The sequence below is a fragment of the Salmo salar genome, chromosome ssa16, assembly GCF_905237065.1.
Source record: "Salmo salar chromosome ssa16, Ssal_v3.1, whole genome shotgun sequence".
Lineage (NCBI taxonomy): Eukaryota > Metazoa > Chordata > Actinopteri > Salmoniformes > Salmonidae > Salmo > Salmo salar.
The window spans coordinates 67,701,681-67,845,859 of NC_059457.1; the positions used below are offsets into that span (position 1 = coordinate 67,701,681).

Sequence of the window (144,179 nt, forward strand, 5' to 3'; positions counted from 1 at the left end):
GTGTGATACTGTCTGATGGGAGGTGTAGAGTAGGGGGTGTGATACTGTCTGATGGGAGAGGTAGAGTAGGGGGGTGTGATACTGTCTGATGGGAGAGGTAGAGTAGGGGGTGTGATACTGTCTGATGGGAGGTGTAGAGTAGGGGGTGTGATACTGTCTGATGGGAGGGGTAGAGTAGGGGGTGTGATACTGTCTGATGGGAGAGGTAGAGTAGGGGGGTGTGATACTGTCTGATGGGAGAGGTAGAGTAGGGGGTGTGATACTGTCTGATGGGAGAGGTAGAGTAGGGGGGTGTGATACTGTCTGATGGGAGAGGTAGAGTAGGGGGTGTGATACTGTCTGATGGGAGAGGTAGAGTAGGGGGTGTGATACTGTCTGATGGGAGAGGTAGAGTAGGGGGTGTGATACTGTCTGATGGGAGAGGTAGAGTAGGGGGTGTGATACTGTCTGATGGGAGGTGTAGAGTAGGGGGTGTGATACTGTCTGATGGGAGAGGTAGAGTAGGGGGTGTGATACTGTCTGATGGGAGGTGTAGAGTAGGGGTGTGATACTGTCTGATGGGAGAGGTAGAGTAGGCGGTGTGATACTGTCTGATGGGAGAGGTAGAGTAGGGGTGTGATACTGTCTGATGGGAGGTGTAGAGTAGGGGGTGTGATACTGTCTGATGGGAGAGGTAGAGTAGGGGGTGTGATACTGTCTGATGGGAGAGGTAGAGTAGGGGGGTGATACTGTCTGATGGGAGGTGTAGAGTAGGGGGTGTGATACTGTCTGATGGGAGAGGTAGAGTAGGGGGTGTGATACTGTCTGATGGGAGGTGTAGAGTAGGGGGTGTGATACTGTCTGATGGGAGAGGTAGAGTAGGGGGTGTGATACTGTCTGATGGGAGAGGTAGAGTAGGGGGTGTGATACTGTCTGATGGGAGGGTAGAGTAGGGGGTGTGATACTGTCTGATGGGAGAGGTAGAGTAGGGGGTGTGATACTGTCTGATGGGAGGGGTAGAGTAGGGGGTGTGATACTGTCTGATGGGAGAGGTAGAGTAGGGGTGTGATACTGTCTGATGGGAGAGGTAGAGTAGGGGGTGTGATACTGTCTGATGGGAGAGGTAGAGTAGGGGTGTGATACTGTCTGATGGGAGAGGTAGAGTAGGGGTGTGATACTGTCTGATGGGAGAGGTAGAGTAGGGGGTGTGATACTGTCTGATGGGAGAGGTAGAGTAGGGGGTGTGATACTGTCTGATGGGAGGTGTAGAGTAGGGGGTGTGATACTGTCTGATGGGAGAGGTAGAGTAGGGGGGTGTGATACTGTCTGATGGGAGAGGTAGAGTAGGGGGTGTGATACTGTCTGATGGGAGGGTAGAGTAGGGGGTGTGATACTGTCTGATGGGAGAGGTAGAGTAGGGGGTGTGATACTGTCTGATGGGAGGTGTAGAGTAGGGGGGTGTGATACTGTCTGATGGGAGAGGTAGAGTAGGGGGGTGTGATACTGTCTGATGGGAGGTGTAGAGTAGGGGTGTGATACTGTCTGATGGGAGAGTGTAGAGTAGGGGGTGTGATACTGTCTGATGGGAGAGGTAGAGTAGGGGGTGTGATACTGTCTGATGGGAGAGGTAGAGTAGGGGGTGTGATACTGTCTGATGGGAGGTGTAGAGTAGGGGGTGTGATACTGTCTGATGGGAGAGGTAGAGTAGGGGTGTGATACTGTCTGATGGGAGAGGTAGAGTAGGGGGGTGTGATACTGTCTGATGGGAGGTGTAGAGTAGGGGGTGTGATACTGTCTGATGGGAGAGGTAGAGTAGGGGTGTGATACTGTCTGATGGGAGAGGTAGAGTAGGGGGTGTGATACTGTCTGATGGGAGAGGTAGAGTAGGGGGTGTGATACTGTCTGATGGGAGGGTAGAGTAGGGGGTGTGATACTGTCTGATGGGAGGTGTAGAGTAGGGGGTGTGATACTGTCTGATGGGAGAGGTAGAGTAGGGGGTGTGATACTGTCTGATGGGAGGTGTAGAGTAGGGGGGTGTGATACTGTCTGATGGGAGAGGTAGAGTAGGGGGTGTGATACTGTCTGATGGGAGAGGTAGAGTAGGGGTGTGATACTGTCTGATGGGAGGTGTAGAGTAGGGGTGTGATACTGTCTGATGGGAGAGGTAGAGTAGGGGGTGTGATACTGTCTGATGGGAGAGGTAGAGTAGGGGGTGTGATACTGTCTGATGGGAGAGGTAGAGTAGGGGGTGTGATACTGTCTGATGGGAGAGGTAGAGTAGGGGGTGTGATACTGTCTGATGGGAGGTGTAGAGTAGGGGGTGTGATACTGTCTGATGGGAGAGGTAGAGTAGGGGGTGTGATACTGTCTGATGGGAGGTGTAGAGTAGGGGGTGTGATACTGTCTGATGGGAGAGGTAGAGTAGGGGGTGTGATACTGTCTGATGGGAGAGGTAGAGTAGGGGGTGTGATACTGTCTGATGGGAGAGGTAGAGTAGGGGGGTGTGATACTGTCTGATGGGGAGGTGTAGAGTAGGGGGTGTGATACTGTCTGATGGGAGGTGTAGAGTAGGGGGTGTGATACTGTCTGATGGGAGGTGTAGAGTAGGGGGTGTGATACTGTCTGATGGGAGAGGTAGAGTAGGGGGTGTGATACTGTCTGATGGGAGGTGTAGAGTAGGGGGGTGTGATACTGTCTGATGGGAGAGGTAGAGTAGGGGGTGTGATACTGTCTGATGGGAGAGGTAGAGTAGGGGGTGTGATACTGTCTGATGGGAGAGGTAGAGTAGGGGGTGTGATACTGTCTGATGGGAGAGGTAGAGTAGGGGGTGTGATACTGTCTGATGGGAGGTGTAGAGTAGGGGGTGTGATACTGTCTGATGGGAGAGGTAGAGTAGGGGTGTGATAGTGTCTGATGGGAGAGGTAGAGTAGGGGGTGTGATACTGTCTGATGGGAGAGGTAGAGTAGGGGGTGTGATACTGTCTGATGGGAGAGGTAGAGTAGGGGGTGTGATACTGTCTGATGGGAGAGGTAGAGTAAGGGGTGTGATACTGTCTGATGGGAGGTGTAGAGTAGGGGTGTGATACTGTCTGATGGGAGAGGTAGAGTAGGGGGTGTGATACTGTCTGATGGGAGGTGTAGAGTAGGGGTGTGATACTGTCTGATGGGAGAGGTAGAGTAGGGGGTGTGATACTGTCTGATGGGAGAGTGTAGAGTAGGGGGTGTGATACTGTCTGATGGGAGGTGTAGAGTAGGGGGTGTGATACTGTCTGATGGGAGAGGTAGAGTAGGGGGTGTGATACTGTCTGATGGGAGGTGTAGAGTAGGGGTGTGATACTGTCTGATGGGAGGTGTAGAGTAGGGGGTGTGATACTGTCTGATGGGAGGGGTAGAGTAGGGGGGTGTGATACTGTCTGATGGGAGAGGTAGAGTAGGGGGTGTGATACTGTCTGATGGGAGGTGTAGAGTAGGGGGTGTGATACTGTCTGATGGGAGGTGTAGAGTAGGGGGTGTGATACTGTCTGATGGGAGAGGTAGAGTAGGGGGGTGTGATACTGTCTGATGGGAGAGGTAGAGTAGGGGGTGTGATACTGTCTGATGGGAGGTGTAGAGTAGGGGGGTGTGATACTGTCTGATGGGAGAGGTAGAGTAGGGGGTGTGATACTGTCTGATGGGAGGTGTAGAGTAGGGGGTGTGATACTGTCTGATGGGAGAGGTAGAGTAGGGGGTGTGATACTGTCTGATGGGAGAGGTAGAGTAGGGGGTGTGATACTGTCTGATGGGAGAGGTAGAGTAGGGGGTGTGATACTGTCTGATGGGAGGTGTAGAGTAGGGGGTGTGATACTGTCTGATGGGAGAGGTAGAGTAGGGGGTGTGATACTGTCTGATGGGAGAGGTAGAGTAGGGGTGTGATACTGTCTGATGGGAGAGGTAGAGTAGGGGTGTGATACTGTCTGATGGGAGAGGTAGAGTAGGGGTGTGATACTGTCTGATGGGAGAGGTAGAGTAGGGGGTGTGATACTGTCTGATGGGAGGTGTAGAGTAGGGGGTGTGATACTGTCTGATGGGAGAGGTAGAGTAGGGGGTGTGATACTGTCTGATGGGAGAGGTAGAGTAGGGGGTGTGATACTGTCTGATGGGAGAGGTAGAGTAGGGGGTGTGATACTGTCTGATGGGAGAGGTAGAGTAGGGGGTGTGATACTGTCTGATGGGAGGGGTAGAGTAGGGGGTGTGATACTGTCTGATGGGAGAGGTAGAGTAGGGGGTGTGATACTGTCTGATGGGAGAGGTAGAGTAGGGGTGTGATACTGTCTGATGGGAGAGGTAGAGTAGGGGGTGTGATACTGTCTGATGGGAGAGGTAGAGTAGGGGGTGTGATACTGTCTGATGGGAGGTGTAGAGTAGGGGGTGTGATACTGTCTGATGGGAGAGGTAGAGTAGGGGTGTGATACTGTCTGATGGGAGGTGTAGAGTAGGGGGTGTGATACTGTCTGATGGGAGAGGTAGAGTAGGGGGTGTGATACTGTCTGATGGGAGAGGTAGAGTAGGGGGTGTGATACTGTCTGATGGGAGAGGTAGAGTAGGGGGGTGTGATACTGTCTGATGGGAGGTGTAGAGTAGGGGGTGTGATACTGTCTGATGGGAGAGGTAGAGTAGGGGGGTGTGATACTGTCTGATGGGAGGTGTAGAGTAGGGGGTGTGATACTGTCTGATGGGAGGTGTAGAGTAGGGGGTGTGATACTGTCTGATGGGAGGTGTAGAGTAGGGGGTGTGATACTGTCTGATGGGAGAGGTAGAGTAGGGGGTGTGATACTGTCTGATGGGAGAGGTAGAGTAGGGGGTGTGATACTGTCTGATGGGAGAGGTAGAGTAGGGGGTGTGATACTGTCTGATGGGAGAGGTAGAGTAGGGGGTGTGATACTGTCTGATGGGAGGTGTAGAGTAGGGGGTGTGATACTGTCTGATGGAAGAGGTAGAGTAGGGGGTGTGATACTGTCTGATGGGAGAGGTAGAGTAGGGGGTGTGATACTGTCTGATGGGAGAGGTAGAGTAGGGGGGTGTGATACTGTCTGATGGGAGAGGTAGAGTAGGGGGTGTGATACTGTCTGATGGGAGGGGTAGAGTAGGGGGTGTGATACTGTCTGATGGGAGAGGTAGAGTAGGGGGGTGTGATACTGTCTGATGGGAGAGGTAGAGTAGGGGGTGTGATACTGTCTGATGGGAGAGGTAGAGTAGGGGTGTGATACTGTCTGATGGGAGGTGTAGAGTAGGGGTGTGATACTGTCTGATGGGAGGTGTAGAGTAGGGGGGTGTGATACTGTCTGATGGGAGAGGTAGAGTAGGGGGTGTGATACTGTCTGATGGGAGAGGTAGAGTAGGGGGTGTGATACTGTCTGATGGGAGAGGTAGAGTAGGGGGTGTGATACTGTCTGATGGGAGAGGTAGAGTAGGGGGGTGTGATACTGTCTGATGGGAGGTGTAGAGTAGGGGGGTGTGATACTGTCTGATGGGAGAGGTAGAGTAGGGGTGTGATACTGTCTGATGGGAGGTGTAGAGTAGGGGGTGTGATACTGTCTGATGGGAGAGGTAGAGTAGGGGGTGTGATACTGTCTGATGGGAGGTGTAGAGTAGGGGGTGTGATACTGTCTGATGGGAGAGGTAGAGTAGGGGGTGTGATACTGTCTGATGGGAGGTGTAGAGTAGGGGGTGTGATACTGTCTGATGGGAGGTGTAGAGTAGGGGGTGTGATACTGTCTGATGGGAGGTGTAGAGTAGGGGGTGTGATACTGTCTGATGGGAGAGGTAGAGTAGGGGGGTGTGATACTGTCTGATGGGAGAGGTAGAGTAGGGGGGTGTGATACTGTCTGATGGGAGAGGTAGAGTAGGGGGTGTGATACTGTCTGATGGGAGAGGTAGAGTAGGGGGGTGTGATACTGTCTGATGGGAGAGGTAGAGTAGGGGTGTGATACTGTCTGATGGGAGAGGTAGAGTAGGGGGTGTGATACTGTCTGATGGGAGAGGTAGAGTAGGGGGTGTGATACTGTCTGATGGGAGGTGTAGAGTAGGGGGTGTGATACTGTCTGATGGGAGGTGTAGAGTAGGGGGTGTGATACTGTCTGATGGGAGGTGTAGAGTAGGGGGTGTGATACTGTCTGATGGGAGAGGTAGAGTAGGGGTGTGATACTGTCTGATGGGAGGTGTAGAGTAGGGGTGTGATACTGTCTGATGGGAGAGGTAGAGTAGGGGGTGTGATACTGTCTGATGGGAGAGGTAGAGTAGGGGGTGTGATACTGTCTGATGGGAGAGGTAGAGTAGGGGGTGTGATACTGTCTGATGGGAGGTGTAGAGTAGGGGGTGTGATACTGTCTGATGGGAGGTGTAGAGTAGGGGGTGTGATACTGTCTGATGGGAGGTGTAGAGTAGGGGGTGTGATACTGTCTGATGGGAGGTGTAGAGTAGGGGGTGTGATACTGTCTGATGGGAGGTGTAGAGTAGGGGTGTGATACTGTCTGATGGGAGAGGTAGAGTAGGGGTGTAATACTGTCTGATGGGAGAGGTAGAGTAGGGGGTGTGATACTGACTGATGGGAGAGGTAGAGTAGGGGGTGTAATACTGTCTGATGGGAGAGGTAGAGTAGGGGGTGTGATACTGTCTGATGGGAGAGGTAGAGTAGGGGGTGTGATACTGTCTGATGGGAGAGGTAGAGTAGGGGGGTGTGATACTGTCTGATGGGAGGTGTAGAGTAGGGGGTGTGATACTGTCTGATGGGAGAGGTAGAGTAGGGGGGTGTGATACTGTCTGATGGGAGGTGTAGAGTAGGGGGTGTGATACTGTCTGATGGGAGGTGTAGAGTAGGGGTGTGATACTGTCTGATGGGAGAGGTAGAGTAGGGGGTGTGATACTGTCTGATGGGAGAGGTAGAGTAGGGGGTGTGATACTGTCTGATGGGAGAGGTAGAGTAGGGGGTGTGATACTGTCTGATGGGAGGTGTAGAGTAGGGGGTGTGATACTGTCTGATGGGAGAGGTAGAGTAGGGGGGTGTGATACTGTCTGATGGGAGGTGTAGAGTAGGGGGTGTGATACTGTCTGATGGGAGAGGTAGAGTAGGGGGTGTGATACTGTCTGATGGGAGGTGTAGAGTAGGGGGTGTGATACTGTCTGATGGGAGAGGTAGAGTAGGGGTGTGATACTGTCTGATGGGAGAGGTAGAGTAGGGGGTGTGATACTGTCTGATGGGAGGTGTAGAGTAGGGGTGTGATACTGTCTGATGGGAGAGGTAGAGTAGGGGGTGTGATACTGTCTGATGGGAGAGGTAGAGTAGGGGGTGTGATACTGTCTGATGGGAGAGGTAGAGTAGGGGGTGTGATACTGTCTGATGGGAGGTGTAGAGTAGGGGGTGTGATACTGTCTGATGGGAGAGGTAGAGTAGGGGGTGTGATACTGTCTGATGGGAGGTGTAGAGTAGGGGGTGTGATACTGTCTGATGGGAGGTGTAGAGTAGGGGGTGTGATACTGTCTGATGGGAGGTGTAGAGTAGGGGGTGTGATACTGTCTGATGGGAGAGGTAGAGTAGGGGTGTGATACTGTCTGATGGGAGAGGTAGAGTAGGGGGTGTGATACTGTCTGATGGGAGAGGTAGAGTAGGGGGTGTGATACTGTCTGATGGGAGAGGTAGAGTAGGGGGTGTGATACTGTCTGATGGGAGAGGTAGAGTAGGGGGGTGTGATACTGTCTGATGGGAGAGGTAGAGTAGGGGGTGTGATACTGTCTGATGGGAGAGGTAGAGTAGGGGGGTGTGATACTGTCTGATGGGAGAGGTAGAGTAGGGGGTGTGATACTGTCTGATGGGAGAGGTAGAGTAGGGGGTGTGATACTGTCTGATGGGAGGTGTAGAGTAGGGGGTGTGATACTGTCTGATGGGAGAGGTAGGGTAGGGGGTGTGATACTGTCTGATGGGAGGTGTAGAGTAGGGGGTGTGATACTGTCTGATGGGAGGTGTAGAGTAGGGGTGTGATACTGTCTGATGGGAGAGGTAGAGTAGGGGGTGTGATACTGTATGATGGGAGGTTTAGGGTAGGGGGTGTGATACTGTCTGATGGGAGAGATAGGGTAGGGGTGTGATACTGTCTGATGGGAGGTGTAGAGTAGGGGGTGTGATACTGTCTGATGGGAGGTGTAGAGTAGGGGGTGTGATACTGTCTGATGGGAGGTGTAGAGTAGGGGGTGTGATACTGTCTGATGGGAGAGGTAGAGTAGGGGGGTGTGATACTGTCTGATGGGAGGTTTAGGGTAGGGGGTGTGATACTGTCTGATGGGAGAGATAGGGTAGGGGTGTGATACTGTCTGATGGGAGAGGTAGAGTAGGGGGTGTGATACTGTCTGATGGGAGAGGTAGAGAAGGGGGTGTGATACTGTCTGATGGGAGAGGTAGAGTAGGGGGTGTGATACTGTCTGATGGGAGAGGTAGAGTAGGGGGTGTGATACTGTCTGATGGGAGAGGTAGAGTAGGGGGTGTGATACTGTCTGATGGGAGGTGTAGAGTAGGGGGTGTGATACTGTCTGATGGGAGAGGTAGAGTAGGGGGTGTGATACTGTCTGATGGGAGAGGTAGAGTAGGGGGTGTGATACTGTCTGATGGGAGAGGTAGAGTAGGGGGTGTGATACTGTCTGATGGGAGGTGTAGAGTAGGGGGTGTGATACTGTCTGATGGGAGAGGTAGAGTAGGGGGTGTGATACTGTCTGATGGGAGGTGTAGAGTAGGGGGTGTGATACTGTCTGATGGGAGGTGTAGAGTAGGGGGTGTGATACTGTCTGATGGGAGGTGTAGAGTAGGGGGTGTGATACTGTCTGATGGGAGAGGTAGAGTAGGGGGTGTGATACTGTCTGATGGGAGGTGTAGAGTAGGGGTGTGATACTGTCTGATGGGAGAGGTAGAGTAGGGGGTGTGATACTGTCTGATGGGAGAGGTAGAGTAGGGGGGTGTGATACTGTCTGATGGGAGAGGTAGAGTAGGGGGTGTGATACTGTCTGATGGGAGGTGTAGAGTAGGGGGTGTTATACTGTCTGATGGGAGGTGTAGAGTAGGGGGTGTGATACTGTCTGATGGGAGAGGTAGAGTAGGGGGTGTGATACTGTCTGATGGGAGAGGTAGAGTAGGGGGTGTGATACTGTCTGATGGGAGGTGTAGAGTAGGGGGTGTGATACTGTCTGATGGGAGAGGTAGAGTAGGGGTGTGATACTGTCTGATGGGAGGTGTAGAGTAGGGGTGTGATACTGTCTGATGGGAGAGGTAGAGTAGGGGGGTGTGATACTGTCTGATGGGAGGTGTAGAGTAGGGGGTGTGATACTGTCTGATGGGAGAGGTAGAGTAGGGGGTGTGATACTGTCTGATGGGAGAGGTAGAGTAGGGGGTGTGATACTGTCTGATGGGAGGTGTAGAGTAGGGGGTGTGATACTGTCTGATGGGAGAGGTAGAGTAGGGGGTGTGATACTGTCTGATGGGAGGTGTAGAGTAGGGGGTGTGATACTGTCTGATGGGAGAGGTAGAGTAGGGGGTGTGATACTGTCTGATGGGAGGTGTAGAGTAGGGGGGTGTGATACTGTCTGATGGGAGAGGTAGAGTAGGGGGTGTGATACTGTCTGATGGGAGAGGTAGAGTAGGGGTGTGATACTGTCTGATGGGAGAGGTAGAGTAGGGGGTGTGATACTGTCTGATGGGAGAGGTAGAGTAGGGGGTGTGATACTGTCTGATGGGAGGTGTAGAGTAGGGGGTGTGATACTGTCTGATGGGAGAGGTAGAGTAGGGGGTGTGATACTGTCTGATGGGAGAGGTAGAGTAGGGGGTGTGATACTGTCTGATGGGAGGTGTAGAGTAGGGGGTGTGATACTGTCTGATGGGAGAGGTAGAGTAGGGGGTGTGATACTGTCTGATGGGAGAGGTAGAGTAGGGGGTGTGATACTGTCTGATGGGAGGTGTAGAGTAGGGGGTGTGATACTGTCTGATGGGAGAGGTAGAGTAGGGGGTGTGATACTGTCTGATGGGAGAGGTAGAGTAGGGGGTGTGATACTGTCTGATGGGAGAGGTAGAGTAGGGGGTGTGATACTGTCTGATGGGAGAGGTAGAGTAGGGGGTGTGATACTGTCTGATGGGAGGTGTAGAGTAGGGGTGTGATACTGTCTGATGGGAGAGGTAGAGTAGGGGGTGTGATACTGTCTGATGGGAGAGGTAGAGTAGGGGGTGTGATACTGTCTGATGGGAGAGGTAGAGTAGGGGGTGTGATACTGTCTGATGGGAGGGGTAGAGTAGGGGGTGTGATACTGTCTGATGGGAGAGGTAGAGTAGGGGGTGTGATACTGTCTGATGGGAGGTGTAGAGTAGGGGGTGTGATACTGTCTGATGGGAGGTGTAGAGTAGGGGGTGTGATACTGTCTGATGGGAGAGGTAGAGTAGGGGGGTGTGATACTGTCTGATGGGAGGTGTAGAGTAGGGGGTGTGATACTGTCTGATGGGAGGTGTAGAGTAGGGGGTGTGATACTGTCTGATGGGAGAGGTAGAGTAGGGGGTGTGATACTGTCTGATGGGAGAGGTAGAGTAGGGGGTGTGATACTGTCTGATGGGAGAGGTAGAGTAGGGGGTGTGATACTGTCTGATGGGAGGTGTAGAGTAGGGGGTGTGATACTGTCTGATGGGAGAGGTAGAGTAGGGGGTGTGATACTGTCTGATGGGAGAGGTAGAGTAGGGGGTGTGATACTGTCTGATGGGAGAGGTAGAGTAGGGGGTGTGATACTGTCTGATGGGAGAGGTAGAGTAGGGGGGTGTGATACTGTCTGATGGGAGGTGTAGAGTAGGGGGTGTGATACTGTCTGATGGGAGAGGTAGAGTAGGGGGTGTGATACTGTCTGATGGGAGAGGTAGAGTAGGGGGTGTGATACTGTCTGATGGGAGAGGTAGAGTAGGGGGGTGTGATACTGTCTGATGGGAGAGGTAGAGTAGGGGGTGTGATACTGTCTGATGGGAGAGGTAGAGTAGGGGGTGTGATACTGTCTGATGGGAGAGGTAGAGTAGGGGGTGTGATACTGTCTGATGGGAGAGGTAGAGTAGGGGGTGTGATACTGTCTGATGGGAGAGGTAGAGTAGGGGGTGTGATACTGTCTGATGGGAGAGGTAGAGTAGGGGGTGTGATACTGTCTGATGGGAGAGGTAGAGTAGGGGGTGTGATACTGTCTGATGGGAGAGGTAGAGTAGGGGTGTGATACTGTCTGATGGGAGAGGTAGAGTAGGGGGTGTGATACTGTCTGATGGGAGAGGTAGAGTAGGGGGTGTGATACTGTCTGATGGGAGAGGTAGAGTAGGGGGTGTGATACTGTCTGATGGGAGAGGTAGAGTTGGGGGTGTGATACTGTCTGATGGGAGAGGTAGAGTAGGGGGTGTCATACTGTCTGATGGGAGAGGTAGAGTAGGGGGTGTGATACTGTCTGATGGGAGAGGTAGAGTAGGGGGTGTGATACTGTCTGATGGGAGAGGTAGAGTAGGGGGTGTGATACTGTCTGATGGGAGAGGTAGAGTAGGGGGTGTGATACTGTCTGATGGGAGAGGTAGAGTAGGGGGTGTGATACTGTCTGATGGGAGGTGTAGAGTAGGGGGTGTGATACTGTCTGATGGGAGAGGTAGAGTAGGGGGTGTGATACTGTCTGATGGGAGAGGTAGAGTAGGGGGTGTGATACTGTCTGATGGGAGAGGTAGAGTAGGGGGTGTGATACTGTCTGATGGGAGATGTAGAGTAGGGGTGTGATACTGTCTGATGGGAGAGGTAGAGTAGGGGGTGTGATACTGTCTGATGGGAGAGGTAGAGTAGGGTGTGTGATACTGTCTGATGGGAGGTGTAGAGTAGGGGGTGTGATACTGTCTGATGGGAGAGGTAGAGTAGGGGGTGTGATACTGTCTGATGGGAGAGGTAGAGTAGGGGGTGTGATACTGTCTGACGGGAGAGGTAGAGTAGGGGGTGTGATACTGTCTGATGGGAGAGGTAGAGTAGGGGGTGTGATACTGTCTGATGGGAGAGGTAGAGTAGGGGGTGTGATACTGTCTGATGGGAGGTGTAGAGTAGGGGGTGTGATACTGTCTGATGGGAGAGGTAGAGTAGGGGGGTGTGATACTGTCTGATGGGAGGTGTAGAGTAGGGGGTGTGATACTGTCTGATGGGAGAGGTAGAGTAGGGGTGTGATACTGTCTGAGGGGAGGTGTAGAGTAGGGGGTGTGATACTGTCTGATGGGAGAGGTAGAGTAGGGGGTGTGATACTGTCTGATGGGAGAGGTAGAGTAGGGGGTGTGATACTGTCTGATGGGAGGTGTAGAGTAGGGGGTGTGATACTGTCTGATGGGAGAGGTAGAGTAGGGGGTGTGATACTGTCTGATGGGAGGTGTAGAGTAGGGGGTGTGATACTGTCTGATGGGAGAGGTAGAGTAGGGGGTGTGATACTGTCTGATGGGAGAGGTAGAGTAGGGGGTGTGATACTGTCTGATGGGAGAGGTAGAGTAGGGGGTGTGATACTGTCTGATGGGAGAGGTAGAGTAGGGGGTGTGATACTGTCTGATGGGAGAGGTAGAGTAGGGGGTGTGATACTGTCTGATGGGAGAGGTAGAGTAGGGGGTGTGATACTGTCTGATGGGAGAGGTAGAGTAGGGGGTGTGATACTGTCTGATGGGAGGTGTAGAGTAGGGGGTGTGATACTGTCTGATGGGAGGTGTAGAGTAGGGGGTGTGATACTGTCTGATGGGAGGTGTAGAGTAGGGGGTGTGATACTGTCTGATGGGAGAGGTAGAGTAGGGGGGTGTGATACTGTCTGATGGGAGAGGTAGAGTAGGGGGTGTGATACTGTCTGATGGGAGAGGTAGAGTAGGGGGTGTGATACTGTCTGATGGGAGAGGTAGAGTAGGGGGTGTGATACTGTCTGATGGGAGGTGTAGAGTAGGGGGTGTGATACTGTCTGATGGGAGAGGTAGAGTAGGGGGTGTGATACTGTATGATGGGAGGTGTAGAGTAGGGGGTGTGATACTGTCTGATGGGAGGTGTAGAGTAGGGGGTGTGATACTGTCTGATGGGAGAGGTAGAGTAGGGGGTGTGATACTGTCTGATGGGAGGTGTAGAGTAGGGGGTGTGATACTGTCTGATGGGAGAGGTAGAGTAGGGGGTGTGATACTGTCTGATGGGAGGTGTAGAGTAGGGGGTGTGATACTGTCTGATGGGAGGTGTAGAGTAGGGGGTGTGATACTGTCTGATGGGAGGTGTAGAGTAGGGGGTGTGATACTGTCTGATGGGAGGTGTAGAGTAGGGGGTGTGATACTGTCTGATGGGAGAGGTGGAGTAGGGGGTGTGATACTGTCTGATGGGACGGGTAGGGGATGTGGTACTGTCTGATGGGAGGGGTAGGGGATGTGGTACTGTATAATGGGAGGTGTAGGGGATGTGGTACTGTATAATGGGAGGGGTAGGGGATGTGGTACTGTATAATGGGAGGGGTAGGGGATGTGGTACTGTATAATGGGAGGTGTAGGGGATGTGGTACTGTATAATGGGAGGGGTAGGGGATGTGGTACTGTATAATGGGAGGGGTAGGGGATGTGGTACTGTATAATGGGAGGGGTAGGGGATGTGGTACTGTATAATGGGAGGGGTAGGGGATGTGGTACTGTATAATGGGAGGGGTAGGGGATGTGGTACTGTATAATGGGAGGGGTAGGGGATGTAGTACTGTATAATGGGAGGGGTAGGGGATGTGGTACTGTATAATGGGAGGGGTAGGGGATGTGGTACTGTATAATGGGAGGGGTAGGGGATGTGGTACTGTATAATGGGAGGTGTAGGGGATGTGGTACTGTATAATGGGAGGGGTAGGGGATGTGGTACTGTATAATGGGAGGGTGTAGGGGATGTGGTACTGTATAATGGGAGGTGTAGGGGATGTGGTACTGTATAATGGGAGGGGTAGGGGATGTGGTACTGTATAATGGGAGGGGTAGGGGATGTGGTACTGTATAATGGGAGGTGTAGGGGATGTGGTACTGTATAATGGGAGGGGTAGGGGATGTGGTACTGTATAATGGGAGGGGTAGGGGATGTGGTACTGTATAATGGGATGGGTAGGGGATGTGGTACTGTATAATGGGAGGGGTAGGGGATGTGGTACTGTATAATGGGAGGGGGTAGGGGATGTGGTACTGTATAATGGGAGGTGTAGGGGATGTGGTACTGTATAATGGGAGGGGTAGGGGATGTGGTACTGTATAATGGGAGGGGTAGGGGATGTGGTACTGTATAATGGGAGGTGTAGGGGATGTGGTACTGTATAATGGGAGGTGTAGGGGATGTGGTACTGTATAATGGGAGGTGTAGGGGATGTGGTACTGTATAATGGGAGGGGTAGGGGATGTGGTACTGTATAATGGGAGGGGTAGGGGATGTGGTACTGTATAATGGGAGGTGTAGGGGATGTGGTACTGTATAATGGGAGGGGTAGGGGATGTGGTACTGTATAATGGGAGGGGTAGGGGATGTGGTACTGTATAATGGGAGGGGTAGGGGATGTGGTACTGTATAATGGGAGGGGTAGGGGATGTGGTACTGTATAATGGGAGGGGTAGGGGATGTGGTACTGTATAATGGGAGGGGTAGGGGATGTGGTACTGTATAATGGGAGGTGTAGGGGATGTGGTACTGTATAATGGGAGGTGTAGGGGATGTGGTACTGTATAATGGGAGGGGTAGGGGATGTGGTACTGTATAATGGGAGGGGGAGGGGATGTGGTACTGTATAATGGGAGGTGTAGGGGATGTGGTACTGTATAATGGGAGGTGTAGGGGATGTGGTACTGTATAATGGGAGGTGTAGGGGATGTGGTACTGTATAATGGGAGGGGTAGGGGATGTGGTACTGTATAATGGGAGGGGTAGGGGATGTGGTACTGTATAATGGGAGGTGTAGGGGATGTGGTACTGTATAATGGGATGGGTAGGGGATGTGGTACTGTATAATGGGAGGTGTAGGGGATGTGGTACTGTATAATGGGAGGTGTAGGGGATGTGGTACTGTATAATGGGAGGTGTAGGGGATGTGGTACTGTATAATGGGAGGTGTAGGGGATGTGGTACTGTATAATGGGAGGTGTAGGGGATGTGGTACTGTAGGGTAGGGCGATCGGGGTAATACTTTTCCAGGGGGATGAGAGAACGCAGTCTGGTGTATCTCTCTCCCCCTCTCCCCCTCCCTCGTTCCCTCCCTCTCCTGGTTGGAACAGAGATCCTCAGCATATGTCCTCTGTGGGTTTTGGCTGCCTCTCACATGGTATTTCACAGAGTTCTGGGGGGAGGGGGGGCGGGACCTTGCACCCATCGTCAATGAACACACAATTTGCACGCATCACAGTAATCCGTTTATTGTTACATTGCTCATAGCATACTGAACAAGCCCTTTGTGGTTTGTGTTTGCCTATGTAATGTTTATGTTGGGGGTTTTACAGTATGAACATGGGTTAATGATAATTATACGGGTTGGTTTAACTCCAACACAAACATATGATTACATAAAATGCTTCCAGAGACCCTAATCCAAATTGAAGGGATTTTTTTTTTTTTACAACATATTCAATCCAACAATAATCACATTTTACGGTCCAATTCTTTGTTAGTCATACGGAACCCATTAAGAGCTGTTTCATGAACAGACGTGATGTAAAAATGATGTGTCTCATTATCAAATGAAGGTCGTTGGCCCACATTCTGAAATTCCACTCTGCCTTGTGACATTCACTCCAATAAAGTGTATGGCAAAAGGTCCTGGGTGCAGTGAAATATTTCTCTTCATTTTTGAACGTCATCTAGCACTCATGATCCTGGGGACAACCCAAACCATGAGTGTGGTTCCAAACATAGCCTGGACTTAATGTGATAAGGGGAATGTTAATGTCCTGACACAGATAAACTGGGAGAGAGACAGTGTGTGTAGACTCGTATGACTCGAGACAGTTCCTTGGTCTTGGAAACATCTATTGAAGAAATTAAAGAGAGTGACTGAGTGAGGACATGTTGTGACTGCCGGCCTATCTCTTCGCAGTGACGTGCTGTCTTGTCAACACCTACAGCATAAACAGATTTGGGACCAGGCTAGTGAAGTGCTCCTAAATGACCCCTCAGTGTAGTATGTACTTTGCATTTTGGCAGCGCTCATATACAGGTAACTGCCAAAATAATGGAAACACTTGAGTAAATGAGGGATATAAAGAATATTGAAAGCAGGTGCTTCCACACAGGCTTTAAGTTTGCCGACCACACAACGGTGGTAGGCCTGATCACCAACAACGATGAGACAGCCTATAGGGAGGAGGTCAGAGACCTGGCAGTGAGGTGCCAGGACAACAACCTCTCCCTCAATGCGAGCAAGACAAAGGAGATGATTGTGGACTACAGGAAAAGGAGAACTGAGCACGCCCCCATTCACATCGACGGGACTGTAGTGGAGCAGGTAGAGAGCTTCAAGTTCCTTGGTTTCCACATCACCAACAAACTATGGTCTAAACACACCAAGACAGTTGTGAAGAGGGCACGACAACGCCTATTCCCCCTCCGGAGACTGAAAAGATTTAGCATGGGTCCTCAGATCCTCCATTTTTTTTTTTACAGCTGCACCACCATATTTGCATTTTATTGTGTTACTTTCTTTTTACTTTAGTTTATTTCATAAATATTTTCTTCACTTTTATTTTCCTTAAAATGGCTTTGTTGGTTAAAGGCTTGTAAGTAAGCATTTCACGGTAAGGTCTACACCGGTTGTATTCGGCACATGTGACAAATACTGTAACGTGATTTGATTCGAATTTTTGGTGCTGTACACTGCGTGCACAATTATTAGGCAAATTGTATTCCTCGGGATTAAGTTTATTGTTGAACAAACACAATGCTCTCAGTCAATCCAAAAGGTTATTGAACCTCAAATCTGAATGTTTAACAAAGGAAAAGTGAGTTGTCTTTCTCAGGGAAATATATAAGTGTGCACAATTATTAGGCAACTATTAGTGTACAGAATTATTAGGCAACTAAATTACAAAAATAATTTCTCTCAACTCACTTGTTTATTCTCAATTTTTAGAGTAAGTGTAACAGATAAGTAACACAAAATGACAATTATATAACATTTTTGGCCTTTCAAAAATATTCAGTGACCAATATAGCCACCCTTATTTTCATTAACTGCCATGAGCCTTCCATCCATGGAGTCTGACAGTTTCTTGATCTGTTCACGATCAATTTTCGCTGAAGCAGCAACCACAGCCTCCCAAATGATGTTCAAAAAGGTGTATTGTCTTCCATCACTGTAAATCTCACGTTTGAGAAGGGCCCACAAGTTCTCAATAGGATTTAAGTCAGGTGAGGAAGGGGGCCAGGTCATTATTCAGGCATCTTTGAGGCCCTTGCTGGCGAGCCAAGCAGTGGGGTACTTGGATGCTGTAACGGCTGTCGTAGAGAGGGGACCAAGGCGCAGTGTGTTGAGTGCTCATAGTGAATATTTATTTTAACTCAGAATACTAAAGACAAAATAACAAACAGCCAACAGTTCTGTCAGGTAACAGATAACTAAACAGAAAATAACTACCCACAAACACAGCTGGATAAAAAAAAACTACTTAAGTATGATCTCCAATTAGAGACAACGAGGACCAGCTGCCTCTAATTGGAGATCATCCCAAAAAACAACATAGAAATAGAAAACGAGAACTAAACATAGATATAGAAAACATAGAAAAACATAAAACACCCCCGTCACGCCCTGACCTACTCTACCATAGAAAATAACATCTTACTATGGTCAGGACGTGACAGATGCATGTGATGGAGCATTGTCCTGCATAAAGATCATGGCCTTCTAGAATGCTGAGGACTTCTTCCTGTACCACTGTTTGACGAAAGAATCTTCCAGAAACTGGCAGTAGGTTTGGGAGTTGAGTTTCAGTCCATCTTCTACCCGAAAAGGTCCAACTACCTTATCCTCAATGATAGCAGCCCATACCAGTACCCCTCCTTCACCTTGCTGGCACCTGACTCAAAGTGGTGCCCTGTGTCCATTACTGATCCAGCCACGGGCCCATCCATTTGGTCCATCAAGAGTCACTTTAATTTCATCTGTCCATAAAACCTTTGAAAAATCTGTCTTCAGGTATTTATTTTCCCAATCTTGACACTTTAACTTGTGAATCTTATTCAGTGGTGGTCTTGTTTCAGTCTTCTTGACCTTGGCCATGTCTCTGAGCACTTTACACCTTGTACTTCTGAACACTCCAGGTAGGTTGCAGTTCTGGAATACGTTTTAGGGTTTTCAGTGTCAGTTAAATGTCTTTTTTGGCCCATTTTACCTGAGGTAATGAGGCTGCCTAATAATTATGCACACCTTGATATAAGGTGTTATTCACTTTCGCCACACACTCCCTCATTACACAAATACATATCACCTGAAAATGATTAAATCCAATAAGCATTCAAGTTTATATGGTTTGGAGTTCGAAAATGTGAATAAAACAATGATAATATCAGAATACTCACTTGCCTAATAATTGTGCACGCAGTGTATAGAACCCCTGTCTCGTCCTGACCAGTAAAAGGGGTTATTTGTTATTGTAGTTTGGTCAGGGCGTGGCAGGGGGTGTTTGTTTTGTGTGTTTCGGTGTTTTTGGTTTATGTTCTACATTTTCTATTTCTATGTGTTTATCTAGTGTTCTATTTCTATGTTGGGATTTTGGTAATGACCTCCAATTAGAGGCAGCTGGTTGTCGTTGTCTCTAATTGGAGGCCATATTTAAGTGGGTTAGTTTTCTCTTGTGTTGGTGGATGGTTGTTTCCTGTATAGTCTGTGCACCTTACGGGACTGTTTTCGTCGTTTGTTTTGTTTAAGTGTTTTTCCTTCAATAAATAAGAAGATGATCAATATACCCGCTGCATTTTGGTCCACTCCTTACAACGACCGTTACAACCCCTTTCAAGGATTCTTTATGGAGAATGGTTCTATAAAAACCTTTCCTCATCTCAAAGGTTCTACAAATAACCTTTTGAAGAGCCATATATTATAATTTTTTCTGACACCATATTATATTGTTACATTTCCAGGTGTTAATTGACTAGTTTAATCAGCTGTGCTAGCTCTGGAACAGCCAGGGATTCCTAAGGAGAGAATTGAGAAACCTTCATTTAGACAACAGTTCTCAATTGACGCAAGACACTCTTACACACAGTTGCACAAAAAGACCTGTGAGCAAACCACGTCCCAAAATATTCTAATGAGCCAAATGGTTACTTTAGTCATTATGATTCCACATAAAACCATCACCTTTCCCAAAGAACCCTTGAGGAACCCTCTTTTCTAAATGTGTATTCTTGTACTAAAACACCTTTGATGGTGAATCTCCAATGAACATGTTTCAAAGTCAGGCCTAATCTATCTGTGTCCGGGAATCTGGCCATGGGCGTCTTGTTAAACCAGTTGGTCTGACAATCACCTCTTTATAGTCAAAGTGAGGAATAGCTTTCTCTCAGAAGACTCAAGCCTGAACAGTTCTGGCTAGCCAAGCAATGTTAAACTAATAGGCTCTCACAAAGCTATAAGGAAAAGTGAGTTTGGTAAGTGTTAGTTGGATCAGGTCAGGTGGACTTGGAGCTCCGCAACAGTTGTCTTTTATGTTGGTGACTGGAGTGCATGCCAGCCTGTGTTCTGACGCACTCGCTCAAGAGGCCAGCCAGCACACTTGAGGGGCCTGAGCCCCTGCTACAGTAACTCCCCTGATCCCATTGCCACTTAAAACTCATCTCACCAGACCAGGGGTAGCCAAATCAAAGGACTGACTCCCCAGATATTTACATGACCCACTGCCTAAGTGCGCTGTTCTTCTGATGATAAACATACAGTGAGTATACCAAACATTAGGAATTGTAACACTCCCCCCCCTAGATGACACAAACCGGTGTGCCTGGCGCCTACTACTATACCCGTTCAATGGCACTTACATGTTCTGTCTTGCCCATTCACCTTCTGAATGGGCAATCCACGTCTCAAGTATCTCAAGGATTAAATAGCCTTCTCTAACCTGTCTCCTCCCCTTCATCTACACTGATTGAAGTGGATTTAACAAGTGACATCAATAAGGGATCATAGCTTTCACCTGGATTCACCTGGTCAGTCTATGTCATGGAAATAGGTGTTCTTAATGTTTCATATACTCACTGTATGTCAAGCATTCTACTAACAGTTAGACCCGGTCCAAAAAACGGACCCTGGTCCAGCCCTACAACTTTCCTAGGGGACTAGGGACTAGTGGTTGTTTTTGTACAGGACCTCAGTTCAGATAAGGTAAAGTATTGTCACTTATAATTGACTTAAGTCAATCAAAAACTAATCTGTCAACATTGTAAGTAAACTGAGGCCAATTTGTAGTGGTTAATGTTAAGGAAGAGTTAATAAATTCCATTAATGTCACCCCGTTGTCCAATGGCTTTTCATTAGAGAGAAATAGAAGAATAAGGTAAATTGGTACTTGTCATTGACCACGTTCTTCCATTAGTACTCTCTATATAAAAATGTCGGACTTGGAGTGCAAAGGCTCATAGTAACTTGACTTGTTGTGAGACACAACTTGAGTGAGACACATTCTCCGCCATCCAAACAGGGTCAGTGTTGTTGTTTTTTACCTTGACTGTACAACATATGGACTGTGCGCAGATGTTGTACAGTCATCATGCCCATAAAGACGTCTTTGCCTGGACGCCAGAGGATGGTCTCCTGATCAGGGACAGGGGCCAGGAATGCAAGGATCTGTCAATAAGCACTCTTTAAAGAGACAAGAGACAGGCAGGAGTCATCAACAGCAATAAATCAACTAAAATCACATGAGCAAATTCTAGAATATTCTTGAATTCTTCAAAATGCTGCTTTTAAATGAGTTCATGTGGACTGAGTGGACTCCGTTCAGTGAAACCTGTTAACCCATGTAATTCACTCTGCCTGGTTATGTCTTGCTAATGAAGATAATATCATAATATATAATAAAAATCGCATATATTAACATTATATTATTATCTATTATATTATAATAATAAATATAATAACAATATATGACATTTTGCAGTTTTATCCAAAGCGTCTTAGTCATGCACACATACATTTTATATACAAGTGGTCCTGGGAATCAACCCACTGTCCTGCTGTTGAAAACACCATGCTCTACCAACTGAGCTACAGAGGACCACAAAATGTGTAGTAAACATGAGTAGGAATTGCCTCCTAGTCTAGAGCCTTGTGATACAGGCAGCCATGTAATACAGTTCAGTTGGTGATTCTGTAGATCCGTGACCGCCAGTGTATCTTGGGTGAATCCTAATTGGCACCAGATATCCCTTTCTAGGGCCACGGGGTTATGCGAGCCTGTGTCTAGTCTTGTCCACCAGCCGGCTCCATAGCAATTAGCCTGGAGACGAGGTTACGCTGGTTAAATTCATGTAGTGTACAAGGAATAGGGTGCCATTTCGTGTGAAGCCTTTGTTCCCTCATCTGAACTATCCTTTTCAGCGGTAATCCAATGGCATCCCCCTTTGTATTAGCATTAACGTCTCTGTAGAGCTGATGTAACAAATGGGAGCACAAATTTGATTTTTAGCTAAACAGAATTTAATTGGATTAGATTCCCTGCCGGCTACAGGTTAGAGCCAATGGTAATGCTTCCAATTCACTTATTCAACCTTTCTCTTCCCCTTGCAACTTCTCCCCTGCTCATTGCTGTAGGTCTAGAAGAGAATGCATTCTCAGTCTACTTTCCTGGTCAAAAAAGAGTTTGTTACAACATACAGATAAACCACAGTATATTGAATTTCCTTAAAGAAACCCATGTTGGGTTTACGTAACACTTAGGCCACTAGAACCAGTGATACGGTGATGAATGGCAACCACTGACCAGCTGCCTGAACATTCAATAATTCACAATACTGATACAGACTAAGTCAACTTTCACTTGCTGGAAAAATAAGTTCAAAGTGTCCCAATTGAATCTCAGCCTATCATGTGTATACTCATCCCTTTTAGAACTTGGGATGATGTTTTTCCGTTGAGCATAGTCGAGCGTTCTGAAGCCTTAATTGACAAATCCACTTAATTCACCCTTGCTGACTCTGCTTATGCAATTATCCTCTCAGTGTTTGTTGTTTACGACTTATGATCACATGAGGCTGGTTCTCTTGTTGTTTCCCTTATTCATGTGTTCATCCTTCCTCACGAGTTCCATCCAGCCGCATAACATGAATCGTCTTATTTCATAGTTTCACTCTGGCAGCAAATCTCTTAGGGCGTTGTGCACTGGTGATCTTCCATCAACACTTCCCAGAATCAAATAGCATAATAGGTTGTACTTGGAAGATGCTACGTGACACACAGATGATTCCAGGAAATCAAACATGAGTAACTGGGTTTTTAATCATGTGATGTAACATACCCTAGAAAGGTCCTGTTAATTCACACGCGCAGGCACGCACACGGCTCTGTTGGATAAGTAGTTCAGCACCTTAATTACATTTACATTTATATTTTAGTCATTTAGCAGACACTCTTATCCAGAGTGACTGACATTAGTGAATGCATACATTTCATACAATTTCATACTTTATTTTTTTCCTGTGCTGGCCCCCCATGGGAATCGAACCCACAACCCTGGCGTTGCAAACACCATGCTCTACCAACTGAGCTACAGGGAAGGCCATGCTTGTACATTAATGTGATGTACAAGCATGCTCAACAGCCTAAAATCACATTCATTACCTCTAACCAATTCCAAGTAAGGGAATTCTCAAGATATTTCAGAATTAGGCCTAGAAAATGTAATTGTGCCCAATCCAGATCCCAAATGAGCATTTCACAGAATCATAATTTTGATAAGGTGAGAAATCCAAGAAGTGGAAGAGTGGTTTATCTGTTCCCCAGGTCTATGGTACTTTGACCTGTATAGAGAAGTGATGTAAAGCCTGTAGCGCCTGGAACCTGTCAAATCTCACTGCTGATTACTGCTGAATGTGTGTGTATATGTGATTACTACAGGAAGACCATGTCAGATCCGGGGAGAATCCCAAATCAAAATAATCCTGAAAAGCAATGCTGATACGATTAGGTCAAATCATTTCTTTGGGGGGGGGGCAGCAAGGCCTAAAAATGTGTCACTCTCACATGCTAGTACTACATAAGCTATCTCATAAAAAAATGTTGTTGCTGTTGTTCCTCCCACAAAGCCTTGCTTCCTAGAAATGCTCCAATAATCGAATAATGCTGTAGCTGAATGATGGGACAAACAAACATGGGGGGACATAAATAAAAATGTATCCATTCATTCCTTAATTCTTCCACATCACCTGATCCATCTGGTCGTATCTTTATACAGATATGAAGCGGAGGCCATAAATCTCTGGTACATTCGACTGAGTGAGGTCACTCCTCACTCATCAGAGAATAGGTCTCCATGGCATTCTCTGACTGGAAGACATTCTGATGAAACTTGTGGGACTACAGTGCTGACATTAAGTTTCTAATTGGGTTGACTTAAATCATTGTGGGTAATGTGTTCGAGATCATATGTCCTTTGGGGATTAAAGGTCGCTGAAACATAACCCTTTGACCAGCTGGTGGGCAAAGACAAGTTGTAGGAGTAATGGTGAAAGCATGTAGCCAAACCTGAGGGTCTGTTTAATTCTAATTTACCGCCTATATATGAACTTTGTGTCCTTGAAAAAACGGTATTTTCTTCTTGAATGCTTGCATTCACCCCATGACTCAACCTAGAATTTGAAACAAGAAGAAAACATTCAACTTCATATGCGTTTCAACAATGTATTTTTTCTCTCTCCCTGTGCAGGCAGGTGCTTATTAATCTGTTATGACTTAACCCAGAAACGTTGTTAGGCAACTAGGTAACGTTCACATCGATAAGTTAAAGCGTTTATCCAATGAATTATTGCACACAGGAGGTGTTGCAGAGACAAAAACCTTCAATTCCCATCGATTTATTTTTGTCAGGTGTGACATCTGTGAATTCTATCAGGATATACATTAGTGGATCACGCTCACCATTCTATTCTCATTCAAAGTCCCAATTGGGAAAATTGGCATACAGTGCAGTCGGAAAGTATTCAGACCTCTTGACTTTTCCACATTTTGTTATGTTACAGCCTTATTCTAAAATTGATTACATTGTTTTTTTCCCCCTCATCAATCTACACACAATAAAAAAACTGAAATATCACATTTACATAAGTATTCAGACCCTTTACTCAGTACTTTGTTCAAGCACCTTTGGCAGCGATTACAGCCTTGAGTCTTCTTGAGTATGACGCTACAAGATTGACACACCTGTATATGGGGAGTTTCTCCCATTCATCTCTGCAGATCCTCTCAAGCTCTGTCAGGTTGGATGGGGACCATCACTGCACAGCTATTTTCAGGTCTCTCTAGAGATGCTTGATCAGGTTCAACCCGGGCTCTGGCTGCAGAGATGGTTGTCCTTCTGGAAGATTCTCCCATCTCCACAGAGACTTGTCCCAAAGCCACTCCTGCGTTGTCTTGGCTGTGTGCTCAGGGTCGTTGTCCTGTTGGAAGGTGAACCTTCGTCCCAGTCTGAGGTCCTGAGCGCTCTGGAGCAGGTTTTCATCAAGGACCTCTCTGTATGTTGCTCTGTTCCATCTTTCCCTCAATCCTGACTAGTCTCCCAGTCCCTGCCGCTGAAAAACACCCCCACAGCATGATATTGCCATCACCATGCTTCACTGTAGGGATGGTGCCAGGTTTCCTCAAGACATGACACTTGGCATTCAGGCCAAAGAGTTCAATCTTGGTTTCATCAGACCAGAGAATCTTGTTTGTCATGGTCTGAGTCCTTTAGGTGCCTTTTGGCAAACTCCAAGTGGGCTGTCATGTGCCTTTTAGTGAGGAGTGGCTTCCGTCTGGCCACTCTACCATAAAGGCCTGATTGGTGGAGTGCTGCAGAGATGGTTGTCCTTCTAGAAGTTTCTCCCATCTCCACAGAATAGCTCTGGAGCTCTGTCAGAGTGACCATCGGGTTCTTCGTCACCTCCCTGACCAAGGCCCTTCTCCCTCGATTACTCAGTTTGGCCGGGCGGCCAGCTCTAGGAAGAGTCTTGGTTATTCCAAACTTCTTCCATTTAAGAATGATGGAGGCCACTGTGTTCTTTGGGACCTTAAATGCTGCATTTTTTGGTACCCTTCTCAGATCTGTGCCTTGACACAATCCTGTCTCGGCGCTCTACGGACAATTCCTTTGATATCATGGCTTGGTATTTGCTCTGACATGCACAGTCAACTGTGGGACCTTATATAGACAGGTGTTTGCCTTTTCAAATCATGTCCAATCAATTGAATTTACCACAGGTGAACTCCAAGTTGTAGAAACATCTCAAGGATGATAAATGGAAACTGGAAGCACTGGAAGCACCTGTATTCAGGGTCTGAATACTTATGTTAATAAGGTATTTTTGTTTTTTATTTTTAATACATTTGCAAAAAAATCTTAAAACCTGTTTTCACTTTGTCATTATGGGGTATTGTGTGTAGATTGATGAAGAAACCATTTAATTTTAGAATAAGGCTGTAACGTAACAAAATGTGAAAAAAATAGTGAATACTTTCCGAATGCACCGTAGGAGTATAACCAAAGAGAACGCTATGGTACCCCTGGTGGTCATGTTTACTTTTAATGACGCGATGATCTGCGACCGCGCAGATATGGTACGTCACACTTTCGCGAAACAGAGGAATGTCACCAACTAGTTAGCTAGCTGGGTACGAATTAAATAATTTACTCTCATAATGTCGGTCTTTCACGACGAAGTTGAGATCGAGGACTTTGAATATGACGAGGATGACGAGACATACTATTTTCCCTGCCCATGTGGCGACAGATTTGCCATAACCAAAGTAAGTCCACCGTGAGAAGATCCCCTGCGAGTCACGTTGTGCCAACTAGCCTGTGATGGTTGTTGTATTTAATCTCTCTACTTGCAGGAGGATTTGGAAAATGGTGAAGAAGTAGCGACGTGTCCGAGCTGCTCGCTCATTGTTAAAGTAATCTACGACAAGGTTGGTTCTCCGTTTTGATGTTGGTGTATCGATAGTCTCGGCTTCTCACGTTCTGATCGAGTAAACGAGAATTAGGAGGCCTCGCGAGACTAGTCTATTGGTGGCCCCACCCTACTAGCTACTTGTCATTGAATAGATTTATCTTTCTCTGATATTATAACTATTGTGTTCATGATGACTAATCTATTTCTCTATTCACCTCAATTCACCAGGAGGAATTTATGTCTGGGGAGATAATCGAAGCACCAACTACAGAGAGCAGATTGCAACTGACTCAGTCATCCTGACAGCGATGACACATCCCCTTCATTTTCTCATCTCCCATCAGTAAAAGTGGACCCTGCTGCATTTGTATGTGCTTTCACACAACACAAAGACACATTATGAACGATATGCTTCACTGGTGAGGTCTGGGATGGAGGATTCTCAGCATTCATTCACATGTTCCTGGCATTGATTTTGCAGAGTCACATAAAGGACCCTAACTACTACTATTTGATTTTGCAGAGTCACATAAAGGACCCTAACTACTACTATTTGCACAACGTATTTAAATAAATTCTTTATTCTTTTAAGTCTTTCACTCCCTTTTTTATAAACATGTTATGCATTTTTGTTGATTCCTCAAGATTAAATCAGGATGAAGTGAATACCGTTTATTTTCTTAACTGCTTGTAGTTTTTCTGTTTGAACAGCAGGGGGGGCAGATGTTCAAGGAAAAATACAGGCCTACTTACTGTACACTATACAGGGAATAAATAGGGTGCCGTTGGGAAAATGGCTGTATAGACTTCTCTCTATTCTAACCTACAGATACTATCCTTGGGATTTCTGAGATTGTTTCAATTAAAAGGAATGAGCTGGTGTAAGAAATATGGTGGAAACTCTTTAGCCTATGCTTAGGCCAATCCTACGTAGCTTTACATACGTAGCCTTACATACCCTTTACTTGTACATATTTCAACAGTTTAGTGCTCTGCCATTCGGAATGCCATGATTTATAACAAAAGGATTTGGCTCTGGTGGTTGTGTGTGAGGCAGTGATCTTCTTGACCCTTACATTTTAATCTATGAGTCATACGAGAAACATGAATTATTCATATTGGCTGTTTATTATGATGTGTATGTTATGGATGAACAAATGGCTGAATTACAATTCCCTATTTACCTGCCCTTCTCTCCCCCTCATGGATTAAAAAAACAACATTGAATTGGCATAAGCTGGGTCTAGCACGCAAGTTCCCACCATACTTCTCTTACACCAGTCCATTTCTTTAAATCCGGGAAGAGTACAGAATCGTCCCTCAGCCAATACAATAAAATGACTCATTCCAAAGACCCATGTAACCATATTAGAATATTGACTGATACTGTGACAGCGTAGCTACTGTCTCACACCACCAGCTCGTTCACAGCAGGGCTTGACCTGTCAGAGAGAGGAGCTGTGCATCCCAAATGGCCCCCTATTCCCTATATAGTGCACTACCTTTGACCAGAGCCCTGTGGGCCCTCTGGTCAAAGGTAGTGCACTATGTAGGGAATAGAGTGCCATTTGGGACACATACAGGGAGAGAACATGATGGTGTCCTTCACCTGATATTGAAGGTCCTGCCTGTCTATTTATCCAATATCCAGTCAGCTCTGTGGCTGATGCTGTGGCGAGGGAGGAAGCTGAGCACAAGTCAATACGTCTAACTGCATCTCTCATCAGGGGGGCCACAGCAACGGCAGGCAGGCATTGGCAAACACGCCAGCGCTCAGTCAGAGGAGCCTCACAGAGCAGGTCACTGCTGAGGGAGAGAGAGTTAGAGCACTGAGCAGTAGCGTCCATGATGTTTGTGTGGATGGCATTTATGTATCGTTACTCCCTCACATCTGGAGGAAAATAGTCATCATTCATGTGACGATAATCCTTTGTGTGAAGTGTGATAATCAGTCACAAACAGTCATTTGCTCTGCTGAGAGGGATAGACATACAAGACAATGCAAATGTGATGTAATGTATGTACAATAATTGTGTTGTGCTCTGTGCTCCCTACCCACTCTTTTGGCAGGCGTGACGTCACATTTTAAGGCAGTTGGTTGAGCTGGAGGTAGAGGAGGAGACGAGCAACCCAGCGAGTTGAAGGGCCTGCGAAAAAAAAAGAAAAAGACGTCGTTAAAAGATAACCAAGCATATTGGTTTTTAAACGTCAACTTTTAGACCTCGAAAGTGAATATAGAAGACTACTTTTGCAAATTCCCGACCTGATAATCCGATTCAACTGGAGAAACAACCAAGGTAAGAACACAACGAAACGCTGACGAACTGAGCGCAAAGTTATGGTTGCTTGCTTGACGGGAGGTGCAGTTGGTGATGACTGGCATTTGTGGGTTTTGGTTAATGACACCATTACGAGCAGATTCAGATTTTTAGTTTGAAGATTATAAAATACAACAGTTAGAATAAGGCTCGTGGATTCGGCGCCGAGAAAGTAAAATAGTATTGTTGTGTTTGTCCATGCGGTTTTCTATCTCCTCCGTGGCTTTGTCCATGGCAGTACAATACAATAGCCCAATTGCCTCTTGGTAGGCTACGACAGAGATGAGTGTTTGCGCTTTTGCAACATTGTATTAGTTATGTTTCAAACTTTAACATTATCTCTTGAATAATCACTGCCTCGATTTTCTTTCGTGGTACATTTGTTTACATACTGTAGTTAGACGGTCTTGGTGAGCAACATGTAGGCCTATTTGCAATGAGCATTAATGTTTTTTCCCCCTGTAAAACGTGCTCATACATGCTCAGTGTAATAGTTTAACTACACACCCAATATATAAAATAAAATACATTCTGCCTATGCCTTTCTGTTTTATTGTGAGGTGATAGTTTTTTGATGGGCATGATAAGGTGTGGTGTACCTGTTTTTGCTCAACTGTAACAACCTGAAACAGTGGCGATGAAGAAGACAACCATTATTCTCTCGATGTCAGAGGGTGTTGGCGCTGCAAGCCCAAGAGGTGTAGGCAAGATGGGACTCAAACCTTTTCGTGCAATGAACACCTTCAGATATTACGTCTACATTTTCTTTGGCCACACCTAAACCACTGGAGGCTCCCCAGAGGAGAAAGTGGAGGACTATCCTCCTCCAGTGAATTTCATCAAAATAGTAAAGTTATCCTTTTTAGATAAAAACTATACTAAATATATTCACGTCACCAAATAATTGATGGATAGCACCATGGTGTAGCCGGAGGACAGCTATTTTTCATCCTCCTCTGGGTACATTGACTTCAATACAAAACCTAGGCGGCTCATGGTTCTCACCCCCTTCCATACACTTACAAGGTAATTATGACAACTTACGGAGGACGTCCTCCAACCTATCATGTTGTCCACCCAATCAAAGGATCAGAGAATGAAAGCATAAGCTACAGTTATCTAGCACTGCAGTGCATGAAATGTGGTGAGTAGTTGATTCAAAGAGCGAGAAAGACAATAGTTGAACAGTTTTGAACAAATTAATTTGTTAAAAATGAAGGAAAGCTAGAGAAAGCTATATTTTGTATTTTTCTCACTTTCACCTACTTAGCTAAAAATGCTAGTTTAGCCTACTTATACATCCAGCGCAACCAGGGATACTATGTTAGCTAGCTGGCTTTGACTATCCAACAGATAGTCATAGCCAAGTCAAGGTAAACTTTTGGTTTTACTAATTTATTGCTAAACTGTTTACTGAACTGCTTACTGACTGTACTTTGTAACGTTACTTCATGATTGTAGCGGGTTTGCTAACGTGTTAGTTCTATTAGCTATGTTGACTATGACGTTACTTTAGCTAATATGGTGACAACAATGTAGGCTGTGTGTAGAGGTTATGATATGGTTTGGCTTGTAAAGGTTTTTTCGCCTGGTCTCATACAGCTGATGTGTTGTGCGTTGAAGTCCACAAGCGAAGGGAAAAGGTGAGAGGAGGAGAGTGCATAGATGCGAGAAGGATACAATGTGGCTGCTATGAAAGTGAACTGTGTTTGTGTGATCAGTGGTGTATTCATTCTGACGATTCTGTTGAAAACGTTTCTTAAATGGAATGAAACGGGGATTAACATACCTGAATTTGTCCAATAGAAACTCTCGTTTGCAACTATTGGACTGATTACACCCTTGATAAGATAGATGCTGGCAAGAGTGTGCAAGGCGGTATTGAATGTGTCACTGTCTGTCACCTCAAATCTTTCTCTCAAACTGTGTGCACCTACGTTGTAAACTTTAATTCCTAGGCTAGTTTGTAGCAACCTCATGATGGGTATAGGGAAAATTAGAGTATCATGTAGTAGCCTAAACCTATCGATGATACGTTGAACTGGGTGAATGGAATTTGAATGATAGTCATCCAATATGCTGTAATAGAAATAAGTCTATGGTCATAATGTTTTTGTTGTTAACTCCCTCATCTTTAATGGCACCGACCACCGCTTACCTAATTTAGACATACAATGTTTAAAACAATTTATTTTATTTTATTTTTTGAACCCACAACTATGTCAACACAAAGGAGAGACAAACATGCAGTTTGTCCTCCGGACCAGCATTTAGGAAGCACTAACCTATACTAACCTCGTTGTCTGTTCAGTCAGTCTCGATCTTAACTGGCTCTGTATAGGAGACAAAATTTGCACCGCTATGGCTGCATTTATACAGGCAGCCCAGTTCTGATATTTTTTTCCCACTAATTGGTCTTTGACCAGTCACATAATATATTTTTCAGAGCTGATCTGATTGATCAAAAGGCTAAGGGAAAAAACGCAGCCAAGGAGCTTCTGCACCTGTGCTAGATACCAGAAATTCACTCTCTCAGTTCTCGCTGCTTATTATTTCCTCTACCTGCGCAGGTCTAACTTAGAGAATAGTAATATCCTTCACAGACATACTATTTTCATCTGTCTGCTGCAATGGATAATTGAAATCCAATAAGTCATGCATTAGTTATGTACCACATAGGGTGGTGCAAAATGTCGCTGGTAACATCATTTGACTCTCTAAATGCATTCCAACGGTTCTGCTTCAGTTCTCACGCTGCTATTAAAAACAAATCAAAATAGCAGTCTAAACTATAAATGGAGAGAATGATTCTTTGGATGTAGACTGACTAGTTGTTGAACGACATGCATTGGCAACCAGGCCAATGAGTGTAGGCTAGAATAATTGTGAAATGATTATGGTTAAACTTGGTCAATCATAGTATTTTTAAACATAAATAATGATATGACTCTCAGGAGGATACTTTGGGATTTTGGCAATGGGGCCCTTTATGTACTTCCCCAGAGTCAAGTTAACTAGTGGATACAATTTGTATGTCTCTGTGTTTGGTTTGAAGGAAGTTGCTAACCAGCACTAGCACAATTGCTAACTAGTGGAAAATACCCATAGACTTCCTGGTCATTGTGCTAATGCTAGTTAGCAATAGCTCGCGACACTACGTCTAACGTCCTTCATACTAGACACATAGACATACACATTTTATTAACGAGTTCATCAGACTCTGGGGAAGTAGATTTCCAAAATCCCCAATTATCCCTTTAAACTGTGAAAATGGAATCTGGGAATACATTTAATCTCCTGTAGTACTGCAGAGTCATGTGTTTCTACCGTATCCCGAAGTGAACCTGCATGGCCAAAAAATAATATCCAAGCTCCATGTTTGAAATGTCTCATTGCAGAGCGTTTTAATTGCCTGTAAAACTCTTAAAAACGCCTACTCTCGAATGACGTTTGCTGCCTCTTGACTGATATTAGCACACAGTCTAGTTAAGTGTTCAGCTAGTTCAGAATGTGTCAATTTAACAGGCTACAGCAGACGGCACATGTATCACAAAATGGACTGGTTCCAACTCCCAAGAGCAATATTGAACTTCATTAACTACATAGTTGTAGCAAAGCAATTACACTCAACTGGCTTGCAAATTTTGCGTAGTGCAAAGTCCTTGACCAATCCAAGCCAGCTCACAGCACAATCAGGCAGGCCATTATCCATAACAAGGCCTCCCTCTACTCTGCTTTATTTCCCCAACAGTTGGGTGAAGCAGAACGAGAAGAAGAGTGATGTTGATGGAGGTCTGTAATAAGTTATTTTTGTATTAGAGGTCGACGTGGAAAAAGTCGCCTTTTTAATATTTCATCGCTGTGCAGTGAATCATCAATGCCAGGAACAAGGATGAGTGAGAGTAATGGTACTTTAAAGTATTGGAGGAAACTTTGACTTTCCTTTTACATGAGGTAAATGTTATCTAGCACATAAAGTAAACTCCTGTGCCAGCGGTTACTGAGACAGAGCTTTAATACTACTTTAATGCTCAGGGTCTGCCCTTGGTTCACCCCAGACTTGACTGCCTTGACCAGCACAAACGCATGCTGTGGCGTTCTGCATTAGCATTGAATAGCCCCCGCGATATGCAACTTTTTAGGGAAGTCAGGAACAAATATACACAGGTAGTTAGGAAAGCTAAGGCTAACTTTTTCAAGCAGAAATTTGCTTCTTGTAGCAATAATTCCAAAAAGTTTTGGGACACTGTAAAGTCCATGGAGAATAAGAGCACTTCCTCCCAGCTGCCCACTGCACTGAGGATAGGAAACACTGTCACCACCGATAAATCTACGATAATCGATAATTTCAATAAGCATTTTTCCACGGCTGGCCATGCTTTCCACCTGGCTACCCTTACCCCGGCCAACATCTCAGCACCCCCTGCAGCAACTTGCCCCCCCCGCTTCTCCTTCACCCAAATCCAGACAGCTGATGTTCTGAAAGAGCTGCAAAATCTGGATCCCTACAAATCTGCTGGGCTAGACAATCTGAACCCTCTCTAAAATTATGCGCCGAAATTGTTGCAACCCCTATTACTAGCCTATTCAACCTCTTTTGTATCGTCTGAGATCCCCAAAGATTGGAAAGCTGCCGCGGTCATCCCCCTCTTCAAAGGGGGAGACACTCTAGACCCAAACTGTTATAGACCTATATCCATCCTGCCCTGCCTTGCTAAAATCTTCGAAAGCCAAGTTAATAAACAGATCACAGACCATTTCGAATCCATCCGTACCTTCCGCTATGCAATCTGTTTTCCGAGCTGGTCATGGGTGCACCTCAGTCACGCTCAAGGTCCTAAACGATATCATAACCGCCATTGATAAAAGACAATACTGTGCAGCCGTCTTCATCGACCTGGCCAAGGCTTTCGACTCTGTCAATCAGCTCATTCTTATCGGCAGACTCAATAGCCTTGACTTCTAAAATGACTGCCTCGCATGGTTCACCAACTACTTCTCAGATAGAGTTCAGTGTGTCAAATCGGAGGGCTGTCCGGACCTCTGGGACTCTCTATGGGGGTGCCACAAGGTTCAATTCCCAGGCCAACTCTCTTCTCTGTGTATATCAATGATGTCGCTCTTGCTGCTGGTGATTCTCTGATCCACCTCTATGCAGACGACACCATTTTGTATACATCTGGTCCTTCTTTGGACACTGTGCTAACAAAGCTCCAAACGTGCTTCAACGCCATACAACACTCCTTCCGTGGCCTCCAACTGCTTTTAAATACTAGTAAAACTAAGTGCATGCTCTTCAACCGATTTCTGCCCACACCTTCCCGCCCCACTAGCATCACTACTCTGGACGGTTCTGACCTAGAATATGTGGACAACTACAAATACCTGGGTGTCTGGTTAGACTGTAAACTCTCCTTCCAGACTCACATTAAGCATCTCCAATTCAAAATTGAATCTAGAATCGGCTTCCTATTTCGCAACAAAGCCTCCTTCACTCATGCCGCCAAACATACCCTCGTAAAACTGACCATCCTACCGATCCTTGACTTCGGCGATGTCATTTACAAAATAGCCCCCAACACTCTACTCAGCAAACTGGATGTAGTCTATCACAGTGACATCCGTTTTGTCACCAAAGCCCCATATGCTACCCACCACTGCGACCTGTATGCTCTCGTTGGCTGGCCGTCACTACATATCCGTCGCCAAACCCACTGGCTCCAGGTCATCTATAAGTCTTTGCTAGGTAAAGCCCCACCTTATCTCAGCTCACTGGTCCCTGTAGCAACACCCACCCGTAGCACACGCTCCAGCAGGTATATTGCACTGTCCATCCCCAAAGCCAACACTTACTTTGGCTGCCTTTCCTTCCAGTTCTCTGCTGCCAGGAACGAATTGCTAAAATCACTGAAGCTGGAGTCTTATATCTCCCTCTCTAAATTTAAGCATCAGCTGTCAGAGCAGCTTACCGATCACTGTACCTGTACTAGAGGTCGACCGATTAATTAGGGCCGATTTCAAGTTTTCATAACAATCGGAAATTGGTATTTTTGGACGCCGATTTTACACACCTTTATTTAACTAGGCAAGTCAGTTAAGAACACATTCTTATTTTCAATGACGGCCTAGGAACGGTGGGTTAACTGCCTTGTTCAGGGGCAGAACAACAGATTTTTATCTTGTCAGCTCGGGGATTCAATCTTGCAACCTTACGGTTAACTAGTCCAACGCTCTAAGCACCTGCTTTACATTGCGCTCCACGAGGAGCCTGCCTGTTATGCGAATGCAGTAAGAAGCCAAGGTAAGTTGCTAGCTAGCATTAAACGTACCTTATAAAAAACAATCAATCAATCATAATCACTAGTTAACTACACATGGTTGATGATATTACTAGTTTATCTAGCCTGTCCTGCGTTGCATATAATCGCACGTTGCTCCGTGTACCTAAGCATAAACATCAATGCCTTTCTTAAAATCAATACACAAGTATATATTTTTAAACCTGCATATTTAGTTAATATTGCCTGCTAACATGAATTTCTTTTAACTAGGGAAAATGTGTCACTTCTCTTGCAACAGAGTCAGGGTATATGCAGCAGTTTGGGCCGCCTGGCTCGTTGCAAACTGTGTGAAGACTATTTCTTCCTAACAAAGACAGCCGACTTCGCCAAACGGGGGATGATTTAACAAAAGCGCATTTGCGAAAAAAGCACAATCGTTGCACGAATGTACCTAACCATAAACATCAATGCCTTTCTTAAAATCAATATACAGAAGTATATATTTTTAAACCTGCATATTTAGCTAAAATAAATCCAGAAATTGTGTCACTTCTCTTGCGTTCATTGCATGCAGAGTCAGGGTATATGCAACAGTTTGGGCCGCCTGGCTCGTTGCGAACTAATTTGCCAGAATTTTATGTAATTATGACATAACATTGAAGGTTGTGCAATGTAACAGGAATATTTAGACTTATGGATGCCACGCGTTAGATAAAATACGGAACGGTTCCGTATTTCACTGAAAGAATAAACGTGATAGTTTCCTAAGGCTCGTATTTCTGTTGTGTTATTATGTTATAATGAAGTCTATGATTTGATAGAGCAGTCTGACTGAGCGATGGTAGGCACCAGCAGGCTCGTAAGCATTCATTCAAACAGCACTTTCGTGCGTTTTGCCAGCAGCTCTTCACAATGCTTCAAGCATTGCACTGTTTATGACTTCAAGCCTATCAACTCCCGAGATTAGGCTGGTGTAACCCATGTGAAATGGCTAGCTAGTTAGCGGGGTGCGCACTAATAGCATTTCAAACGTCACTTGCTCTGCATGGGTAACGCTGCTTCGAGGGTGGCTGTTGTCGATGTGTTCCTGGTTCGAGCCCAGGTAGGAGCGAGGAGAGGGACAGAAGCTATACTGTTACACTGGCAATACTAAAGTGCCTATAAGAACATCCAATAGTCAAAGGTATATGAAATGCAAATCGTATAGAGAAAAATAGTCCTATAATTCCTATAGTAACTACAACCTAAAACTTCTTACCTGGGAATATTGAAGACTCATGTTAAAAGGAACCACCAGCTTTCATATGTTCTCATGTTCTGAGCAAGGAACTTAAACGTTAGCTTTCTTACATGGCACATATTGCACTTTTACTTTCTTCTCCAACACTTTGTTTTTGCATTATTTAAACCAAATTGAACATGTTTCATTATTTATTTGAGGCTAAATTGATTTTATTGATGTATTATATTAAGTTAAAATAAGTGTTCATTCTGTATTGTTGTAATTGTCATTATTACACAAAAAATAAAAAAATGGCTGATTAATCGGTATCGGCGGGCTTTTGGCCCTCCAATAATCGGTATCGGTGTTGAAAAATCATAATCGGTCGACCTCTGGCTGTGTACAGGATAATCTGTAAATAGCACACCCTACTACCTCATCCTTATATTATTACTTACCCTCTTGCTCTTTTGCACCCCAGTATCTCTACTTGCACATCATCATCTGCACATCTACCATTCCAGTATTAATGCTAAATTGTAATTATTTCGCCTCTGTGGCCTATTTATTGTCTACCCCCCTACTCTTCTACATTTGCACACACTGTACATAGATTTTTCTATTCTTCTTTTCTACTGTACGTTTTGTTTGTTTAACTCTGTTGTTTTTGTCGCACTGCTTTGCTTTATCTTGGCCAGGTCGCAGTTGTAAATGAGAACATGTACTCAACTGGCCTACCTGGTTAAATAAAGGTGAAACAAAAAAAATAGGGAATAGGGTACCATTTGGGATGCGACCAGTGAATCCAAGAAAACCTCAGGCTGAGCCACATCCTGGTCAGTATGACCCAGAACTAACTCTATGGTAGTCTAGATTATGCTCAGGGCATTTGATTACCCTAGCGCTCTCAAACATGGTTTCTTTCATCACATGAGAGATGATCCCAATAGCATGCTGTAACCTCTGAACAGGAGAAGGAGGCATGGGCAGGGGAGGCACAATGATCCGCTCTGTTTGGTAGTGAGGGCTGACGCACCTCCCGGACTCTCACGTTGGGAGCATATGTCTAGCCGAGTTGGATGCAGAACTGCTAGTGCCCCTGGCAGTAAGTAGTAGGATACTTCTGTGTGGCCCCACTTGAACCCCTTTGCAATGGAGAAAAGATGGAGCATTTACATGGTTTGCAGTGTAACACTAGTTACCGGACCTTGTCACTTCACCTGGTGTTGATATTGTATTTCCTTATTCTCTCTCCACTTGTCCTTCACCTTGGAGAATGTAGTGTGGTAATATTTGATATGTATGCATACGCTATCTTGTATGTACCTCGCATGCAATGAATCTATTAAAAAGTATATCTGACTCCATAAAGATGATTTAGGAAATATGCAAGGTGCTATGTAGACCATGTGCAAATATTATGCTTTTAGCTGTCTAAAATCAAGGAATGGTCATGAGAATGGAATTCTAAGTGTATTTAATGACTGTAAGAATAAACAGTACATTATACAATGCGTAAAGCTTAAGTTACAAAGCATTATGAGGCACTTCTAAGCATGATCAGAGAGAGAGAGAGAGAGCGAGAGAGAGAATCTCACCACAGCAGGTCAGGAACGAAAAAGAGAACGAGACAATGAATCTAAGACCGTTTATAACATCTGAGTTGTTTGGATTCAAAATCTGAGTTGTTGACCAATAGCATTACTGTAAAGTTAACTTCCAATCAGATATAACATCTACATGATGTAATCTCAACAGAACCTCTGCTTCTCAGAGGTGTGACAATGGGGGTTTGTGAGATCAACACAGAGAAGGCAGAATTCCTGAGAAGACGATAATAGCTTTTGCATAGTGTTAATAAGAAGAGTCACTGCGGGGGCTGCCCAACAAAAATATTCTCTAGTGCTTCTTACAGGAAGTTGAACTCCTTCCTCTAGTATCTCTCTGCTATCTTTCAGAACACCGTTTGAACCAGTCTTTGATTCAGTCTGTGGGAACTTGGTAGCACGCTAAATTTTAGGGTAGCTGTAAAACGTGACACTAGTTGGCGAGGAGCCGTGTTGCTAATTCGTTATGAGGATTGTTTACTGGGTGAGTTTTTAACCCAGTTCCAGTAGCTAGGGATATTTCCAGTATCCAGAAGTGGGCAAGCATAGACACAGTGCATGTGGGCAAGCATAGACATTGCATGTGTTGGTGTACGTGAATACGACTGGGTTTGTCATATTGCGAGCTTTGAAAAATAGGCCTAAAGCCTTGGGATGCTTGTGATCTTGAGAGCTACATGCTGGAAGAGAACATTGTGTTGGGAAAAAAATCCTCACCACTGTTGCTGTTTTCTTATCGTGTGAAAGGGTCCTATCAGGGGGTTTCTGCTTGTAGACGGATAACAAAAAGGCAGAGGTTGGATTTACTTGGCTTCTGGTCGAAGCCGGTCAGGAAATCTTTGGGCTGTAGTGCGTAGGCAGACCAAAGGGCTGTCAAGGGGAGGCCACTTTTTGGATTGTGAAGGCATCAGTGTAGCTTAAATAGCCTAACTGCAGTGTGGGTGTGGGTGTGTGTGTGTACGCACGCGTTTGCATCTATATCTTTGGTCTGCCCTCTTAAGCCTGAATGAAGACAATGTTTTGAGATTGGTTGTCATTACCTACCTCTGTGACACATCATGGTACCTATGCTTCCAATCAAAATCAAATGTTATTGGTCACGTACACATGGTTAGCAGATGTTTATGTGAGTGTAGCGAAATGTTTGTGCTTCTAGTTCCGACAGTGCAGCAATATCAACAAGTAATCTAACAAGTACACAACAACTACCTAATACACACAAATCTAAGTAAAGGGATGGAATAAGAATATGTACATATAAATATATGGATGAGCCATGACCTTTGCGGCATATGCAAGGTGCAGTAGATAGTATAAAATACAGTATATACATGTGATATGAGTAATGTAAGATATTTTAACATTATTAAAGTGACTAGTGATCCGTTTATTAAAGTGGACAGTGACTGGGTCTGAGCCTTTCTGAGTTAGTGATGGCTGTTTAGCAGTCTGATGGCCTTGAGATAGAAGCGGTTTCTCAATCTCTCGGTCCCATCTTTGATGCAGCTGTACTGACCTCGCCTTCTGGATGATAGCAGAATGAACAGGCAGTGGCTCGGGTGTTTAAAAAAAAAATATATATATTTTACCTTTATTTAACTAGGCAAGTCAGTTAAGAACAAATTCAGCCTAGGAACAGTGGGTTAACTGCCTTGTTCAGGGGCAGAACGACAGATTTTGACCTTATCAGCTCGGGGATTTGACCTTTCGGTTACTAGTCCAACGCTCTAACCACTAGGCTACCTGCCACCCCAGGTTGTTGTCCTTGATTATCTTTTTGGCCTTCCTGCGCCATCGGGTGCTGTAGGTTTCCTGGAGGGCAGGTAGTTTGCCCCCGGTGATGCGTTGTGCAGACCGCACCACCCTCTGGAGAGCCTTGCGGTTGTGGGCGGAGCAGTTGCCGTACCAGGCTGTGATGCAGCCCGACAGGATGCTCTCGATTGTGCATCTGTAAAGGTTTGTCAGAGTTTTGGTTGACAAGCCAAATTTCTTCTGCCTCCTGAGGTTGAAGAGGCCCTGTTGAGCCTTCTTCACCACGCTGTCTGTGTGAGTGGACCATTTCAGTTTGTCTGTGATGTGTACGCCCAGGAACCTTCCACCTTCTCCACTGCTGTCCCTTCGATGTGGATGGGGGGTGCTCCCTCTGCTGTTTCCTGAAGTCCACGATCATCTCCTTTGTTTTGTTGACATTGAGTGAGAGGTTGTTTTCCTGACACCAAACTCTGAGTGCCTTCATGCGCCGGCTACATAAGGATGCCATTCCCGCGTCCCACAGGGCCACAGCGTTGCGTGTTCAGGTTTGCCAAGACAGAGACTCATCTAGAGATGAAACACAGAACAGAACAGGAGAGGGAACCTCTCAACAAACAAGAAATGGTTGTTCCTTTTTCGAGGGGAGCAGATTCCAAGATAAAAGGGGAATCTACAACATTAACTCTCCGGTGAATCAGAGTCAACGTGAAAGAGGATGTTATGGAGCCTAACAACGTAGACTAGTGTGTATGACGGGCATCATCCATCAACTAAGTAAGCCATATGCAGATAATAGACACACACCCCATGCAGTTTCCAGTTTGTACGCTTCTTTGTGTTGACCTAGACTAGAGCAGGCCTCGAAACAGGCTGGATGACAGTGAGATTACCGTGGTAATGTGAACTGCAACAGGAGCACAGTATAATGCAGAGAAATGTTTCTGTTGCGTTGAGTGTGCATGTCAGAGTGGTTTTGTCAGAGTAGGGATTTTACACTCCGAGGTCAAAGAGCAATCCTATCAGTGAAGCAGAGCCTGGTGTCACCAGATCATTGTCATTGTCACGGAACACTTTTGTCACTTGTGACTCTGGCTGTCGATGCTAAATGGGACAAAGTGAAACCGAGAGGGAGGTAGGGGGAGAGAGAGATTTAGAGTGAGAAAAGCGAAGGGAGAGGAGAAACAGCCCTTGTAGAAATGTCCTGTCTAATAAAATCTGACAGTTACCCAAACGACACTGGGTTGTCTCATAAAATTGAAGGGTTGGCAGTTGGCACGCTTGGCAATTGATCTCATTAAGATGTGCTGACCTCAGAAGCGTTATTCCTTAATTGGTCTGAGCTAATAAAAATATTTTCACGAGAAGTTGGCTCATGGGTAGGTTACGGTGCTCTGGGAACCTCGTTGCTAGCTTGCACGGTTTCCTCTACTTTCATGTGGTGGTGGAAATGTCATATGTTTTGATAAGAAGTCATTTGAAAATTCTCCATCTGTTTCGTCTGCCTCGTCTCCACAGTTCTATCTTCCACCGGTATGTTTGTGAAATGGATGATTTTCCCATCTGCGATTCTCCGAGAGAAACGGCCTCTGTTCTGTTTCTAGGCGAATAGTAATGAGCCCACGACTCCACCAATGTGAGATGTTTGAATATTACCTGCTTTGTCCAACTTTTCCACTGGAATATAGATTTCACAGTTTCTTACTGTCTCTGTTTTCTAAGCACCTCAGCTCAGAACGACAGATTTGAACACCAGGTGGTTGCTATCACAACAGTCTCAGGATGTGCAGTGGATGCCAAATTTCCACCACAATCACTTCAAATCTCAACATCTTAGTTCGTACCTGGAAGAGTGACTAGAGTTTTTTCAGAAATTGGGCCAAGATGAATTCCCCAACATCTATTTTGTTATCTCACGTAAATCAGGGTTTGAAACATGCAGATTTCAGTCATGGGAGAGATCAATGAGAACCTGAAGATGCCTGTCAGTCAGACGGCCAAAGTCTCTGCTTACCCAGTATACTGGCAACAGAAATGCTTCGAGCTCCAGATCTTTCAGTTCAGGTTCTCAGGCTCAGGTTAATTTGATGAATCCTAGGGAGTACAGCGTCTTTGACTCCAAACTGACTTCTGTGTACGGTCAAATGAGGGATTCCTCTTCCTCCAGGGAACGTCAGGCAGGTTCCGGTCATCACGAAAACAATCTCTGTCCAGCGGAGGCATCCACAGCTTCCTGCTATGATGGCCAATTGCACAGATTCATGTGGACTTTCGCAATGGCTTTTCCTGTTGGAGCTTGTTTTAGGCTAACTGTTGTGGAGGCGGGATGTTAGATTCCACTGCTGTGTCATTTTGAATGAGCTTAAAGGATCTGAAAAGCATAATCTTCCTAACTACCCCTCATAACAATTCAAGTTTCGGCTAATACGCTAATAGCACTCATCATAATTACTTTTCTCGCCACTTAAAAGCCCTTTTGCTCAAAATTCTTCAGAGATTTAGCAGCCATTGCTGGAATTGTAGCACTACCCTTACATTTGACATTTTAGTAATTTAGCAGACGCTCTTAACCAGAGCAACTTACAGGAGCAATGAGGGTTAAGTGCCTTGCTCAAGGGAACATTGAATGAACGATTTCCACCTAGTCGGCGCTGGGATTCCAACCAGCAAAATTGTGATTACTGGCTCAATGCTCTTCTGAAGTTTGAACCACTGGGATGGCAAATTCACTTTTCAGATGCAGCAATTGACAGCACACACTACTTTTAGATGGTTGTTGTTTTGTGACTAAGGGCGAAGAAAAATACTTTGCCGCAGGCTTGTCATAGATTAGAATAGGCCTACGTCGTGACCTGCGCCTGACCTCAAACTATCCATTCGATCACGATGAGTCCTGAGCCTGTGACCTTTACCGGAAGGCCTCATGAGCAGGCGGGATGCTTGTTGTGAAAATTAAAACTGGGGACATTGTTCTGTAGGTATGTTAACTGATGGCTCTAACAGCCTACTGTGTTCAAGACACTAACAGTGTGATAGAACAATACACTACAACTGTATCATTTTGGCCATGGAAAAAGCAAAATCGGACAGACAACAAGATTACATTTTGACCTACATTTTTGAGGCTGTAACTAAATAGTTAGTTATGTTTCTGTTTGCATGCCACCATGCCTCACTGTCAAGAGGCAGCAGGGTAGGGTGAGGCAGAGCCTGCCCCTCTGAGTCTAACTGTGGAGTGACTATTCCCTCTAGAACGTTCTACAGCTGTCTCTCTCTCTCCCTTTCCCTCTCTCTCCTCTTACCCTCTTTCCCTGTCTCTCTCTCCCTCTCTCCACTCTCTCTATCCACTCTCTCCACTCAAACCTCCATTCCGAGCAGCTCTTTCCCAACAGAAGCTTGTTACAGTGCTATTTTTTACCAGCTAGCAGGGAGCGATACGGCACAATCCGTGGACAGGCTGAACAGGAGTCGGGACCACATTTGAACTGAGAAGTGGTTCTGAAAGGTTGGTCATGTTAAAAAATAAAATATATATATATATATATATATATTTTTTTTTATTTATTGGAAAGGATTGGTTTATGTAAGAGAGCTTGCTGTTGTTGACAGGTCAATATGTCTATTCCTACTGGTTTCTAAGAAAGGCAGGATCTTCAATTCAGAAGGGCAGGATCTTGCTCCCTTGCTCTTTCTGGTCAGGCCTTGAGTTGTTTTGTTCGCTTTGCTGTTCCGTCTCCATGTTCTTCTTTTCATAGAATAAAGATGGGTTTTCTTTGAATGAGGCTACTTTCTCTGCTCTTTGTGTCTGCTCCCTGCAAACCCTTTCCCCCACCAGACAGTGAGTGCACAGAAACATTGTTTCTGAATATCAGGCCCAGACTCTCTCCTCACTACTGAATGAGAGCCTTGGGGTGAACCAGACTGTTGCAGTGTTCTGTCTCTCTCTCTCTCTCTCTCTCTCTCTCGTCCACTGGGGAAATAAGACGTGTTATACATCCAATAAGACTAAAAGTATGTGCTCTAGCAGCAGACGTGAACGTTGTCACACTGTCTAAAGGACCTTCTAAAGCTCTCAGTATGCAGCCCACGATCTGGAGCCAGAGACTTCTCTGGAAATCCAATTTGAGGAAAGCGGAGTCTGAAGGGGCAGTTTAGGGCATTTAGGATGACGAGGCCAAGTGGAGGGTGTAGCTGAGACCGAGGGGGATAGTCAGACATTTTTACATGCACCTGCCTTCGTAAACGGTACCGTAGATCTGTCATGATACAACAGGATGCGTGAGGTAACGAGCAGCATTACTTCCGGGGCTTTGGACAAAATCACCATTTCGCAGGTGAATTCTGAAAGGGGAGGGGACATTTGGTCAATAGACTTTCAAAGAGAGACGGTGGAGCTCTTCCTTCCGGTTCCGATCCTCGTTCTACCTCTTCTTTTAACATGTATGGACCCAGTCACGACACAGGAAGTACAGGTTCCCAGGCCTCTTCCGTTAACTGTATGGTTTTAGTTAGCATGCATGCCTATGCTAATATGATATTAATATGCACGTCCAGGTGTCTTTGCTGCTCCAATAGCCAGTGACAGTCTCCAGAGAGCCTGTAGTTCCTGTATCGTGAGAGGGACATTTCTTGGCCCCTGAGGCTCCCAAAGGCACAGTCTCTAGCTATGGTGGTAACCTTTGACCCCTCTTCCTTCCTGTTTAGGTCATAGATCTCTTCCCTCCCATTCCCTCCAGACAGCTGACCTGATAGGCCTGTTCAGTCACGCTATCATGCATATTTAATCTCCATGTTTGAGCGGTAGCCGATGTCATCAGTTCTTGTCTGTTGGAAAGAGCCGTTCTGCGAACATGATGGATCCCGCAACTTTCCATTTCTGGTGGCTTCACTATCTCATCATCGCTCTCTGCTAGACCTGTGGAGGAAGATGGAGATCACACGAGAGAGAAACCCAGTCTAAATATGGACTGTGTGTTGATTGAATGTGGTCTCATTTGAAACCCTCAGCTCTCCAGCCTGCTTGGCAGAGACCGATAACAGAGATTAGCGTAAAGAGGGAACAAAACCAGTGTTTAACGCAGCAGGCAGCGAGCTAGTCCACGGGATGGGTTCACTCTGAGGTGCACGTGTGTGGGTGTCATCAGGCCCCTCTGAGCAAATCAAGTGGAACGCAATTACTGTGTGCATCCTCGCTCTGATAAGGCTTTTAAAAGCATTCTTTATCTCTTTCCCTCGCTCGTCTTTTTTTCCCTCCCTCCCCTCCCTCCCTCCCTCCCTCCCTCCCTCCCTCCCTCCCTCCCTCCCTCCCTCCCTCCCTCCCTCCCCCTCCCTCCCTCCCTCCCTCCTTCCATCTCTCACCCATCCATCCATCATTCGTCCATGCTGTTGCACGTCAATCTGAATTACCAAGGATTCATGTCTATCTGAATTACCAAGGATTCATGTCTATCTGAATTACCAAGGATTCATGTCTATCTGAATTACCAAGGATTCATGTCTATCTGAATTACCAAGGATTCATTGTTTCGTGTCTTTTAGTTAGGGAACCTGTCGCCCATGACTGTAACTGACAGCACTGAAAGGCCCAGTGGATGCTTCTGGTTGTGGTTGTCTTATTGCTCTACCAGGGCTTGACCATCAGTCAGCAGTTAAAAGCCACGATATGCTTCATCTGATCTAGGGCCGTTGTCGAGAGCAAGTTGGGCATAGCGGGGATATTTGGCTGCTCCAAAACACCCAAGCGGGCAGGCAAAAACTATGGCCAAAGATGACATCATTCCTTGCTCTCGCCGCGTGTGCGTAGGAGGGTGCGCGTGCATGTGTGAGTCAGTCCACCGTTTTAGTGTGGCTTTGAGCTCCGTCGTCTATTTCAGAATTCGGGAGAATAATCCGTCTCCCACCAGTGACGGCGCTGGGTTGTCAGAGAGCGTTGTCGGATGATTAGACCTAGATGGTAAGTTGGCAGTCACACACACACACACACACACACACACACACACACACACACACACACACACACACACTCGTCCCTCACGCACCCTGGCACTGCGGGCCAAGGCCAGATCAACGGCTGTAGCAGGACCAGCTCCTCTCTCTGTCTCTCTGTCTGTGTCTCTCTCTCTCCGTCTCTCTCTGTGTCTCTCTCTCTCTGTGTCTCTCTCTCTCTCTGTGTCTCTCTCTGTGTCTCTCTCTCTCTGTGTCTCTCTCTCTGTGTGCCGTGACTCTTCCTGCACTCTAATTTACCCTCTGATGCAGATGTACAGACCAGGCCGTCACTGTGTGGGTACCGCGAGGCCACGATGTGTATACTCCTAGCACTGCCTCCCACTCAGCAGCAGTAACAGCAGCTCCCTGGTCCATACTGACTACTGAAGGAGCCTGAATCACTAGCACTATGCTAATAACATACCATGCTAATCTTGTCCTCTTTGAATAACAATCAATGACAGTGTGATCTCTATGAATGAAAACTCCTTATTTCGCTTAGGATTGGCTACTACAAAACTCCTGAATATATTAGGCTATGCTTAAAATATCAAAAATGAAAATAGAAAGATCAAACAAATCATCTGAGTAATTGGAATGGATAATCTTGAGTTGAATGGACTTTTATAGGCTGAGAGCAACTGTTTAACTGTTGATATTACCCCTGACCCTGTCAGCCAATAGGCTAATTGAATGATCAGTGTTTACGTTCCTCTCTGTAATAAGTTGTTACTTGTGTCCTCCGGCTTGTATATCACTTCATTCTGCTCCCTTTGTCAGGGCGTCTCTTCTGCCTCCAATTATCTGTACTCTCTATTCTCTTTCCCCGTTTTTGGAACATTTCACATCAACCTGGACCTATTGTTCAACTAGTGAGGAGAAACATTGAGAAATACATTTCTATTGTGCGGGGTTGTGGTATTGTGCGGGGTTGTGGTATTGTGCGGGCTTGTGGTATTGTGCGGGGTTGTGGTATTGTGCGGGGTTGTGGTATTGTGCGGGGTTGTGGTATTGTGCGGGGTTGTGGTATTGTGCGGGGTTGTGGTATTGTGCGGGGTTGTGGTATTGTGCGGGGTTGTGGTATTGTGCGGGGTTGTGGTATTGTGCGGGGTTGTGGTATTGTGCGGGGTTGTGGTATTGTGCGGGGTTGTGGTATTGTGCGGGGTTGTGTGGTGATCTTGTGTAGGGCTGTGATGTGTGGGGTTGTGCAGGGTTGTGATGTGTGGGGTTGTGTGATATTGTGTGGGGTTGTGATGTTGTGTGATATTGTGCGGGGGTGTGAGGTTGTGTGGGGTTGTGTGATATTGTGCGGGGGTGTGAGGTTGTGTGGGGTTGTGTGATATTGTGCAGGGTTGTGATGTTGTGTGATATTGTGTGATGTTGTGCAGGGTTGTGATGTTGTGATGTTGTGCGGGGTTGTGATGTTGTGTGATATTGTGTGATGTTGTGCAGGGTTGTGATGTTGTGCGGGGTTGTGATGTTGTGCGGGGTTGTGATGTTGTGCAGGGTTGTGATGTTGTGGGGTTGTGTGATGTTGTGTGATGTTGTGATTTTGTGTGATGTGATGTTGTGTGGGGTTGTGATGTGATGTTGTGTGGGGTTGCGATGTTGTGTGGTGTGATGTGATGTTGTGTGATGTTGTGATGTTGTGTGGGGTTGTGATGTGTGGGGTTGTGATGTTGTGATGTTGTGTGATGTGATGTTTTGTGGGGTTGCGATGTTGTGTGGTGTGATGTGATGTTGTGTGGGGTTGTGATGTGATGTGTGGGGTTGCGATGTTGTGTGGTGTGATGTTGTGATGTTGTGTGGGGTTGTGTGATGTGATGTTGTGTGGGGTTGTGTGATGTTGTGTGATGTTGTGTGATGTTGTGTGGGGTTGTGTGATGTTGTGTGGGGTTGTGTGATGTTTGTGATGTTGTGTGGGGTTGTGATGTTGTGCAGGGTTGTGATGTTGTGATATTGTGTGGGGTTGTGATGTTGTGTGATGTTGTGCAGGGTTGTGATGTTGTGTGATATTGTGTGGGGTTGTGATGTGTGATGTTGTGATGTGAGATATTAGCTTGAGGGGACAAACATTGTAAATCCAGCTTGAGGGGACAAACATTGTAAATCCTTGAGGAACTGAATGTTACAGCTGTGACTGTCTTGCTAACGACACAGAGCAAGACTTCCTCTTCACCTCCCCATAACCTCCCTATGTGGCTCTGGGGCAACACTGTGACACTGGTCGTATTAGGAACACCGAGCAAACAGACAGAAACTGAGTCACAAGTTTGTAGTGTTTAGCCTGGTGTAGCCTATTTGCTTAAAGTGACATCTCACACAGTCTACTTTTTCGTCAAGAATAAGGCTATTCCAAGTTGCAGGCAACAAATGGGCTCGTATTCAGTTGGACGACACAACCTTTTCCAGAACAGACATTGTGAGTGGGAGAGTGTTAGAAAGAGGCAGAGAGAGAAAGACGGAGAGGAAAAATGACCAAGAACTTGACATTAAAAGAAATCCTAAATGACGTCCTTAGCCAGGATAAACATGGCTCACTCTCTGGGGAAGAATCTACAGTAATTGAAAAGGAAGGCGGAGGTAATGATGAATCTGAGAGGGGGCAGAGCAGAGGCCTACATTTTGAGTTCTATTCTTTTAATGAGATTGGGGATTGAACCTGGTAGTTAAGAAAAACCTATCTCTCTTTCTCTTATATTAAGTAATGAGAAGAGTAATGCTGGAATGTTCTTTTATTTTATTTAACTCTTATTTAACTAGGCAAGTCAGTTAAGAACAAATTCTTATTTACAATGACGGCCTACCCCGGCCAAAACCGGACGACGCTGGGCCAATTGTGGGACACCCAATCACTGCCGGATGTGATTTAGCCTGGATTTGAACCAGGGACTGTAGTGACGCCTCTTGCACGGCCACTCGGGCGCCCCATTCTATGGGTGTAGAAAGACTGTCTTCTGTCCGTCTGTTTCTGCATAGTAGTTGGATTGCAAGATTAAACCAATTATTACTCCAATTAACAATCAGCAATTGCACAAATGGAACTAATAGCATAATAGCATTCTAATGTGATTCAGATCTGTTGCGGAATCACAAGATAAGGAGGGAACAGTTAGAATTGGCCCAGCTTCTGGGAACAGTTACGATTGGCCTAGCTTCTGCCACTTGGGGGTTCGGTCATGTTTTCGGGAGAACAGCTGCATTTTAAGAGATGTTGTGTGAAGCTCTGGATCTGCCGACAGCGCACACACATGCTATACAACCTCACGGGAGATGCTTGTTTTCTTGCACAACAGCCCATCTTTTCACTCGGGGCTAGGCTAGGGATTTATTGTGATGGGACTGAATAGAATATTGCTGTATCCGTGCCAGTCTCTCTCAGGGTAATTATTGCCGTCCGACAGGCCCCGGCTCCCCCTGGTCCTTGCTTGTAAATGGCTGTATGTTCACAAGTGAATGTTCTATGGAGTGTTTCATTATGTCCCTGGCTGCCATTGGCCACGTAGCTCCCTGATAGTCACGATCTGCAATCTCATAGGCCACCGCAACTGTCTGTCTGTAGGTCCAGTAATGATCTGACCGTGGGTCTGATCTACTTTTAATGGTGTCAGTGTGGATTAAACATGCAGATGCTTTGAGTCGTAGGGAAATACGCTGACATTTTTAAAAGGAGTACTGACCACTAGCTTATCAGTGTACATGCAAGGACAGAAGAAATACCCCCTTTTAAAGCAGGGGCCGAAGGGTACCTACAAGTTCTCCTTTTTTCCCTGAGGAGTGGTCCATTCAAGGTCTGTGGCTTGGAATTGGAACTAGGTCCGTGTCCCAGATGAGTGACTTGTTCAACTGTACAGTAGAGAATGAATGAATGAGAGCCTGTAGTCAAGGCCATCTGGAGGAGGAGGAATGCCCAGTTGTTTTGACAGGTGCTTAGCTAGCTGCTACTGCAGCAGGTCATCTTTGTGAGCGCTAACTGAAACCAGCCGTCGACCTAGAGGTTCAGGGGAAGAGAGGGAGCACTGGAAGCACATGCTGCTGAGAGAGGTTGAAAGAGACCGTGCACACACTTTGTGTTCAGTGTTTTGATGAATTAAGGAGCCATTTCCTTTGCTCTTTCAATCAACGTGTGTGTGTGTGCATGTTCATGGTATATGGGCGTTCCTATTTTGTGTGGAAGGAGCACACCTGTTGCTCTCCCCTATGTTGCAGGAGCCTGATTTGAATGTGGCGGAATACTGCAGTCATCTGCATAACCCAGAGTAGTAATCGTTGGACTTTATCATCACGAAGGGCAGCAGTACCATATCCATGAATCCCTGTTAAACTGAGCAGAAGACGACTTAAGGAGCTTTGGACGAAGTCGATAAGCACAGAGGTAAAAAAAGTAGGCTTTTAAGAAAAGGTTTGAAGGATTTTGTATTAAATGAGTTTTTATCTCTCAAGTACAATGTATTAATAATTCTAACTGGTTTGTTCACTATTCATCGCCACATGTATTTAGACCTTGTGTATATATCCTCTTCTAGCTGCTTCTAGTACCAATGCTGTCCTTAGACTCGGCAACTCAGACCACGAGCCAGGTGAAGTCAGGAGTGTTACAGAAACATAGTTCTGCATTACAATGCCTGGAGAGAAGTTGGAATGTTTCGAGAACCACATCAATCTATGATCAATCATTTATGTAGTGTTGAGTTATGGCAAACGACAACCAAAAAACGCTTCCAAAAGGGACCTGTTTTAGTCATAAAAACGCATTTGCAGCAGCAGCTTGGACGGAGTTATTTTAATGCCGTTGCGGTGGTACTGGGGTCAGAGTCTCACAGTGTGGAGGGAGGGAGACAGAGAGAGCTCTGCCATTGAGGGCAAATAACATTGACTGTGCAAGGCTCTGTTTATTATTTATAATAATAATAATAATAATACACTTTTTAAAGTGCTATTCATTAAAATAATCTCAAAGCATTTTAAAGCAACAAAAAAAGACAAGCAATTTAGAAAAAACATCTTTCATGAGATGGAAGGTCATGAGAGGGTCAGGAAAGTTCCTGGCTTGAGCGGTCATCAGAGGAAAGTGGTCATAAGGGGGAGGAGCAAGCAAAGCTGGTCTGTGTCAAGGTGTCTCGCTGTCCCTGCCTCCCCTCTGTGTGACTCGGTTGAAGTTTGAGCTCAGCCAGTGCAGTTCATGGACTCCGGAGTAGGTCTAGGCTAGCTACTCCTTCACTATTACCAAAATGAAGCGCCCGCTTGGGTGATGCTACGGCAGTCACGTGGCACCAGAAAGCACACCACATTTCAATAATAATTCAAGATTAGCGTTAGTCCTCCCTACGGTCCTCATCACTCCACACCTCTGCTGTGCCATCTTGCTTTCGGTTTCTCCATCCTCAACCTCCGGACACTGTGCTTATGAGTGCTGTGCTTATGAGTGCTGTGCTTATGAGTTCTGCCTGCGTCCGTGTCAGAGAGGAGAGTTAGACTGAGGAAGGACAGTTACAGGGAGCATGATGTACTCCAGAGCCAATAATGCTCTGTGCGTCACAAGTTGCGGGCAGCTCCTTCAGATCAAAGACTAACACTCCGGGGCATTCAGGGAAAGCGAAAAGGGGAGGATGGTGAGGAGGAGAGGAAAGAGCTGGGGGGGTGAGGATTTTTGGCCAAGCACCCACTGACTGTAGCTGTTTTTACATCCTTTCTTCTTTGTACTTGGAGCCCTGGCAGTAAAACTTGGATGATTTTTGTGGACATGTTTGTTCTCTTCTTCTTAGTTTTTTTTTTCATCTTGAAAAAAAACTTTTTTTTAAAGCTTCCAAAAGGGTGTTTTTTTTATTTTTATTGACGAGCCTACATGGTTCTGACAGCCACTGGGACTCTCCTGTCTCTCCTCAACACTATGACCCCTGACCTCTAACCCCTAGGCCCCCATTCTATTTTTACCCTACAATCCTCCTAACTGTTTGTCATCCCAACAGGCTACACACACTGTGGTTTGGCAATGCTAATCTTCCCACAGCTGCCTGCAGAGATCTGTTTGGGATTAAATGGCTGTTTTCTCAGAGCCACCGATGTTTTCACATGTCCTCAAATGGCTTGGGTGAAATCTGAAATGTGGGACTCGTCAACATCATTGGGGTCTGATAGGCTCCTATGCACTCCATCTCTTACATAAATTAACATTTTGTAGGCTAATAGTGAAATTAAGTGATGCTTACCATTTAGGGCTGCGCAATTAATTGAAATTGCAATATTGACATGTGCAATATCCATATTGCATGAGGCTGCAATTGTTTTAAGTGCCATGAATGTAACATTCAAATGTAATAAGGGTCCCCTGGGAAGCTCTGACCAAACACTTTGGTTCCTACCCTGTAACACTGACCAACACTTTGGTTCCTACCCTGTCACATAAACTTCTACTGTACCTGGCTTTGTCATTTAGTTGTCATGCCAAACAACACCAACCATAGAATCAGAGAACTCATTTTATTTATATGATTACAACAGTTCATCCAAGTGTTTTGATCTAAATCGCAATTTGATTATTTGCCCATATAGTGCAGCCCTACTTACCATGGTTAATGGCAGCCTGATGGTCCCAGATCTGTTTATGCTGTCTTGCCAATCACGTATGGTCATTGTAAAGCCAAACACACAAACGGATCTGGAACCAGGCTATAGTTAAGTGGGTCAAGCTGGAAGAAAACTTGGTGCGGTATGGCACGACAATGGCCCTCAGGATCTCATCATGGTATCTCTGTGCATTCAAATTGCCATAGATAAAATGCAAACGTGTTCGTTGTCCATAGCTTATTCCTTGCCCAGACCAAAACCCAACCGTCACCATGGGGCACTCTGTTCACAATGTTGACATAAGCAAACTGCTCGCCCACACGCCATACACACTGTTTGCCATCTGCCCGTTACAGTTGAAACCAGGATTATTCAGTTAAGAGCATACTTCTCCAGCTTGCCAGTGGCTATTGAAGGTGAGTTTTTGCCCACTGAAGTCGGTTACGACGCCAAACTGCAGTCAGGTCAAGTCCCTGGTGAAGACAACGAGCACGCGGATGAGCTTTCCTGAGATGGTTTCTGACAGTTTGTGCAGAAATTCTTTGGTTGTGCAAACCCACATTTTAATCAGCTATCCAAGTAGCTGGTCTCAGACGATCAGGCAGGTGAAGAAGTCTGATGTGGAGGTCCTGGTGTGGCGTGGTTACATGTGTGAGGCCGTTGGACGTACTGCCAAATTCTCTAAACCAATGTTGTAGGCGGCTTATGGTAGAGAAATTAACATTCAATTCTCTGGTAACAGCTCTGGTGGATATTCCGGCAGATTTTAGTGGCCTTTTATTGTCCCCACCACAAAATGCACTTGTGTAATGATAATGCTGTTTAAATAGCTTCTTAATATGCCATACCAGGCAGGTGGATGGATTATCTTGGCAATGGAGAAATGCTCACAAACAGGGATGAGAAATACGTTTTTTTTGTGCTTATGGAACATTTCTGTGATCTTTTATTTCAGCTCATGAAACATGGGACACAACACTTGACACATTGTTTATAATTTTGTTCTGTTCTTTGTGTAAAATCATTTCTCCACAGTCAGTGGCAATTTGAATGGCTTATGCTTGTTAAGCCTCACAGTGGAATAACAGTAAACTCCGTTTATGTCACTGGATTACCACCTTTTAAGGGGATACTGCTGCTTTCAACCTCAAAGGATAGCCGGATTAGCCATCTTTTAGCAACTATAACTGGTCAGGCCACATGGTCATGACAAGCTGTTGGTCTTGGTTTTTGGTCCCGGTGTAAAGAAATCATAGGGATGCTGTGACTCTGAGTGGGAGACAGAGATGGAGCGAATCCTCCTTCCCCCTCTGCTACCCTAGAGCACGATATAAGACAGAGTCCAAGGTCAACTTATTTGGGTTTGGCAGCGGTTTTAACAGCACTGTACAATGACACAGACATTCTGTTCCTCAAACGAGCTGGAACGCTGTCCATTCTATTGTGGTTGAGGGAAATGGCATCGGCTGGGTTGTAAAATCAACACAAGGCACAGTGAGATTGATCACAGAGGAGCTGGCGGCTGGCTGGCATGCAAACAAATGTCCTCAGCTTTAGAATTGATTTGCCTCTTGGCAGCAATGCTTTCACTCCTACCAAAGGATCTTTGTCATTAAGGAAGCAGGCAAGTGAACATTCCCCAACACTTACTGAGATCAAACTGTGTTTCTTTCTGTGTCAAGCAAAGCTATTAAAGCACTTAGTATCGTTGTGTTTCTTTTGAGATAATAGATGTAGAAATATGTCTATTCATCTCGGGCTCTTTTCTGTTCTGTGCCTCTTCGATATTACGATAGAGGTCTAATGAAAGTGTGTATGCTTGTTTTAGACCACAGTTGTGCCAACATGGGATAGGCCTGGCCCTATAGCAGCCAATGTGTGTCAGCCAGCCTCTTCTGGTCTGTCTTCTGATACTAGCGGGCTGCGTTTAGGCAGCCCAAGCACAATTTTTTTTACATTTTTTTTTACTGATTGGCCATTTCACCAATCAGATCAGCTCTGAAAAGATATTATGTGTAAAGATATGTGATTGGTCAAAAGACCAATTACTGGAAAAAATATCCAAATTGGGCTGCCTGTGTAAACAGTGCCTTGGTGTCAGTTTGCACTGTGCTCTCTTGGCCCAGGGTCAACCATGTGACTCTGGTCTGCTGTGAACCAGCTGCTGGGAAAGACTTGACCCTGGATGGAAGGGATTCATCGGAGGAGGGGAGGAGACGACCCTGGGGAGACGGATAGTGACTGGATTCAACACAGGGGGACCTCTGCACCCAGGAAGTCAGAGACATGACCTCGGTGACCTCAGGTCCAGAGAGCACAGTGGGAGCTGTCATAACACAAACAGCCTTTACAGACTAGTGCTAACCAGGCAGGTGCTGACAGATCGACAGGGACACTAAAAAGCAACAAAAACATTCGTCAGTCTGCGAGTGGCGCAGTGGTCCAAGGCACTGCATCTCAGTGCTACAGGCCCTGGTTCGATTCCAGGCTGTATCACAACCGGCCGGGATTGGGAGTCCCATAGGGCGGCGCACAATTGGCCCAGCGTCATCTGGATTAGGGTTTGGCCGGGTTAGGCCGTCATTGTCAATAAGAATTTGTTCTTAATAACTGACTTGCCTAGTTAAATAAAAATCGTCTTGAACCAGCCTAGTGTTGCGATATGTTGGCTGTGTCTGATCAAACAGCCTCGACAAACTAATATTACAAAACACCACAATGTAGCCCCTAAAGGAAAATGATGAATAAAATAATAACAATTACAATCAGACAATGCATCTGTTAATTTGCAGTCTTTGGCCTTCCTCTTATTCAAGGACAGGCTTTAAAAATTCAAAGCGAATCGGCGAGAACCGAGAACAACAGATAAGACCTTCCTATTACAGCTGGTAGTGAGATCCATATCTTTAATAGACCACAACTGAGAAAGGCAAATGGGTGTGCTCAGAGACATTTATGGGTTATAAAAGCCAAACCGAACCTCACTTCAATTAAGAAATTGCTCTGCAGGGAGGGAGAGAGAGAGAGAGGGAAAAAAAAGATGGAAGGAGAGAAGCTGTAGTATAAACGTTGACCTTTAAAAAAGTCCATTCAACATGTTACTGTGGGCTGGGTGGAACTGAATGCTGTTGGACCATCACATTGAGGAATAAGTATTCTTTAAAACAGGCTGGTCTCCGGGTCTCAACTGCATGGGGAAATGTAGTGATTTTAGCAGGTCAAAACCCAACCAGACTCTGTCTGTCGTAGGGAAGTGCAGTTTGGGAGCAGTGTTCGTGGTGCAGCAGTGAGTATAGGGACAGCTCCCAGTTCAGTCACTGTAAGCCAGCACTGAAATAGCCTACACTTAAATTTGTATTCACATGAATGTCGAATAAAACAACCATTTTTAAATCTGTAGTATGATATCAATCTATAAGAGCCCATAGACTTTCAACCACGTGAGAACGATAGAGAATGCATTTTACCGTCCAATTAGACCTGTTCTAATGCTTCACTGAGTCTCTCAGTGCTGGAGTAGTCTCTGGCTCAGAGAGCAGCAGACCTATCTGCACAAAGTAATGAACCACTCAACGCCTCCATCGGTGCTTGGATGTGTGTGTGTGTGTGTGACACGACTAGCCTTCCCTACATTAGCAGGCATGTCCCTAGAGTATGGCGTTTTGGGACGTGAGGGGAACGGTTTTAGTGGACTAGCCTACATGAGTCCTGACTCTGGCCCTTCCCAGAATAGTTATTTTGTCTGTTGACACTCATGCCAACAACCTTTTTATTAATGTGCTGAACATCAGTCTGCACACACTTACCCTTCACATCCACACTTAAGCCTGCGGCTTGCAGCAGCAGCACACCGTTGTGCACCTGTCTGTCTGCTCCTCTTTGAACCAGAGCGTGGTTGAACCCGGCTCTCTGCATCTCTCCTAGACTGGGAAGCCACAAGCTAGTGCACAACGTTCTACTACGCAGACGTAAGCCAAATCGACAAACTTTTATCACGAGCGTTTTGGATGTGGTACAAGTCCTGTTTTGTGTAAATCGTACAGTTTACTTGTAGGCTAGCGGCTGATTCCCACTCACGTAGAGTCGTCGTCCCGCCCCCCCCTTTGCCTTGAAGAACAAAACGTTTTGATCATTTGCAGGCCTTCGTCTTTGTTTTTCAAATTGGAGTGATTTCATGTCAGATGTGTTGATTTGTGTAACCTACACTCATTCTGCTAGCCAAAGAATCTGCGTCTTCATATTGAAGATCCACAACTACACGTCAGCCCCTCAACGGGATTGTGGACTCATCTGGACAGCGGAGCAGAACTGAATTAGTCACATCCCAGCCTGACACATCCAAGGACATTTATTATTATGACGACGACGACGGGGATTAGCCTGTCTGTCTGGGCATCAGCACACTCAGCCTGACTAAATGTCATTTCCCTCATGCTCAATGGACATTTTATGGATGGAGGATATTTTAGGTTTTTTTCTCCCTCTTTCTATCATTTCCCCCCCACTCTCTTTTTCACATGTAATATGATCCCTCTCTTTGCCCTCCCCCAGTGCAGTGTTTTTGGCTGCTGTAGACTCTAGCTGTAGGCCCAGTGTTGGAACAGGTGTTCAGACAGAGGCCCTGCAACAGACTCCAGTCCTCCAGGACCACATTCCAGTTTTTCTTTTTTTTGTTCCTCCCAGGCAAAGTGTAAATGTAGCACTCATTCAAAGGCAATAAGGAAAGGTAGCAGACTCCGTGGCCCTCGGACAGGATTTATTCATCTCTGTGTTGAGAGAGGCCCAGAGAAGCTTAGCTGGCTTCTAGGCTATCTGCAGGGGTTGAGGGGTGGCTCAATAGCGGCTGCTTCAAATAGGTTAAACTGAGTATGGGGAGTAGTGGTGTGCTTGAAGCCTCCAGGATATCGTTTTTTTTGTTGTTGACTGAACTTCAACTCTGGTGTCCCATCAGACATGGTTGCTGTAGGATACCTAGTCGAGATCAGAGGATGACAGAGTAGTTAATGTAGCGGTTGAGAATGAGTGGACCCTAGGGACTACCTGTCTCCAGTCACACACGCCTGGGTTTCACATGTGACCGGTGGCATTTTAATTTACCGGACCCATATGCATTGGGTGCGTAATCTGATTAGGGCTTCCACCCACGTGCACAGAATGACAGAAATCACATTTTAAGTAATTGTAATTCATATTAACAGAACATGCAAGTCTATAGGATTCAATGTGCGGTCATTCTAGCCAAATTCTGATGCGCACTTTGAAGGTGTTAGAATACCTGTCCACATGTACTTTTCCTCAGCCAACAAGACGAGTAACGAACAGCAAAATCACTAGCCTGTCAATCTACTATCCCCCCATAGTAGAAAAGTTGACCTGTTCTATTGGTCAGCTAGTTGAGAAAGAAATGACCAATTCCAAACAGACTGGGACAGTTGTGGGATGATAGATTCCAAATTCATACAACCAGTAGAAAAAAACCTATGTGTTTAAAGCAACAGATTAGAACGTTTGGTTTAAAATGTTGATACACTAGCATTTCTTCACATTATAAACGCAGCAATGCGCACAAGGCAGTAGGCTACACGCGAATGTTCGTTCCACAATGCAATTAGCAGGAAAACGCCGTACATGCAAGCGGTTTCAAGTAACCGAAATGAAATATCCGTTTAGAAATGTAGAAAGAGGGGAGATCTAATATGCAGCAACTAGCATTGGTTGCTAATATGACTAGGATTGTGCATTTGGCTACTGGAAAATGAAAAAGTTGATATAAAATAATTGCCTCCACGGATATGGTCTGATTTTTGGCTAGGCTAATTTAAAGCAAGTCTCATATGTAGGAAAACGTTCAGGTTTTAAATATGCATACTGCCTCCAGCTCATTGTAAAGTGGTGTGTGACACGCAGATGAAGCCTGCCTACCGAAGCCTATGTATTTACTGTTTGAGATGCTGTAGTAGCAGCAGCTCTCGCGCTGTCTGACAGATTTTCCGTTCAGACTGTATGCTGTAAATGATACATAACGAATATACTGTACACACGCATCAATTTAATACCACTCAATTATGCAAATTAACCTGTAGACCGAGAATCATGACCAGTCAAATGTATTTACATTGAGTAGAATTAGGGTAGTGTCACGCTTGTATAAAGGATTTTGGAGACAGGTGCAGGAAAACACAATATATTTTTTTTTAATACACCCCAAACAAACACGTATACAAAAACACTGGACTGTACCCAAACAAAAGAATGAGGGTAAACCTTGTTGACCTACACGGGGACGATACCCGTAATACACAACATATAGTATAGCACCAACGCATAGGTACTCACACCACCAACGGACATGGGAACAATAACCGAGAGAGGGCACATATATAACATACTAATCAGCGGAAATGGGAACCAGGTGCGTGTAATCAGACAAGACAGTCCGGGGTTGATGATTATGAATCCCGTTCAGTGAAGCCTAGAAAGCCGGTGAACAGAATGAGCATCAGTACCGGGGGGGATCCGTGACAGGTTGCACATTTTGGGGAATATTCAGAGGTGGAAACTTTCCGTGGGAATTAACGGGAAATATATGCAAATTAATATTAATACCATTTAAATGTAGATTAATTTTTTTGTTGCATTGGATATATTTACCATATCATATGGAGACAGGAACATAAACCTTTTACCTTATCATAAGTAGACAATTGCAAATGAATTGCAAATGAATAAATTCTTCCAATAGAAATAAATAAATAAATAAATGTAGTTACAAATTGAACTTTAATTAAATGAGTTGACTCTTCACATGGGATGATTTCACTGAACAACAAAAGAAAGGGAATTTGGAATGATCCCCAATGATCCATCGCATCTCCCTAAAATGTTTTCAACATACATCTGTAAAATGCTAGTCCAGAAACTAAAGCTTTGGTTGTCTTCCTCTCAGGCTTCCATGTCTTCTCCCTGGACCTCCTCAATGTCCACCTCTTGAACATCAGACTCTGAGGCCTCCTCTTCACTGTTACTTTCCAACCTTGTTGAGGATGACTCGTTGTCAGGCTCAAAAAGCCTCAAATTTGCCCGGATGGCCACCAATCTTTCAACCCTTGTATTGATCAGCCAGTTGTGTGCTTTGGTGTGTGTTCCCAAACAAGGACCAGTTGCGCTCTGAGGCGGCTGATGTTGGTGTGATTTGGAGGAAGATGGAGGCAACAGGGGAAAGAGCCTCAGATCCACAAAGTCATTTCCACCAGGTGGCTGATGAGATATGACGCCATATCGCATCTCCATCCCAAAGCCCTTGCTTGGAAGTGTACTTCGCCAGACTACCAAGAACCTTGACCTCATCCAGGCCAAGGTGGCGAGACATGGTGGTGATGACACCATAGACCTTGTTTATCTCTGCACCAGACAGGATGCTCTTGCCAGCATACTTGGCGTCCAACATGTACACTGCGGTGTGTATGGGCTTCAGGCAGAAGTCTTGACGCTTTTTGATGTATTTCAGATCTGCAGTTTCCTCTGCTTGGAGCAACAGTGAAGTGGGCAGGGCAGTACAGATTTATTCTCTTACATCTGCAAGCAGAGTCTGAACATCAGACAGGATGGCATTGTCTCCCTCAATCCACGCAATGGCTAATGCTAAAGGTTTCAGGCTGCTTACTACTCTCTCCCAAAATGCATCATCCAGGAGGATCCTCTTGATGGGGCTGTCCATATCGGCAGACTGCGATATTGACATTTCTTGGAGAGACTCCTTCCCCTGCAGGAGACTGTCAAACATGATGACAACACCATCCCAATGTGTGTTGCTGGGCAGCTTCAATGTTGTTCTCTCATTCTTCTCACTTTGCTTGGTGAGGTAGATTGCTGCTATAACTTCATGATCCTTCACATACTTAACCATTTCCTTAGCTCTCTTGTAGAGTGTATCCATTGAGGAGCAGATTCAATACATGAGCAGCACAGCCAATGGGTGTGATGTGAGGGTAGGACTCTTCCACTTTAGACCAAGCAGCCTTCATGTTCGCAGCATTGTCTGTCACCAGTGCAAATCCTTCTGTGGTCCAAGGTCATTGATGACTGCCTTCAGCTCATCTGCAATGTAGAGACCGGTGGGTCTGTTGGCCCTTGTGTCTGTGCTCCTGTAGAATACTGGTTGAGGGGTGGAGATGATGTAGTTAGTTATTCCTTGCCCATGAACATTCAACCACCCATCAGAGATGCTGGCAATACGGTCTACTTTCTCTATGATTTGCTTGACCTTCACTTGAACTATGTTGAACTCTGCCTACAGCAAATTAGTAGATAAAGCATGTCTCGTTGGAGGGGTGTATGCTGGGTGAAGAACATTCAGAAATCTCTTCCAATACACATTGCCTGTGAGCACCAGAGGTGAACCAGTTGCATACACAGCTCGAATAAGACATTAATCAGAATTTCTCTTGACTATGTTCCTCCATTGAGTCTAAAAAATGATTCCAGGAGGACCATGAGCTGTTGCTATTGATAAGGTGTCCGATTCATCATTTTCACCTTGAATAGAAGTAGAGGGACTTTTGTCAGAGGTTGCTTGTTGTGAGCGCTGAGGGAACTTTATGCACTTGGCCAGATGATTCTGCATCTTTGTTGCATTCTTCACATATGATTTGGCACAGTATTTGTAAATGTACACAGCTTTTCCTTCTACATTAGCTGCAGTGAAATGTCTCCATACATCCGATAGTGCCCGTGGCATTTTCCTGTAAAGATTAGATAGAAATTAGTTTTTTTTAAAAACAAATACAATTCCATGTACAGATAAATAGTTAAGCAGTTAGATTAAACAACTCCTTTGTAAGATAAATGTTTTAAAATGAAACATGTATGGAAACAGGTGAATTAACACTCCTCAGTTAGCAGGCTCAAGCAAGCTAAAACCCACATGGTAGCAAAAACTAACTAGCAGAAATTAACAAGTTAGAAATTATTTAAACACACTTTGCTGCAGGCTACTATTTACTAGTTAACAAAAAATCATGTATGTCATAAAAAATTATATTCAGCCCACACAGTATTGTAATCAAAACTTACCAGAAAGCATGTAGTCCTTGGCTCAGACAGTGTAGTAGTGTGGGCTCAATAGCATCTCATTAGTGTGCAAGATCTTGAGAATCAGCTGTACATGTGATGGAAGAGTGCACTGCACATGTGATGGAAGAATGCACTGTGCATGCTGAGGGTTGCAATTCCATTGAATTGGGGATAGTTTAACCAAAAGATGTCACAAGACCTAGAATTGCCTTATGTGTATCCCACAAAAAAGGTTCACAGTTATAAGCTAACTTTTTAAAAATGAATTTAAACAAAATTCCCCAAATTCCCGGGCTTAACTTCCCATGGAAAACTTTCGGAAAATTTCCGGAAATTTCCTGGAAAGTTTCTGACCCTTTGCAACCCTAACTAGAATTTCCATCAATCAATAGGCTAAAAACCATTATTTCACAATGGGATTTTTTTCTTCTCCTCCCGGCGCCAATTTTGTTTATTCAGCTTTTGTATTTTTTTTTTTTTATCGCCCAAAAGCCAGCTATAACCGGCTAACGGAAACCCTGACACACACACACACACACACACACACACACACACACACACACACACACACACACACACAAAATGAGTCTATTAGTTCCACACTTCTCACATGCCCTCCCCTTGGCATGGCATGACATGGTAACCTGGCAATGGTCCCTGCTGTCAGGGCTGGTTAGGCCTAGGTGAGCTGAGACACGCCACCCAGCCAGCAGGGGGTCGAAGGGGGAGCAGAGAGCACAGCTGGCACTGTGAACCGTGCTTAGCCTCTGTGTCGCTCCATCCACATACTCTCCCTCTTGCGTACTCTGCCTGCTCCTATAGCCTCTAACCCAGTCGGTACTGGAAGCTCTGCACTGCCTGCTCCTATAGCCTCTAACCCAGTCGGTACTGGAAGCTCTGCACTGCCTGCTCCTATAGCCTCTAACCCAGTCGGTACTGGAAGATCTGCACTGCCTGCTCCTATAGCCTCTAACCCAGTCGGTACTGGAAGATCTGCACTGCCTGCTCCTATAGCCTCTAACCCAGTCGGTACTGGAAGCTCTGCACTGCCTGCTCCTATAGCCTCTAACCCAGTCTGTACTGGAAGCTCTGCACTGCCTGCTCCTATAGCCTCTAACCCAGTCCGTACTGGAAGATCTGCACTGCCTGCTCCTATAGCCTCTAACCCAGTCCGTACTGGAAGCTCTGCACTGCCTGCTCCTATAGCCTCTAACCCAGTCGGTACTGGAAGCTCTGCACTGCCTGCTCCTATAGCCTCTAACCCAGTCGGTACTGGAAGATCTGCACTGCCTGCTCCTATAGCCTCTAACCCAGTCGGTACTGGAAGATCTGCACTGCCTGCTCCTATAGCCTCTAACCCAGTCGGTACTGGAAGATCTGCACTGCCTGCTCCTATAGCCTCTAACCCAGTCGGTACTGGAAGCTCTGCACTGCCTGCTCCTATAGCCTCTAACCCAGTCTGTACTGGAAGCTCTGCACTGCCTGCTCCTATAGCCTCTAACCCAGTCGGTACTGGAAGATCTGCACTGCCTGCTCCTATAGCCTCTAACCCAGTCGGTACTGGAAGCTCTGCACTGCCTGCTCCTATAGCCTCTAACCCAGTCGGTACTGGAAGATCTGCACTGCCTGCTCCTATAGCCTCTAACCCAGTCGGTACTGGAAGCTCTGCACTGCCTGCTCCTATAGCCTCTAACCCAGTCGGTACTGGAAGATCTGCACTGCCTGCTCCTATAGCCTCTAACCCAGTCTGTACTGGAAGCTCTGCACTGCAGCCCCGTCTGGGTCCACAGGTTTCCCGTTTTGAGGTCATTGTCTTTATAGCACTCTGCTGCTCTCATACTGAGTCATACAGTAGCATGATGACGAACCTCTCTTCCAGACTCTCTCCTGGTCTTCACATTGATCATCATTGGTCCTCCTTTCTCTAATGAAAGACATCACTCTTTCTTTCTCCCTCGGTCTTTCTGCCCCCTCTCTCTCCCTTTGTATTACTCGCCCCATCCTTCTCTCTCACCTCCCCCCCCATCTTTCTCTTAGTCTCACCCTCTCCTCCCCTTCTCTCCTCTCCTGGTTCTCAGACGAATAAAAAGGATCCTGAAATTGGATTACAGAGCTGGGTGAGATGGAGATGAAGGAATTGGCTGAGTTGGACCTGGTTAAACCCGTTAGGAATCTCTCTCTACCCGCTACAGGCAGCTTCGACCCTGCTGCACATTTATGCAATTACACTGAAAACTGGTCCACGTCCTCCCCAGCCTCCTGGTCCTATCCCCTCTAGGGCAATCTCTGCTCTCCTGACCTCCATAAGCACTCTCTGCTATTGGTTAATGCATGCTTTGTGCCCTAATGATCTATTAAAGAGTTCAAAGTTATTATTAAGTAATACTTGCTTAACCGTCCTCTCAGTTCAGTATTATATTTGTGGAAATACACAAGACGCATAATAAGAAATTGTGATTTGTGTGTGTGTGTGTGTGTGTGTGTGTGTGTGTGTGTGTGTGTGTGTGTGTGTGTGTGTGTGTGTGTGTGTGTGTGTGTGTGTGTGTGTGTGTGTGTGTGTGTGTGTGTGTGTGTGTGTGATCTTGACCTTCTGTTTCAGTTCTCTTCTTCTGAGATGCCAGAGCAGGTCACGATCTTCCAAACCCTGCTGAATTAGCCTCAGACAGCTTGTCTCCATCTTCCTGAGAAGAAAACGCAATATAGTTATTTCTCCATGTTGTCAGATTCCTATACTCTACCATAACTGTTTTGACAATGATTAAGGTGTGAGCAATGTTCTATTTACGGTTACAATGATCTGTTGCCTTTTTATGAAATATTACATCTCTTGAAGAACTTACCACGGCATTATGCTGGCGTTCCACTGCACACCGAGCTGAACAGGGTGTGAACAGACAGAGCAGAGCGGTGATGGAACAAGACGACAACCTAGCTGAAACATGGATAGCCAATGCGAAGGAAAGGCTGAACACAAAAATGATAATTTTGAAAAGATTGTCATTTCCATGTTTGCTTTAGAGAGGAAAAACGGGCGTTATGGATGCTGCGCCCTCCTTTAGGGATGCTGCCCCCTCCTTTAGGGATGCTGCCCCCTCCTTTAGGGATGCTGCCCCCTCCTTTAGGGATGCTGCCCCCTCCTTTAGGGATGCTGCCCCCTCCTTTAGGGATGCTGCCCCCTCCTTTAGGGATGCTGCCCCCTCCTTTAGGGATGCTGCCCCCTCCTTTAGGGATGCTGCCCCCTCCTTTAGGGATGCTGCCCCCTCCTTTAGGGATGCTGCGCCCTCCTTTAGGGATGCTGCCCCCTCCTTTAGGGATGCTGCCCCCTCCTTTAGGGATGCTGCCCCCTCCTTTAGGGATGCTGCCCCCTCCTTTAGGGATGCTGCCCCCTCCTTTAGGGATGCTGCCCCCTCCTTTAGGGATGCTGCGCCCTCCATTATGGTTGTCTTAAATAGACATTCAAATCTTAAAGATTTCTTGGATCAAAATATAAAGCATTTGACATTTTGAAGTTCAGGATAGTATAATTACAGGCAGTCTGAATATAGTGTACAAGGCCAGGCACCACAACCTAATATATTATCTTTCTTTCTTTCTTTCTTTCTTTCTCAATATAATTTGTATCCAACATTTACTCAAGTGTTTCCTTTATTTTGGCAGTTCCCTGTACATGTGCCTATACTGCCAATCCACTTTTCTGGACACTGAATGAAGTCTATGTTTTGGGGGGCTTTCAGTTGAAAAGACACTCCAGGCCTTTTCACAGATTGTTGATCTTTTTGTCTAAAAACAGTACTGCCATGTATTAGAAATGCATTTCAGCATACATTTAGCAAGAGAATCTTAGCTAGAACACATACTTTTTCAAGATATCAACAATGTTCAAGATATTAACAATTTCAAGATATCAACAATTGCTTCAGGGAAAGTCTAAAGAATACTTCTCAGAACCAGCACACTAAATCTGGTGAATGCAAAATCTTCTGAAGCCAAGATATCATATCAATAGTGATGGGTAAAAATTGATGCAGTTACATATCGAGGATATTTTTGGCGATATACTGTATCGTTTTGACTATCGCAATATTCTTTTTGTGCTAGTTGACTCTACCTGAACCAAAATGTCAATGTATTTCCTTCATAGAGAACAAGCTATCTTCTTTTTGAAATAGGGAGCCAATTTGTTTTCAGCACTTTTTTTATTTACATCAAAACTAGTTTTCCCATGGCTGTCTCTTGTCCATCTGCAGCAGATATATGGTAAGCAATCTGTTTGGACCGTGGAATCGTAATAAAATCACAGTATTGACTCGCAATACATGTAGAATTGTGAGATTCGCAAAACATATCATATAGGCACCTAAGTATCGTGACAATATCATATATTTACAAGACAGTAGAACACGCAAACAAAACTCAAGACACTTACATTTGTTCTGTATTGCTTCATGAACACCTCATATTCATAACTAACACTGGGGGACAGCTGTGAGTGGAAAAACCAAGCTCTGTGAGCCTTTTCTAAAAGCCATGAAATATGAATGCCTCCTTCTCTGTAAGGGTGAAAATTCAAGCAATTTCCTAGTTAAACTGGTCAAAAGAATGAACTGCAACATATAGACCTTAAGGATAATTATGACCAGGGTTTAATTTGGAAATGCCTAACTTTATTTGTACACGCTTACGGTAGGTTGACCTTCCCACGGAATTACCTCTATATGCCCAAAGCTTGGGATAAGACCCAAAAGGTTTTTTTTTAAAGAAAAGGAGCTTAGGGTAGAAGTCTAGTTGAGTAACTAAAACTATAATCAATAAAGATGGTTTAATATGTTGGCAGGCAACGAAGGATTTACGGTGCGTTGAGGTAAATATGTTTTATGGCTCTGCAATTTGCATATCTGTTTTCAGCATTAAGCCCAAAATCAACTTCTGCTTGAAAATAATGTCTTCAACATGTTTGTGCCTTTTTAACCCTGTCAGTTGATGACTGACAGCCTTTATCAGGCTCTTCCTGCCCTACGGTCATGGATGAGAGAGGAAAGAATTCCAGTAGGGTGACATCATCACTCTCAGACAATAGTGGCTTTCTCTTGCTGGGTCACTGAGGTTCTTTACTGTAGCCTTACCGAGTCATCTCAAACTCAATGTGCTGTAGAAATAACAGCGAATCCGTAAAGAGACTACCCTCGCAGCCCTATGTACTTGTTTCCTGGACCCTTAGACTAAAGAGCACTTTCAATCGAGGCGAGCATGCTTTTTATTCAGAGAGTTTGATCTGGGTCTGGAAAACTGGCCCTCTGAGTTGAAAAGAACTGTGAATAAGGCGCTCTCAGTCTGGCGGAGAAGTGGCCAGTGGTTAGTCTGACAGCTCTGAAGTGTGTGCGTTATCGTTTTTGCTTGGCGCCTGGAACCCAGCCCCCCCCCCCAGCCTCCCTCCCTGACTTGTCAAGGCCGTCCCGCTGAAGGGTGATGGGTGAGAGGGCTGGGGACTCACAGCCTCATCCCTGTGGAGGGCGTCAGGGCGATGGGGGAGCGCACCTCTGACTGGCCCTGGAAGGAAAAACGGCCTGTCACTGCAATATCTCTCTGACACACAGTCTGGCTGGAGACACCATCCAGCAAGAGATCACTCCATGTTGTCTCTCTCTCTCTCTCTCTCTCTCTCTCTCTCTCTCTCTCTCTCTCTCTCTCTCTCTGGCTTTCTCTCTTTCTCTTTCCATCTCTCTCTGTCTCCTTTTCTACTCCCCCTCTCGTCTCTTTTACTCCCCCCCCATGTCCCTAATGTCTCCATCTTGATATCTCACTCTCGTTTTTTTTCTTCTCCCATCCCTCCCTCCATCTTTCTCTCTCCCATCCCTCCCTCCCTCCATCTCGCTCTCTCCCCTCTCTCTCTCCATGAATAGACACCAGTCTTTGTGTTGTTTACCCTCAGTGTGCAGCAGCACTAGATATCTCCTGGATCAGTTTGATATATTCCTTATTAGGACTGCAGGTGCTGGCTGCCCTAACTCTTTCTCCTCTCTCGCTCTCTCTCTAAGCCGTGCATGTGTATAGATGCATTTAACATAGAACAGTGCTCTGCTCAGTGTGTCGCTGAATAATTCAGCACATTTAAGAATAATAAGAGAAGCTGGTAAAAGGGAGAGGCTCTTGTGTGGTTTGGAAGCAAAGCGTGAACTCCCAGCTTAGTCTACAAGTTGGGAAGGAACACACACACACACACACACACACACACACACACACACACACACACACACACACGGTAATTCTCAGCCTGCCTGGATTACAGGGCAGAGAGGCTCCGCTCTGCCAGATGTCTTACAACAACAGCTGTGTGACAGACACGCGAGTGCCAAGTCCAGGCCTGCACCCTGTCAGTCTTAGACCCACACAGACCATAGTGGTGGATGGCACCATCCCTCTGAGATTGGCTTCAGAGTGTGTGTGTGTGTGTGTTTTTTTCGAGGGTTGCACGGAAACGGCTCACCTTGTCATTTTATTCATGTGTGTGTATTGCTGGTGTTCATCTGTGTGTGCGTTTTTGCGTGTTAAATGCCTTGTTAACTAGGGCAGGGACGATTCCTTAGGATCGTGGCAAGGAAACAAAATCAAATCAAATCAAATTTATTTTTATATAGCCCTTCGTACATCAGCTGATATCTCAAAGTGCTGTACAGAAACCCAGCCTAAAACCCCAAACAGCAAGCAAAGCATGTGAAAGAAGCACGGTGGCTAGGAAAAACTCCCTAGGAAAAACTCCTTAGAAAGGCCAAAAACCTAGGAAGAAACCTAGAGAGGAACCAGGCTATGAGGGGTGGCCAGTCCTCTTCTGGCTGTGCAGGGTGGATATTATAACAGAACATGGTCAAGATGTTAAAATGTTCATAAATGACCAGCATGGTCAAATAATAATAATCATAGTAGTTGTCGAGGGTGCAAAAAGCACGTCCGGTGAACAGGTCAGGGTTCCATAGCCGCAGGCAGAACAGTTGAAACTGGAGCAGCAGCACGGCCAGGTGGACTGGGGACAGCAAGGAGTCATCATACCAGGTAGTCCTGAGGCATGGTCCTAGGGCTCAGGTCCTCCGAGAGAAAGACAGAAAGAGAGAATTAGAGAGAGCATATTTAAATTCACACAGGACACCGGATAAGACAAGAGAAATACTCCAGATGTAACAGACTGACACTAGCCCCCCGACACATAAACTACTGCAGCATAAATACTGGAGGCTGAGACCGGAGGGATCAGAAGACACTGTGGCCCCATCCGATGATACCCCCGGACAGGGCCAAACAGGCAGGATATAACCCCACCCACTTTGCCAAAGCACAGCCCCCACACCACTAGAGGGATGTCTCCAACCACCAACTTACCGTCCTAAGACAAGGCCGAGTATAGCCCACAGCGATCTCCGCCATGGCACAACCCAAGGGGGGGCGCCAACCCAGACAGGAAGACCACGTCAGTGACTCAACCCACTCAAGTGACGCACCCCTCCCATGGACGGCATGGAAGAACACCAGTAAGACAGTGACTAAGCCCCTGTAAAAGGGTTAGAGGCAGAGAATCCCAGTGGAAAGAGGGGAACCGGCAAGGCAGAGACAGCAAGGGCGGTTCGTTGCTCCAGCCTTTCCGTTCACCTTCACACTCCTGGGCCAGACTATACTTAATCATAGGACCTACTGAAGAGATAAGTCTTCAGTAAAGACTTAAAGGTTGAGACTGAGTCTGCGTCTCTCACATTGGTAGGCAGACCATTCCATAAAAATGGAGCTCTATAGGAGAAAGCCCTACCTCCAGCCGTTTGCTTAGAAATTCTAGGGACAATTAGGAGGCCTGCGTCTTGTGACCGTAGCGTACGTGTAGGTATGTACGGCAGGACCAAATCGGAAAGATAGGTAGGAGCAAGCCCATGTAATGCTTTGTAGGTTAGCAGTAAAACCTTGAAATCAGCCCTTGCCTTAACAGGAAGCCAGTGTAGGGAGGCTAGCACTGGAGTAATATGATCAAATTTTTGGGTTCTAGTCAGGATTCTAGCAGCCGTATTTAGCACTAACTGAAGTTTATTTAGTGCTTTATCCGGGTAGCCGGAAAGTAGAGCATTGCAGTTGTCCAGCCTAGAAGTAACAAAAGCATGGATTAATTTTTCTGCGTCATTTTTGGACAGAAAGTTTCTGATTTTTGCAATGTTACGTAGATGGAAAAAAGCTGTCCTTGAAACAGTCTTGATATGTTCTTCAAAAGAGAGATCAGGGTCCAGAGTAACGCCGAGGTCCTTCACAGTTTTATTTGAGACGACTGTACAACCATCCAGATTAATTGTCAAATTCAACAGAAGATCTCTTTGTTTCTTGGGACCTAGAACTAGCATCTCTGTTTTGTCCGAGTTTAAAAGTAGAACGTTTGCAGCCATCCACTTCTTTATGTCTGAAACACAAAACACAAAGCAGATTTACTTTCTTTAGGAAAACGGAGCTAATGTTGTAAACAAACGTTATGTGATCATCCAGAGTCGCATTTATTTTCCAACCTATAGCACACAATATTTTATGTACAGTAGGATATTAAAGGACCAAAGAGTTTATTTTGTGTTTTTTCATTTTTTTTCCCATGTAAAGAATATGGTGATAAAGGGCATCGTCACAGCCCTACTGTTAACCCCACCCTGACCTAACAGTATGTCTCTCTGTCTCTCTCTCTGTGTCTCTCTGTGTGTCTCTCTGTTCCAGAGGGGCCCCATGAAAGATGACGGAGGAGGTGATAGTTATAGCCAAGTGGGACTACTCGGCTCAGCAGGAACAGGAACTGGACATCCGGAAAAACGAGCGTCTGTGGCTCCTGGATGACAGTAAGACGTGGTGGAGGGTGAGGAACGCCTCCAACCGGACCGGCTACGTCCCCTCTAACTACGTGGAGAGGAAGAACAGCTTGAAGAAGGCCTCGCTGGTGAAAAACATCAAAGACACACTCGGTGAGTTGGGTTAAGTGTGTAGGTGGGTGGACGAGGGTGTGCGTAGGACAGGGCATCTCTGCTGTTTTCTAGGGGCGCACAGAGGCGGTGTGGCACACACTATCTCTAAGTTGTGTGTGTGTGTGTGTGTGTGTGTGTGTGTGTGTGCGTGGTTTCTTCTCTCTGCTGTTTTCTAGGGGGGCCTCCAGAGGCGTCTCACCTCCGTGTATTAAATGCTTGACTACTTCACACACTTACACTATCCTGTTAGAAATGTTTTCTCAAGGCTGGTGATTTGTAAACAGTATGTTTAGTACAGAAGAGTTGTGTTTTGTGAGGCGTCCCTTAAGCAATTCATTATCAGGCAAGGGAAAGCTGGTGTGATCGATCAGGAGAAATGTCGGTATTGAAGCAGCTTTTTCCCAGGTCAGAGGAGGTAAGAACTAATTTAATATGAAGTGCAAGGAACAAAGATTTTCTTGGATGGACAACGGCTGGGATTAGCTGATCTCCGGTAATTCTCACTGTGGAATGATCGGGTAGAGCTCTCACACTTATTAGGCTAATGAATGAATCTCTGTTGGTAGATACTAAGATGTTCGTACTCACAGAGAATTGGAGATCATTTCCAATGGAGCGAAAGGGCAAGGTGATGCAATTTTAGATTTAAATGGTCGACACTCAAGAGTGATGCTGGGCAATAGGAAATGAAGTTGTGATGAGATGGAAGCTTGCCATTCAGTGTTATCAGTGAAAGGCGCATGCATCAGAAATGCACAAGATAGATGAGACTTGGAACTGAAAGAATAGGATAACTAGCCAAGAGGATTTCTCCCAGTGCTTTGCCTAGTTGTCAGAGGTCTTGACAGACAATGCAATTAACAACCTGCTGCTCGTCTGCTCCCAGCGCCGGGTCTCTGATCAGCCATGCATCCTATGCTGAAGGCCGAGAGATGGAGAGAATTAGAATGTGTAAGGGGGGGGGGAGAAAGAGAGAGCGAGACAGGGAGTATAGTTGGTAGTAAATCTCTCTCTGTCAGGAGAAACAGGCCATGGCCCATGGCATTTACTGTCCCTGAATACTCCTTTATCTGATGCAGCTAGCTGTACACTCATCTGTACTCTCGCTCTCACTTTTGCTCTCTCGGTGTGTGTGTGTGTGTGTGTGTGTGTGTGTGTGTGTGTGTGTGTGTGTGTGTGTGTGTGTGTGTGTGTGTGTGTGTGTGTGTGTGTGTGTGTGTGTGTGTGTGTGTGTGTGTGTGTGTGTGTGTGTGTGTGTGTGTGTGTGTGTATTAATGAGCTTTGGAACTTCAGGAAACATTTTTCACATCTCTAATCTCCCCTATCATCCATCGCAGATGAATAATCTACATAATGTTTAGTGAGGATAAATTGAGAAGATAGATTGTAGCCCTAGGCAGGCAGAGAGTGGATAGCTCACCGTGGACATGTGGCACATGTTGTGCTGTTTAGGAAATAATCGATCATTTGACGGCTGTTCTGGCCCACAGCTGACAGGTCAATATCTGACCTCCGTCATGACAGTCTGACTGGGTCACCTACTGTTTGCTATGGCAACCTCAAGGGCACGTGTGGTAAAATGGGGGTTAAATGAATCTGGTTTTGAGTGGAGGGGAATGGTATTAAGTGTTAAGAACTGTAAAACCAAGCTATGACAGCTGTTGGTAACACCGGATGCAACCAGAGCCAACCATTTTTAGTTTATGGGATGTCTTTTAATATGGCTGGATTTCGTTCCTCTCTCTCTCTCAGGAAACATAGTTCACTGCTGTTCCTCCCTGATGGGTTTTGGATGTTAAAACACTTATGGTCTTCATTGGCTTATGTCCATGCCTTTTCAGTCAAAGGATGTCGGTCTTCGTTGCATGTCCCCAAGGTTGCGTCACGCTTCAACAATCCACCGTTTGCTCTGTGTCAGTGGAATGCATTTGTAACCAACTTGCAGTGACCTGCCGTGTGGATCCCTCTGGCAGGATAGAGGCGAACACAGGTTGTGTCTATCAATTAAAGCTGCTCTCTGGCAGCGCGCCATTCTGCTCTGCTCTGCTCTGCGGATTGGCTATAACAAACTTCAGAGGTTACACAGATCTCTCCTTTATGTCTCATCACGAGGATAACCTACTTACTGTGTTCTCTATCCAACTCCCAACAGCGTCGCCGTGGAGCGTTCAGGTGGAAATATGTCATGTAGAACAGACCTCTGACAGAATAAGAGATCTTGTTGGCTCCATTCATGATATTTCTATGTGCAACGTTCAACACATTTGCTTCCTGAATGTGACTCTGGTCTGCATTAGACTATTTAGGCTTATGCTATATCTGTTTAAGTGTTAATGCCCTCGATGCCGGGGTTTGGAGGATATATTGGCACAGGTGTTGTGAAACATCGTCTCGGGCCAGGAAACCGTGCCAATATATCCTCCAAACACTGGCTTCGAGGGCATTATCACTTTTTAACAGGTTACCAACATATTCAAATAATGATTGACATATTTTCATGAACTTTATTTGGATTAATTTGTTCACAGAAATCTAGGGGTTGCCACCCAAGCCGGCAGGTCGTTCGTTATATCGGTTCGGTTGACAGAGACGGGACTCAGTCGTTAAGTCTTTTTGTTCTGTATCTATGGACGGGACCCAGTCATTAAGTCTTTTTGTTCTGTATCTATGGACGGGACCCAGTCGTTAAGTCTTTTTGTTCTGTATCTATGGACGGGACTCAGTCGTTAAGTCTTTTTGTTCTGTATCTATGGACGGGACTCAGTCGTTAAGTCTTTTTGTTCTGTATCTATGGACGGGACTCAGTCGTTCGTTCTAAATGTTCCATTGTCATACTGGCTGGCAACGTTCTTATCCCCTGCTTGCTAGCTAGCCAACTACGGTTAACTTAGTCATGTCAAAAAGCCAGAATAACAGCAAAGTGGCTGCATTTTCATTTGTTTAAGCTGTTTTCTAGTGACATGGATTTCGATACATTCATAACAATGAGCTAATGATGCACCATTTCGCCTGACATAGAAAATGTGCTCTCTCGTCAGGACACTGTTGTTCAGAGGAGCTAGCCAACAACACAGCTAACACAATCACTTCAAACTGAAGCTGAAAAGACTGCAAACTATCTGCATTACATTTTGTTTGGCCTGTTTTCTGTTGACATTTCTTTGTATATGTCCATAAAAATGATGCTGATTCAGGATTTCGACTGGCTGAGAAATGCTGCCTGTCTGTCTCGTCCCGACCCCGACACGTTCATTACTATGGGACAGCTGCAGATCAAATGTCAATATTGAAATAATGTTGCAAATGTCAGAGAGACAGACCACAAGTTTTATACACATCTCCGCTATTGAAAACCAATTGCTAGTCTAAAAGAAATGGGAGATAATGTCTAGATGCTTTTTATAGTGGAGATCAAATGTATAAATTGTCTGGCTGGGCTGATGAGACAGTGGATTGCACAGTGAGATGGAACAGAGTAAATGGGCATTTCCACGTCATAGCTTTAGCCGGTGGTAACTTGTGGAATAAACACTGGCTGGAATGCGGTTTTAACCAATCGGCGTCCGGGATTAGACCCCACCCGTTGTATAAATAGTGAGTAACCTGAGGGTGTTTTCTGATGCTAACGGTGACACATACTCTTCCCTACCTATCCAGCTATTGATCAATTCATATAAACCTGGAGACACTGTTTAAAGGGGGCACTCTATACCCACTACAGCTCTCTTTGTTCTCTGTTGTCAGGCCTGTAGTGAGACCAAGAGCTTTTTGGCTACTCACTCACTCACTCACTCACTCACTCACTCACTCACTCACTCACTCACTCACTCACTCACTCACTCACTCACTCACTCACTCACTCACTCACTCACTCACTCACCCCCCCACCCACCCCACACGCCTTGAACACACCCACACACCCACACGTGAACTTGCTAACTGCTATGTTCTTGTTGTATTGAATTGTTTGCATCCCCAATGGGGATCAGTAGAAATGTCAGAACAATAACCAATCATCTCCAGACAACCTGCTACAACCTTGGCTTCCTCCAAGGACAACCCCTGTATGTGTATGGCTGGACCTCCATCTGTTTTCTGATTGGTTATTACCAGGGTTACTTCAACCAGTGACATGTTTGCCTTCTCCAAGGCAGGTGTTATGCTTTCATGTTTTCAGTGGAATCACCTAAGCGATGCAATATTTGCTTTAGTCAGTCACCAGTTGATTTGAATCATATCTAGTGTAGGTCTACTTATTTTCTATGTTTATTTAGTCATAAAGTGTGTGTGTGTGTGTGTGTGTGTTCTATCCTAAGTAATCAGGTTTGTGCAGTACATAATCATCTCTAACCACTGAGGTGTTATAATTACCAACACAACTGCAGCCCTTTGTAGCGATTCAAATGACCTCCGTTTCTGTTTGGAGCTGCGGCTACTGATAGGCTTCCAGTGTGTTCTTAGCTCTCCATTGGGTGCCAGTCAGTATAATGCTCTGCCTGTGGAAACGTTGGCTCCGTTCACCTTCCCACAGAGAATGACCTGGTGCCAACCCAGCTAGGATGAAACTCAACTCAATGTCCTCCGTTCATCTTAAATGAACAGTTCACATTGGGTGCTTCAGAATGGCACACTCAGAATGCCTCAGAATGGCACCCTGATCCCTATATAGTGCGCTACGTTTTATTTTTTATTTTTACCAGCGCTCAGGTCAAAAGTAGTGCACTATATAGTGAATAGGGTGCCATTTGGGAGACAGACAGTCTTGCCAACAGGAACCTTTTTCAAAACAACTAAAACTATAATCTACCTTAACGTTTCTTTATGGGCTATTGAATAATCATGACATTAAACAAACACGAGTTGGGTAATTAACCAATAAGGACCGAGGGGGTGTGGTACAGTTGAAGTCGGAAGTTTACATACATTTAGGTTGGAGTCATTAAAACTCGTTTTTCAACCACTCCACACATTTCTTGTTAACAAACTATAGTTTTTGCAAGTCAGTTAGGACATCTACTTTGTGCATGACACAAGTAATCTTTCCAACAATTGTTTACAGACAGATTATTTCACTTATAATTCACAGTATCACAATTCCAGTCTGTCAGAAGTTTACATACACTAAGTTGACTGTGCCTTTAAACAGCTTGGAAAATTCCAGAAAATGATGTCATGGCTTTAGAAGCTTTGCTGCAGGAGGGACTGGAGGGACTTCACAAAATAGATGGCATCATGAAGATGGAAAATGATGTGGATATATTGAAGCAACATCTCAAGACATCAGTCAGGAAGTTAAAGCTTGGTCGCAAATGGGTCTTCCAAATGGACAATGACCCCAAGCATACTTCCACATTTGTGGCAAAATGGCTTAAGGACAACCAAGTCAAGATATTGGAGTGGGTATCACAAAGCCCTGACGTCAATCCTATAGAAAATTTGTGGGCAGAACTGAAAAAGCGTGTGCGAGCAAGGAGGCCTACAAACCTGACTCAGTTACACCAGCTTTGTCAGGAGCAATGGGCCAAAATTCACCCAACTTATTGTGGGAAACTTGTGGAAGGCTATCCTGAAACGTTTGACCCATGTTAAACAATTTTAAGGCAATGCTACCAAATACTAATTGAGTGTATGTAAACTTCTGACCCACTGGGAATGCGATGAAAGAAATAAAAAGCTGAATTAAATTGTTCTCTCTACTATTATTCTGACATTTAACATTCTTAAAATAAAGTGGTGATCCTAACTGACCTAAGACATGGAATTATTACTAGGATTAAATGTTAGGAATTGTGAAAAACTAAGTTGAAATATATTTGGCTAAGGTGTATGTAAACATCTGACTTCAACTGTATGTGGCCAACATACCATGGCTAAGGGCTGTTCTTAAGCACGACGCAACGCAGAGTGCCTGGATGCAGTCCTTAGCCGTAGTATTTTGGCCATATACCACAAACCCCGGAGGTGCCTTATTGCTACTTTTTAAACTGGTTACCAACGTAATTAGAACAGTAAAAAGAAACGTATTTTCATACCCGTTGTATTATTCTGATATTCGCCGGCTGTCAGCCAATCAGCATCCAGGGCTTAAACCACCCAGTTCACAATGACAAATAAATAATGTTTGTTCGAAGATGTGGCTAATTAAAATTGGTTGACCTAAGGCAGTCAAGTAGATGAATTGTGTTGTTTGATGAAGATATTTTTTTGTTAATTTCACATTTACATTTAATGACTCTTGCTTATCAGTGATTCTGTAAACAAGGTGGTTAAAGGCCTTTCCTCTTGATTAGCTACATTCTTTGAGTCTTGGCACTCTGCAGACCTCATTCTGGTGGGCTAGCCTCATTTGATTTGACATGTTCTCTGTCACAATGTCAGTGTAAATGAGGGTTGTGTTCAGGCCACTGTAAAAGCTATAGGCCAGTTGGCCACTGGCTCTGTCAATCCGGTGTTCAACCATTCAGGGCTGGCAGTTGGACATTGTTACGGATTGATTTGATTCCATGCGATGTATATGGTCACGTTGTCTTTGCTTACAACTTCAGGGGCCCAAATGTAGTATGCTGCTCAGCTAGGGTAGACGATGTGTCTTGTAGTTAACCAGAGCGTTGCCGGTCAGTACTAAATGTTAGCGTTTTAAAATTTGTCAAGCTGATCGTGTTGCAGTCCTAATATATAGATCAAACTACGTTGTACTTGTCCGGAACTTGTGAAATGCGTTTGACAAAAAGTGGTGCTCTGCTTTACTCCGAGCCAGATGCTGATACTGCTGAAGTTTCTTCCTATCTGATTGAAGAGAGTTGTCAAGGGAATTGAGTCTGTGATGGGCGATCGGAGGATAGTAGAACAGACAGAGAAATTGCTGCTCAGACAAGAATGGCTAAGGCTTGATTTGACAAGTGACGGAGCCGTAGAGGGGTGTAGAGTTAAACGACTAGTGTTGTCTGGGAGACGAGCACTCTCCTTCTCTACTCGCTCCATCCTACCGCACGATCCTCCTCTCTCCATCTTCCTCCATCCCTCTCTTCCTCTAAGTGCACCCACACAGCTTTCCCAGCCATCATGCAGAAGGGAAAAAAATGAATTAAGAGAAAATGAGTTCCCGGCAAACCTCAGATAATCATCTTACTCTGATATTCATCAGTGATTGTAGGGTAGATATAGGTAGACTAGGTATCTGTTTACAGTATATCCTCCCTGTGCTGGAATTTAATTTCAGTCCGAGGCATGGAGAAGAAAATCAGCTTTATGAAAATTGAATAAAGCAAAAGTTGTTGGCAAGTGATTCATTAGTCTCATACCACACCTTAAGTGAAGTGTCTCATCAGGAGAGAGAGGAGTGGGGGAGAGACCGACAGGGTGAGAGGAGGGAGGGGGAGAGAGACAGGGTGGGAGGAGAGATAGAGACAGGAGTGGGGGAGAGACCGACAGGGTGAGAGGAGAGAGATAGAGACAGGAGTGGGGGAGAGACCGACAGGGTGAGAGGAGACATAGAGACAGGAGTGGGGGAGAGACCGACAGGGTGAGAGGAGACAGAGACAGGAGTGGGGGAGAGACCGACAGGGTGAGAGGAGAGAGAGAGAGACAGGAGTGGGGGAGAGACCGACAGGGTGAGAGGAGAGAGAGAGAGACAGGAGTGGGGGAGAGACCGACAGGGTGAGAGGAGAGAGAGAGAGAGACAGGAGTGGGGGAGAGACCGACAGGGTGAGAGGAGAGAGAGAGAGACAGGAGTGGGGGAGAGACCGACAGGGTGGGAGGAGAGAGAGGGAGGGGGAGCGAGACAGACAGACAGGGTGAGAGGAGAGAGATAGAGACAGGAGTGGGGGAGAGACCGACAGGGTGAGAGGAGACATAGAGACAGGAGTGGGGGAGAGACCGACAGGGTGAGAGGAGAGATAGAGACAGGAGTGGGGGAGAGACCGACAGGGTGAGAGGAGACATAGAGACAGGAGTGGGGGAGAGACCGACAGGGTGAGAGGAGACATAGAGACAGGAGTGGGGGAGAGACCGACAGGGTGAGAGGAGAGAGATAGAGACAGGAGTGGGGGAGAGACCGACAGGGTGAGAGGAGAGAGAGAGACAGGAGTGGGGGAGAGACCGACAGGGTGAGAGGAGAGATAGAGACAGGAGTGGGGGAGAGACCGACAGGGTGAGAGGAGACATAGAGACAGGAGTGGGGGAGAGACCGACAGGGTGAGAGGAGAGAGAGAGAGAGACAGGAGTGGGGGAGAGACCGACAGGGTGAGAGGAGAGAGAGAGAGACAGGAGTGGGGGAGAGACCGACAGGGTGAGAGGAGAGATAGAGACAGGAGTGGGGGAGAGACCGACAGGGTGAGAGGAGACATAGAGACAGGAGTGGGGGAGAGACCGACAGGGTGAGAGGAGAGAGAGAGAGAGACAGGAGTGGGGGAGAGACCGACAGGGTGAGAGGAGAGAGAGAGAGACAGGAGTGGGGGAGAGACCGACAGGGTGGGAGGAGAGAGAGGGAGGGGGAGCGAGACAGACAGACAGGGTGAGAGGAGACATAGAGAGACAGGAGTGGGGGAGAGACCGACAGGGTGAGAGGAGAGATAGAGACAGGAGTGGGGGAGAGACCGACAGGGTGAGAGGAGACATAGAGACAGGAGTGGAGGAGAGACCGACAGGGTGAGAGGAGACATAGAGACAGGAGTGGGGGAGAGACCGACAGGGTGAGAGGAGAGATAGAGAGACAGGAGTGGGGGAGAGACCGACAGGGTGAGAGGAGAGATAGAGACAGGAGTGGGGGAGAGACCGACAGGGTGAGAGGAGACATAGAGACAGGAGTGGGGGAGAGACCGACAGGGTGAGAGGAGACATAGAGACAGGAGTGGGGGAGAGACCGACAGGGTGAGAGGAGGGAGGGGGAGAGAGAGACAGGGTGGGAGGGGGAGAGACCGGCAGGGTGAGAGGAGGGAGGGGGAGAGAGAGACAGGGTGGGAGGGGTGAGAGACCGACAGAGTGGGAGGAGAGGGAGGGGAGAGAGACAGACAGGGTGGGAGGAGGGAGGGGAGAGAGACAGACAGGGTGGGAGGAGGGAGGGGAGAGAGACAGACAGGGTGGGAGGAGGGAGGGGAGAGAGACAGACAGGGTGGGAGGAGGGAGGGGGAGACAGACAGACAGGGTGGGAGGAGAGAGAGAGTAGGGAGGGGGAGAGAGACAGGTTGGGGGAGAGAGACAGGGTGGGAGGAGAGGGAGGGGAGGGACAGACAGGGTGGGAGCAGGGAGGGGAGAGAGACAGACAGGGTGGGAGGAGAGAGAGGGAGGGGGAGCGAGACAGACAGACAGGGTGGGAGGAGAGAGACAGGGTGGGGGGAGAGAGACAGGGTAGTCGGAGAGAGACAGGGTGGGGGAGAGAGAGAGACAGAGAGAGACAGGGTGGGAGGAGAGAGAGAGAGAGACAGGGTGGGAGGAGAGAGAGAGAGACAGGGTGGGAGGAGAGAGAGAGGGACAGGGTGGGAGGAGAGAGAGAGAGACAGGGTGAGAGGAGAGAGAGAGAGAGACAGGGTGGGAGGAGAGAGAGAGAGTGGGAGGAGAGAGAGAGAGTGGGAGGAGAGAGAGAGAGTGGGAGGAGAGAGAGAGAGTGGGAGGAGAGAGAGAGAGTGGGAGGAGAGAGAGAGAGAGACAGGGTGGGAGGAGAGAGAGAGAGAGAGACAGGGTGGGAGGAGAGAGAGAGAGAGACAGGGTGGGAGGAGAGAGAGAGAGAGACAGGGTGGGAGGAGAGAGAGAGAGAGACAGGGTGGGAGGAGAGAGAGAGAGAGACAGGGTGGGAGGAGAGAGAGAGAGAGACAGGGTGGGAGGAGAGAGAGAGAGAGATAGGGTGGGAGGAGAGAGAGAGAGAGACAGGGTGGGAGGAGAGAGAGAGACAGGGTGGGAGGTGAGGGAGGGAGGGGGAGAGAGACAGACCGACAGGGTGGGAGGAGAGAGACAGGGTGGGAGGAGAGAGACAGGGTGGGAGGAGAGAGAGAGAGAGACAGGGTGGGAGGAGAGAGAGAGAGAGACAGGGTGGGAGGAGAGAGAGAGAGAGACAGGGTGGGAGGAGAGAGAGAGAGAGACAGGGTGGGAGGAGAGAGAGAGAGAGACAGGGTGGGAGGAGAGAGAGAGAGAGATAGGGTGGGAGGAGAGAGAGAGAGAGACAGGGTGGGAGGAGAGAGAGAGACAGGGTGGGAGGTGAGGGAGGGAGGGGGAGAGAGACAGACCGACAGGGTGGGAGGAGAGAGACAGGGTGGGAGGAGAGAGACAGGGTGGGAGGAGAGAGACAGGGTGGGAGGAGAGAGAGAGACAGGGTGGGAGGAGAGAGAGAGACAGGGTGGGAGGAGAGAGAGAGACAGGGTGGGAGGAGAGAGAGAGACCGGGTGGGAGGAGAGAGAGAGACCGGGTGGGAGGAGAGAGAGAGACAGGGTGGGAGGAGAGAGAGAGACAGGGTGGGAGGAGAGAGCGAGACAGGGTGGGAGGAGAGAGAGAGACAGGGTGGGAGGAGAGAGAGAGACAGGGTGGGAGGAGAGAGAGGGAGAGAGAGGGAGAGAGAGAGGAGAGAGACAGACAGGGTGGGAGGAGAGAGAGAGACAGGGTGGGAGGAGAGAGAGAGACAGGGTGGGAGGAGAGAGAGAGACAGGGTTGGAGGAGAGAGAGAGACAGGGTGGGAGGAGAGAGAGAGAGACAGGGTGGGAGGAGAGAGAGAGAGACAGGGTGGGAGGAGAGAGAGAGACAGGGTGGGAGGAGAGAGAGAGACAGGGTGGGAGGAGGGAGGGAGGGGGAGAGAGACAGACAGGGTGGGAGGAGAGAGAGAGGAGGGAGGGGGAGAGAGAGAGACAGGGTGGGAGGAGAGAGACAGGGTGGGAGGAGAGAGAGAGAGACAGGGTGGGAGGAGAGATAGAGGAGGGAGGGGGAGAGAGACAGACAGGGTGGGAGGAGAGATAGATAGAGAGGGAGAGACAGGGTGGGAGGAGAGAGGGAGAGACAGGGTGGGAGGAGAGAGGGAGAGACAGGGTGGGAGGAGAGAGAGAGAGGGAGGGAGGGGGAGAGAGACAGACAGGGTGGGAGGAGAAATAGAGGGGGAGAGAGACAGACAGGGTGGTAGGAGAGAGAGAAGGACAGACACTAAGGACCACCTGGACTCACATTCTTCTTGTGGATCACACTGCTACTTAATAGCATGGTGGGTGGTGGACCAATTATCTGTTATCGGAGACCATCTGAGCTTTATATTGCAAGGAGAACATTCTGACTAAGCACAGCCTGTTCCATTCGTCAGCCCATGAAATGGGCCTATATCTGGGATTGATACTGAATAGCTTGGCAATCACTTCTCATCGAATGACTTTCTTTTCTCACTCTAGTACCACTGCAGTAGCCGTACATGATTAGTGTTACTCTGCAATCACCATTGTGTTACATTGAACAGTTGTCCCCAGGTCCTCTACATTGCTTCCCTGCACTTGTCCCTGGCCTGTTCTTCTTAATGAACATAAATTAAGAGCGTATCGTTAAGCATCGACGAGTCAGCTGTATGGGTCCACGCTGTGACTCGCCTCGGGCCTGGTGGAATTGATGGCTTGGTGAGGGCCCAGTTGAATGGATGGCTTGGTGAGGGCCCAGTTGAATGGATGGCTTGGTGAGGGCCCAGTTGAATGGATGGCCTGGTGAGGGCCCAGTTGAATGGATGGCTTGGTGAGGGCCCAGTTGAATGGATGGCTTGGTGAGGGCCCAGTTGAATGGATGGCTTGGTGAGGGCCCAGTTGAATGGATGGCTTGGTGAGGGCCCAGTTGAATGGATGGCTTGGTGAGGGCCCAGTTGAATGGATGGCTTGGTGAGGGCCCAGTTGAATGGGTGGCTTGGTGAGGGCCCAGTTGAATGGGTGGCTTGGTGAGGGCCCAGTTGAATGGGTGGCTTGGTGAGGGCCCAGTTGAAGGGGTGGCTTGGTGAGGGCCCAGTTGAAGGGGTGGCTTGGTGAGGGCCCAGTTGAAGGGTTGGCTTGGTGAGGGCCCAGTTGAAGGGGTGGCTTGGTGAGGGCCCAGTTGAAGGGGTGGCTTGGTGAGGGCCCAGTTGAAGGGGTGGCTTGGTGAGGGCCCAGTTGAAGGGGTGGCTTGGTGAGGGCCCAGTTGAAGGGGTGGCTTGGTGAGGGCCCAGTTGAATGGATGGCTTGGTGAGGGCCCAGTTGAATGGATGGCTTGGTGAGGGCCCAGTTGAATGGATGGCTTGGTGAGGGCCCAGTTGAATGGATGGCTTGGTAAGGGCCCAGTTGAATGGGTGGCTTGGTGAGGGCCCAGTTGAATGGGTGGCTTGGTGAGGGCCCAGTTGAATGGGTGGCTTGGTGAGGGCCCAGTTGAATGGGTGGCTTGGTGAGGGCCCAGTTGAAGGGGTGGCTTGGTGAGGGCCCAGTTGAAGGGGTGGCTTGGTGAGGGCCCAGTTGAAGGGGTGGCTTGGTGAGGGCCCAGTTGAAGGGGTGGCTTGGTGAGGGCCCAGTTGAAGGGGTGGCTTGGTGAGGGCCCAGTTGAAGGGGTGGCTTGGTGAGGGCCCAGTTGAAGGGGTGGCTTGGTGAGGGCCCAGTTGAAGGGGTGGCTTGGTGAGGGCCCAGTTGAAGGGGTGGCTTGGTGAGGGCCCAGTTGAAGGGGTGGCTTGGTGACGGCCCAGTTGAATGGGTGGCTTGGTGACGGCCCAGTTGAAGGGGTGGCTTGGTGAGGGCCCAGTTGAAGGGGTGGCTTGGTGAGGGCCCAGTTGAAGGGGTGGCTTGGTGAGGGCCCAGTTGAAGGGGTGGCTTGGTGAGGGCCCAGTTGAAGGGGTGGCTTGGTGAGGGCCCAGTTGAAGGGGTGGCTTGGTGAGGGCCCAGTTGAAGGGGTGGCTTGGTGAGGGCCCAGTTGAAGGGGTGGCTTGGTGAGGGCCCAGTTGAAGGGGTGGCTTGGTGAGGGCCCAGTTGAAGGGGTGGCTTGGTGAGGGCCCAGTTGAAGGGGTGGCTTGGTGAGGGCCCAGTTGAAGGGGTGGCTTGGTGAGGGCCCAGTTGAAGGGGTGGCTTGGTGACGGCCCAGTTGAAGGGGTGGCTTGGTGAGGGCCCAGTTGATCGGGGTAGCCACACTTTTTTTTTTATTATTATTATTCAGAAATTTTATCCCCAATTTCGATCTTGTCTCATTGCCACAACTCCAACGGTCTCTGGAGGTGAAGGTCGAGTCATTCGTCCTCCGAAACATGAACCGCCAAACCGCGCTGCTTAACCCGGAAGCCAGCCGCACCAATGTATCAGACGAAACATCGTTCACCTGACGACCGAGGTCGGCGTGCAGGCGTCCGGCCTGCCACAAGGAGTCGCTAGAGCGCGATGAGCAAAGTAAAGCCCCACCCCCCCAACCCAGACGACGCTGGGCCAATTGTGCTTTAGGTTCTCAAGGCACTTCCTCACGATTTATGCCTACTTATTTTTTGATTATCTTTCATGTTCCCATTAGCGCTTGTTGTTGTCTAATTAGTGTTGTCACTGTCATCGCAGCGTTGCTTAGTGGGGGCGACTGTGAGTTAGTGTGTCGTTACCGTTGTGGTGTGTAAGCGCAGCACAGAGGGCCTCGTTTGTTGTTGCATGCTGCAGAGGAATGAGCATGAAAGTCATGGACCAGCTGTCAGAGCTTGCTGAGGAAGGAAGGTATATGTGCGTATCATCTCTTAGAAAAGTTGTGTGTGTGTGTGTGTGTAAATGCTAATCTCCCTGCCTGCCTGCCGCTTGCTCGACAACCCCTTGAAATGGCATCGGCCCTACCGTGTAAAACAACGGCCCAGTACTCTCCAATATGTAAAACCAATGTTAGCCTTTTTCCTTTACATCTGTGAAAGCTATAAATAGTGGCGGTGCCTCCTCCTCACAGTTTATGTGAGGGGTGGAATGGCTTGTTGATGGGGAATAGTTGTGACAGGGGCTAAGTGATGGTATTTCACCATCCTCCGTTCCCCCGCTCCCCTCACCTCTCAAGGTCATTGTTTCCCAAATCGCTCACTTTTTTCCCCCACCCCCCAGGCTGAAACAGAAGCAGCTTCTTATCGCCGTTTTCCCTGTGACGCTGCCACTGGTCTTTTTGTGTCATGATGGAGGCTGATTTCATGGAGACGAGGGCTGTCTTCTCGTCATTTTAACTCTGAGGGTGTATTATTGCCTTCCTCACCATCTTAAATAAGCATGCCCAACTCAAAAAATGTAGAACTAGGAATCGATATAGTCCTTGGTTCACTCCAGACCTGTCTGCCCTTGACCAGCACAAAAACATCCTGTGGCGTTCTGCATTAGCATCGAATAGCCCCCGTGATATGCAACTTTTCAGGGAAGTTAGGAACAAATATACACAGGTAGTTAGGAAAGCTAAGGCTAGCTTTTTCAAACAGAAATTTGCATCCTGCAGTACTAACTCAAAAAAGTTCTGGGACACTGTAAAGTCCATGGAGAATAAGAGCAGCTGCCCACTGCTCTGAGGCTAGGAAACACTGTTACCACCGATAAATCCACTATAATTGAGAATTTCAATAAGCATTTCTCTACGGCTGGCCATGCTTTCCACCTGGCTACCCCTACCCCGGTCAACTGCCCAAAACCCTCTACAGTAACCCGCCAAAGCCCCCACCATTTCTCCTTCACCCAAATCCAGATAACTGATGTTCTGAAAGAGCTGCAAAATCTGGACCCATACAAATCAGCCGGGCTAGACAATCTGGACCCTCTCTTTCTAAAATGATCTGCCGAAATTGTTGCAACCCCTATTACTAGCCTGTTCAACCTCTCTTTCGTATCGTCTGAGATTCCCAAAGATTGGAAAGCTGCCGCGGTCATCCCTCTTCAAAGGGGGAGACACTCTAGACCCAAACTGCTACAGACCTATATCTATCCTACCCTGTCTTTCTAAGGTCTTCAAAAGCCGAGTTAACAAACAGATTACCGACCATTTCGAATCCCACTGTACCTTCTCCGCTATGCAATCTGGTTTCAGAGCTGGTCATGGGTGCACCTCAGCCACGCTCAAGGTCCTAAACGACATCATAACCGGCATCGATAAGAGACATTACTGTGCAGCCGTATTCATCGACCTGGCCAAGGCTTTCGACTCTGTTAATCACCACATTCTTATTGGCAGACTCGACAGCCTTGGTTTCTCAAATGATTGCCTCGCCTGGTTTACCAACTAGTTCTCTGATAGAGTTCAGTGTGTCAAATTGGAGGGCCTGTTGTCTGGACCTCTGGCAGTCTCTATGGGGGTGCCACAGGGTTCAATTCTCGGGCCGACTCTCTTCTCTGTATACATCAATGATGTTGCTCTTGCGTGTGTGTAAATGCTAATTCTCTGATCCACCTCTACGCAGATGACACCATTCTGTATACTTCTGGCCCCTCTTTGGACACTGTGTTAACTAACCTCCAGACGAGCTTCAATGCCATACAACTCTCCTTCCGTAGCCTCCAACTGCTCTTAAACGCAGGTAAAACTAAATGCATGCTATTCAATCGATCACTGCCCACACCTGCCTGCCCGTCCAGCATCACTACTCTGGACGGCTCTGACTTAGAATACGTGGACAACTACAAATACCTGGGTGTCTGGTTAAACTGTAAACTCTCCTTCCAGACTCACATTAAGCATCTCCAATCCAAAATTAAATCTAGAATCGGCTTCCTATTACGCAACAAAGCATCCTTCACTCATGCTGCCAAACATACCACCGTAAAACTGACTATCCTACCGATCCTCGACTTCGGTGATGTCATCTATAAAATAGCCTCCAACACTCTACTCAACAAACTGGATGCAGTCTATCACAGTGCCATCCGTTTTGTCACCAAAACCCCATATACTACCCACCATTACGACCGGTACGCTCTCGTTGGTTGGCCCTCGCTTCATACTCGTCTCCAAATCCACTGGCTCCAGGTCATCTACAAGCCCCGCCTTATCTCAGCTCACTGGTCACCATAGCAGCACCCACTCGTAGCATGCGCTCCAGCAGGTATATCTCACTGGTCACCCCCAAAGCCAATTCCTCCTTTGGCCGCCTTTCCTTCCAGTTCTCTGCTGCCAATGACTGGAACGAAATGCAAAAATCTCTGAAGCTGGAGACTCATATCTCCCTCACTAGCTTTAAGCACCAGCTGTCAGAGCAGCTCACAGATCACTGCACCTGTACATAGCCCATCTGTAAACAGCCTATCTATCTACCTACCTCATCCCCATACTGTATTTATTTATTTATCTTGCTCCTTTGCACCCCAGTATATCTACTTGCACATTCATCTTCTGCACATCTATCATTCCAGTGTTTAATTGCTATATTGTAATTACTTCGCCACCATGGCCTATTTGTCTTAACTTACCTCATATCCCATCACTGTATATAGACTTTTTGTTTTCTTTTGTTCTACTGTATTATTGACTGTATGTTTTGTTTATTCCATGTGTAACTTGTTGTATGTGTCGAATTGCTTTGCTTTATCTTGGCCAGGTCGCAGTTGCAAATGAGAACTTGTTCTCAACTTGCCTACCTGGTTAAATAAAGGCGTATTCAGTGAGTGACATATGTATTTTGACATAACTGGTTCGGTCTAAGATATGCTCTTTTCATGAGGGTAGTACTATTATGGGAGACCGAGAGGTCTATGATTTAATCATGTTTTTTAGGTCCCACCGGCTTTGTGTCATGGTGTTATCTGTGTTGTGTGTAACTGGGCACGTGTAAGCGATGTGATGAGCAGGTGTGTTTGTCATTGTGAGATGAGTTCCACATTTGAATAAAAGTGTTTGTGTGTGTGTGTGCTGGCTGCGTCCTGCTTATTACAAACCCGTGTGCAGCCCATCTCATCTCAGGTTTGCGCGCTCTTGTAAGGCTGCTAAGAACAGGGTGTTGCTGTACACTCAAAACAAACAGCCTCCCTGGTTGGCTGCGTGCTCCGTCGGAGCAGAAGGCCTGTTAAGCCTCAAGAACACAGAAGGTCAGAAAGCCGCCTTGTTTCATGCATGAGATTGGGTGGGGTGGAGGAGGAGGGGGGGGGTGGAGGAAAGGGGTTGTTGGTGACCTTTCGGAGTGCTCCCCTACCTGGCTGTGAGGGAGTGGCTGAGAGGGTTGAGGTTAATTCTCTCTGACACAAGGCTTTAAGCGGCAATGATCCTCTTCCTTCTGCTTGCATGAGTGATTCTCTATATTGTCTTAAATAGATGTGCCAATGTTCAGAGGGAGTTCGAGGGATTGAGAGTCTGAAGTGAAAGGAGGAGCCTAATTTCACGAGAGTAGTTTACAGTGGGGGACCGATTTTGGGGGGGGTTGTTGTTGAACGAGGTTAAAGGTCAATATTTTCCAGCAAGAGAGCCAACCGAACACGCCATATGTAGTGTCCCAAATGGCACCCTATTCCCTACATAGTGCACTACTTCTGACCAGAGCCCTGTGTAGGGAATAGGGTGCAATTTGGGATGCAGAACTTGTCCACCCTCCCGACCACCTCGGTGTCATCCGATCTGCGTTTCCTGTCTCCTAAACGGCCTTCCTGCTCAGTGGTCTGGTCAGTAGCTGCCTGAGAGGAATTAACATCGCCTATCATTACCCAGACCCCCTACCCCCCCCCCCCCCGTCTCTCCTCTGGCCTTACCTCCAGTTTCCTTCCAGCACTAATTACCCAGAACCCCTCACTCCCCCCTATCTGAAGTGTTTACCTCCCTCCCTGGCTGCAGCCTCAAAGAGAAGTGGTGACCTCCTAACCCCGGACCGTTCTCTACCAGCAGTACTAGGAGCTAATTAGCTCAGCTTGCTGCTGCACTTCACTTGAAGGCTGTTTTTGGAGTAGCGTAGCTGCCTACTCAATCTCAATGACCACGTAGGGCTTTCTGTTTGGAGCCATTTTCACCTCAGGACTTTTAACCTAATATGTTGAGGGACTTATTACTATATTATTCTGCTCTGTTGTGGAACTACTGCGGTGATCTTCAATTTGTGGTATAAATATTTGTCTATTGTACTAAGTTATTTCTCTGCCTCTCCCTCTAAGGCCTGGGGAAGACAAAGAGGAAGACGAGTGCCCGCGATGCCTCGCCAACGCCCAGCACGGACGCAGAGTACCCATCCAATGGCGGCGGAGGTAGCAGCGCCGAGCGTATCTACGACCTCAGCATCCCAGCCCTGGTCAAGTTCGCCTACACGGCGGAGCGGGAAGACGAGCTGACACTGGTGAAGGGGTCAAGGGTCATTGTCATGGAGAAGTGTAGCGACGGCTGGTGGCGAGGGAGTTCTGAAGGTCGGGTAGGCTGGTTCCCCTCTAACTATGTCCTGGAGGAGGGGGAGGAGGAGGCCGTCTCGGGGGACCTAAGCGGAGGTTACCCAGGACAGGGGGCAGGGTCGGGAGGGGTGACCAACGGGACCATCAGGGCACTCCACACTGTTCAGACACTGTACCCCTTCAGCTCTGTGACCGACGAGGAGCTGAACTTTGAAAAGGGCGAGGTGATGGAGGTGCTGGAGAAACCGGAGAACGACCCTGAGTGGTGGCGGTGTCGGAACGCCCGTGGACAGGTGGGCCTGGTGCCAAAGAACTATGTGGTTATCCTTAGCGACGATCCGGCCCCCGGGGGTGGGATGGGCTCGGGCCCCCACCCGCCCCACATCAACTACACAGGGCCGGCCCGCGTGGGAAAGTTTGCCGGGAAGGACTGGTACTATGGGGGAGTGACCAGGCATCAGGCAGAGTGTGCGCTCAACGAGAGAGGAGGTCAGGGAGACTTCCTGGTCAGAGACAGCGAATCATCGGTGAGTGGTCGATAGAGTATTGTGATTGGTGGAAATGGGGGGAGAACAGTTGATTTTTGTGTCTCAGATTATTTATATAATAATGTACTCTATGGTTTACGATAGCTTTATCATACTGTATTTTGAGCTGTTTTTATTGGTAAAGCTGTCTTGAAGGCAAATCGTACATTATTCAGTGGGATGGGTGGACTTTACAGTATAACTAAGGCCCCCTCTAGTGGCTTAAGAATTAAACTCCATGGCACTAATCATCCGTGCTTATCTCTCGCTCTCTCTCCCAGCCCAGTGATTTCTCCGTGTCCCTCAAGGCGATGGGAAAGAACAAGCATTTCAAGGTTGCGCTGGCGGACGGCGTCTACTGTATCGGCCAGAGACGCTTCAGCAGCATGGACGAACTGGTGGAGCACTACAAGAAAGCCCCGATCTTCACCAGCGAACATGGAGACAAACTCTACCTGGTCAAACCGCTGCTGTGACCACACACAAATGCGTTCATACATTTGCATACACACACACACACACACACACTCTGGACCCCGGTGCTCGGCCTGGCCTAACAACAAGCCTTACTACTGGACTTGCCACTGACTGATTGAGCGCAGCAATATCCACAGGTCTGCCCATGCCCCTTCAATACAGGAGCTAACAGTCACCATAAACTCAACAGAAAACAGAGAGAGACTCAAATGGTACATGTTGGCCACCGTAGATCAGATTCCTTTCAGAATAATGACAGTGAGTCCTGTCCAGAAGTGTCCAGAGAACAGCTTCAGTAAGGGACCGTCTGTAAGCACCCGCTCTTTGCCTTGGCTGACAACTCCATCTCCTAGTATAGCCCTGCCGGTGCCTCTAGGTTTTTGGAGTGAGCACTGATGGGGATTTACAGTCAATGGTTCCTTCACAACAGCTACATACACTATGAAAGTGAATATTTCATGTGTTGACCGTGACATCACATTATCACTGGAGACCTTTGATTTTGGGGAAAGACAAACGGGAGGAGAGAAACAGCTCTTCTCTTTTTGCGTGTCTCCAGCAGGTCTTGTTGCTTTGTCTGTCGTTATCGAGTGAACCGTCCCTTGCAGGAAGTAGTATTACCATTTCCATAAAGACTGTTGTACCAGAAAGAAAGGCACCACAAATGGTACTGTTCTGTATTTACCAGGTAATGAAAGGACGCCCTCTGTAGGTGTAATGTGGAATGGACACTGTCAGGAAGCTGGGCGTTGAATGTCTGTGGATGTATACCGGCGACCATGTGCCACACCCTCATACTGCTCAAATGTGCCCCTAACGTTCTCTTCCAATCCACCGCTTTCCTCAGCGTCCGAGTGAAAACGTCGCTGACCGAGAATGGAGATTCAAGAGCGATAGGAAAACGTCTGTTCAAAATTTGTTTCCTTTTTAAAAATGAAAAACTATGTCTTAATGTTACTGAGCACTGTTATTTAAATCTTGTTTTCAGCTGTGTATGTATATTTAAAAAGAAGAATAAGGTGAATATTATATGTATTTAGATGCAGCTAAAAGGTACTGTACTCCAAGACGGTGTGGTGACTGAGGATTTGAAATACTTTTGTTCAATTAAAAGTTTTGCTGAAATAAGCTTTCTGGTTGCACATTTGTCTGCAGTGTGTCATTTTATTCCCTTTCACCTTTTTAAAAGATTGTTCAATTAGAATACATTCAAATTGCATTTCTGTATTTACCATTTTCTACCAACAGATGGCAATATTACTGCAGGTAGGATTTCATCATTTCAGGACCTGAAGGCCCATCCTGATGCAAGAGCTTAGGTAACCACAAAAGTGCTTGCTTCCTTTCCGTCTTATCAGAACGTTTGGAATGCCTCTCCTTAATCCTGATACGGCATGAGATCTGGTTTGTCTCCAAATATGGTTTGTCCCAAATGGCACTGTATGGGCCCTGGGCAAAAGTAGTGGACTATTTAGGTAATAGGATGTCATTTGGGAAGCAGACACTGCTTCTGATACCTTACAACCTAACCCATGGTAGCCATGTTGTCTCTTGCCGAGACGTAATGCTCCTGAACAACTCCTCAGGGACAAACGGAGGTAAATGTGGACTGTATTTGAGGCCTCCATTGTGGTCGTCTGTGGTTGAGACAGTGTAGAAGTACATAAAGCGGAGCCAAGAGAGAACGTAATCCTTGGCTCTAAGTTACAGTATGTGAAAGACCATGTAGTGTTTGTATAGTTTGTTTTTTCTAATAATATAATGTATGCCATTTAGCAGACGCTTTTATCCGACGTCACACATGCATACATTTTCTTTATGGGGGTTACAAAATCAATGTAGGTTATGAGCTTTTGTCACTTTTAAGATCAAGATGTGCAGGTATTGATCGAACGTTTTACTGTACATGAAAGAATGATTGGTAATTGTGTTTTATTAAATTAATGGACGAATTTAACTGACAAATACTATTTCCTGCAACAGTACTTGATTGCCATACTCGGGAACATAAACAATGGTAAGTTATCTAGGCGGGTACAATTTGTCTGCATCGGACCTAGTTGGTGAGGGGTAAGAGAGTGTTGACATTTCCCTCCTCCGTCTCCCCCTTCGTCCACAAAGGAAGCCTTTCAGTCCGTTGACATGCCTGCTTCAGGTGTGAGAAGTGGAGACCCGGGTAGGAAAGAGAGGGCGGTTGGTTCGGAGGTAAGATATGGCATGTTGGATCTGAAGTGTGAAGGACCAACATATCCTGGACAGCTCTGTTTACTGTATCTGTCCTCTCATCCAGGGTCTGGGTATATCTGAACATACACACACGCCCAGAGCAAGAGGACCAAGAGCCCAGATCCAGCACCAGATACCTGTATCAGTGGAAATGAAGATTGTTTATTGATTTTGTTTTGGGTGACTTATCTTGTTACTGAGGAAAATGCCAACATTGCACCTGCTGCAAAATCCTGAAATGTACCTTCAAAATGTTAAATGTAGCTCTTAGTCTTCTTACTTGATTCAAACCACCTTTGTTGTGTTCTTCTGTTGTTCTCTGACACAACTCTTCTCGCCAAGAGAAACCTTAAGATGTTACAGAACAAGCAAAACTCTGTGGGGGGTAAACGCTGTGACAATATCTCACAGTTTGTGGTTGTGTTTCTGTCTTCGTGCGGCCTACCACAGTGCAAAAGCATGCCTCGTCTTTGTGTCTCAATGCTGCTCTGGGTCGTCCTGCTGGCTCTCCTCTCTCTAATAGGTAAGTCAGCCTGTTTAGCACTCCACAGAGGTGAGAGCCTGAAGGCATCCAAAAGGTCCCGGTGAGCACAAGACATCTCTTCAACGTCATTGTAACCTATTTTGCGCATAAGGGTAGTATTGGATTGTGAAGTGTACTCGGATGAAACTCAAGTCTGAAGTGGTGGCGGCCTCCTCTCTTCAGTTCATCTCTCCAATATCTCTGTGGGCTGATGTGAAAGAACTGAGAAAGAGAAAAGTTCACTACCTCTCTACTGGGTTCTCAGCTCTTTGTGCTGTAGATGGATAAGAGGAGATGGAGAGAGGAATCCTCCACTATTGAGATGTTGAACGTTACATCTGAATGAGACTGTTATTGGCCTGCTGTTGTCTCTTACTCCAGTCTGGAGCAACTCTCAGAAACCGTCAACTGGAACTAATTACATTGGAGATGCAGCCAGCCAGACAGTCAGTCAGTTTGTTTCCCCTGAGGGAATGTTGTCCATTAGTTCACTAGGAATGTAACCTTCCGACATTTCTACAGTCAACAGCAACACATAAGACAGGTATTGATTATAGTCTTTTTACTGGGTTCTGTCTCGATGCACCAAATATGAAGTTTAGTACTCAACATATCTCTTTACATTGTTTACAGTCACACATTTTTCTGTCAACCTGGATTTTATTGTGGAATATGAGGAAGGTTTTTCTTTCAAATGAAACGGATGCCCTCCTATGATATACAGTGTTCTTTGTATTGGTATAAGGACAGTTGGTACCATTTCTTCAACACACCACAATACTGTATATTTAATTGAAAAGAGCTTCTTCCTGCGTGCCTTGACTACATAATGCATGTGCAGTTTTGGCTATTCAGAGACATAGAGCTTTTGTCACAACATCACTCCGAGATATTTGATTGAGTGGAAATTACGTTTTTTTATTTTTATGAAAAGCATCTGGTTGTGGGTTATGTGGGTCAGAATAGACAAGTCATAGTTCATTCCCTTCTTTCGCGTTCTCTCTCCCTCTTTTGTTTTCATTGAGACCGTAGAAGTATCACACTGTGTGCCTACCGTGCTCAGCTCTCTCTAGTCTCTGTTGACCAAGCTGAGCGTTTATCTTTCCCCTCCTCTATGTATCCTCCCAGACCTGGGTCCAAATACTATTCAACATTTTTCGAATACGTTTAGCGTTTGCTTCGGTCTGCCTGGAGTGCCAGATGGGCAGGGTTTGTATTTTTCCGACTATTCTATCGGTTCTATTGTGCCAGGCAAGCTCAATCAAGCCCAGATAAAGTATGTTGAAATGTATTGAAATAGTAGTTGTACCCAGGTCTCTGTTTCTACACTGGCCTTTACTTCCTTCTTCATTGATCTGCTGCGACCTTCCCATCCTCTGAGGAGATTTAATAAAGGCTGTGAATGTCTGAAAGTCAGAGCAGTCCAGGGCCAGGCGCGGCACTTAGCAGTCAGTCAGCCACTCCATATCCTCTTCATCCCCTGTTTTCCACCTCACTCCCCCCGTCTCTCTCTCTGTCTGCAACACCCCCGTCTGTTAATCTGCTGCTGCCTGCCCAGCGTGTTGGGCAATGTCAGAGATAGAGACAAAGATGGAGGGGGGGAGTTGATAGACAGAGATTTTTTTTAAAAAGCACTCGTCAATCCTAGTGAGAAAGAGAGATTGGTACAATAAAATCCACTTTAATACTGAGAACGCTAACTAGACTAATTCACTTTATCTCTGTTTTGTCACAAGTCACCTGTCAACAGAGCTGTGTGAGTCACCATGAAGACCCATAGGGTGCCTTCAGTCTGAGTAATTCTTGTCTTTTCTCCCTCTAACGCAGGGGCTGAGGAAACAGCAGGAGAAGAAGGCAAAGGTGAGTGTGTGTTACTGGGAGACTGGGTAACCAGGGGTTACCAAGATGGGGCTGGAATCAATCAAACCAGCCCTAGCCATGTTGATTTCAATATTTTGAGTTGTGCAGCTATAGCTTGAAGACATACACTGAGTGAACAAAACTTTAAGAACACCTGCTCTTTCCATGACATAGATGACCAGGTGAATCCAGGTGAAAGCTATGATCCCTTATTGATGTCACTTGTTAAATCAGCGTAGATGAAGGGGAGGAGATGGGCTAAAGAAGTCTTGAGACAAATGAGACATAGCTGGATTGTCTATGTGTGCCATGCAAAGGGTGAACGGGCAAGACAAAAGGATATGGTAGTAGGTGTCAGGTGCACAGGTGTTAGTTGGTCAAGAACTGCAACGCTGCTGGGTTTTTCACGCTCAACAGTTTCCCGTGTGTATTAAGAATCGTTCACCCCTCGAAGGACATCCAGCCAACTTGACACAACTGTGGGAATCATTGGAGTCAACATGGGCCAGCATCCCTGTGGAACACCTTGTAGAGTCCATTCCCTGACGAATTGAGGCTGTTCTGAGGGCAAAAGGATGGGGGGGGGGTGCAACTAAATATTAGGAAGGTGTTGTTAATGTTTTGTACATTCAGTGTATATACACACACAGCAAGAGACGAGGAGAGAGGTAAGAGAAGACTTCCTTGGTGCCTCCACACTACACGATGGTGTTCCTTATCATATTCCTGTAGTCTCTCACTCACACCGTTGTTATGTTTGAGTTGGGAGCTTGTGGAGTGTTGTTGTCCTAGCCTGCTTCCCAAGCGTGGACCTGGCTCTCTCTCCCACCACCCCACAGTGAGAGGCCTATCTCTGGTCTTAGGGGACGTCCGGAGCCCCTCGCTCCAGACTGGTCTTTAATCAACCATAAGCCTGAGATGCTCAACGGGGGCTTTGGTTTCAATTCGAAGACAAGCCGTTTTTTACAAGGTATTTTATTGACTTTGGTTAAAGGAATGCGGCTTAAGCTCAGGTTGTAGTGAAGGGGTGACAGAGAGGTAAACACTGAGAAATGAACGAGGCTGTTATGGTTGGTGTAGCAGGGAGGCTGGGAAGTGGGAAAATTGCGGTGTAGATTTTCCCACTGGTGAGGCAGACCGCCCTTTAGCAAAGGTTCCGTACAGCGGTTCTATCACTGTCACAAACACACATGTATAATCAATAAATACAGATTGTGTATTGATTGTGTATTACACTGACAATAATGTATGTCGTAAACAGCTATCAATCCATGTCAAGTTGTGTCATGTGTCCAGTCTTAGTGAAGTGCAGTATCATTCACTCAGCCTCTGATTGGTTCCCTTTTGACGTCCTCTTCTCTTCTCGTGCTCTCATTGGTTTTTCAGCAGCAGGTGTGGGGCGTGAGAAGCGCAGCATGCCCAACTGGGCTCTGACCTCCTCTGACTTTTTCAGCTGGGTGGAGGCTCTGCGCGAGCACGCTGGTTATGAGAAGAATGAAGGCCTCTCCAGAACCTTCTGGGCTCACTTCCCCTCCGCCAGCCGCCTGGGCTATGAGCTGTCCGACCCTGATGAGGAGTGAGGAACCAGAACCACAACAACAACAACGATGTATATAAAAACTGGTGTAGGATCAGTTTTGCCTTTTTTAGATCCAAAAGAATAAGAGTATATGGACAGGGGGACCTGAGCCTAGATCAGAGTAGGAATGCTGATCTAGGATCAGGCCCCCCTGTCCATGTAATCTAATGAATTGTGATCTAAAATGAAAAACTGATCCTAGATCAGCACTCCTACTCTGAGACGATCCTACTCTTTATGATTACGGGACCAGAACTAGAACCAACATCTCTCTACTGCATGCAGGTAGTGTAAATGGTATATAGAGGCCTGCTCTACGTCCTCAGAGGACCCTGGAAAAGACATATATTGACTCGCACCTCTGCATGGAGGACATCTGATGCTCAGTACTGTATGTGTGATAGACAGAGAACACATGTTGACAGCAGATCAGGTCTCTCATACACTTGACTTTGCCCTGTTTTGTGTCCATGAACAATAAATCTGTATGCGTTCTGTGTGTGAAACTGCCTTTCTACGACCCAATTAAACTCCCAGGGCCCTGGAGCTTGACTTCTTGTGAATAGTCTGTTTCTTTAAACTTGTCTGGAACAGCCGTTGCATGCAAAGCTCTCCTCCCAAAAGATGTGCTTGGTGCACAAGTTCAAGTTGTTAAACAATTGATTCATGGAAAAGTACAATCGTGCAGCAGCTATCAACATGTTTGTCAGAATCCTGGCGTGCTTAAACCTACTGCTCGGGTCTAGTTTCCTGAAAACAGATTTTGTTTATTCTTGGACTAAAAATAACTTGCTTACTAGGCTTAATCCGTGTAATCGACCCTATGCAAATCCACATACCAGAGATGACTGTAACTTACTATTGAGTGATTCAAAGAGAAGTGATGTGGACGTGTTTTTGAATTCTCCAATAATGTATTTTTTTCCTCTTCATATCTGTGTGTTCTTTCCCCTGGCAGGCAGCAACTGCATGTCATGCTGGCTGAGAGAGATCAGAGAGGCAGTGAATATGACATGCCGTGTAGCGGTGGTAGGGCATAGGGCATGCTGTGTAGTGGCCTGTGGCATAGGGCATGCTGTGTAGTGGGTGGTGTAGGGCATAGGGCATGCTGTGTAGTGGCCTGTGGTGTAAGGCATAGGGCATGCTGTGTAGTGGCCTGTGGTGTAGGGCATAGGGCATGCTGTGTAGTGGCCTGTGGTGTAGGGCATAGGGCATGCTGTGTAGTGGCCTGTGGTGTAGGGCATAGGGCATGCTGTGTAGTGGCCTGTGGTGTAGGGCATAGGGCATGCTGTGTCGTAGGACATAGGGCATGCTGTGTAGTGGGTGGTGTAGGGCATAAGGCATGCTGTGTAGTGGGTGATGTAGGGCATAGGGCATGCTGTGTAGTGGGTGGTGTAGGGCATAGGGCATGCTGTGTAGTGGGTGGTGTAGGGCATAGGGCATGCTGTGTAGTGGGTGGTGTAGGGCATAGGGCATGCTGTGTAGTGGGTGGTGTAGGGCATAGGGCATGCTGTGTAGTGGGTGGTGTAGGGCATAGGGCATGCTGTGTAGTGGGTGGTGTAGGGCATAGGGCATGCTGTGTAGTGGCCGGTGGTGTAGGGCATGCTGTGTAGTGGCCGGTGGTGTAGGGCATGCTGTGTAGTGGCCGGTGGTGTAGGGCATAGGGCGTGCTGTGTAGTGGCCTGTGGTGTAGGGCATAGGGCGTGCTGTGTAGTGGCCTGTGGTGTAGGGCATAGGGCGTGCTGTGTAGTGGCCTGTGGTGTAGGGCATAGGGCGTGCTGTGTAGTGGCCTGTGGTGTAGGGCATAGGGCGTGCTGTGTAGTGGCCTGTGGTGTAGGGCATAGGGCGTGCTGTGTAGTGGCCTGTGGTGTAGGGCATGCTGTGTAGTGGCCTGTGGTGTAGGGCATAGGGCATGCTGTGTAGTGGCCTGTGGTGTAGGGCATAGGGCATGCTGTGTAGTGGCCTGTGGTGGCAGGGCATAGGGCATGCTGTGTTGTGTCCTGTGGTGGCAGGGCATAGGGCATGCTGTGTAGTGGCGTGCGGGATGTTCACGCAACATGGGGGGAAACTTTACCAGTAACACACACTTTAAAGAAGAAGCCCTCCCCCAGTTGCCATGGTAACAGATGGACGGAGGGGATAGGATAGGTGGATGTAGAGATGGTGTCAGGTTAAGATGGTGTAGTGTGTGTGTCATCCTCATAGATACACAGTACACCTAAACACTTATCTACGGCTGCCAGTTCTAAGAAATCACACACCAAAGGAGCACTGAGATGCTGTGTGTTATGTACACATCTCATGAAGCGTGACCTTTCTCCTATTTCTCAGAATCTACAAGGCTTAAGTGTTAGTTATTCCCCCAGTGAGAGAGGGAGAGATATTTTCGCCCATCTCTCTGACTTTTCTCTGAACCCTGTTTCACAGCAAAGACCAGGTCTGCGCTGAGTACAGGTGTTCCTTCCTCTCGCAGGAGCACAGTCAGGAATGCAGACTGATCCTTTCACTCTCAGGGTATGTGCCGGGCAAACCATTCAAACCCCAAGGTTAAGGTGTGTTCCATCCCAGTTTATAATGCTATTCACAGATTATCACATGCTAAGCACAAGGGGAATCTCCCCTGCGTGTATGTGCCTTACAGACAGAGGGATCTGTCGTGTGACTCCCATGCATGCCACAGCAGCTGAGATCTCTGTGTGTCTTGACTCTTAAGGAGGAGTCAGTCTGCACGCTGACAGATGTTTGCCGTATCGTCATGTCAGTTGGTGTAGCAGTGGCTCCCTGAAAGCCTAATCTACCATTAACTGAACATCGCCCAGTCAAGGATGGCTTGCTTTGAAGCGCAGGGAAATACTTTCATTCATTTCATCTTGCCCTAGTAAACAATGGAATGTGATCAAATGCTTGCGTTGGTAAATGTATTAGATCTACTTTACTAACAAGGTAAAGAGAAATATTTGATCCCATAGACAATGATATATATTTACCAACAACAGACTGGTAGCCAATTAGTGTGTATTACAAACATGGTATATATTGTAGTCATACGCTTTGCTGGAGGGGATTTTTTTTCTTGTGAACAATTTTATTGAGTATATAAATAAATATTGGGATTGAGACAGACGACAGGCTTAGAGGTGAGTCTTGTCCTGTTTTTAAGTTGTCCTGTGTTTTTTATTTACTTTTGATATAGTGTCTGTACACCACAATAAGAAATAGACCAGTAGCTGTTCCATGTCTCCAAGGGACAAGGACAAAGATGGTTTGTCCATAATCTGGAATAGACACTGACACATTTTCACAATGCCACACTAACAAACACAGCATTCCTTGATTTGCAACCTGCAGAGAGGATCAATGAGGTATTCAACACAACAATAACAGAGCACATTGTTGCCATGCCTCCTATCCCCATCAGCACCGAAGAGAAAGAGAACTGATGGTAATATATCCAATTATTGATTTCACTTATAATGCCTTTAACAGCTCTTCTACCTTCAGCAGAGAGCAGACAAGGACGAGGTTGCAGTATGTCTTAAACATGGTGGTGTCATCTTGGTTGACCGTCATGTTTTGGGCGATTCCTGAGGGTGCATCTCAAATGGCACCGTATTCCCTTTATTGTCCTATGGGACCTGGTCAAAAGTATGGAAACATTTACAGTACTAGTCAAAAGTTTGGACACACCTACGCATTCCAGGGTTTGTCTTTATTTTTTACAATTTTCTACATTGTAGAATAATAGTGAAGACATCAAAACAATGAAATAACACATATGGAATCATGTAGTAATCAAAAAAGTATTAAACAAATATTTTCATTTTTCAAAGTAGCAACCCTTTTCCTTGATGACAGCTTTGCAAACTCTTGGCATTCTCTCAACCAGCTTCATGAGGAATGCTTTTCCAACAGTCTTGAAGGAGTTCCCACATATGCTGAGCAATTTGGGTTGAGGTCAGGTGATTGTGGAGGCCAAGTCATCTGATGCAGCACCATCAATCTCCTTGGTCAAATAGCCCTTACACAGACTGGAGGTGTGTTTTGGGTCATTGTGCTGTTGAAAAACAGATGATAGTCCCACTAAGTGCAAACCAGAAGGGATGGCATATCGCTGCAGAATGCTGTGGCAGCCATGCTGGTTAAGTGTGCCTTGAATTCTAAATAAATCACTGACAGTGTCACCAGAAAAGCCACCCCACACCATCACACCACCTCCGCCATGCTTCACGGTGGGAACCACACATGCGGAGGTCATCCGTTCACCAACTCTGCGTCTCACAAAGACACGGCGGTTGGAACCAAAAATCTCAAATTTGGACTCATCAGACCAAAGGACAGATTTCCACCGGTCTAATGTCCATTGCTTGGCCCAAGCAAGTCTCTTCTTATTATTGGTTTCCTTTAGTAGTGGTTTCTTTGCAGAAATTCGACCATGAAGGCCTGATTCACAGTCTCCTCTGAACAGTTGATGTTGAGATGTCTGTTACAGTGGTGATTTTACCATGTACATTTTTTTTATTCATGCCAGCAAAGACACTACACAACATTAAATATAACACTAAACAATACATTAATTGCGCTATAACAGCAACAAGCAGTGCCCACAAACTGTTAAAGTTGTCCCAACAGCAGATCATTCTTTTTCGCACCATGGAGTGAATCCTTACCACCGCTACACCTGGCTATCAGCGGAGTCTTGTCTGGCAGCAAAACAATTCATTCAGTCTCGTTTACTGCCTTTAAAAAACATAGCTAATATGGCTGACTTGCTTAAACAAATGTGGTTTCTACTGACAATTGAGATGTACAAACTATGGCTTAAGGGAACAATGAGCGGATAAGAGGTATTCCGTAATTTCGATTAAGACATTAATGAGCGAACGACGACGGACGAAGTCAATATAACTATATGTTCAGCACTTTTGAAATGTACAGCGACAGAATGCATAACATGGGCCGCTCTTACAGTATTTTCCCTGTACACCAAGTCAGATAAAGGAAGCATATAAGCAGATATTGAAACCTCTTACAATATTAGATGATTTAATTTCTCAAAAACAGGTTATAGGCTACATGTGCAGCACCACCGAGCCAGAACAGTAACGTTAGGCGAAATTAAGAGGTGAAAATAGACCAAATAATTAGGGTGAGGCACATGGGCTACTAACAACTTACTACACAACATACACTTAGTATTATTTTCTTAGCTACAGTATACATATCTCCCTTGCATATTACATCATTTATGCAGCCACTCCAATGAATAGCAGGCTACTGTTACTAATTGCTTTGCACTACTTGCAGTTAGCCACTGATTCCTTCCAAATGACTCAGTCTTTATGGCCGATGAACACCGATACGTTTTATCTATAATTTCTCTTCATTATTTCTCTTCATATGACAAGGATTAAAAAGGATTTGCTAGTAGTCGACTTGATGTATGATGATGACTGTAATCTAAGACTTTGAAAGTAAGATGTGGACATGATCAGTCCAATCAAAGCTACTGTACATATAACGTCATTTGACTTCATTTTATCTGTAGCCAATGACCTTTTTTTTTTCACCTTTACTTAACCAGGTAGCCTAGTTGAGAACAAGTTCTCATTTACAACTGCGACCTGGCCAAGATAAAGCAAAGCAGTGCGACACAAACAACAACACAGAGTTACACATGGAATAAACAAGCGTACAGTCAATAATACAATAGAAAAAAAAGAAAGTCTATATACAGTGTGTACAAATGGCGTGAGGTGGTAAGGCAATAAATAGTATTAGCGAAGTAATTACATTTCAGTAAATTAACAATGGAGTGATAGATGAGCAGATGATGTGCAAGTAGAAATACTGGTGTGCAAAAGAGCAGAAATGTAAATGAAAACAATATGGGGATGAGGTAGGTAGATTGGGTGGACTATTTACAGATGGGCTATGTACAGCTGCAGCGATCGGTTAGCTGCTCAGATAGCTGATGTTTGAAGTTAGTGAGGGAAATATGTCTCCAGCGTCAGCGACTTTTGCAATTAATTCCAGTCATTGGCAGCAGAGAACTGTAAGGAAAGGCGGCCAAAGGAGGTGTTGGCTTTGGGGACGACCAGTGAGATATACCTGCTGGAGTGCGTGCTACGGGAGGTTGTTGTTATCGTGACCAGTGAGCTGAGATAAGGCGGAGCTTTACCAAGCATAGACTTATAGATGACCTGGAGCCAGTAGGTCTGGCGACGAATATGTAGCGAGGGCCAGCCGACTAGAGCATACAGGTCACAGTGGTGGGTGGTATAAGGGGCTTTGGTGACCTTGAGCCTTCTTGGATTGGCACTTCTAATATAACTCTATGGCAGAACCCAAGGGGAAACATTTTTAGAGCTCTAACCTGAGAATTGGGGGTGACGTACTGTCCCATGAGTGACAGAAATCTCAGCCAATCAGGTGCAATGCTCTGTATTTTCTGCTGGCTTGCCCCACCACCACAGAAAGCACTGACCTAGGCTGAAACACCTGCATTTTGGAGCTGCCTTACTCAAGAAAGCAAAAAACAGATCATGTTTGTATTTAAAAAAAAAATAATGAAATGTAACCAGACAAGTCAGTTAAGAACAAATTCTTATTTACAATGACGGCCTGCCGGGTTAACTGCCTTGTTCAGGGGCAGAACGACAGATTTTTGTCAGCTCAGGGATTCGATCCAGCAACCATTCCGTTACTGGCCCAGCGCTCTAACCACTAGGCTCCTTGCCACCCCAGATGCGGCTTTATTTATGCGGCCTTAATTAAATAATTTTTTGGTAATATTGTTTGCAAACTGATATGTGACATATTAATACCAAGATAACAAGCAAAACAGGCAAGCCTAAAAATATGGGGCTCAAAACAGAATGAATGATGGGTCGTCACTGGTCTGTTACTTGAACTCTGTGAAGCATTTATTTGGGCTGCAATCTGAGTATGGTAACTGATGAACTTATCCTCTGCAGCAGAGGTAACTCTGGGTCTTCCTGTCCTGTGGCGGTTCTCAGAAGAGCCAGTTTCATCATAGCGTTTTTGCAACTGCACTTGAAGAAACTTTCAAAGTATTTGACATTTTCTGTATTGACTGACCTTCATGTCTTAAAGTAATGATGGACTGTCGTTTCTCTTCGCTTATTCGAGCTGTTCTTGCCATAATATGGACTTGGTCTTTTACCAAATAGGGCTATCCTCTGTATACCACCCCTACTTTGTCACAACACAACTGATTGGCTCAAACACATTAAGAAGGAAAGAAATTCCACAAATTAACTTTTAACAAGGTACACCTGTTAATTGAAATGCATTCCAGGTGACTACCTCATGAAGATGGTTGAGAGAATGCCAAGAGTTTGCAAAGCTGTCATCGAGGCAAAGGGTGGCTACTTTGAATAATCTCAAATCTCAAATATATTTTGATTTGTTTAACACTTTACTACGTGTTTCCATATGTGTTATTTCATAGTTTTGATGTCTTCACTATTATTCCACAATATAGAAAATAGTACAAATAAAGAAAAACCCTTGAATGAGTAGGTGTGTCCAAACTTTTGACTGGTACTTGGAAAAGGGTGCAGAATTGGAACAATTTAAAATGAAATGTACTGCCCCCTACCTGTGTAGAGAGGACTAGTCTCCATGATCTTGGGGCGTTGACAAATTTCAAAGTAAAGTAAGGAAATTCAATTAAATTCAAAGGTTTTTTTTTCTCTGTGGGGATGTGTTTTTTCATGTTCAGAAACATCTGTCCTTCCCTTGAGATATTTTGCTCTTTCTGCATGGAAACATGCCCCAGGGGAAAACGTCCTTGAGCGGCGTTCCAGAAATATGGTCCCAGATTTGTGGATTGCAGCATCATGATGCTATTTGTTAAGTTACTACTTGGTCTGAAAAAAGCACACAGGAAAACTATCATTTACTGCTGACTGTGTGGAAGAAATATGACATGGAGGTTTTCTGTGTTGTCTTTGAGGACATTTTTCTGTGTTTCTATGACATCATTGATCAGGCTTGACAGATGTTTGACAGTTACAATTTCCACTTTCTGTGTAAAGACATTTGACAGAAAAACATCAAATTATCTCAGTAAGAGAAAGCACAATATCTTAGACGGACACTACTCTAGATGTAGCAATGCTCAGTCACACTTTATTTGGATAGTCCAAAAAGTCCATCTGTACAGATGGTCATTTTTAGATTTTTTTTATTTAACTAGGAAAGTCAGTTAAGGACAAATTCTTATTTACAATGACGGCCTTTCCCGGCCAAACCCTAACCCGGACAACACTGGGCCAATTGTGCGCCGCCCTATGGGTCTCCCAATCACGGCCTGTTGTGATACAGCCTGGAATCAAACCAGGGTCTGTAGTGACGCCTCTAGCATTGACATGCGGTGCCTTAGACAGCTGCGCCACTCGGGAGCCCTAAACATACTATCAACAAACTATCTGTTGATTAGCAACTGCTTCATATGGTTAGGGCTAGGTTTAGAATAAGGGTTAGGGTAAAGGCTAAGGTTACGGTTAGGGTAAGTGTTAGGTTTAGGGCTAGGATAAGGTTGTGGTTAGTAGATGGTTAGTTGAAGTGTTACTGATAGCTTGTAGACCGTCTGTAGAGCGTCTACAGATGGACTATCCAAAGAAAGCGTTACCCATCCAACCAACATATCACCCACACATTAAACGAGAGAGAACGACCGAGTGCTTCTGTTTGGCTGGGTCTTCCTTTTACGACATTCCTGAACCGGCACAAGCAGGTTTTTCCTCCAGGGAGGAATGTTTGTTCTCTGGGCCTGTGGGGAGACTCCTGCTTTCACTGCTCCCGATTCTCTTCCCGCTTCTTCTACCCACTGCTTCCCGAGACTCAGAGAGACATCTGGGACTGAGACGGAGACCATGGCTTTCCACACCCTCTGTCTGCAGGCTCTACTGCTAACTGCCTTCCTCTCCTACTGCGCTCACTCAGGTAAAACCCTTCCGTCACTCACATCCATATTGTACATTTGTGATTGAGTGCACTCACTGACCCATCACATGAATACTGTAAATTTGCAGGTTGATGCATTCAAATGTCATAGTATGTTGCCACGTGACAAAATTGTTACGTAGAATAGAGATTTGGAAAAGGGTGCCTGCACGCCTGTCTCGATATATTTTCCCATCTCACTCTTTTTAGAAATTGCTGAGATCGGCCGAGACAGGATTTCTTTCTTCTTCTTGAGGACAAGTGTGACATCTGATTTTGAAAGAGTTCCGTGGCTATTCTATCCGCCTTGTAGCCACCATCTTGGATGCTCTGTAGGAAGCTTTGATTTTTGAAGCTCACAGGGAGGAAGAATAATGGCTAAAAGAGAGAGAGGGAGAAAAAAGGAGAGGTAAACCAAGAGAATAGCGAGAGGGAGAGTAAAAAAAAGGGGGAGAGAGAGATGGATGGAAGTATTTGTGTGTGGAGGACAAAAGGAGGTCAAACCAAACCACAGCTCCTGGAGGGAGGATTTCACACCCTCGTGTCACATTGTTTGTCCGCGAATATCACCCTCCTACTGTCTACTGTCTACTGTCTGCTAGCTAGAGGAAGAAGGTCGCCGCTCACTGCCTCTAACCGGCCATCGAATATCAAACCAGACCCCACTGCATTTAAAGAACTACATTTACACAACAAGTCCATTACCCTTTACACTTGTGGGAATGGGCCTATATGGATAGGGCTACATTGAAATGTTTCTTACAGAATAAATATGAAAAGCATATGCATAACCATGGTAACAACTGAATTGGAACAGTTTGAAGATAATGGGAACACGATTAGACCAAAGTTGGGCACACCTGACACAAGACTGAATCCAAACATTACACTGTTGATTTTATGTCCATTTTACTGTACTTTTCCCCATATTTGTTGAAAACGAAATCTGAAAATACTCTGGATATACTCTGACATGATGATAATATTTCTGGAGAATGTGGGGTAGGTGCAACATAAGACAAAAACATTTAAATGATTTGAGTGAGAGGTCTAACTGGTGTTTCCAAGTGGTCACACACCTCTCCAAAGTGTGCACAGTTCCTAAGTCATTCCAATGCACTTTCATGACTCTAAGAAGAGTCTACAATTAAATGTTTTATTTTTTTTTTTATAGCTCTGCTAGCTGTGCCGTTGAGGAACTAGAGCAAGCATAGTTGTAGTTGTTTAATTTGGAACACAACCCTGCGTCCCTGCCATCACACAATTACTGTTGTTGTTTACGCAATCCTAAAACGGGCCGTTCTAAACCTCAACCTGGGTCAGGTGAGCATGATTTAAAAGTGTGTTCTATTGCCAACATGATAAAATATGCTCTTACAGTGTTACGGCTTTCACAAGGCAATACAGAGAAACAGAATTGTGGTGCGCATTGAAAGGAGTGCTCTTCAAAATGAACAAACAGGCTCATTCTGTTCAGGACAACCCAGGGTATGATGATATGCCATCTTAGAACTGTACATCAAACATAGTGATCATAAATGTTGACATAGCATATGACAAGAGTTTTATGATTTGGAGATGTGAAGTGCACATTTGGACTCACAGATGTTTGACTTGCTTGTTTGACATCAAGCGGTGTTTATTATAATCCTCAACGTCTCGTCTTTCAAAATACATTGAGTCCTCATCATTTATTTCCTCCACTCAGACAACCAAAAAGGTGCTAAAGTTGCCCAATTACCAGGAAGGATGGGGGTAACTTCTTGTCACACGCGGTGCTCGAGTTCAGAACGGCTGTCGTCAAAACCCAGTCAGAGCTGTGAAGAGCGGAGCCTGAGCTGTTCATTTCTATTAGAAGCTTGCAGTTTGTATTCATCCTGCATAACACTGGTTGAAAAATAGAAATCCCAGGGCCAGAATCTCATTGTTGTCCAACGGACCTTCTAATGTGTTGTTTGGGTTGCTTTGGTAATACTTTGATAACTGGAGTGTTTTTCAAGTATTTGTGTGGTGAATGGGTATGAAGGGAGGGATAAAACCTTTTTTTTAATATATGTATACTAAAGGTTTCATGTCTTGATAGGAGAACTGTAACACATAAATGTTATCAAACAGAGCTGCTTCAGTATTAGATTTCTTAGATACTCTTTACATGAACTCTCTGTCATAGGGCGTAATAATAATAATATACACTGAGTGTACAAAACATTAGGAACACCGGCTCTTTCCATGACATAGAGTAGTCTGACCAGGTGAATCCAGATGAAAGCCTTATTGATGTCAAATGTTAAATCCACTTCAATCAGTGTAGATGAAGGGGAGGAGACATGAGACAACTGAGACATGGATTGTGTATGTGTGCCATTCAGAGGGTGAATGGGCAAGACAAAAGATTGAAGTGCCTTTGAACGGGGTATGGTAGTAGGTGCCAGGCGAGTGTGTCAAGAACTGCAACACTGCTGGGTTTTTCCCACTCAGCAGTTTCCCGTGTGTATCTAGAATGGTCCACCACCCAAAAACATCCAGCCAACTTGACACAACCATGGGAAGCATAGGAGTCAACATGGGCCAGCATCTTGTAGAGTCCATGCTCAGACGAATCGCGGCTGTTCTGAGGGCAAAAGGGGGGTGCAACTCAATACAAATATTTTGTGAACTCAGTGTACGTCTTTCATAATAATGATATCACAGTTGATACAAACTGATGTGATGTTTAGATCAAGTACAATATATCTGATTTGTCTTTATTTAACCTCTTTTGTCTGTGCGTCTCCAACAGATGGCACAGCGGAGAGCAAGCTCCACAGACTACTGAAGAAAAGAGATGGTAATGTGGATTATGGCTGTTTTTCATTAGAAACGTCTCACAGCTGAGACGACACACACACTGACTACACTGAGCCACACTACATCCACATGTCTGCGTCATACATGTCAGGAAAACAATTCACCTTTCACTTGCTTAGTTAAATAAAGGTTAAATATATATATATATTTTTTAATAACTTTATCGACGTATCCACCTCAGGCAGTAAACTTTTCACACTTGTCTAGCTTGGAATAGCCCTGCCAAGTTCAGACAGACCTCCATGGCACACAACACACGCAGTCCTCTGTGGGATGAGTGCCTGGATTGATAAGTGACAGTTTCAGATGATGATGGCTTTACGAGTCTTATTAATAATCTAAAAACACCCGTTGATATTTATAGAGTGGCGCTGATGCAGCCTTAGGCTCCTCTCCTGTCTGTCCTGGCTGCTGCTGGTCGGTCAGAACCACTCAATCTCTCAGTCACTGACAGGTCCCCTGCTCCCTACACACTTCCCCTGCCTTCTGTAGGCAAACAGGTGTGGTTATTGACTGCTTTACATCCGCACCTTGACCCTTAACCTCTCCCACCTGTATTTCCTTAGTGGGCGGAGGTACGAAGCCTGTGGGGGTGGCGGTGACCCCCTCCAAGGCCAAAGAGTTCCTGACCTCCCTACGGAGGTCCAAGAGGAACATCTGGGACCGCAGCAGGCCAGATGTGCAGCAATGGATCATGCAGTTTATGCACATGGGTTATGACGAGGCGGTAGGTGCACTGCACACTGCACCCTTCTGGACACTGGACTCTGCACACACAGATGCTTTACCAATTGGTCAGTAAAACATTCCTACAGTCCTTACAGTAATCTGATCTAGTAAACTACAACTGCATCATATACTATCATGTATTGTAAACTGGGTGGTTTGAGCCCTGAATGCTGATTGGCTGACAGCCGTGTTATATCAGACCGTATACCACAGGTATGACAAAACATGTATTTTTACTGCTCTAATTACGTTGGTGACCAGTTTATAATACCAATAAGGCACCTCGGTTGTTTGTGGTATCTGACCAATATACCACGGCTAAGGGCTGTATCCAGGCACGACGGAAGAACAGCCGTTAGCCGTGGTGTATTGGCCATATACCACACCCCCTCATGCCTTATTGCTTAAATATACAATTCCATGGGATATTACAAATAACTGACTTACAGGAAGAATGTACAGCACAGTACAAGCACATTCCTATTATGTTCCTAGTTATGTTCCTTGTACCTTTAATCGAATCTGAATTAGTTCACTTTAATATGGTTATAGAAACTGACTATTTTTCCATCCTTGTATAAGTCACATGGTGGCATTTACAGGAATGATAGGTGAACATATGAAAAGGTCAGTCTTTGTGTTTGCTTCAGTCTCACACAGGCTGTACAGAGACATGACTTCCCGTCTACAGCAATGTCTTAGCAACACAACGCAACCACTCCGCCACTAGACAGTTCTATTAGAAAGTGTGTGTGTGTGTGTGTGTGTGTGTGTGTGTGTGTGTGTGTGTGTGTGTGTGTGTGTGTGTGTGTGTGTGTGTGTAACCTCTCTCCACTGTCCAGACAGCTCTATTATAAGGTGTGTGTTGATATTTTTTTATAGCAGTTAGCGAGGCTGTGTGATTGGGTTAATGTCGGTATCTGTGACACCTGTCTCCTAGCGGGCTCAGCAGCTGCCCCCTGTGTGTGTGTGTGTGTGTATGTCAGTTCATCCCAGCTCCAACATCAGTCGATGAGGGACCATAATATTATTCTCACATCTGCGGCCATCGTCCAACAGTGGCAGACCTGTCCAAACCGTCTAGCCACATAAAGCCCCCTGACTTCAGAAATGCCCAATAGAAAACGTGTCAGTTAATTATTCAAGACGAACGTGAGGTTGCCCTCTAACGCCAGTCATACTACAACTCAGACACATTATCCCTTCCAAAACCTCATCTATACAAACATCTTTACACTACTTTAGGTTGATTTCCCACTGGGGTCATACATTGTATACTCTACCATTCAAAAGTTTGGGGTCACTTAGAAATGTCCTTGTTTTTGAATGAAAAGCACGTTTTTTTGTCCTTTAAAATAACATCAAATTGATCAGAAATACAGTGTAGACATTGTTAATGTTGTAAATGACTATTGTAGCTGGAAACAGCAGATTTTCTATGGAATATCTACTACATACAGTAGGCGTACAGAGGCCCATTATCAGCAACCATCACTCCTGTGTTCCAATGACACGTTGTGTTAGCTAATCCAAGTTTCTTTTTTAAAGGCTAATTAATCATTAGAAAACCCTTTTGCAATTATGTTAGCACAGCTGAAAACTGTTGTAGTGATTAAAGAAGCAATAAAACTGGCCATCTTTAGACTAGTTGAGTATCTGGAGCATCAGCAATTTGTGGGTTCGATTACAGGCTCAAAATGGCTAGAACAAAGTAATTTCTTCTGAAACTCGTCAGTCTATTCTTGTTCTGAGAAATGAAGGCTATTCCATGTGAGAAATTGCCAAGAAACTGAAGATCTCGTACAACGCTGTGTACTACTCCTTTCACAGAACAGCGCAAACTGGCTCAAACCAGAATAGAAAGAAGAATGGGAGGCCCCGGTGCACAACTGAGCAAGAGGACAAGTACATTAGTGTCTAGTTTGAGAAACAGACGACTCACAAGTCCTCAACTGGCAGCTTCATTAAATAGTACCCACAAAACATCAGTCTCAACGTCAAGAGGCGACTCCGGGATGCTGGCCTTCTAGGCAGAGTTGCAAAGAAAAAGCCATATCTCAGACGGCCAATAAAAATAAAAGATTAAGATGGGCAAAAGAACACAGACACTGGACAGAGGAACTCTGCTTAGAAGGCCAGCATCCCAGAGTCACCGCTTCACTGTTGACGTTGAGTACTATTTAATGAAGCTGCCAGTTGAGGACTTGTGAGGCGTCTAGCACAACGTGCCATTGGAACACAGGAGTGATGGTTGCTGATAATGGGCCTCTGTATGCCTATGTAGATATTCCATAAAGAATATGCTGTTTCCAGCTACAATAGTCATTTACAACACTAACAACGTCTACACTGTATTTCTGATCAATTTGATGTTATTTTAATGGATAAAACATGTGCTGTTCTTTCAACAACAAGAATATGTCCAAGTGACCCCAAACTTTTGAACGGTAGTATATATATATACACTACCGTTCAAAAGTATATATATATATATGTATATATATATATATATATAAAAATGCACTCATTGTACTGCAAGTCTTTGGATCAAAGCATCTGCTATGATATTATTTCATTGTATCTCCAGTTGTCCTTGAGATGGATCTCTCCATCTGCAGCTGTCACAAATACACACACTACCTCTTCTAACACCTTGTCTATTCACTCTCATTCAAACATGTTCACGAGTCTTCTAGCTTGATTTCATTAACATTTAATCTCTTGTTGTCCATCCCACAGAGGCTTGAGACTGACCTGTCCTACTGGATGGACCTGGCCCGGTCGTCAGACCAAGGTCGCCAGCACCATTATGACGAGAATGCCCCCATCGGGCCCCAGGACCCCGGTTCCTACAGACACGGCGCCAATGTCAATTATGACTACTATTAATTGGCCCGCTGTGATTTACTCAGCTTCTCTGTCTCAACATAAAAATCACATGAGAGTAAAGGGATAGTTCTGATCTTTTACATATTAAGATGTGTGTTCCCTTAGACTACTTCAAATGAAGGAAACAAATATGTTTTGTAAAATCGCTGAACTGTCCCAATCACATAAGTGCTTCCCTCTTCTGCCTTCTGCAACTTATCCCTCTGATGCTATTCTGCACACATACAGTAATGTAGATTTCTCTGTAATGCAAGAAATGGAGCTAATATATGCTTGTCCCAGACAATGGATTGGGTTTCACTGTCTCTACATTGTATCCTTTGCTGTCTGGGAGATTGAGACCTGCTGATGTACATGCTGTGATGGGACCACAATGCATTGGGTTGATCTGTCTGAATAACTAAATAAAGACAGTCAAAACCTTTAATAATTCATGACTCTTGTACATGTTGTGTCCAGTGTCTGGTGAACCAGCAGACCGTACAGATACAGGCAGTACCTCAACCAGCCTGTAGATTGGATGCCAATCTATCCCTACACTGACGCAGAAAATAAAAAAAAATGTGGCGAAATAATTGCAAACGGGGGGCGACACAGCAAGCTGAGGAGATGGCAGCACCAACCACAGTCAACAGTTTAATGGAAGAAAAAGACGGAGGTTAAAAGAGAAGAGAAACTAGGGAGAGTTCTATCCCTTCTAACCTGTGGTTTGTCCCACTGAAATTGATTTTTTCTAGGATTGGGAAGAGTTAGTGCTATCCGGGATCCTTGGGATGTCCCTACCCTAAACCCTAACATTAACCCCTACCCTAACCTTAACCCTTGCCTAACCCTAACCTTAACCCTTACCTTAACCATTTAAAATGTCAACTTCATTGTTGAGTTGGGACATCCCAATGTTCCCAGATAGCACTGACCGATTGGGAAGGTTCCTGCCGCTATTGTGTAATTAAAGTGTGTTGTGTTTGAGTTGTTTGAGTTGCTCCCTGTGATGGGGCTGCCTTATACAACTGTCAAACAGTCAGAAACTAGCAACAGTGGATGATAAATGTTCCACTCTGAAGCACAATGGAATATCTGTCAGTGATTTGTTCATGTCCATAGTCTCTTACAGATAAGACATAGTCTTGTAGTGAACTATTGCATTTTGCAGTAGCTGTGTGTATACACACACACACACACACACACACACACACACACACACACACACACACACACACACACACACACACACACACACACACACACACACACACACACACACACACACACACACACACAAATCTGAAGGGGGGGGCACAACTTTGTACACAAGCAGCAGTATGGACCGGGAGTAAAGTTCTGAGCCTTATGTTATTGCTTTCAGATCCCTAGCTTACATCTCATAAGTTCTCCTAACCTGCTACAAAAAGTCATTTCTGAAATAAGCTGTATACCATGTTGTCAAAACTACATCTCTGTCAACACTACACCACTCCCTGCTCTCTGCTCACCACAGGGACAGAAGCCAGAATATTTCGTCTGAGAATAGCTACATTCACACATCACTGTTTCCCATCTTTCTAATTCACAAAAATCAGCCTTATCGCATGCAGGCAGTTAGATTTCCTGCCTCTAATTTATAACACAAACAAGTTGATCTGTCATAGATTTGAATAATAATGTACATGTGGGTGATAAAATCCATACTAACTTCAATGTTTTGATTCCATAAAACACCATGGAGTGTCACTTCCACTTATCACACGTCCTTGTTGGAATGAGCAACATGCGTCTCTGATCCTCCTCCATTCTGCTCCGTGCCGTATTATTCAGATGTTGTCCAGAGAGGGGCGCTAGAAATCACACATATGAGAGATGAGGCCAAGTCCAACTTGGAGTTATGTTCATAGAGAAACGTTTAGTCTGGTGTAGAAACGTACGTTATTTACCATGCATTTGATCAGTTAAGGAAAGTAATTGAGCGCAAATATTTACTTTAACCAATATGCAGAAACAGTTGGTGATATATTGAAAACCTAAACATAAAATGTGCAATATACACAAACATCTGCCACATCTGCATTATTTGGATAAACATACAGATGCCCCAAAAAGATAAAAGCAATACAAACCATAAGGAAAGACATCATGTGACCAACAAATCTAGGACACCATAATAACAGTTATTTGTGGCCATCATAAAAACCCATGAGTAACTGCATTCAGCAGGTCTACTCCCTTCCCATAGACTTTTTATGTTGTTTCCCCCGTTCCTCCGAATCAAATCCAATTTGAGTGGTCGCATATACATATTTAGCAATGTTATTGCGGCTTTAGCGAAATGCTTGTGTTCCTAGCTCCAACAGTGCAGTAATAACTAACAATTCACAACACTACACACATACCTAAAAGTAAAATAATGGAATTAAGAAATACAGAAATATTATTAGGACACAGGATCTCTCTATCATTGTTATTCTACTCTGCTTCTATTTCTTGCTCTGTTGCCCACAGGCCATCAACAGATCACTATGGATTCCCTCAGGAGGCCAAGTCACCCAATATGAGAGAAGATGATTAAATATGCATAATAGAAAATAAAGAAAAAGTTCAATTAGATAGGTTAGTGAATGCTATAGGATGACGTCGCCTCCAAGAGTAGGTCCCAAATGGCACCCTATTCCCCCCCATAGGGCTCTGGTCAAAAGTAGTACAATATAAAGAGAATAGGGTGTCATTTGGGATGCACACTTGTGCTTTTTAAGAGGGCAACAAGAGAGCCATGGTCTCTCTGTGGAATGCCTAAGGGGGATCTTGTGGGCTGGAAGCTGATGTGTTTTTCGTGGCGTAATGGCTCTGGTTACTAGGTGTCAAAGTGCTTGGGCAGAGAGAGACATCTCATCCCTCAGGGCTGCTTGGAACCCAGGAACAGCAAGTGGACACTATGCCATGGGTCAATGTCATTTTCCTTTGTCCATTTTCTGCCTTCAAAAAAAAAAAAGGACTCTCTGCTCATGTTGTAGTATATAGAATATTATTTTTCTATACCTTCTGACCATGAAACTTAATCAGCCATACTTTGATTGCTTTTCTTTCTAGATACAATGAACAATTCTGAGAAATGTTGATTAAATAGTTTGACTTATCATCCTGTTATGGCTGTCAGAGGAGAACATTCAGGCTATTATCTGGGAATTGTGTATTTTCTTCCCCTGCCCTTACACACACCTCCTGTCCATGTGCATATATATATATATATATATATATATATATATATGAACCTACACTAATGGCTCACACACACACCTTATCCTCCGCACAGCGCAGATCCAATAACCTATTTCCATGCTGCCGGAATAAATCAAATTGTATTTATAAACTGACACTGAGGTTCGCAATATTTCACATGAACATTTTCCATGTTGAATGATTTATTTGCGCATGAAGTGGCATTGGCATGACAAATAAACGTTTATTGGTCACATACACAGTTTAGCAGATGTTAGAGCGGGTGCAACGAAATGCTTACGTTACTAGCTCCTAACAATGCAGTAAAATATCACAAAACAAAAATAACAAAATGTTTTAATAATAATAATAATCTAGATACGTCACAACGAATCCACTTAAACTAAATAACACTAACAGTAATCCATATGCAATCTATACGTGCAGTATAAAGTGTAACAATAATGCAATGTACAGTAGTAGAAATTACAATGAGGTTTGTCGATAATACAGTATTTAAATACACAGTACATGGCAAACTGTAGCATACACACTTGTTAATCCTGTCCATCCAGCGAAAGTGATTCAGCTAATCAAGGCGCTTGTTGATTCGTTGAATCAGGTATGTTAGTGCTGGGTGAGAATACAAACCTTCATCCCTGTGGGTATCCACTACCAGGATCAGATGTAACATATATGCAGGGAGTCAGGAAACACAAGGTGACTTATAGAATAATCATGCCGTTAATGCTAAAAACCGAAGCCGCGTACTAAACGTAACCAAAAAAAAAAAAAAACAATCCTGTCTGATGAGTGAGACTTACTGAGGGCTATATGAAGGGAGAGTAATCAGGGTGGTGGTGAAGTCCAGGTGTGCGTAACGATGGGGAGCAGGTGTGCGCGATGATGGTTGCCAGGTGTGCTCAATTTAGATTGCCAGGACCGGTTGTTAGTGGACCCGCGACGTTGAGCGCCGGAGGGGTGAAGTGGGAGTAGACGTGACACCAGAATTGGAACGCATGCAACTGGAAACCTGCTGTAAAAGAATGAGAGACCTCAAGGAGAATATATTGCCTGAAAGCTAGAATCCTTAATTGGAACAATAACAAAGTATCTCCCTGACTCTATTTTAGTAAAAAGCGGAAGAATGGGCCTGGAGAAACATAACCACTCTCAAATTCATAGACAAAGCTGTGGATTAACTATTCATGGTATTAACATTTTAGTTTTAAACATGTTTTGATGCTATACAGTGTTGTTTACATTGTTTACAGACATTGGAGTAAAACAAGCTTATAGTTTGGGTTCTGATGGGGTATGAGAGTTGAACTAAGCTCATTAGTCATTTATGTTATATTATTTGACAATCAATGGGTATATATCATTAATTTATAACAAAAAAAATTGATGTAGCAACTAAGGATTATAGGTTTAAAAAATGTCATGTTGACTATTATTTAATCAATGGCCTTGGATGCATGACTCTGGGACATTATACACCACAGCAAACAGCTCAGCCCATCAGCACAACATAGCTTCTACATGACAGTTTCAGTTCATTAGACAAATGCTCTTTCAGAGCCATAGCTCTGGGGGGGGGGGGGGTCATGGATTCATTTAATTGATCTGTGTTTGTTTATCAGCACTTTGCTTAGTGGAGGATGTGTATTCTATGGCCATAGGCTCCAGAGCGGAAACAAGGGCTGAGCCAGAGGGCTCAATAGCTCTCCGTCTCATGAGTAGAGGTCTAAGAGGCAGGTGTTGTAGATAAATACTAGTAAGACACTTGGAGACTGGAGTGTTTAATTACTGTGTGGAATATAGGCTCTACCAAGTCATTTTATATTCATTTTGAAACAAGCCATCGGAATATAGAATTACTTGTTAGACCCTATCTTTTTTTTCAAACATTCCATCATATTATAGATTTGTGTGATGAAATTGGAGAAGCGGTAGAAATGTGGTGGTTAAAGGAATGTTGTATCGTATTTGTGTTCTATCGATTCCCGGTGCATTTCATGTTTTCATATGTATCTGAGCGATATGCCGTTCAAGCAGGCAAAAATCAGCCGGTATGACGCATCAGACGGGCTGTATTTCTGCCTGCTTGCATGGCGAATAGCTCAAAGATGCACAAATACGATGTAACATTCAAAATGGGTGAATCTTTACTTTAACTAAGTTGATTAGTGTTGATGAAACTGATGCCACACACACTGAGAGACACACACACACACATGTTTATGATGCACTAATTAAACACAATATAGTTGCGAGTGTCACTGACATGCTTCCTGTAATTTATAAAAATAGAACACTGGTATACATTTTTTTCTATCAAGGATAATGTAAGTAGGCCCAAGGGTTCAGTCAACGTAGATGTGTTTGAAAATGTATGTCATTCAAGGCTTGTCTGATTCCAGCACAGCTTGCTAACAGCCTAAGCACTTCCTCTCTGCACCACGTGCTATGAAGTAAAACCCCTCTGGGGCGAGAATCTGGCTCCTCAAACAGACAAATTAGAACAACTACAGTAGGAGCTCCATTGACAGATAATCTACTTCAGAGGGATGAGTGTCATTTTCTCTCAACCCCCCCCCCCATGGTAGAGGATGCTTGCATATATAAAATATATTTTCTTATGATCCCAGCTCCTCTAACTTATTTCACTTAGAAAAATGACAATAGCTCAAATTGAAGTGTGTAATTTATGATGGTCCAGATAGATGGTTCTTATGCATCATCCTAATCCACACAGGACAGGCAGAACTTGATGAAAGCACTTCCCTGAAGCTACAGGTGACATGGTCACATGACACTGGAGAATAATCAGCCAAGATCAGTGTTGCTTATTGACATGTGAGACGAGGAAAAGGGAAAGTGGGTATGATGTTTCTGTCATGTCTCGTCAGACAGAACTAGTTCTACAACAATCCCTAAACCTCTGTCACAGGCTTTCATCCTAAATGGCCAACGTCTCCCGAAAACAATCACTTTCATCATAAACTTGTGTCTTCAGGCATGACTCAAAAGACATAGCCTACATACTGTATGTCTGCATGAAAGGTCTACTCTAACTAAATCACCCTCTGCCCTCTAGGACCTTAAGACAGAAGCCAGGCCGGGGCTGCTTCGAAGCCAAAGAGGAAACAGAAGAGATTTAAACGTCCTCTCTCTTTTCACGTCCAGTATTCATCCAGTATTCCCCTGGGCTCACACCAAAGCCTCTCTGTGTGATTGACAAGCCATGTTCCAACCCCTCAGAGAGATACCTGTCATGTCTGGCTTTTATGCTGTATGTACTGAAGACCGGCCACTAAATTACCAACAGCGATGGAGGAGGACAGTCACGTATACATTGACTAACAGGGAATTTTTAATGACACTCCAGAATTATCTGAGAATGACGAAATGTGACCTTTCAATCCATAGAGGGAAATAATAGAGGATAAGAACGTTTTCTAATGTAATCTAAAACAAAATCATAAACAATAATGGTCACACAGGTGCTCTTTGGCCTCTACTGGTCCGTCTTGAGGTTTGTTTTCTCACCAGAGCATGGGAGAAAGTTGTAGTGTGAGTGACTTTGTCTTATAGCTGAAGGGCAGCCCAGTGCCATGCCTAGCTACCACCTCAGCGTTTAATTAAACTTACACCGACTCCCTGGCCTCCTGATGCCATCTCTGTACATGGCATATGCTGTGAACATATTCACTTAGATGCTCTGGGCGGAATACAGACATGGAAACCAGAGGTAACAGGAATATGAGGCATACCTCTATTCAAGTGACATGAACGTTTTTCTTTAGTCATTTATTCTTTAAATAAAATATTGTATTTATAGTATCTCTTAAAAAAATACCATATAAAATATCATTTATCAGAAGCAATATGAAGTTTGTCCCAACAATATAAAATGTAATTTATCAGAAGCAATATGAAGTTTGTCCCAACAAAGTTGTCTTTTGCATGATTTGTGATATCTTATGTTATAGTCTTGTTCAGTCGATCATAAAGACAATAACAGTGGTGACCTTTAAAATTAGGCATCAGACTCATTTCACAAAAAAGGGATTGATGTTTTGAATTTCAGGAAAACCAAACAAATTTGAAGTCCTGATGTTTTTTTGTTTCAGAAAGGTAATCTCATGATTGTGGCACAAAATCGATTGAGTCATCTTGATGAGACAGAGTCTGTCACTCGTTTGTATCCAAACTATGAGAATTTAAAACCAACTATTAAACAATAGACATATTTGTCTGGAAACCTTTTGACAGCACCTTCACTGTTTGTGAACTTTCTTTCTGCTTCACCAAATACCTTTTTAATGCACTAGCAAACCTCAAATTACAAGAGATGTTCAAACACTACATTGAGATCCTGAGTGGTGCAGCGGTCTAAGGCACTGCATCTCAGGGCTAGAGGTATCACTACAGACCCTGGTTCGATTCCAGGCTGTATCACAACTGGCCGTGATTGGGAGTCCCATAGGGAGGCGCACAATTGGCCCAGCGTTGTCCGGGTTAGGGTTTGGCCAGGGCAGGCCGTCATTGTAAATAATACATTTGTTCTTAACTGACTTGCCTAGTTAAATAAAATATTAAATTGTCCTTAACCCAATGAGTCCCCCCACGATGCCAGCACATTTTTGACTTGTAACTCATTTTAAACATTGTGCGTTTGAGCAGACTTCTGGGTTGTAACATTTGATTTGTCTGTTTCTTCCGCATCCGTTGGTACCATTAGTCTGTGTGATTAACAGGGGCTGAGCTAGAGCTGTGTTTGTGAGACAAGGGCAGATGCTTGATGCTTTTTTACAAAAACGTCTATAGAGTCTGAATGGTTTGAGCTACAAACTATTAAAGGCTATCTATGAAAAGCTGAGACTCTCACGAACACGCACACATTTGCTCTATGACACTTTTACCTAGAAGATAATAGTAAATCCCAGGACATAGTATCTATAATACTGTAATTTAGCGTACATTGATGCTGTCACAAACTCAACTCAACACAGTTGTAAATGACTAGTTGGATATTAAAACAATTTCTGTACTTACAGCATTCATCAATTCCTTTTTATCAGGGTTTGTTATTGACATTTGTCAATAAAACTCATGATTCCAACTGTTTATGTCAACTAGTTTTATGTCCTACTTGTAGCCCTGGTTGTCTTGAAAATAGAATGGTAAAACATTTCATTGTGAGTCTAAATATAAGGGCTGGACATGCAGATAAATGTGGTTTTTGCTGGGGTCTCGGGACTGACAGGGTGAAATAATCCTCACACTTCAGGTCTTGGTGGAGTGTACAAAGTGCTCTCATCACCTCCCAGCAGAAATTAACCCTTTCCGCTTTGTCTGAGACGTCATAGATTGGATCATAAGTCATTCCAGGTCACAGTACGTTCAAATAGTTGCCCTTCGATTACCCGTGTCCTCAACTACCTTTCCTATCGCCATCATTATTCTCTTTCAGTCTCTATACAGGTCCCTGCAGCACTCCCCCACTTTACATGCAAAGTGCAACACTTCCCCCAACACTTCTAACACCCTACCGCACCACCTCTCTCTCCACCACACTGTAAAACTGTCTTGTTGTTTTGACAGTATTATACAATAAAACTATCAATAAAGTATCATATTAATAATGTTCAGTAAATTGCCGTAAATGACAATGCACTCTGGGTGATTTTAGGCGTAAACAGTAAATGATAACGTAAATTCCAAAGAAACTTTGGTTTAACAGTACATTACAGTATCTGCACGGCATTGTTGGATTGGAAACTGGCTACTTTTTCAAACTATTCTGAGTGATAGGATTGAAAGACATCTGAATATTACACTGTAATGAAAAACTGTGATCTACATGGTACATTTTTACATTTATCAACAGTAAAATACTGTGAAGCACTACAGTATACTCTAGCATACTGTGAGTGATGATGCATTGTGGGAAAATGTTGTGGGCAGGGAAATAATTGCTGTATTTCAAAAGGGTACTTTAATTCTACTCCACAGAATACAGTACTGTACCATATTTTTGGAGCGCCAAAAACCGTTTGACCACACTGTAAAAACTGTAACTTGTTTTTACGGTAACTTATTGGCAGCCTGTTAGTTACTGTTACCGTTAATTCCAAAGAAATTGGTTTAAGATAAGTTATTTTGTGACTATAATAAGTAATTTTGTGGTTGTTTCTGGCTCATTAACCTTTTTTAATGAGCCAGAAAGAAGCTACATTTGTGCTACCCATTAGTGAGAGTGCTGTACCAATTTAACTGATATGCGGTAGAACTGCCCCAACAATTAAATGTGTATTGGGGACAGATTGAAGTGGCAGCAAGTCTCAAACCTTTAATGGTTGAGTATTTGCCATGTCCTTTGCCCTGTAGTCACCTCCAATTTGGAATACCAAAATGTGGTATTTTATAGCACTTGCCGTTTTAGAGGCCTTAGCAAAGGCTTCCAAACTGGCATTCATTGATATTCTGTAATATGTAAACACATTACCTAGCAGCCAACCTGCTTTCACCAATTCCATGCAATTACGGTAAAATACAAACCCCATCTGCCCTTATTGAGTTTAATTCATCCATTCTTTACAATTACCATAATATGATTACAATAATGGACTGTACTGTTGTTTTATGGTAAAAAAAATATCACAGTGACACTATCGGATACCCTAAAATACTGTACCGGGCGTCATATAAAGGGGACCAAGGCGCAGCGTGTTGAGTGCTCATCTTGAAGTTTAATGAAAAATCAAACACTTTACAAAATAAACAAAATGACAGCCAACAGTTCTGTCAGGTAAATACCTGCCGCTGAAGACTCCGGGCTGGGGAGCGTCGCTGGAGGCTCCGGACTGGGGAGCGTCGCTGGAGGCTCCGGACTGGGGAGCGTCGCTGGAGGCTCCGGACTGAGGAGCGTCGCTGGAGGCTCCGGACAGGTAGCTTCGCCGGAGGATCTGGACAGGTAGCTTCGCCGGAGGATCTGGACTGGGTAGCTTCGCCGGAGGCTCCGGACTGAGGAGCGTCGCCGGAGGCTCCGGACTGGGTAGCGTCGCCGGAGGCTCCGGACTGGGTAGCGTCGCCGGAGGCTTTGGACTGAGGAGCGTCGCCGGAGGCTCCGGACTGGAGAGCGTCGTTGTAGGTTCCGGACTAGGGACCGTTGCTGCAGGCTCTCTGCCATGGATCATCAATACAGGCTTCTTGCCATGGATTATCCCTACAGGCTCCGGACCATGGATAATCCCTACAGGCTTCTTGCCATGGATTATCCCTACAGGCTCCGGGCCATGGATTACCTCTGGAGGCTTCGTGCCATGGATCATCTCTACAGGTTTCGGACCATAGATTATCACTGGAGGTTTTTCTCGTGGAGCTGGAACAGATCTCACCGGACTGGAGAGATGCACTGAGGACCGGGTGCTCAGAGCAGGCACCGGCCGTACTGGGCTATGGAGGCGCACTGGAGGGAGAGTGCGAGGAGCAGGCACAGGACGTACTGGGCTATGGAGGCGCAATGGAGGGAGAGTGCGAGGAGCAGGCACAGGACGTACTGGGCTATGGAGGCGCACTGGAGGGAGAGTGCGAGGGGCAGGCACATGCTCACCACAATAAGCACGGGGAGTTGGCTCAGGTCTCACCCCTGACCCCGCCAAACTACCCGTGTGCCCCCCCAAAAAAATGTTGGGGGGCTGCCTCTCGTTCTTCCCCGGTAGGCTACGATACCTGTCTATTACCGGGCCCCAAGTCCAGTTTGTCCTTTCCATCCAATCCTCCGTCGACCTGGTATCCATCTCTGCCCGGGCACGCCGCTTGATCCAATCGTGGTGGGTAGTTCTGTAACGGGCGTCATATAGAGGGGCAGCGTGTTGAGTACTCATCGTTATATTTTAATGAAAACGAACACTAGACAAAATAAAGAAAATGACAGCCAACAGTTCTGTCAGGTAAATACAACGAAACAGAAAACAACTACCCATGAAAACCAAGGGGGAAAAAGGCTGCCTAAGTAGGGCTTCCAATCAGAGACAACGATAGACAGCTGCCTCTGATTGGACACCATACCCGGCCAAAACATACAAACAAAACAACATAGAATGCCCACCCCCTATCACACCCTGACCTAACTAAACAGAGAAAAAACATCTCTCTTAGGTCAGAGCGTGACAAATACGGTATGGTAACATACTGTATGGGTTTATTTTCTGCATATGCATCTTTCTTCCCACATCAGTCAGGAAGTTAAAGCTTGGTCGCAAATGGGTCTTCGAAATGGACAATGACCCCACAGAGACTTCCAAAGTTGTGGCAAAATGGCTTAACGACAACAAAATCAAGGTATTGGAGTGGCCATCACAAAGCCCTGACCTCAATCCTATGGAACATTTGTCGGCAGAACTGAAAAAGTGTGCGCGAGCAAGGAGGCCAACAAACCTGACTCAGTTACACCAACTCTGTCAGGAGGAATGGGCCAAAATTCATTGAACTTAATGTGGGAAGCTTGTGGAAGGCTACCCGAAACATTTGACCCAAGATAAACAATTTAAAGGCAATGCTACCAAATACTAATTGAGTGTATGTAAACTTCTGACCCACTGGGAATGTGATGAAATAAATAAAAGCTGAAAGAAATCATTCTCTCTACTATTATTCTATTATTCTTTCACATTCTTAAAATAAAGTGGTGATCCTAACTGACCCAAGGCAGGGAATTCTTACTAGGATTAAATGTCAGGAATTGTGAAAAACTGAGTTTCAATGTATTTGGCTAAGGTGTGTGTAAACTTCGGACTTCAACTGTACATAGACATGGAATCACTTGCCACTTTAATAATGGAACACTAGTCACTTTAATAATTTTTATACTGCTTTATTTATCTCATATGTATATACTGTATTCTATTCTGCTGTATTTTAGTCAATGCCACTCCGACATTGCTCGTCCTAATATTTATATATTTCTTAATTCAATTCTTTTACTTTTAGATTTGTATGTATTGTTAGATACTACTGTACTGTTGGAGCTAGGAACACAAGCATTTCGCTACAACATCTGCTAAATATGCGTATGTGACCAATAAAAGTTGATTTGAATTTAGAAACATCTCATGGATGATCAATTGAAGCAGGATGCGCCTGAGCTCAATTACGAGTCTCATAGCAAAGGGTCTGAATATTTAGGTAAATAAGGCATTTCAGTTTTTTATACATTTGCAAACATTTCTACTAAACTGTTTTCACTTTGTCATTATGGTGTATTGTGTTTAGATTGATGAGGAAAACATTAATTTGTTCCATTTTAGAATACGGCTATAACGTTACAAGATGTAGAAAAAGTGAAGGGGTCTGAATACTTTCCGAATGCACTGTATTATGAGACTGACCCTCTTCTTCTTCTCACTCCTCAGTGGCACCACCACACATTGAACAAGGCTCCTTCAGCTTTATTACAGATAACTGGCAGACAAGACATGGACTAGCCTTCCCCCTGATGGTAATAAGACCCACACAACTCCCCAGCCTGTGTTCCTCTCTCACTGCTGCTGGACCAACTAGTCTTAATGCGAGACTGTCAGTCTTCATGTGTTCAACCACATGCTGCTAATGCCGCTTGGACCCTGAAACTGTTTCAAAACCCAGAAGAAATAAGAAAGTAATGTTTCAGGTCTTATTGCTTTCAGACTCTCAACTCTGGAGAGGTTAGGTTAGCATTGCTGCAGCAGCAAGGATGTGTATGCATTCATATCTTGGCAATCTGTGTCTTCGTACCCTTCACCACATCTCCATAGGTGTTAATGTGATAAGGTTACGCCCAGCAGTCTCATGATGTTCCTAATGCTCCATGGAGATAGTCGTGATAGAGTACCGCAGTGTGTGTGTGTGTGTGTGTGTGTGTGTGTGTGGGGGGGGGGGGGTGGTAATAGCCAATCTGTGGAGAGGTGTAGAGCAACATGAGAGAATGTGTTAGAGCAGAGCTGTTTCTATAGGAGAAGAGCTGTCCCTATTGTAAGGACCGACGCTGGAGATGAGAAGCAGGTACGGGGAGTTGAACATCTAATGAGGTACAGACAGGTAACAATAACAGCGTCAGCACACGGGTGAACAAGGACATGTGACAATCAATGCAGAAGCAGGGAACAGGGGAACCAGACAGATATAGGGAAGGTAATGACAGAGGTGATTGAGTCCAGGTGAGTCCAATAATCGCTGATGCGCGTGAAGGGGGGAAGGCAGGTGTGCGTAATGATGATGGCAGGTGTGCGTAATGATGATGGCAGGAGTGCGCAATGCTAGGGAGCCTGGCACCCTCGAGCGACGGGGGGGGAAGAGTGGGAGCAGGTGTGACACCTATAGGAGATAAAGAGAGGAACACTCTCAGTCAAACACCAGGTGTACCAGCCCAAACTTTTCCTTTTCAGACATATTTAGAATGTTGAACTTATGGCATGGCGTGGCATTTTGGCGTGGCATTTTCTTTCCGTGGCAAATAAGGTGTAAAGGTATTATGTATTATGTTACACGATTCCCCCATGCGCCACATGTACCCACCAGGGGTTTATCTCCACTGGTACAGCATGATAAGGTCATGGCCCTTGACTAATAGCCCTTACATTCTCAACAATGCCTCGATATATTTTTAAAAATCGAATAGGAATTCCATGATGTCGGCAGTGTTACAAAGTGTTAGAGGATTACCAAAGGAATACAGGAAATAGCAGACAGAGATGATGGGAGAGACACACAATTATAAGAAGAAGCAAAAACAAAGAGAGGCTAAGGGAACAGAACAACGTCGTAAACTCTCATGCAGCACAAACCCATGGAAAAAAAACTGTTTCCTGTGAAAGAAATCTAAGGGCATAGCCAAGCAAACAGTTAGAAAACAGGACAATTTGGACAATGTGTTGTTATTGCTGGAAGAACAGTGGCTTATTAAGTTAACTAACAGCCAATCCACTTACAATCTGAATCTCTAAACTATCCCCTCTCCTGCTCTGAGAATATGCACCAATAGTCACATAGCGATATGAGGGGGATTTGGAAGAAGTGGAGAGAGGGGAGAAACCTCATCTGCCTTGTCCTACAGCAACAGTGTGACTAAATGTGTGAAACTCAGAAGAGAGAGCCATTCAGAGGGGACTCAAAGGTTTGTAGAGCTAGTTAGTTGAGAGGGCCTGCAGTACGCTGAATTGATCTCATTTTCAGTTATTATTGATGCCGAATTATAAGACGTCTCATGACAGGGGAGGTCCGATTGATGACTTCAGGCTCAATTTAATCCACTTTATAGCGCGACTGACAATTAAAGGCAATGTTCCCGGGGTCGCAGTGACTGCATTCACGGTAAACGCTGCATATGTCGGCTCAATCGGAAATGACCTTTAAATGTGAACCCCTGCAATCAGGTGTCATATTATAAGGCTCTGAGTGGTCATTTCCATGGAAATCAGTGTTACCCTTGTGTTGAATACACGTTATTTTATCTTGATATGATATTCAACAGAATCCCACTTCTGAGAAAACATTCAGTTTATCGGGAAGACAGCTTGAATGTAGTGGTAGTGGTTACCAGACAGTTGTCAGCAATCAAAATCAATGAAGTTGACACAGAATGGACATAAATGACGAATTCTGAAATATTTTGCTAGACCCAACCTTGGCTGTTCTGGCATCTTGCCAGCGTCCTGCTTCCCCTGTGCACCAAAACAATGTTATGTCTATTATCTCTGACTTGTTTGCTGAAAGATTAAACAATTATTAACAGTTATCTTTTCCTCCTGTCACACATCTTTAACAGCGTCTAGTGATTAATTTACATTTACATTTGAGTCATTTAGCAGACGGTCTTATCCAGAGTGACGTACAGGAGCAATGAGGGTTAAGTGCCTTGCTCAAGGGCACATCAGAATATTTTTCACCTAGTCGGCTCAGTGACTCGAACCAGTGGCCATTCAGTTACTGGCCCAACTCTCTCAACCGCAGTGCAATATCTGGTGTGTTGCCATCCCCCCCTCTGTTCATTTATAGTTTTTATCATTTATTTAGCCACTGTCACTGTGAGATTGATACTGTATCTCTGTTAGGGATATCTAGTGAGCCCTGACCTCATTATATTGGAATAAATAGATTATAATACATTATCTCTGGCTTTATTTTTATTTGTATTAAGAATGTGAGAAATATTAATTTGAAATATAACTCCAGTCATTCGGGGGTGAAGAACAAATACAAATACTGCATCTATTTGTAGAATACCTAAAGCAAAATAAAAGTGTTTCAATTGAAAATGATTATATGAAAACCAGAAAAAAAAACACAAAAAAAGACTGATTCCCAAAATCATAGCATCTCCTCACCTACCTTCTCTATGTAATGGAGATCTGATGTTCTCAGTTTTCTTCTAAAGATGAACCCTCTTCCTTCTCTTTCCTACTGTCCTTTCTACTTCCATCCTTTAGTCTGAATGGATAGAAACACAGCTTTAGTGCTATCTTTTCTCACCTTGAAATTGGTTTGCACAGTAACGTGGTCAGAAACTACAGTCAACAATTTTAGTTAGCATTTACCATGTGGATATGAATTAAGACTTTTTGAGGTGAAACTAAAAGACTGCATTTAGCAGGAGGGTTTGATCATGTTTTCCCACAATGCATAATGTTAGAGGTCACGTCCTAAATGGCACCCTATTCTGTATATATGTAGTGCACTACTTTTGACTAGAGCCCCGTGGGAAAGTAGTGCAATATAAGGGTATAGGGTGCCATTTGGGACACATCCCCAGTCTTCTGTGACCGAGTCAAAATTCACTGACATTCAGTAAGGCATTGTTGGCAGAATAGATGGACGCAGTTCAATGCATGATTAATATAATTCATCAATACATTTGCTGATGGTCCCCAAAAAATTTATATCAGGTTGTACATCACAGCTGGCCTGGTACACTGGTACATACAGTTGAAGTCGGAAGTTTACATACACCTTAGCCAAATACATTTAAACTCAGTTTTTCACAATTCCTGACATTTAATCCTAGGGAAAATTCCCTGTTTTAGGTCAGTTAGGATCACCACTTTATTTTAAGAATGTCAAATGTCAGAATAATAGTAGAGAGAATGATTTATTCAACTTTTATTTCTTTCACCACATTCCCAGTGGGTCAGAAGTTTACATACACTCAATTAGTATTTGGTAGTATTGCCTTTCAATTGTTTAATTTGGGTCAAACGTTTCGGGTAGCCTTCCACAAGCTTCCCACAATAAGTTGGGTGAATTTTGGCCCATTCCTCCTGACAGAGCTGGTGTAACTGAGTCAGGTTTGTTGGCCTCCTTGCACGCACACTCTTTTTCAGTTCTGCCCACACATTTTCTATAGGATTGAGGTCAGGGCTTTGTGTTGGCCACTCCAATACCTTGACTTTGTTGTCGTTAAGCCATTTTGCACAACTGCGGAAGTATGCTTGGGGTCATTGTCCGTTTGGAAGACCCATTTGCGACCAAGCTTTAACTTCCTGACTGATGTCTTGAGATGTTGCTTCAATATATCCACATCATTTTCCTGCCTCATGATGCCATCTATTTTGTGAAGTGCACCAGTCCCTCCTGCAGCAAAGCAACCCCACAACATGATGCTGCCACCCCCGTGCTTCACGGTTGGGATGGTGTACTTCAGCGTGCAAGTCTCCCCCTTTTTCCTCCAAACATAACGATGGTCATTATGGCCAAACAGTTCTATTTTTGTTTCATCCGACCAGAGGACATTTCTCCAAAAAGTACGATCTTTGTCCCCATGTGCAGTTGCAAACCGTAGTCTGGCTTTTTTATGGCAGTTTTGGAGCAGGGGCTTCTTCCTTGCTGAGCGGCCTTTCAGGTTATGTCGATATAGGACTCGTTTTACTGTGGATATAGATTATTTTATACCTGTTTCCTCCAGCATCTTCACAAGGTCCTTTGCTGTTGTACTGGGATTGATTTGCACTTTTCGCACAAAGTATGTTCATCTCTAGGAGACAGATCGTGTCTCCTTCCTGAGCGGTATGACGGCTGCGTAGTCCCATGGTGTTTATACTTGCTTACTATTGTTTGTACAGATGAACGTGGTACCTTCAGGCATTTGGAAATTGCTCCCAAGGATGAACCAAACTTGTGGAGGTCTACAATTCTTTTTCTGAGGTCTTGGCTGATTTCTTTTGATTTTCCCATGATGTCAAGCAAAGAGGCACTGAGTTTGAAGGTAGGCCTTGAAATACATCCACAGGTACACCTCCAATTGACTCAAATGATGTCAATTAGCCCATCATAAGCTTCTAAAGCCATGACATAATTTTCTGGAATTTTCCAAGCTGTTTAAAGGCACAGTCAACTTAGTGTATGTAAACTTCTGACCCATTGGAATTGTGATACAGTGAATTCTAAGTGAAATAATCTGTCTGTAAACAATTGTTGGAAAAATGACTTGTGTCATGCACAAAGTAGATGTCCTAACCGACTTGCCAAAACTATAGTTTGTTAACAAGAAATTTGTGGAGTGGTTGAAAAACAAGTTTTAATGACTCCAACCTCAGTGTATGTAAACTTCCGACTTCAACTGTACAACTAAGGCGAGGAATGCCTATACACTCAAACTAGCAAGGGCAATGATCACAAGTCAGTCATACAGTAATGGCTAATAGGCTAGCGCACATGTTTCAAACAAGGCCAGCGGGCCGAATAGGACACACAAGTGAGTATAAATGAGTCAACAGTTGAGTCATCTACTTCATGAATATACAGCCTGACACACTTGCAATTCAACTTCAATTGCGCTGCTTTTGTGTGTCCGGTTTACAGCGTGCAGCGGGGGGAATGTGTACAGACACATGCCACAGTCCTAGCTAGGCTACTAAAATGTTGCAGTCTGGCTTCGGCTTTTAAAGCTTGACATTAATTATATATAAAAAAAACCTGCAACAAAACATCAAGCAAAGGAGAAACATGTTGGTCTATTACAGCAACATTTGAGCAATAACCTAGGCTGGCTACTCAACTACAATACATTTTGAGTGCACCATACAGCAATGCTAAATAACAAAATGCTAAATAACAATGCTAAATAACAAAAAATGTAAAACATGTATAAATGTTACAACAACCTATAACTACTTTTTTGTTATTTAGAGTTATTAAATGTTTTTTTGTTTAGGGTCGCAGCATATGATGTATCTCTGCAAGCATAGCAGCAAAGGCTGAACACATTATCTATCTCTTCTTTTGTTTCAATATGTTCAAATGCTATACAGCTACCTATGTACTTAAGTAGACATTATAAAAGGGACATATTTTTTCTAATACAACAATGGCCAGTTTGGGTCACAGTTGCAAGTTCTTTTTGTAAAAACAAATAGGCTACGTCTGGACCACGAATAATGTCGTTTTTTCAATATGGCCCATGCACTGATTGAGTTTGACACCCCTGAGCTAACGTATCTATTTATGTAGCTTGCTATTTATTTAGCAAGCTAAAAACATGGAGCCTGTCATGTCACTGGAGGAGTGTGTGAGTGACCGACCTTTTACCCTCATCATTTTTCGGTGCTACAGCTGGTGGTGCAGGTGTCATTTGGTTAGCTAGCTGAACTTGAATGACTGTTATCCACACTTAGCATGTCTCTTAGTTGACAATTAAATGTATTTGGCATTGATCAAATGGGCGGGCAGGCTGGCAAGTTTCCATTCAGTTGTAAATATGTGGGAGGCAAGCTGCAGAAGGCCAACTAGCTGAAAAAGTTTGAGAGGGTGAATCTAATGTTCCCTCGTTAGATTTTAGCTCATCTTGCTCTGTCGAGCATTAGTTGTTGATTTTGTTGATGTGCTGAGTCGGAGAGCCTACCTTTTCATGGTCGTTTGATCAGTAGGACCGCAAAGTTCCCAAATGTAAGAGGACTCCAGAGGTATTTGCATATTTGCAGAAATCCATTCAGGTGTATTTTGTGGCTTTTAGCAAATACATTTTAGTGATCTAAAGTCGTGCTGTTGCTACTGCCTGTAAACACACAGTCCAGTTCAAAATGGCTTATTTGCATATAGGCCTACTGTAGCTCTGATTGGTTAGACTCCTGTCCTGGACAAGACAGATGTTTTTTATTAGGTTTTATTTACTGCAGTGTCTATTAATTGTCCAAATGCACGGGCGCTTTCCCACTCTATATTGCTATAGAATTTTCACAAATGCCTTACTATACGTCATTCCCAAAGATTCTATGAATTCACGAAAACTACCATATCTTAAGCGCTCGCTTGTCAGATAATGTAGGTGTCATATTCTTCCTGGGGTTGTGTGTGAACAGATTTTTAATAAGATTTCATGTTGCTAAAACACTGTTGGATCCACTTTAAAAATAAAGATGAATCACCTTTAACCCTGATGTGTCCCTCCATCCATACTCTTTATCCACCAATTAACAGAATTATGAATTATATCACTCTGCATTAAATGCAAAGCAAATCAAACCCTGGCTCCTCTGTCGGCTGATATTACTGGGGAAGACTGATTATGAAAGTGTTGTTTCCCCTCTTGTACTAATACATTACATTGGAGAATGTGACGAGTATAAGCTAAGACTAATGATTAGTTTATACACTAGCGCATTCCCCATACTGTCTTCATCTCCATGTGCATTCAGTGCAAGCACATACACCCTCAGCTCACACCCTCTGTATTTAACTAATAATGATGACCCAGAGGATTCAGACTAGATATCATATAATAGATCCAGATTGCTCTTATCATGGAGACAAAGCTCTGATATCTTTTCAGGCTCTGACTGATATTGTGCCGCTACCAAAGTATTACACCCATTCCATTAACAGCACCCTTATCTTGAGCTCTTTGTCTGCCACCGTTTCATATCCACAGCCACATATTAGAGGTAACTAGACAGTAACTATGGGTCAGTAGAATCTCTATTCCTTCTGTGAGGCTCCAGTTAGTGATTCAATCTTATGCAATAGAGAGCCCTCGTCATCTGCATTGAGCTTTGCCTTCTGTGTCCGAATAATAATTGTCATCAGAATCGTGTTATATATACACAGTTCAATGCATCTACATTACTAACGAATACAGCAGGCACACGCACAGATAGGGCTCTACCTGTGTAGACCACATGTCCCTTTGCCCTTCCTGTCTCCAAAGTGCCCTTTTGGACGGTGGTATAATTTCCACTCCAATTTCTTTTGTTTGTTGGTAAACATCTTTTGTCATTGTGGTTCCCCCGCGCCCGGTATTCAAACATGTACGATTTGAAAGGCGGTCACCGGTCGAGTGTATAGCTAGCTACTAGCTGTGTAGCTAGTTTAAATATCAACACCACTGCCACAGTAGCATAAGGTAAGTGACCTGCTAACTTGCTGATTTACATCATCAATATCCGGTCTGGTTGGCTGAGAGGCCTACTCGCAGCAGAAAGACATCACCGACCCTCAGACTCAACTCCATCCCTTCAGCCAAGAGTAGCACGTGTAAGGGAAGCAGCAACACAGGTAGTCTATAGCTAGCTTAGCCACCATACATTAGCCTACTAAAATAACTGGTGATGCACTGATATTACATTTTTGACCGATATCCAATATTTTCCTTGCCAAAAGAAATTATACCGATACCGATATAAAAAATGTTGTGGCCTTTTAAAACCTGTTAGGGCTAGGGGGCAGTATTGACACGGCTGGATAAAAAACATACCCGATTTAATCTGGTTACCACTCCTACCCAGTAACTAGAATATGCATATACTTATTACATATGGATAGAAAACACCCTAAATTTTCTAAAACTGTTTGAATGGTGTCTGTGAGTATAACAGAACTCAAATGGCAGGTCAAAACCTGAGAGATTCCTTTACAGGAAGTGGCCTGTCTGACCATTTCTTGAACTTCTTTTCCATCTCTATCATTTACTAAGGATCTCTGCTCTAACGTGACACTTCCCACGTCGTCCATAGGCGCTCAGAGCCCGGGAAAAAACAGAATGTCGTCATTCCAGCCCCAGGCTGAAACACATTATCGCCTTTCTCAAGTGGCCGATCAAGGGACACTGGGCTTATGCGCGTGACCCGACCGCCCCCGCCTTTGGGATTTTTTCCTCTGTTTGCCGAAAAGGAGATTCCCTGTCGGAATATTATCGCTTTTCTACGAGAAAAATGGCGTAAAAATTGATTTTAAACAGCGGTTGACATGCTTCGAAGTACGGTAATGGAATATTTAGAATTTTATTGTCACGAATTGCGCCATGCGCGCGACACTTCTTTACTATTTCGGATAGTGTCTGGAACGCAAGAACAAAACGCCGCTATTCGGATATAACGATGGATTATTTTGGACCAAACCAACATTTGTTATTGAAGTAGCAGTCCTGGGTGTGCATTCTGACGAAGACAACAAAAGGTAATCAAACTTTTATAATAGTAAATATGATTATGGTGAGTGCTAAACTTGCCGGGTGTCTAAATAGCGAGCCCGTGATGCCTGGGCTATGTACTTAGAATATTGCAAAATGTGCTTTCACCAAAAAGCTATTTTAAAATCGGACATATCGAGTGCATAGAGGAGGTCTGTATCTATAATTCTTAAAATAATTGTTATGCTTTTTGTGAACGTTTATCGTGAGTAATTTAGTAAAATGTTAGCGAATTCCCCGGAAGTTTGCGGGGGGTATGCTAGTTCTGAATGTCACATGCTAAAGTAAAAAGCTGGTTTTTGATATAAATATGAACTTGATTGAACAAAACATGCATGTATTGTATAACATAATGTCCTAGGGTTGTCATCTGATGAAGATCATCAAAGGTGAGTGCTGCATTTAGCTGTCTTCTGGGTTTTGGTGACATTATATGCTGGCTTGAAAAATGGGTGTCTGATTATTTCTGGCTTGGTACTCTGCTGACATAATCTAATGTTTTGCTTTCGTTGTAAAGCCTTTTTGAAATCGGACAGTGTGGTTAGATTAACGAGAGTCTTGTCTTTAAATAGCTGTAAAATAGTCATATGTTTGAGAAATTGAAGTAATAGGATTTTTAAGGTTTTGAAAATCGCGCCACAGGCTGCCAGTGGCTGTTACGTAGGTGGGACGCAAGCGTCCCACCTAGCCCATAGAGGTTAAGCATTCTAGTACAGTTAAATAGTTAACACACACACACATGGACGCAGCGGTCTAAGGCACTGCATCTCAGTGCAAGAGGAGTCACTACAGTCTCTGGTTCGAATCCAGGCTGTATCACATCAGCCCGTGATTGGGAGTCCCATAGGGCGGCGCACAATTGGCCCAGCGTCGTCCGGGCTTGGCCGGGGTAGGCCGTCATTGTAAATAAGAATTTGTTCTTAACTGACTTGCCTAGTTAAATAAAGGTTACACACACACACACACACACACACACCACACTGACCAAAAAGTTCTTTTGTTGGCATTTATGTATGTCCCTATTACCAGTAAAACATAATCAAAACCTATTTCTTTCACTTACTTGCAGTGCTGTTTCGTTGTTCATTTGTTCAGTCATTTCATTCTCAACCAGGATTTCTATGGAACGCCGTTTGGGTCGTTGCGTGACAAAAAAAATATACTATTTAACACTATTTGACGTGTCAAATAACACTATTTGGAATTTGCGGTTAGCCTTCAAAATAAAAGTATGGCATAATTCTACTATTTGTATTCATTTGCATCACTGTCAGTGACATACTTTTATTTTGAAGGCAAAAAGCAAATTCTACTATTGTGACTAATCCTTATTGTGACTAGTTTCACAACACATAACCCGGTCCGGTCGAGCCTCACTAGCCAGATGAAGCTAGCTGGCTGCTTATAATGTTTGCTTTGGGGAACAGGGTTAAGTAGCTGGCTAGCTATTTATTTTCATTAACTGAAATTCAATTTCAATAGGCAAACAACAAGTGTCAACCCAGCTAATACTTACTCACAAGGATTCCTAAATCATTGCTAAGAATAATGAAAATGACTGCAGTTTCTACTGGTCATTGTTTTCAGGCTGGTTGTGTTGGTGCTAGCAAGGTACCAAGCTAAAGCTAGCTACCCCAGAAGTTGTGGTCGAACAAATGATGCTTTACTACCAGCGCGGTATTGTAAACACATCAATCGTGGCCGGTGTTTGTTTGCTGACTTTTTTGGACAGCTTTGACAGTGCTATGGTATCTTTTTAACACGCAAAGACCCAAACAGCGTTCCATAGTATGTCGTGAAGATAATAGCAGTGACGCTATTACTGTGTAACTCTGGTAGGGCAACATCGGAAAAAAAGCGTATTTGGTAGTGTTAACCGGTGCTCGACCAGTCGGCGAAAGCCAACATCACCCACGACAGAGAACGGTTGATTGTCAAGGGCAATGAATTCCATTTTCTTGGCTTTAATGAATTTCGCCTTTGAGTTGTCTCGCTGAAATGTTGTTACTCTTTCAAATGACTGCTTGACTTGTTGACTGCTCGATCCACACAGCAGACATTGTGGGCTAGGTTATGAACGCTGTGTTGCACGTATAGCACACAGTTTTACGTGGCGTCATTACGTCATGTACCTTCGTTATATAGGTATGCACATCAGCTTTGACATCGGTTTTGCGTCGACCAATACTGATGTTGGCATTTTTAGCTAATATCGTCTGATTCCGATATGTTCACCGATGTATCGTGCATCCCTAAAAATAACCACACAAGCCACTTGCCAGCCAGCTCTATATATCATGAATATGAAATAGTGTATGATCATCATCATCATGTTTATATGACAAATAATAATTTGCCTACACAATAAATATTCTAATTATGTTAAGCAAATCAACCAACGTGCTACATAACTATAGCTAGAGTTATTACTAATTATATTATTCAAAAATTATACTAGTGAAGTTAAAAGATTATGGATATTAGATTATGAAGTTATTATTTAATAGCATTGGTGATAAATCACAATGTGTAATTTTTTTGGGACTAATCCAGTAATCTAGCTAGCCATTTTGTTAGCTGTAGCATATGATAGCCTAGTGAGGCTGCTTGCTAACAACATTATATTAATATAGGGTATAGTGATTGAATGCTACAGTATTTCTCACAGTATTCTATTCATTTGCCCTCATTACTGTCTTATTTAGGGATAGTGTAGAGGAGCATCTGTATCCCTGAAGTGACCTTTAACCTCACTGCTCCTCAATACTTCTACTAAATAATCAAAGTATTAATTACTCAACGAGTCTGTGGCCGTGTTTTTTTTTTGGGGGGGGGGGACCTTCTATTTTTGGAGCACATACCCCCCAAAACGTCTGTTCACTGCCCTGGAATACATTACAAATGTCACGCCCTGATCTGTTTCACCTGTCTTTGTGATTGTCTCCGCCCACCTCCAGGTGTCACCTGTTTTCCTCACTGGGTACTTATTCCTGTGTTCCCTTCTGGTCAAGTCAACCAGTGTGTTATTCTGTTCTCCTGCTTTTTCCTTTGCTTTGTTTTTGCTAGTCCTCCCGTGTGTGTGACCCTTGCCTGTCTGGACTCTGAACCCGCCTGCCTGACCTTTCTGCCTGCCTGCCACTCTGTACCTCCTGGACTGACCTGTTTTTGATCTTTTGCCTGTCCACGACCATTCTCTTGCCTACCCCTTGGATTATAATAAATATCAGACTCAAACCATCTGCCTCCCGTGCCTGCATCTGGGTCTTGCCTTGTGCCCTTAAAACAAAGGTTGAAGCACGTGTCTATGAATAATGTTGTAGGGATGATGTTACAACCATTGAGTCTCAACCTTTATTTACTGATGTATTTTGTGTTCGGATGAGTGTTAGGAATATAAGGAATTATGGTTAACAATGTGATAGGGAACACTGATGCAGCCTCAGACACGTACCCTCAGAGATTATCCTCCCCTGTCACATTAGTGTTATGTTCTGTCAACCAGATCTTGAACAAACCCAGCCGTTACCTTGTTAACCTAGGCTACGTTTTGGAGCAGGCCCAAGACCTCTCATGGGTTACCGTTTTAATCCAGGAATTACCGCTCTTTAAAATACTTTTCAATATTTTCTGGCACCAAATCAGAAGATCACCTCATTAAAAGGCAACGTAATCCTTCACCTCTCCAGGACAATGAGGATTAGATGATATGGTGTTCACACCACTGTGCTTAATGTCTATGGTTTGGGACAGCACCTGTCCAGACACCATGTGGACAGTCTGGATGCTGTTCACTGGCCTTTCTGAACCTAAATGTGATTACCCTTTTGAGGGTAACAGTCTGTGTACCATAAGCCTTTTGGTGTGTTTTATCACCTTTCCCAGGACATTTTGTATCACTAACACCCTACCTCGATCAAAACAGGCAGTCCTTATATAAAGCTTCAGTCAAAATTATGAGGGATGAATTCAATCCAAATTAATTCCTCCTATCTTGTCTGTCCTATATTTTTTACTGTATCCAACTGGAAGCGTTCTTAACTTGACTTGCAAAGCAGCAGCTCACCTTCAGAGAAGACTTTGCTTTAATATCGACTCCTCATTGCGCTGTAATCTTGTCATTTTGACTAATGCCCCACTGAACAGTGTCTCGACCAGCAACGTGTTACGAAAATGGGAGAATAAACCCTATTCAAGGACAACACAAGACTGAAGAAGAAGGCCTATATGGCTCTAGAATCTCACGTTTATGGTAGAAACATTCCACAGTTTGAGAAGTCACCCTAAATGAACTTATAGGTGAATGTTGAGAAACTACTCATACAAAGATCTAAAGACGAATAAGTTTAAGACGTGGTCAAAGAGAAGCAAAGATTGAGGAATCTGTTGTTGATTGACAGTGGACACAAGCCAACTTGAGCCACACTGATTGCAAGACAATGCAATCCATATGCAATTGTTTCAAGAATGGCAGTTTTGCACTACAGGATTGTAAAGTAGGCCAGAGAATTGTTTGATCACTTCTTCTGTGACTGTGTTTCTGTGCATTCCTTTGAAAGTATTTGTTTTGGTTTCTGTGTATGTGTGATTCACACCCTGATTGGTTTCACCTGTTTTTGTGGTTGTCTCCACCCCCCTCCAGGTGTCGCCCATTATCCCCTGTGTATTTATACCTGTGTTCTCTGTTTGTCTGTTGCCAGTTCTTGTTTGTCAAGTCAACCAGCGCTTTTGTTCTCAGCTCCTGCTTTTTCCAGTCTTTCATTTTCTTGCCCTCCTGGTTTTGAACCTTGCCTGTCCCGTCTCTGAACCTGCCTGCCTGACCACTCTGCCTGAGCCTGCCTGTCGTCCTGTACCTTTGTCCCACCTCTGGATTATTGACCTCTGCCTACCCTGAGCCTGCCTGACGTCCGGTACCGTTGCCTCCTCTGGTTTACTGACCCCTGCCTGCCTTGACTTGTCTATTGCCTGCCCCTGTTGGAACATTAAACCATTGCTAATTTGACGTATCTGGGTCTTACCTTCATACCTGATAGTGATTGTTTATTCATTACATTTGTGGCCAAACCGGTGGAATTCAGGAAAGGAGTCTCATTGAATGATAAACTTAGTACACTACTGTTCCACAGATTTACTGAAATCCATACTCCTTTTGTCTTTGCCAGGAGGGCTCTTCATAAGAAATCATTCAGAATTTTGACCACCGACCATATCAATTGTTGCATCTTCACAAGAGGCTTTGCTTAAAATAATTATTTTGATATTGATACAGGGGTACTTTGTGCAGTGTCAGTCTAGCACTGGAAGGAAGTCTCCCAATGGAGAGTTCTGGGCCTGAGGTCTCTAGGGGTCAAGAAACATGGCAGCAAGCATGGGTGTCTAGATGAGCCTAGAGAGACAGACTGAAGAGTCACCCAAACATGCTGTGTGCGGAGGGATCGCCTAAGGTAAACAGACAGGTACACGGATGGGCCCCCGAGACCCGCTGCAGCCCATATGTAGTATTTTCTTCAGAAACAACAGCTGTTGCATTTACCACGTTTAAAAGTAACAAAATAACCCCCAGATACTCATGCGATTGGACAGGGTTGATCATGAAGTTCAGTACACTGAGTAACTATCCCCTCATTAGGTTATTGTAGCTAGCTACACTATATACAGTATACAAAAGTATGTCAAAACACCTTCAAATGAGTGGATTCAGCTATTTCAGCTACATGTTTAAAATCGAATACACAGCCATGCCATCTCCATAGAGAAACATTGGCAGTAGAATGGCCTTACTGAAGAGCTCAGTGACTTTCAACGTGGCACCGACATATGATGCCACCTTTCCAACAAGTCAGTTCGTCAAATTTGTGCTGCCCCGGTCAACTGTAAATGCTATTATTGTGAAGTGGAAACGTCTTGGAGCAACAACGGCTCAGCCACAAAGTGGTAGGCCACACAAGCTCACAGAACGTGACTGCCGAGTGCTGAAGCATGTAGCGCATAAAAATCAGTGGAACAGTGGAAATGCGCTTTCTGGAGTGATGAATCACGCTTCCCCATCTGGCAGTCCGACAGACGAATCTGGGTTTGGCGGATGCCAGGAGAACTTTACCTGCCCCAATACATAATGCCGACTGTAAAGTTTGGTGGAGGAGGAATAATGGTCTGGGGCTGTTTCTTATGGTTTGGGCAAGGCCCCTTAGTTCCAGTGAAGGGAAATCTTAACGCTACAGCATACAATGACATTCTAGACAATTTTGTACTTCCAACTTTGTGGCAGCAGTTTGGGGAAGGCCCTTTCCTGTTTCAGCATGACAATTGCCCCGTGCACAAAGCGAGGTCCATACAGAAATGGTTTGTTGAGATCAGTGTGGAAGAACTTAACTGGCCTGCACAGAGCCCTGAACGCTGACTGCGAGCCAGGTCTAATTGGCCAACATTTGTGCCCGACCTCACTAATGCTCTTGTGGCTGAATGGAAGCAAGTCCCTGCAGCAATGTTCCAACATCTAGTGGAAATCCTTCCCAGAAGAGTGGAGGCTGTTATAGCAGCAAAGGGGGAACCAACTCCTTATTAATGCCCATGATTTTGGAATGAGATGTTCGACAAGCAGGTGTCCACATACTTTTGGTTATGTAGTGTACAATCAGAGCAGGTGGTCAAATGAGCTATAATAGGCTCCTGGCTGCATTCTCTTCAGCCCTGTCATAACTAATCCATGTTGATTACTGTACGAGTGTCTTGGAGCAGCATGGTGGAAAAGCAAACAAGCACACACATTATGTTATTGTCATGGGGACCTAAAATTAATATCCATTCAAAATCTTATTTTCCCTAACCCTAACCCTTACACTAACTCTAATTATAACACTAAACCCAACCCCTAAGCTTAAAATAGCCTTTTGTCGAGGGAGAATTTTCTTTGTTTCACTATCCTTGTGGGAACCTTTCGGGATTTTAGGTCCCCACAAGGATAGAAGAACCAACACACACACACACACACACACTTTCTAAACAGTCTGGTGGAGGCATCGTCCTGTCCTCTCCCCAGCCATGGAACGGAACACCCACTGTCTGATTACATAATCATCCAATTACTTTAACATCTCCCTGTTTTTCTCTCTTTACTCTCGGTTGATAAGGTTTTGTTCCTCCACACTCTGACACAAAACAAGTATTATACTGTCGGCTCAATACATGACACTTGCATTGACTGATCTCATCCAAACACAGCAGATCATCCATCTAACACCTTCAATTAACGCCGGCCTGCCTCCTCTTATATAATGCTCTAATAAATACATTTCCAGGAAAAAGAGTAGGTTGGCTAAGTGTTGTTGGAATGTATACCAGTCAAATCATTAGAGCTGCGCCTGTCCATGTTTGATATATTGCCAGTGAAGATGACAGGTTAGTGCTGGAGATCGGCTGCAAATGGACAGGAAGGAGCTCTTCAGAGAGATTTGAAGGGATGTGTATCCAGCATCTCTATGAGGCTCTATGATCGACTGTCACATCATAGAACTACAGTTTTAATGGCGTTCTATTTCAATCGGCCACATCCTGTGACGAGATAGGAGTCATGGATCTACGGTGTATGGATAACACACAAATGAGGACAACATCTCATTGTTTGACATCCTAGCGACTACTAGAATAGTGTTCTATGCTGGGCATAACCAATGTTCCTGGGTGCGTTCTAGATATAGGCTACGGACTCAGCTGCTCTGCACAGATGATTTGATTGTGATATTGATGTGGTTCCTGAGATGATAAACACTTCTCCGGAAGGATCTAATAATCTGCACAGACCTGTACATCATTTGTGTAGGCCTATCTGAGATACAGCTAACTTCTGTGTCTTTTTTGGCCATGATGTTATATCTGTCCTCAATGTATTGCATGTTACCTCCAAAGGTGCCACCATCAACACTGTTGTAAATGACAGAAGTACAGCAAAGGTTTCTGTTAAAACTAGTCATATGTCACTAGTTGCCAATCAGTCACAGTGTAAATAACATTAACTACCCACTGGCAAACACTGTTCGAATCAACTTTGTTTCCACGTAATTTCAAGCAAAAAAAATCTATGTGATGACATTGAATCAACTTGGAAAACTGATAGGATTTGCAAAAAGTCATCAACGTAAGGGCATTTCATCATTTTTTTACCCAAATTTGTACCTAAATTCAATGACATTGTGAGATGTCGTTGATTTCATATTGAAGCCACTTAAGCTGACATCTCAACCAAATGTCAATCAGATGTTGAACTGACATCTGTGCCCAGTGGGTAGGAGACATAACTGGCTAAAAAGAGAGAGTGGTATGTAAAGGGATGGGTAATGCTTCTTGATCTTTCTCCATGGAGAGTAGGCAGATTGACTCTCATCACATCACTCATTAGTTTCAAGACATGTTCTGTTTCTGCACTTAGGACCTGGGACCTTCAGCTCAGGATTAGGATTATATACTGAAGTTAAATGTGGGTAGAGGCGTTGTATATTATGCTACGCTGGAAAGATGAGTTCAGATTGTATATGTCAGCGCTGGCTAGCAGTTTTCTTCTGTCTGCAGCAGTAGAATAGATAATATTCATTCTGTCAGATTGACATTTTCAGGTTTTTCAATAGTATCCCATTCATACCAAGACTAAAACCTGACAAATTTAGCATGCCGCCAACTGTTTGCCGACCTTATATACAGTACCAGTCAAAAGTTTGGACACACCTACATATTCCAGGGTTTTTCTTTATTTGTACTATTTTCTACATTGTAGAATAATAGTGAAGAAATCAAATCTATGAAATAACACATATGGAATCATGTAGTAACCAAAAAAAAGTGTTAAACAAATCAAAATACATTACCGTTCAAAAGTTTGGGGTCGCTTAGAAATGTCCTTGTTTTTGAAAGAAAAGCACATTTTTACCTATTAAAATAACATCAGATTGATAAGAAATAACAATGTCTACACTGTATTTCTGTTCAATTTGATCAGAAATAATGTGCTTTTCTATGTGACCCCAAACTTTGAACAGTAGTGTATATCTTATATTTGAGATTCTTCAAAGTAGCCACCTTTTGCCTTGATGGCAGCTTTGCACACTCTTCGAATTCTCTCTACCAGCTTCATAAAGGTAGTGTCGTGTCTTGACAGTAGTCACCTGGAATGCATTTCAATTAACAGGTGTGCCTTGTTAAAAGTAAATTTGACCATCATTACTTTAAGACATGAAGGTCAGTCAATACGGAAAATGTCAAGAACTTTTCCGTATTGCTTCAAATGCAGTCGCAAAAACCATCAAACGCTATGATGAAAATGGCTCTCATGAGGACCGCCACAGGAAAGAAAGACCCAGAGTTCCTTCTGCTACAGAGGATAAGTTCATTAGAGTTACCATCCTCAGAAATGGCCCAAATAAATGCTTCACAGAGGTAGCAGACACATCTCAACATTAACTGTTCAAAGGAGACTGCGTGAATCAGGCCTTCATGGTCAAATTTCTGCAAAGAAACCACTACTAAAGGACACCAATAATAAGAAGAGACTTGCTTGGGCCAAGAAACATGAGCAATGGACATTAGACCGGTGGAAATCTGTCCTTTGGTCTGATGAATCCAAATTTGAGATTTTCGGTTCCAACCGCCGTGCCTTTGTGAGACACAGAGTAGATAAACGGATGATCTTGGCATGTGTGGTTCCCACCGTGAAGCATGAGAGGAGGTGTGATGGTGTGGGGGTGCTTTGCTGGTGACACTGTCAGTGATTTATTTAGAATTCAAGGCACACTTAACCAGCATGGCTACCTCAGCATTCTGCAGCGATACGCCATCCCATCTGGTTTGGGCTTAGTGGGACTATCATTTGTTTTTCAACTGGACAATGGCCCAACACACCTCAAGGCTGTGTAAGGGTTATTTGACCAAGAAGGAGAGTGAGGGAGTGCTGCATCAGATGACCTGGCCTCCACAATCACCCGACCTCAACCCAATTGAGATGGTTTGAGATGAGTTTCACCACAGAGTGAAGGAAAAGCAGTCAACAAGTGCTCATCGTACGTGGGAACTCCTTCAAGACTGCTGGAAAAAGCATTGCAGGTGAAGCTGGTTGAGAGAATGCCAAGAGTTTGCAATGCTGTCATCAAGGCAAATGGTGGCTACTTTAAAGAATATAAAATATAGAACTTGTTTACCACTTTTTTGGTTACTATATGATTCCATATGTGTTATTTCATCGTTTTTCGAGGTCTTAACTATTATTCTACAATGTAGAAAATAGTATTTTTTTTTTGAAAAACCCTTGAATGAGTAGGTGTCTGACTTTTGACTGGTACTGTATCTGAAAGGTATTGTCTGTAACAAAGCCTGTACTTTTTTTCCGCCAACTGAGGTAGTAATGATTGCTGTATTATGTTTACAAGTCCCGCCAACGCCTCAGAATAAAACGTCCCCTTTCATTTTACCGGCTTTGGTACGCATTAAATCATGAACAATTAATTGTTGTCCGACATCAAACTTGTCCTTATCAATCACAGTGTCACAGAAATGCTTGTAATGCATTTATTCTCTCCTTTCAATGTATGTAGTTCTGTCCTTGAGCTGTTCTTGTCTGTTGTCACAGGAATCTCATATTTGTTCTTGACTTTGACAGGTAAATATTTAAAGGCCCTTATATTTATTGATGGGTTAATATGCATATGTTTCTAACTTAAAGGGGCAATCAGCAGCTGCTATATCCATTTTTGTACCCATTGGCTCTTACAGAATATAATTTATAAATGCCGCATGAGTTTAGCTCAACTGTCATATCCCTATCAGAACCCTAAATATAAGCTTGTTTAACTCCAATGTTTGTAAACAAATTAAATGTTAAACACTGTAAAGCATGGTGCTCTATTCATTCCGTATTGCGGAAGTTTAGCGTTATAGCGTGATTTAATTTAAGTTAAAGGCAATGTTCCCATGTTAGCGGAGACTGCATTCACGGCAAACGCTGCAGAGATCAGATCAATCGGAAATAACCTTTCCATTTTATCGCTTCAGCTATAATTGTGATATCATGGATGGTCAGTCCTTGGAGCCATAGCTCTATCTATGAATTTGAGAGCGATTACATTTCTCGAGCCTCATCCCTCAGCTCTTTACCAAACGCTTTGTTATTGTTTCAATTGCTGATTGTCCCTTTAAACTACTGCATTATTAGGCCTAATATTTAGCCAACGAATGATGGCTTAATGTGAATGAGCATCTTCAGCTACACACACACCATACAGCCACTCTTTTCCAGATGAGCCCATGAGCAACTACACATGCCGCTCCGCTGTGCCTCTTCTCCTGGAGTGGCAAAAAGCGAGAGGCTACAATGTCTTGTTAGACATTAATGTTGAGCGTGTCTTGCTATGATTAGAGTCCTATTTAGATAGCTGTCTGCTGCTACTATAACAAAAAGCAGTTGGCGAGGAGTTGGCAATCAATGTGCATGATATCTAACAAAGAGGAGTGAGGGTAGGAAACAAAGGTTAAACATGGATTTAAAAAAAATAAACTTTTTCAAAATCAGCCAACAAAGGATCATCTAGGTTTTTAATTTCTTTACATGAGCTGAAAGAGCGGATTCTAAGGCACATACAAGCACCTACAAACTCAGCAAAATGTGGGCAAGGGTTCTGTTTCCAAATATCCCAATTTTGTTATATGACAGCGGTTCCACACATTTCCATGACATTCAAGTTGTGTGGGAAAAATATAAATATTTTATTGTCATA

The 144,179-nt window shown here is 44.9% G+C and overlaps 4 protein-coding genes across 7 annotated transcripts; 3 read left to right on the plus strand and 1 right to left on the minus strand.

Annotated features, from left to right (window-relative positions):
• Positions 1–25,746: 25,746 nt before the first annotated feature.
• LOC106574460 (DPH3 homolog) lies at positions 25,747–26,717 on the plus strand. Its single transcript, XM_014150355.2, has 3 exons — positions 25,747–25,980; positions 26,068–26,142; positions 26,355–26,717. Exons 1-3 carry the CDS (start codon positions 25,873–25,875, stop codon positions 26,427–26,429), a joined length of 258 nt encoding a protein of 85 aa, XP_014005830.1. The 5' UTR covers positions 25,747–25,872; the 3' UTR covers positions 26,430–26,717.
• A 1,291-nt stretch (positions 26,718–28,008) lies between these two features.
• On the plus strand, positions 28,009–90,279 carry LOC106574449 (cytoplasmic protein NCK2). 3 transcript variants are annotated; one of them, XM_014150346.2, is made up of 4 exons: positions 28,009–28,423; positions 69,655–69,896; positions 87,920–88,674; positions 88,956–90,279. In XM_014150346.2, the coding sequence occupies exons 2-4, from the start codon at positions 69,671–69,673 to the stop codon at positions 89,148–89,150; spliced, it is 1,176 nt and encodes a 391-aa protein (XP_014005821.1). In that variant the 5' UTR covers positions 28,009–28,423; positions 69,655–69,670; the 3' UTR covers positions 89,151–90,279. The 3 variants fall into 3 exon arrangements, with proteins under 3 accessions (XP_014005821.1, XP_014005822.1, XP_014005823.1); XM_014150347.2 differs by lacking the exon at positions 28,009–28,423 and adding an exon at positions 42,546–42,808; XM_014150348.2 differs by lacking the exon at positions 28,009–28,423 and adding an exon at positions 49,248–49,663.
• Positions 90,280–96,268: 5,989 nt separating this feature from the next.
• Positions 96,269–97,363, minus strand: LOC123727720 (extensin-like). Its single transcript, XM_045696703.1, has one exon. It carries the CDS (start codon positions 97,361–97,363, stop codon positions 96,269–96,271), a length of 1,095 nt encoding a protein of 364 aa, XP_045552659.1.
• A 6,655-nt stretch (positions 97,364–104,018) lies between these two features.
• Positions 104,019–111,204, plus strand: LOC106574445 (augurin-B-like). Of its 2 annotated transcripts, none has more exons than XM_014150344.2 (4): positions 104,019–104,309; positions 107,089–107,136; positions 107,723–107,950; positions 110,625–110,749. In XM_014150344.2, the coding sequence occupies exons 1-4, from the start codon at positions 104,120–104,122 to the stop codon at positions 110,630–110,632; spliced, it is 474 nt and encodes a 157-aa protein (XP_014005819.1). In that variant the 5' UTR covers positions 104,019–104,119; the 3' UTR covers positions 110,633–110,749. The 2 variants fall into 2 exon arrangements, with proteins under 2 accessions (XP_014005819.1, XP_014005818.1); XM_014150343.2 differs by having other exon boundaries at positions 104,020–104,309; positions 107,723–107,883; positions 110,625–111,204.
• Positions 111,205–144,179: the final 32,975 nt, after the last annotated feature.

Bases quoted from the DNA above. Each gene is read 5' to 3' on its own strand.
- LOC106574460 (XM_014150355.2), top strand. From the start codon at position 25,873: ATGTCGGTCTTTCACGACGAAGTTGAGATCGAGGACTTTGAATATGAC. The intron at 25,981-26,067 runs GTAAGTCCACCG...CTCTACTTGCAG, and splicing joins ACAGATTTGCCATAACCAAA to GAGGATTTGGAAAATGGTGA. The intron at 26,143-26,354 runs GTTGGTTCTCCG...TCAATTCACCAG, and splicing joins TTAAAGTAATCTACGACAAG to GAGGAATTTATGTCTGGGGA.
- LOC106574449 (XM_014150346.2), top strand. From the start codon at position 69,671: ATGACGGAGGAGGTGATAGTTATAGCCAAGTGGGACTACTCGGCTCAG. The intron at 69,897-87,919 runs GTGAGTTGGGTT...TCTCCCTCTAAG, and splicing joins AAACATCAAAGACACACTCG to GCCTGGGGAAGACAAAGAGG. The intron at 88,675-88,955 runs GTGAGTGGTCGA...TCTCTCTCCCAG, and splicing joins TCAGAGACAGCGAATCATCG to CCCAGTGATTTCTCCGTGTC.
- LOC123727720 (XM_045696703.1), bottom strand. From the start codon at position 97,363: ATGCCCTATGCCCTGCCACCACAGGACACAACACAGCATGCCCTATGC.
- LOC106574445 (XM_014150343.2), top strand. From the start codon at position 104,120: ATGTTTGTTCTCTGGGCCTGTGGGGAGACTCCTGCTTTCACTGCTCCC. The intron at 104,310-107,088 runs GTAAAACCCTTC...CGTCTCCAACAG, and splicing joins CTCCTACTGCGCTCACTCAG to ATGGCACAGCGGAGAGCAAG. The intron at 107,137-107,722 runs GTAATGTGGATT...GTATTTCCTTAG, and splicing joins ACTACTGAAGAAAAGAGATG to TGGGCGGAGGTACGAAGCCT.